General features: G+C 35.3%; 6 protein-coding genes across 6 annotated transcripts in view; 4 read left to right on the plus strand and 2 right to left on the minus strand.

The window, feature by feature from the left end:
- The window catches only part of LOC134839289 (electron transfer flavoprotein-ubiquinone oxidoreductase, mitochondrial-like), a gene marked incomplete at its 3' end in the record, with an annotated part of 89307 nt that extends 77690 nt beyond the window's left edge, over positions 1 to 11617 (minus strand). The window contains 1 exon segment of the mRNA XM_063854789.1: positions 11592 to 11617.
- The window catches only part of LOC134839246 (endophilin-B1-like), a 240021-nt gene extending 210081 nt beyond the window's left edge, over positions 1 to 29940 (plus strand). Inside the window, exons 2-6 of the mRNA XM_063854737.1 lie at positions 23773 to 23971; positions 24385 to 24568; positions 24959 to 25167; positions 27659 to 27873; positions 28504 to 29940. Coding sequence (XP_063710807.1) covers positions 23798 to 23971; positions 24385 to 24568; positions 24959 to 25167; positions 27659 to 27873; positions 28504 to 28648 — 927 coding nt within the window. The 5' untranslated portion in view covers positions 23773 to 23797 and the 3' untranslated portion in view covers positions 28649 to 29940. The remainder of the gene's footprint in view (positions 1 to 23772; positions 23972 to 24384; positions 24569 to 24958; positions 25168 to 27658; positions 27874 to 28503) is intronic.
- A 16925-nt stretch (positions 29941 to 46865) lies between these two features.
- On the plus strand, positions 46866 to 78499 carry LOC134839731 (uncharacterized). The gene is made up of 4 exons (XM_063855353.1): positions 46866 to 47033; positions 47279 to 47504; positions 77159 to 77328; positions 78239 to 78499. The coding sequence occupies exons 1-4, from the start codon at positions 46866 to 46868 to the stop codon at positions 78497 to 78499; spliced, it is 825 nt and encodes a 274-aa protein (XP_063711423.1).
- On the minus strand, positions 70380 to 76336 carry LOC134840217 (uncharacterized). The gene is made up of 3 exons (XM_063855940.1): positions 75783 to 76336; positions 71469 to 71635; positions 70380 to 70718 (listed from the first exon to the last, which is right to left on the minus strand). The coding sequence occupies exons 1-3, from the start codon at positions 75887 to 75889 to the stop codon at positions 70516 to 70518; spliced, it is 477 nt and encodes a 158-aa protein (XP_063712010.1). The 5' UTR covers positions 75890 to 76336; the 3' UTR covers positions 70380 to 70515.
- A 12107-nt stretch (positions 78500 to 90606) lies between the features above and the next one.
- LOC134839732 (mutS protein homolog 5-like) lies at positions 90607 to 120664 on the plus strand. The gene is made up of 15 exons (XM_063855354.1): positions 90607 to 90637; positions 90897 to 91066; positions 91978 to 92146; positions 93471 to 93663; positions 94009 to 94206; positions 94656 to 94827; positions 104594 to 104796; positions 105980 to 106112; positions 107304 to 107502; positions 107870 to 108160; positions 111371 to 111509; positions 111795 to 112028; positions 118407 to 118598; positions 119833 to 120064; positions 120431 to 120664. The coding sequence occupies exons 1-15, from the start codon at positions 90607 to 90609 to the stop codon at positions 120596 to 120598; spliced, it is 2724 nt and encodes a 907-aa protein (XP_063711424.1). The 3' UTR covers positions 120599 to 120664.
- Positions 120665 to 124294: 3630 nt separating this feature from the next.
- LOC134839152 (uncharacterized) overlaps positions 124295 to 144179 on the plus strand; it is a 53053-nt gene continuing 33168 nt past the window's right edge. Inside the window, exons 1-10 of the mRNA XM_063854608.1 lie at positions 124295 to 125065; positions 128560 to 128798; positions 130206 to 130417; positions 130662 to 130811; positions 131919 to 132022; positions 132431 to 132521; positions 133380 to 133547; positions 140063 to 140235; positions 141002 to 141107; positions 143437 to 143596. Coding sequence (XP_063710678.1) covers positions 124515 to 125065; positions 128560 to 128798; positions 130206 to 130417; positions 130662 to 130811; positions 131919 to 132022; positions 132431 to 132521; positions 133380 to 133547; positions 140063 to 140235; positions 141002 to 141107; positions 143437 to 143596 — 1954 coding nt within the window. The 5' untranslated portion in view covers positions 124295 to 124514. The remainder of the gene's footprint in view (positions 125066 to 128559; positions 128799 to 130205; positions 130418 to 130661; positions 130812 to 131918; positions 132023 to 132430; positions 132522 to 133379; positions 133548 to 140062; positions 140236 to 141001; positions 141108 to 143436; positions 143597 to 144179) is intronic.

Raw genomic sequence — 144179 nt, forward strand, 5'->3', positions numbered from 1 at the left:
TGATAAATAATTTTTCGAAACCCGAAACTTCAAAATTAAAAAAAAAAGTTTTTTTTTCGGTTTTCTTGTTCTTTTACACAGAGCCAATGTCGTCTGGTGGCTGTTTTTTTCTTTTTGTTGTCAATTTTTGACTATTAATATCCCTATTGACTGCCAAGTTAAATGATGTTGCGAACATCAAGTTTAATAAGTGTTAAAGTTCATTTTAAGTCAATTTGGCAATGAAAAAGAAAACCATTTTTTTAAGAAATGATTTTTTCGCTTTAGTTGAGTCCCGTTAAATATTTTAGAACAATTAGAATTTTTGAAAATCGATTTGGGTTTGTTTTGAAATCCATTGCCGTGAATCCGTAGAAATACTTTTCATAAAATAGATGGAATATGCAGCAGAATTTTTGTGATGTCACAGTTTTAATTCGGAAGAGCGGCAGAATTTTTATCGTACGCGTTGCTAAACTCCTGTTTCTTTTTGTTCAAACACACAAATTTTTAAATTCGTTACGAGTTCTTTTCTTATCAGTTAAAATTAGCGTTCAACGAAGTAGCACTTCTGCTGCATAGCAGTGTAGCCGTGACAGTTTACAAGCATGTGGTTGATCCGCTTTAATATTGGCTGGTATTTGAAGCCGTTATGACGCAGTTGTGAAGAAATTACTCTAATTCTGGAGGTCGGGGCATGAATCCCGTAGAGGATTTTCTTTTTTCATTTCTTACAGCTAATTTATTTAGTTTTGTACTTTCTTGCAGTTTAAAGTTCCTCTTGGTCATTTCTGCTAGTTAGGAAAGTGCAGCTTTGCCTCTGTGTTGTCACCTAAACCTTTTCCTGGAAACTTAAGATCATCCCTGTAGTTGTTGAGACCCATAAAAACTTTTAAAAACTTTCTAATTTAGTCACATTGTCGCTGCTGATTATATACATTTTCTTAGATCTGTTCCAAATGCTGAATCAACAATATGGTCTGATATTCCAAATGATGTTCCAAACGACCCCGCCCTAAATCAATTTTTGGCTGACTGACCCTAAATTTTTTCTAAAGGCGCCTACGGCGACGAAATGAACCAATTTGAACTGTTGGACTGTTTTCTCAAAAATTTGGCTGCGGCACATAACATTTACTCGAAATAGAGTCTTTCTGGTTATTTGGGAGAGCTCGGGAAATCAATCTGTTCGATCTAAAAAAAAAAGGTCGACAAAATTTTAGATCCGCCCCTAGATTTTTAGTGATATTTTTGTAGGTTATCCTATCATTGCGAGATGTACTTAAGATAACACAGCGTGAAATGTCGCCATGTTAATTTACCTGTCTGGGCTGGAGGAAACTCAAGCACAATACGAGGAAGTCTTTTCATTGCAGTTCTGATCGACTGAACGAAAGTTATTGCAGCTAACATGGCTTATCTATTCAAATATCTGAAAGGAAACGTAACAAGTCAGAAATGAACTAAGTAATGAAAATCGTAGTCTTTTTTTTTAGTAGCTTGGAAGTTTTCTGCCATTGGGTCCGTCGCCCTTGAGAATTGCCCCGAAATAAACTATTACAAGTCCATTTTGTTTATTACCATATGTCGAAAGCATCTTTTTCCTTTCAGGGTCCATTGCTCTTATTTGTGAAGTCATTTATTCAATCCATAAATATTTGTTGAGAAATTTTTCCCGGGAAAGGGTTAAAAATTTATATTGGGGCGATTTTAAAAGGAGCGGTTTTTCACTCATTTCTCCTGTACTGCTAATTTATATCCGAACCTATCCTAAATTTTTTTGAGGCATACTCCGCTGCAATTTTTTGCTAAAACTTTGACTACATTTATGCATTTTTAAGGTCGACCAAATTGATTTTCCGAGCTCTCCTTATTCACTAAAAAGACCCTGTTTTGGCCAAATTTTTTGCGCCGCAGTCTTTTTAGGCTTTTTCAAAAATTTTGACCAAGAAGTTGCGTTTTTTCGGCGCGCGCTCCTCTTCAAAAATAGTACATAAAGGCGCCTGTAGAAAAACTTTAGGGTCCGCCTGACATAAATCGAGGTCCTAAAATACTATCAAAGAGGGGACCCTTTAGTGCTATGTCCCCTCTAAATCTACCCAAAACAATCCCCCCCCCCCCTAAATCCGCTACTGCTGGCTTTGCATATTTTCCTCTTTTTTTTTCTTCTATTCACTTGTTTGACTCGGCCTACTACATGGTTTTGGTTTATGCTGTAATGGCTAAATCAGCTTATTTTGTGTCGTTTGTTGGGCAAAAATTGGTTATTTTTAATAATTCAGTTCGGTTGTGGTGCAAAAGTTCTAGTTTTAAAACTTTTAATTGCTGAAATTTTTTGACGACAATTTTTCATGGAAGGAAAGCGATAGGGAGGGGGAGTAGCCTACAATAGATTTTAACAAGAAAGACTAAAGCCACTATTTTAATTTGAAATCCCAGTAAAGATACGCCGGTGCTGTATCTTAATAGAAACTTAGGCATGGAAATGGAAGTCTATTTATCGATAGCGTGCCGGAAAAAAACGGGCCCACTGCAAGGCTATATAAAATACCAATGTTTTTCATTAAAGTTGTTTCCTTGATCTAAAATTTATCGTAAAATATAGTCTTAATAATACGAATGTTTTGAAGTAACTACTGTCAGCCTTTTTTTGGCTCTCAAAAACGACGAAGTTATAGGAAGAACTATGTCTTGAACTAGAAAAGAGTCCACTTCATTAAAATTTTTCTTTCATATAAAAGTTGTCGTAAAATGGAGTCTTTACAATTAGAGTGTTTTTAATAAACTACCCTTAGACTTATCTTTTGGGACTCAAAAACGATGAAATAGAGGAGGAGGTATTCCATAAACGAGGAAAGAGTCCCCTGCCCCCTCAGGAAACCGACCATTTTACTGCCGCTCTTTCGTCCCTATCTACATGGAATTGCATTCATAGAACAGTTAAAATTTTTTTTTACAGTTAGAAGCTATTGATAATTCTCTCTCTGCTTAGTGGTAATCTTTCAGTATTAGTAAGTCTTTTCAGAGCCGCACTCGTGTTACATCCGATTGAATGTCTCGTTACCATTTTGCAACCAATTTCATTTCTCCTGTCTCTGTCTCCGTTCATTAAAATTTGAGATGTACAACTTTTGTATCGTCTACAAGACATATTTTCTTTATTACGCACGTTACCGCTACGTTTTTTTTTGCTAAACCAATTAGAAACCAGAGATCATTTGAAATAAAAACTAGATTAGGTCAATTACTTAGATTTGTTTTTGGTACAAAAATTTGCTATTCGTCCGATGTTTTTTTTCCTGGCACACTTTATACCATGATTTGTGGGCATGGGAAGAATTTATGAAGCAAAAAACCATGTCACGCGATCACAGATATAAGATCAAGATCTAATACATATCTATTTGTAAATAAAAAGAATAGCCGACTGCTGTGCAAGTAGCACAATGTTCCGACCAAAATTTTTTGAAAACTGATTTTCGTACGTTTTTTAAATATTTTTGTGGTGAGAGAAGACAAGTTGTTAAGAAGCCACACGAACCTTGTTTGTTTGACACGGAGACATCTTTCTTTGAAGTTTTTATTGAAGCCAAATCACGGCCGAAAAGGCCTTTAATTGATACCAAACTTGACCTTTGCCTTCACCAGCTTTCTTTGAGTTTGTCAAAATGGTCTAAAAAAAACAGATCCTACGCCGTAGTTCCTTTTCACTTCGTGAAGTGGTCCGAACATTATTAATTAATTGTTTCCGGGCTGTTACATTGTGGGCAGTTACATAAGTTTCAATTACGCCGACAATAATACTGCTCAGAAGACCTCCATTGGACCTACATGCCCGTTTTCTAGTCTCAGAGCGGATGTTATTTGTTTAAACATTGAGTTAGTGATAAGTAAGTAGGGATAATTTTTTCAGTGTGTAGACTTGAAAATCATTTTTACACCAAGTTTATTGATTCAAAAGTCTGTAATAATTTTTGCTTGAAAAACGAGAAAATGATCTTTCACTTGAAAAGATAAAAAATGATCTTACAAGCTAATCCAAAACAAAATTTGGATCTACTTAACAATCCCCCCCTTTCAAGAAAGGGGGGAGATTCTTGAGTAGATACAATAGGGGATGGGGGAGATTGTTAAGTAGATCCCAAATTTTTAAAGCTCTTTTTTGCCCAGAATGTATCAGATAAGAAAACTGTGATTGCTGCGAGAACGTTTTGAAATTTTCACAAAAAAATGGATTACAATTTAGGGTAAGGCTTAGAATTTTGCTATCCTAACCACTATTGTGACTCATATGGATTTTTGTCCTCAGCTGTTGCCAATCTTCTCGCTAAACTTAGTTCCTCGCCTATCGTTTGCTTACTTGTTTATCAGTAATTACTTCGCGTAAAGTTTTGTTTGATTCCATTTTTTAAATAAAGATCTTGGCAAAATGTAGCTTGCATTGGAGTCTTAGGTTTTGTATTATTTGGTATCCAGCAACGTTTTTTCAAGTTGCCATTTTTTAAATAGTTTTTCTTAGATTACTGTGACTTGGGACCTTCTGTGATGGTTGCACAGCAACCGGCTAATCGTGCTTATAGGAAGGCTTTACTTGTAGTGAGAACAGTTGTTGAAGAGAAAAAGTGTGATTTGTTTTACATGGTACATGAATCCAATCAATATCTGAGATCTAGTTGGTTTGATTCGTTACGTAGAAACCTACTACGTCCTAATTCCCGTGAAACATCTGAGATCTAGTTGGTTTGATTCGTTAAGTAGAAACCTACTACGTCCTAATTCCCGTGAAACATCTGAGATCTAGTTGGTTTGATTCGTTAAGTAGAAACCTACTACGTCCTAATTCCCGTGAAACATCTGAGATCTAGTTGGTTTGATTCGTTAAGTAGAAACCTACTACGTCCTAATTCCCGTGAAACTCCTGGGTAACTTTCATCTCTCCGAAAATGAAAATAGAGAAAACTGAATAAAAATCCCGAGCTTGATATTTACTGTGTCTTATAATTTTCGTTCCAAAAATGACTCTGGTTAGTCTATTTGTACACGAATTGGTCAATGTTTTGATTTTGAGATTGTGCTGAGCTATTATTAGTTTGACTTTGATTGAATGAGAGGTCTAATTCTTCTTCGGTTTCTTGCAAAGCTTTAACTATCTCATCGTCATGATTGCAATTTGTTGCCTAATTACCTCAGACGCCGCAAAAACAAAAAAAAGTGAGTCAACGCTTGTTATGTTATAAGTGTGCTTTTTTCAACCTAACTTGCATGAATTAGTGCTCAATAAAAGTTATCAATTTCATTATCTGTGTACTGCTTTACTTCTAATTCAGTTTGTCAACTCAATATCAGGTGTTTTACTCGCTCCATTATTGGCTGGTGTTTGGAGGACAGTAAGGTGGTATGCCTTCCTCTAGAGGTCCGGGGTCTCAGTCCTGTAGGCGGTAAATTCTTTCTGTTAGTCTTTATAAGTATGTCTTTATAGTCTTTATAAGTAAGCTTCTTTTTGCTTAATAGTCACCTCTTTTATATGCTTTACTTAGGTTACTGTCGTGGGAATCTTCTGAAATACTTAGTCAGCTATGGATGTACTTGTTTGTAAATGGGTTTTTTCAGACATTTGAAAAATCGACGGTAACTCTACTTGGCTCACTGGGAATTTACATGAAATCACAGAGCAGATTTATCACTAACATTGTTGTATTGAAGAGATACGTTAGCTCTGTGTTTGACATCGTCTAAATCTCACCGTCTACTCCTGTGTCACCTACGCCACCATATCCTTCCTCTATCTCTCTTTCTCCATCCTCGGCGGCTTACCAGTTCATAGGCTGAATAATTGATTTTTCATTGCTAAACTTAGTTCCGTCCATTTTTGTGTGCCTTTTTTAGCTACAACACAAATCAAAGTACTTTCAATTTGATTCAGCTTATGTTTCATGCAGACTTCTTTACCTATGTAAATTCCATTCAGTGGAATCCCTCATGCATGATAGAAGGATCGAAAAACCGAAAGATATACTAGCCAATTACAATTCAGTATTCTAAAAACTGAAAACGGATGTGAAAATACCTAGTTTTAGTGTTTGAAATATTTGGACAGCTTGAAAACTTTTGATAAGGTTGAAATTGTCTGCTATTCGCACATTCTGTCTTGAGAATTACAACCATCCTGCCCCATTTTTAATCCTTTTACTTTTTTTATTTTGGTTGTAAACTCATTTATTTGTCAGCTAACTTTATTCTTCAGGCTATTTTGGCCTAGTTGGTTTGCCTAATTGCTTTTGTTTCTCTCTCCATTTATCATTCGGTATTTGTTGTCTCGCAATCCCCCTCCGAAAAAGAAATTAAGCTCTAGCTGCTTTCAATTACCAGTTTTGCTTCTGAATTGCTAAAAGCAAGGTCAGGTTATCTACAAATATATCAAAAACAGTTTTTGAACAGTTCACTAATTTGTTGAGAAATTTAATCGATTCCAAAACAGATGCCTAGAACTTCATGTCGGAATTATTGTTCTTTGAAGACCTGAATTTAGATTGTTTTATTGATGCTCCGAACAGCTGATTGTGAATTTTGATGATATACCTGATCCTAATTGATTTTGAGTTTGCATGCAGATATGATTGCTTTGTGTTTTGTCGCTTTGATTAGTTATCGAATCAATTTCGGAGCCAACACTGACAGGAATTTTAGCCAGATGTTCTAGGGCTGTTTGAGAAGTTAGTTAACCTTTTTGGATATGTTATCTTAAATTGATCGTGATCATCATCATCATCATCACATATGTTATTTCGACACCAATTTCTTGAATTCAAAGGTGTTTGAGTTTAATTAAAAACCAGTTTTGTCGTAAGAATAATCAGTCGCTCCGCTAAAGATGAGTTCGTTTCTGTCGATAGCCGTACCCACTCTAAAATGAGCTGGGATTTGAACAGAAAATGTTCTTTGAAGATGGTTAAAAATCGGACCCGCTCTAAAATGAGCTGGGCGTTTCATCGTCGTCGCCTTCTTTGCCTTCGTTTCACAGCCATTGGATTTTCTATGCTTCTGAAGGCGTCATAAAAGTCCTTGGCAAGTTCGCGCACGCCATTTGCTGTGGGGTGAAGACCATCTGCGCAAACATGCCTCCGATAGCTGAACTTTACAGTTTTAAAGAGCGGGATTTTATACCATGCCGTTAGATTTCTGTAGCATTTATTCACTCTCCTGATAAGAGAGCGTTTACCTTCCCGGCTAATAAGTGACATGACGCCAACTTCGAAATTGCAGTCAAGGAGTCTAAAAATAGCACTCTCCATCTCCTCGGCTACTTCAGTCGCTCCCAATGACTGGCGCCCTGAACGGTCAAACAGGTTGTTTGTTCCTCCCATTATGAGCACTGTTTGTACATCCAAGTTTTTCATATCATTGAGAACCTGATCGCTACAAAGGGTTGAGAGAGTTCCACCAGGGCACGAAACTGTCACGGAATCTGGCAGAAAAATCCCATAAACTAGCGATGATCCCAAAACAGCATATGTCACTCTCTTGATCTTATCAGAGCTCAATATTATCCGTCTTTTGGGGAGAAACCTGGTTTCAACATGAACATTTCTTAGACGCAAGGTTTCGTTTAGCTTTTGAATTCCAACTTTTCTAGTTTCAGTCATTTTAGCAACCTTTAACTGAAACAAGTCTCATAGTAATACTGGTTAAACAAATACGTTTTCAACTGTTTACGAAATTCAGTTTCATTTGGTAGCTTAAGGTTACATGGTAAACTATTCCAATGGTGTGCGGCAGCAAACCTAAACGTCCTTTTTCCATAGTTCGTGTTAACCAGTGGTTTCTTAATGACCATGGTCCTTTCACTGAAACGGGAGGAACTTTTTTGTAGTGAAAAATATTTACTCAGATAAGACGGAACGATTTGAGGATTGAAAATGCATTTGTGTACGATTGTCAAGACTTTAAAAATCACTCGAGATTTTATGGGCAACCAATGTAGATCATGTAGATAAGGAGTAATACTCGTTGACTTCTTCAAACCGAAAACAAATCTGCAGGCACTATTTTGGACTTTTTGCAACTTGTAGAGCAGATAATTTGGTAAGCTCGAGTACAAGCTATTGCAGTAGTCTAATCGACTTAAGACTAGCATTCTTGCCAACATATTTCTATTTTCAAAATCAAGGTAGAAACGTATGCTGTATAGTTTCCGGAGACTGTGGTAACTGGCGCCACACACGGAATCGATCTGTTTTTTCAATGACAAGGATCGGTCAATGAGGCAACCTAAAGACTTCACAGAGTTTTCTGTTGATTTCATCAGCTTAACCGTTGAATTTCCAATGAGTAGTGAACTGTTTGTTAGACCTTTTGACTTACTAGTGGCTAGGTTAATTACTTGGCTTTTTGATTCATTTAACATAAGCCCCATGGACGAAAACCAGTTCGAAATAATAACCAGAGATCTTTCTATTTCTGCTAATTCACTCTCATTTTTGATTTCACAGTATAAAGTAGTATCATCGGCATACACTTGGTATGAAAATTTAGTTGAGCCAATAATATCGTTCAATGGTGTCAGGTAGATTGAGAACAGGAGGGGTCCCAGAAGAGAACCTTGAGGCACTCCAAATTCGAGTTCTTGAGAATTCGATAAAACATCATTGATAGCAACAATTTGAGTCCGATTCTCTAGATAGGAAAGAATTAGATCCACTGCATCATTCGTCATTCCAATCCGATTTTTCATGATCTTTCTCAATGTTTTATGATCAATGGTATCAAATGCAGCTGAAAGGTCAAGGGCTATCAAAATGACCTGTCTCTTGTTGTCGAGACTAGTCAGTAGATCATCTGTAGTTTTTAGCAGAGCCGTTTCAGTTGAAAAATGCTTCCTGTAAGCAGATTGGTGTTCATCTAGAAGATTATAGGAGCTAAGGTATTGATCGAGCTGTTTATATAAAATTCTTTCAAAAACTTTACTGATAAACATCAGATTCGCTATTGGTCTATAAGAATTTAAAACGTTTTGGTCAAGTTTGTGGTCTTTTAAGAGAGGAGGTATCACCGCTCTCTTGAGACATTTTGGAAATTTGGACTGATCGATGCAATTGTTTATCATAATGATGAAATAATCTTTCCACGAGTGTGCTATTCTTTTCATATCTATCGTTTTCAGTATATCTTCTCGTGAGTTCGCGTTTGAAACCATTCTTACTGCTTCTTCTAGTTCATCTATAGTCACATATTGGAATTGGAAAGAAGAAACTGCAGGGAAAGCAAAGAGTGGCGGCGAGATGCCATTACTTTTAACATTTGCCACTAAATTTCTAACCTTCTGAATGAAAAATTGGTTGAAGTTTTCAGCTAATTCATAATCACTGGAGTATATCAGTGGTAGAACGTTTTGTTGTTTTTCTCCAGCAAGGCGTTTCAATTCACGAAATTTGAGCGAATGGCTATTTGAAAGCTCAAAGCGCCTGGAAAAATATATCAATTTCTTCGCTCTAAACAGATCTTTACATTTCTTTAAATACTCCTTGAAAGCTGTTTCGTTTTCTAATCCAGGATTTACACGCATTACGCGTTCTAATTTTCTACGTTTTCGTTTTACGTCTGCTAACTCTTTATCGTAAAAATTACAAAATCGGTTTTTGACAACTTTGGTCTTAGTTGGCACATAATCAGTTTTCAGCAGCTGCAAAATTTCGATAAAATTCTCTGCCATCTCGTTCGGGTCACTGGTGTTCAGATTCAAGATTAAATTCTGATCTATTTCCGTCTCTAAATGTTTCCAGTGTGTATTGTTCCAATCATAATTAGTCAATCTGGTTTTATCCTTCCGTTGAATTGCGATTTCATAAGTGAACGTCAATAGATGGTGATCAGAGTATTCAACGTGCTCATTTCTAACGGGTGAACACAATTCCGGGTTTGAACAAATTATGAGGTCTAGAATTTTCCCGTATTCGTGAGTTGCTTTCTTAACAATCTGTTCTAGGTTATATTCCAGTAGAATCGAACAAAATGTATTGGATTTGGCACAACGTCTGTTTTCTAGATCCAAATTAAAATCACCCAGGAGGAGAATTTGGGTTTCAATTGATGAGGCAAGAATATTTTCAGTCAATTCATTAAAAAACTCGTTATAATTTCCACTCGGCGGTCTATATATTGCTGCAATTGTTATTTTGACTTTTCTAGTCACGACCGTAATTACCAAGAATTCACCATTGTCCGAGAGATGGCTCAAAATTCTTTCACCCTGTAGTTCTTCGCGAGAAATTATGGCAACACCTCCACCTATTTTAGCCGTTCGTGAAACATGATGATATCGATATTCATTTGAAGAGTCTATACTGATTTAGAATATATTCCGTATCCGGCTTAAGCCAGGTTTCAGTAATGATCAAGATATCAACTTGTTCTATAGCCAATATGCTCTGTATTTGATTTACTTTTTTCGCTAGAGAACGTATATTAATTACACCAACTTTCATAGCATTCGATTGAGACTCGGGTTTTTTGTTTGATTTTAGTCAGTCGCTTTTCAAAGTTCTGAGCCAGGTTCTGGCTTCTGCATCAAGATAGTACCTGTTTATTACAACATTTTCCGGCCAAGAATTAGGTTGATCAATGATTGTTGCATGTTCGCCGTCAAATACACAGTGGAAACTTTTGTGGCGAGAATTTTCCTTTGTTATTTCCCTGATATGATTCAGAGGAAATCCTTTACTTTGACACCATGCGACTATATCACTTTCATCATTTGTCTGTTTTATTCTTCCAACATAGAGATGGCGTCGTGGTGGTGGCTTCTCTACACCTTTGAGTGCTTCTGTTACCACTTCTCCCGTAATTAGTGGTTTCTTTGGTCTGCGGTCATTTCTATCTTTGGAGCCTTTTCGCTTCGTAACCCTCGAGCTACCAGCTTCTGAGGATACACTTTCACGAGCATTTCTGATGAATGCCGAAGAATTCAGATTAAACTTCGCTGCCCCAGCATAATTGGTTTTGTTCTTTTCAATTATACTAGTTGGTTCACGATATTGCTTCAGCGATAGCAGCTCAGACTTTAATTCGTGTACATCTTGCGCCATAGTCTTTATTGAGAACAGTTCTTGTCGCAGTTCATCAATAACTCGGAAAAGATCTCTTTTACAGGTTCCACAATCTGGGCAACTCCATTCAATGTGCCCAACCACCTTATCGGCAGTGTTGAGGCCAATACACGCAGAGTGGGCAGAAGCTTGACAACCGACGCATTTCACCGATTGATTGGTTAAAGCGTTTTGACATACTGTACAGTGGAGAGACGACATATTTCAATTGTCTTGCTGGGAATTATTGGTCGTTTCCGCTCTAAAATGAGCTGGATTTTGGTAGATTTGTTTAAAGATATTTCCAAATTCTCTTTGTCATTCCCGCTCTAAAATGAGCTGGATAACATCCGGGAATTTGTTCGTGTCTTTTCTGGCTGTCGTAACCACTCTCAAATGAGCTGGTTTATCTTCTTTATCTGATTCTGTTTGTGTCAATTTCGATTTCCATCAACCGGATCTCTAAAATCCCTTCGTAGACAAGGGCTACCCAAGATAAGATGTTTATCCGGTTCGTCGAGACATATCTATCTATTTAATAAGTTTATCACAACAATTAGGCTAATGCGACGGAAAATCATGCGACGGAATTGATGCGACGGAAAATCATGTTTGGGCTAGGATTCATTTTAAAGCTTAGTCGATTTTATTTGAAGCAATTCGGTTGCTTTTTCAAAACAAATTGTGACTGTTTATATTGCGAAAGGAAACGTACAAGATACGAGCCAAGTTGACAACGTGAGACTTTAATTTACTTCAGGTAGCAAGATATAGACATACTTTCAAAATTTTTAAATAAAATATTTGCCAGTAGAAAGTTGTGTCTGTTATCGCGCTCAGACAATGAGGCTAATTCAGCCGAAAGTTTTCAATTGATTCAGTTACCGACATTTCACTCCAATTCGAGAGGGCGGTGAAATTTAAGTATTTAAAATATCGAAATCTGATGAAAAAAAATGTTTTGTTATCGTCTGAGACAAACTAAGCTGTAGATACCGTATTTTTTCTGGATAGTTTTTTAAAGCTTGTTTTCAATGTCCGGTTTTGTCGCCATTTTTTGTTGTAAATTTATTTTTACTTTCTCATTTTCCAAAGATTTAATTTGCCAACTCAGTTTCGTTTTTGCACGAGCAATTGTAAACAAGTTTTTTTTATAAGAGTTTCCTTTCAGTTATTTGTTACAGTCATAAATTAATAAATTCTAAGTAAGTCAAATATAATTGATGAATAATAAATGAGTTAAATTCTAGTTCATAAAGATCTTGTAGTAAAAGTTTCTACTAATTCTGAAGTTCGTCTGACTTCCTTTGTTTGCCTCTGAGTTTTGGCAAATGGCCCAAAATTTTTGTAATGAAGTTGATGAACGTTGTAAAATAAAAAGTAACGTTATGGCGTTCTAAAATAAAAAGAATGACCGGTAAAATGGTAATCTTAGAAGCGGTGCGTAAGCTTGTATTTGTATTTAACCCTAAAAGTGTTTCATCTTACGTTATACCATTTTTCAGTGCCCAGAAGTAACAAAGTTAGAGCTCAAAAAATAAGGATGGTTTTGTTTTTCTGATTTTTAAATGCGTCGTTACAATTGTTCGGAAATTTGTGTTTCAGATTCGCAGAACGTAGTTCGAACTCTTAAATAGGTTGTAATGATTTTTAAAGATGTCGACGCAGGACTTCGATTCAAATTTTTGCGGTTTGACTTTTGATTTCTTTTTTAGTTAAGTTCATTTCCTGTTTTGAAAGGGAGGCAAACTCCACTATCAAAAGTTAAGATCATTTCCTGTTTTGAAAGGGAGGCAAACTCCACTATTGAACAGCGAAAGTGTAAAGGTCATGAAAAACGTGATTGACTTCTAATTTCAAAAAATTTAATTTGATTATGAGAGTTTCCAGCGAATTAAAAGAGTAACCTATTGGTCCAGTTTTTTCAAACTGATTTATTTTTATCAAAAAACTGTCAATCATTAATTGTTCTAGAAATTCAGTTTAGAAATTAGGTCATCTTTTTTTTCTCGAAAAATCGAATTTTGATATATTTTCTAAAAATTCAGTATTATTTTGTTTACTTGCGTTTGTTGACTCCTTTCCAGCGGTCTGTTGGCTATGTTTAATTTTGTTTTTATGCAAAGTTGATATTCATTTAACAAGGATCTCAACCAGGTTTTCTTCTGTTTTGCGTTTTCATAAATGACCTACTTGACTCATGAGTTTTTTTCTGATTATTTCATTTTTGCTGATGATCTTAAAATCTTAGCTGTAAACGAAAATAAATGGCAAGAGCAGAAAGATCAAGGTGAAATACAGAACTGGGTTAAGTTAAATAAAATGGAACTACCAATTATCAAATGAGCCAAAGTATTTTTTAGAAGAGCAGTCCCCTGCTACAAACTGATGGGCGCGAAACTAAAAGAACTGTCTTGGAAAAACCATCTTGAGTAACGTTTAAGGAAAGCTGATAAAGTCTTCTACATGCTCAGAAGAAATATAATATTAGGCTTAATTTTTTTTATCAAATTTTGTCTTTGAAAATATTTTGTACTGCCAGTCTTTTTATACGATGTTTCATGCTTATCTGCGTCGAGAACAAACCATCTTTCTGAACTTTTCGAAAGAAAGCGTTCGAATGGATAGAAGAACAAAAAAGTTGAATATGTCAATGAATTGCGAATCCTCAACATTCTTCCATGACCAAATGGTGTTTCTCCAAATGAACGATATCTTGCTCATTTCAAAATTTATAAGAAGGAAGCGATTGTATCATATCACCGAATGAACAAATTTCGTCTCCAGAACGAATGAAACTTTTTATCTACCACACACGAGGACAAAAAAGGCTAGAATGGAGTTTACTTTTAGATCATACAGATTCATAAACCAAATCAAGAAATACGTTGACATTCTTATGAACACACTGAAAAAAAAAGATGATGGAACTAATGTGGAAATTTGTTAACGAAAAATTTTCAATAACAAACGGCTGCACCTGGAAAATCTTTTGCGATTGTAACAAAACTCGGTTTCTTGGATGAATACTTCAGAACTCGGTCATATGGTCATATTCAAAGTAAGCTGAAGTTTTTCTTGTTATCCATCGTGTTTGCGTGATATATTACAATAGGTGGCATGTTAAGTTTCTCTTTACGAAACAAAAATTCTTCTAGCGGAAAGCAAACTCGGACATCTGGTTCTTCAGGCAAGTGTGTTATGTACCACCCAATCTGCAAGAAAAGTTAAATTATCAACCAGCGTAGTTTGCTGCTCACAATAGTAACTTGCTGCTCACAATCTTAGTCACTAAGTGGAGTAATATTGTTGAAATTGGAGCGTGAACAAATAATGACCTTGAAGTGGATACTAAATTCTGACTGCGATGACAAAGAGACTACTTGAACTCGATTTTTAACCCTTAAGCCTTTGTCGAAATGCACGGTCTTCTTTTGTATTTATCCCTGATTGAAATCAAGAATGTCGTATCCATGAAAGTTCAAACCTGTAGCTCTGAGAAAACCTCCCAGCACAGTAGAGGCGCATACTTAGTCAGCAATGAGAGACTCATCAAAACCGATAAAAATTGTTTTCATAGAACAAAAATATTATACACTGTCATCAAACATAACGAAATGCACGGAAACCAATTTGACAACGAGTTGATTGGCTTTTTAATTGGCATTACTTTTTGCCACCAATTGTAATATATCAACCGTTTTTAATCCAACTGTTATCAAAGCAGGAAGGAATTCAAATTTTGTTCCATATGTATTGCTTGCTCAAAATCAGATAAACCAAATAAATCGCTTCTATTTGAATTACGTATTAATTTTAAGCATTTTCAGGTGCAATTGAAATGCATAAAAAAAGATAACGACGAACAATTTATAATCAGCTATTCGTAGAGTCTTACATGCACTATCACGCCAAAATTTTGTTTATAACAAAGAGCCGGTCGGAGTTCCATGCTATCATTTTTTTTCGACCACGTCATGAAAAGACTGGAAGAAAATACGGCGTAGGGCGGGGTTCTCCGGGCACTTTTGACTACCTCGAGAAAAATTCTCACGAGGGCAAGTTCGGTATCATTTGAAAGCTCTTTCAGCTGTGATGTTAAAAAAAGTTGTGGCAGTGTGAAAAATTTGTCTGAATTATCCGTTTTCAAAATAAATAAGATTGTACAAGAATTTGCAGTCATATTTTAACTATAAGTACGTTTTAGAGAAGCAAGGGTGTTGCGAACGAGTACTAGGCCTTTTTCACGTAATTAAGTGTGCTCACAGAAATCGTATGTGAAAACGTTACACCTTTTCTACTTGCTTTGTTAAACGTTCAAATTCAAAGTTTTCAAATTCAAACATTTTCTGCATTCGGAGAATTGGTAACTCCCATGCTTGAGACGACAAAGCCTGGGACTAGATTTTTTTACAAATACGTTTTCAACTGTTTACGAAATTCAGTTTCATTTGGTAGTTTAAGGTTACATGGTAAACTATTCCAATGGTGTGCGGCAGCAAACCTAAACGTCCTTTTTCCATAGTTCGTGTTAACCAGTGGTTTCTTAATGACCATGGTCCTTTCACTGAAACGGGAGGAACTTTTTTGTAGTGAAAAATATTTACTCAGATAAGACGGAACGATTTGAGGATTGAAAATGCATTTGTGTACGATTGTCAAGACTTTAAAAATCACTCGAGATTTTATGGGCAACCAATGTAGATAAGGAGTAATACTCGTTGACTTCTTCAAACCGAAAACAAATCTGCAGGCACTATTTTGGACTTTTTGCAACTTGTAGAGCAGATAATTTGGTAAGCTCGAGTACAAGCTATTGCAGTAGTCTAATCGACTTAAGACTAGCATTCTTGCCAACATATTTCTATTTTCAAAATCAAGGTAGAAACGTATGCTGTATAGTTTCCGGAGACTGTGGTAACTGGCGCCACACACGGAATCGATCTGTTTTTTCAATGACAAGGATCGGTCAATGAGGCAACCTAAAGACTTCACAGAGTTTTCTGTTGATTTCATCAGCTTAACCGTTGAATTTCCAATGAGTAGTGAACTGTTTGTTAGACCTTTTGACTTACTAGTGGCTAGGTTAATTACTTGGCTTTTTGATTCATTTAACATAAGCCCCATGGACGAAAACCAGTTCGAAATAATAACCAGAGATCTTTCTATTTCTGCTAATTCACTCTCATTTTTGATTTCACAGTATAAAGTAGTATCATCGGCATACACTTGGTATGAAAATTTAGTTGAGCCAATAATATCGTTCAATGGTGTCAGGTAGATTGAGAACAGGAGGGGTCCCAGAAGAGAACCTTGAGGCACTCCAAATTCGAGTTCTTGAGAATTCGATAAAACATCATTGATAGCAACAATTTGAGTCCGATTCTCTAGATAGGAAAGAATTAGATCCACTGCATCATTCGTCATTCCAATCCGATTTTTCATGATCTTTCTCAATGTTTTATGATCAATGGTATCAAATGCAGCTGAAAGGTCAAGGGCTATCAAAATGACCTGTCTCTTGTTGTCGAGACTAGTCAGTAGATCATCTGTAGTTTTTAGCAGAGCCGTTTCAGTTGAAAAATGCTTCCTGTAAGCAGATTGGTGTTCATCTAGAAGATTATAGGAGCTAAGGTATTGATCGAGCTGTTTATATAAAATTCTTTCAAAAACTTTACTGATAAACATCAGATTCGCTATTGGTCTATAAGAATTTAAAACGTTTTGGTCAAGTTTGTGGTCTTTTAAGAGAGGAGTTATCACCGCTCTCTTGAGACATTTTGGAAATTTGGACTGATCGATGCAATTGTTTATCATAATGATGAAATAATCTTTCCACGAGTGTGCTATTCTTTTCATATCTATCGTTTTCAGTATATCTTCTCGTGAGTTCGCGTTTGAAACCATTCTTACTGCTTCTTCTAGTTCATCTATAGTCACATATTGGAATTGGAAAGAAGAAACTGCAGTGAAAGCAAAGAGTGGCGGCGAGATGCCATTACTTTTAACATTTGCCACTAAATTTCTAACCTTCTGAATGAAAAATTGGTTGAAGTTTTCAGCTAATTCATAATCACTGGAGTATATCAGTGGTAGAACGTTTTGTTGTTTTTCTCCAGCAAGGCGTTTCAATTCACGAAATTTGAGCGAATGGCTATTTGAAAGCTCAAAGCGCCTGGAAAAATATATCAATTTCTTCGCTCTAAACAGATCTTTACATTTCTTTAAATACTCCTTGAAAGCTGTTTCGTTTTCTAATCCAGGATTTACACGCATTACGCGTTCTAATTTTCTACGTTTTCGTTTTACGTCTGCTAACTCTTTATCGTAAAAATTACAAAATCGGTTTTTGACAACTTTGGTCTTAGTTGGCACATAATCAGTTTTCAGCAGCTGCAAAATTTCGATAAAATTCTCTGCCATCTCGTTCGGGTCACTGGTGTTCAGATTCAAGATTAAATTCTGATCTATTTCCGTCTCTAAATGTTTCCAGTCTGTATTGTTCCAATCATAAATAGTCAATCTGGTTTTATCCTTCCGTTGAATTGCGATTTCATAAGTGAACGTCAATAGATGGTGATCAGAGTATTCAACGTGCTCATTTCTAACGGGTGAGCACAATTCCGGGTTTGAACAAATTATGAGGTCTAGAATTTTCCCGTATTCGTGAGTTGCTTTCTTAACAATCTGTTCTAGGTTATATTCCAGTAGAATCGAACAAAATGTATTGGATTTGGCACAACGTCTGTTTTCTAGATCCAAATTAAAATCACCCAGGAGGAGAATTTGGGTTTCAATTGATGAGGCAAGAATATTTTCAGTCAATTCATTAAAAAACTCGTTATAATTTCCACTCGGCGGTCTATATATTGCTGCAATTGTTATTTTGACTTTTCTAGTCACGACCGTAATTACCAAGAATTCACCATCGTCCGAGAGATGGCTCAAAATTCTTTCACCCTGTAGTTCTTCGCGAGAAATTATGGCAACACCTCCACCTATTTTAGCCGTTCGTGAAACATGATGATATCGATATTCATTTGAAGAGTCTATACAATGATTTAGAATATATTCCGTATCCGGCTTAAGCCAGGTTTCAGTAATGATCAAGATATCAACTTGTTCTATAGCCAATATGCTCTGTATTTGATTTACTTTTTTCGCTAGAGAACGTATATTAATTACACCAACTTTCATAGCATTCGATTGAGACTCGGGTTTTTTGTTTGATTTTAGTCAGTCGCTTTTCAAAGTTCTGAGCCAGGTTCTGGCTTCTGCATCAAGATAGTACCTGTTTATTACAACATTTTCCGGCCAAGAATTAGGTTGATCAATGATTGTTGCATGTTCGCCGTCAAATACACAGTGGAAACTTTTGTGGCGAGAATTTTCCTTTGTTATTTCCCTGATATGATTCAGAGGAAATCCTTTACTTTGACACCATGCGACTATATCACTTTCATCATTTGTCTGTTTTATTCTTCCAACATAGAGATGGCGTCGTGGTGGTGGCTTCTCTACACCTTTGAGTGCTTCTGTTACCACTTCTCCCGTAATTAGTGGTTTCTTTGGTCTGCGGTCATTTCTATCTTTGGAGCCTTTTCGCTTCGTAACCCTCGAGCTACCAGCTTCTGAGGATACACTTTCACGAGCATTTCTGATGAATGCCGAAGAATTCAGATTAAACTTCGCTGCCCCAGCGTAATTGGTTTTGTTCTTTTCAATTATACTACTTGGTTCACGATATTGCTTCAGCGATAGCAGCTCAGACTTTAATTCGTGTACATCTTGCGCCATAGTCTTTATTGAGAACAGTTCTTGTCGCAGTTCATCAATAACTTGGAAAAGATCTCTTTTACAGGTTCCACAATCTGGGCAACTCCATTCAATGTGCCCAACCACCTTATCGGCAGTGTTGAGGCCAATACACGCAGAGTGGGCAGAAGCTTGACAACCGACGCATTTCACCGATTGGTTGGTTAAAGCGTTTTGACATACTGTACAGTGGAGAGACGACATATTTCAATTGTCTTGCTGGGAATTATTGGTCGTTTCCGCTCTAAAATGAGCTGGATTTTGGTAGATTTGTTTAAAGATATTTCCAAATTCTCTTTGTCATTCCCGCTCTAAAATGAGCTGGATAACATCCGGGAATTTGTTCGTGTCTTTTCTGGCTGTCGTAACCACTCTCAAATGAGCTGGTTTATCTTCTTTATCTGATTCTGTTTGTGTCAATTTCGATTTCCATCAACCGGATCTCTAAAATCCCTTCGTAGACAAGGGCTACCCAAGATAAGATGTTTATCCGGTTCGTCGAGACATATCTATCTATTTAATAAGTTTATCACAACAATTAGGCTAATGCGACGGAAAATCATGCGACGGAATTGATGCGACGGAAAATCATGTTTGGGCTAGGATTCATTTTAAAGCTTAGTCGATTTTATTTGAAGCAATTCGGTTGCTTTTTCAAAACAAATTGTGACTGTTTATATTGCGAAAGGAAACGTACAAGATACGAGCCAAGTTGACAACGTGAGACTTTAATTTACTTCAGGTAGCAAGATATAGACATACTTTCAAAATTTTTAAATAAAATATTTGCCAGTAGAAAGTTGTGTCTGTTATCGCGCTCAGACAATGAGGCTAATTCAGCCGAAAGTTTTCAATTGATTCAGTTACCGACATTTCACTCCAATTCGAGAGGGCGGTGAAATTTAAGTATTTAAAATATCGAAATCTGATGAAAAAAAATGTTTTGTTATCGTCTGAGACAAACTAAGCTGTAGATACCGTATTTTTTCTGGATAGTTTTTTAAAGCTTGTTTTCAATGTCCGGGTTTAACGCCATTTTTTGTTGTAAATTTATTTTTACTTTCTCATTTTCCAAAGATTTAATTTGCCAACTCAGTTTCGTTTTTGCACGAGCAATTGTAAACAAGTTTTTTTTTATAAGAGTTTCCTTTCAGTTATTTGTTACAGTCATAAATTAATAAATTCTAAGTAAGTCAAATATAATTGATGAATAATAAATGAGTTAAATTCTAGTTCATAAAGATCTTGTAGTAAAAGTTTCTACTAATTCTGAAGTTCGTCTGACTTCCTTTGTTTGCCTCTGAGTTTTGGCAAATGGCCCAAAATTTTTGTAATGAAGTTGATGAACGTTGTAAAATAAAAAGTAACGTTATGGCGTTCTAAAATAAAAAGAATGACCGGTAAAATGGTAATCTTAGAAGCGGTGCGTAAGCTTGTATTTGTATTTAACCCTAAAAGTGTTTCATCTTACGTTATACCATTTTTCAGTGCCCAGAAGTAACAAAGTTAGAGCTCAAAAAATAAGGATGGTTTTGTTTTTCTGATTTTTAAATGCGTCGTTACAATTGTTCGGAAATTTGTGTTTCAGATTCGCAGAACGTAGTTCGAACTCTTAAATAGGTTGTAATGATTTTTAAAGATGTCGACGCAGGACTTCGATTCAAATTTTTGTGGTTTGACTTTTGATTTCTTTTTTAGTTAAGTTCATTTCCTGTTTTGAAAGGGAGGCAAACTCCACTATCAAAAGTTAAGATCATTTCCTGTTTTGAAAGGGAGGCAAACTCCACTATTGAACAGCGAAAGTGTAAAGGTCATGAAAAACGTGATTGACTTCTAATTTCAAAAAATTTAATTTGATTATGAGAGTTTCCAGCGAATTAAAAGAGTAACCTATTGGTCCTGTTTTTTCAAACTGATTTATTTTTATCAAAAAACTGTCAATCATTAATTGTTCTAGAAATTCAGTTTAGAAATTAGGTCATCTTTTTTTTCTCGAAAAATCGAATTTTGATATATTTTCTAAAAATTCAGTATTATTTTGTTTACTTGCGTTTGTTGACTCCTTTCCAGCGGTCTGTTGGCTATGTTTAATTTTGTTTTTATGCAAAGTTGATATTCATTTAACAAGGATCTCAACCAGGTTTTCTTCTGTTTTGCGTTTTCATAAATGACCTACTTGACTCATGAGTTTTTTTCTGATTATTTCATTTTTGCTGATGATCTTAAAATCTTAGCTGTAAACGAAAATAAATGGCAAGAGCAGAAAGATCAAGGTGAAATACAGAACTGGGTTAAGTTAAATAAAATGGAACTACCAATTATCAAATGAGCCAAAGTATTTTTTAGAAGAGCAGTCCCCTGCTACAAACTGATGGGCGCGAAACTAAAAGAACTGTCTTGGAAAAACCATCTTGAGTAACGTTTAAGGAAAGCTGATAAAGTCTTCTACATGCTCAGAAGAAATATAATATTAGGCTTAATTTTTTTTATCAAATTTTGTCTTTGAAAATATTTTGTACTGCCAGTCTTTTTATACGATGTTTCATGCTTATCTGCGTCGAGAACAAACCATCTTTCTGAACTTTTCGAAAGAAAGCGTTCGAATGGATAGAAGAACAAAAAAGTTGAATATGTCAATGAATTGCGAATCCTCAACATTCTTCCATGACCAAATGGTGTTTCTCCAAATGAACGATATCTTGCTCATTTCAAAATTTATAAGAAGGAAGCGATTGTATCATATCACCGAATGAACAAATTTCGTCTCCAGAACGAATGAAACTTTTTATCTACCACACACGAGGACAAAAAAGGCTAGAATGGAGTTTACTTTTAGATCATACAGATTCATAAACCAAATCAAGAAATACGTTGACATTCTTATGAACACACTGAAAAAAAAAGATGATGGAACTAATGTGGAAATTTGTTAACGAAAAATTTTCAATAACAAACGGCTGCACCTGGAAAATCTTTTGCGATTGTAACAAAACTCGGTTTCTTGGATGAATACTTCAGAACTCGGTCATATGGTCATATTCAAAGTAAGCTGAAGTTTTTCTTGTTATCCATCGTGTTTGCGTGATATATTACAATAGGTGGCATGTTAAGTTTCTCTTTACGAAACAAAAATTCTTCTAGCGGAAAGCAAACTCGGACATCTGGTTCTTCAGGCAAGTGTGTTATGTACCACCCAATCTGCAAGAAAAGTTAAATTATCAACCAGCGTAGTTTGCTGCTCACAATAGTAACTTGCTGCTCACAATCTTAGTCACTAAGTGGAGTAATATTGTTGAAATTGGAGCGTGAACAAATAATGACCTTGAAGTGGATACTAAATTCTGACTGCGATGACAAAGAGACTACTTGAACTCGATTTTTAACCCTTAAGCCTTTGTCGAAATGCACGGTCTTCTTTTGTATTTATCCCTGATTGAAATCAAGAATGTCGTATCCATGAAAGTTCAAACCTGTAGCTCTGAGAAAACCTCCCAGCACAGTAGAGGCGCATACTTAGTCAGCAATGAGAGACTCATCAAAACCGATAAAAATTGTTTTCATAGAACAAAAATATTATACACTGTCATCAAACATAACGAAATGCACGGAAACCAATTTGACAACGAGTTGATTGGCTTTTTAATTGGCATTACTTTTTGCCACCAATTGTAATATATCAACCGTTTTTAATCCAACTGTTATCAAAGCAGGAAGGAATTCAAATTTTGTTCCATATGTATTGCTTGCTCAAAATCAGATAAACCAAATAAATCGCTTCTATTTGAATTACGTATTAATTTTAAGCATTTTCAGGTGCAATTGAAATGCATAAAAAAAGATAACGACGAACAATTTATAATCAGCTATTCGTAGAGTCTTACATGCACTATCACGCCAAAATTTTGTTTATAACAAAGAGCCGGTCGGAGTTCCATGCTATCATTTTTTTTCGACCACGTCATGAAAAGACTGGAAGAAAATACGGCGTAGGGTGGGGTTCTCCGGGCACTTTTGACTACCTCGAGAAAAATTCTCACGAGGGCAAGTTCGGTATCATTTGAAAGCTCTTTCAGCTGTGATGTTAAAAAAAGTTGTGGCAGTGTGAAAAATTTGTCTGAATTATCCGTTTTCAAAATAAATAAGATTGTACAAGAATTTGCAGTCATATTTTAACTATAAGTACGTTTTAGAGAAGCAAGGGTGTTGCGAACGAGTACTAGGCCTTTTTCACGTAATTAAGTGTGCTCACAGAAATCGTATGTGAAAACGTTACACCTTTTCTACTTGCTTTGTTAAACGTTCAAATTCAAAGTTTTCAAATTCAAACATTTTCTGCATTCGGAGAATTGGTAACTCCCATGCTTGAGACGACAAAGCCTGGGACTAGATTTTTTTGCAAACTGAAAAACTGCTTTTTAGGCTATCTTCTGTCTGTGTATTTTTGTCGTCCCTGTATCCGCAGAAAGGGCTTGTTTGAAGGTTCGGCGTCTTTTTAGCATGCCGAATCTTCTGAAGTTTTTACTGGTACAGGTAATTTTGTTTCTGGATTTTTTTGGCTTTTTTGCAATTTATATTTATTTGGTGACAAACAAAATTTTTTTTTAATGGTTTATCTTTTTTTATTTGTCTTCTCCTTTGCGTTGAATCATAGTCATTCATTTTTGTTTCGCAAAGGGAGCGAAGCTCAGCTTCGCCTCTGTGTACACAACATGTGTTGTCTTCAGTTGCTAATACCTTTCATTGATGCAGTTTTGTTTAACCTTATGATTTAAAAAACCTTGAATTTTTAGAAATAAGACTGTTTTTAAAACAAATAACGAGTATTTTTTCTTTTTGAAAATAAGTTCTTCCCTTTCTTAAAACTCTGAAGTGTTTAAAGTTCTTTGATGACTCTTCCAGATAATAGTGATAGATAGAGAGTGATGAATACGGGCAGTCTTAACTTCAAACAGTTGGCGGGAGATGCGACCAATCTGTTCAATCGGGCAGTGCAGTTTACTAGTGAACAGATAGTGGGAGGAGAGAAGACGGAGTATGACTCACAACTGGCCACTCTCATCAAGACAGCAGACAACACCAAGGACTGGACTGAAAAGGCAAGCACCAGTAGTACTGGTCAGAGCAAAATGGGGGGGGGGGGTGGGTGGGGGCATTAAGGCAGATTGGTAAGGATTATAACCCCGATCCGGCCCCCTACAGAAAAACTATGTCCCACACGCCATACCCCAAACTGGGATTTTTGTGTTTTTTGTTCTTAATGGAGAAGAGCCAGAGTTGGCTTCGTAACAAAACAGGAATATATTGTTTGTTTTTGCTATAAAATGAACCAATACAAAGATCCGATGAAATATTTGGCCTCGATTGCGCTTTGAGCTATATTAAATTATAGGTTACTGTTTTCACAATTTTTTTTGCACTGGAATTGCTGTTGGCTACTATGTACTAAAAGGAAGAGACGAACTAATTAGCGTTAAGTGAAGAAGGTACTGACGACGAGTCTGATGTTAAGGTAGTGTCACAGAGTGAGACTCTGCTGCAACCCAACCCAGCCTTGAGGGCAGAGGCCTTCGTGAACAGTGTGTTCGACAGGAAAGTGCCCGAACACATGACAATCACTGAACAACTCGGATGCTACTTAGAGGACGCAGGATCCGACCTGGGACAACACACCGCATATGGAACGCTCCTCAAGAGTAAGCAAATTTGCCGTGACTTCAAAGTATTTTCCTTAGCCAGCCGTAATATAGCCTTGTCTTATTATCAACCGATTTCAAAGAAAATGTTTCAGCGACGGGAAAAATTGGTCTGAACTTTTCCATTTTTCAAACTAAATTAAGCTAATTTTCATGAGAGAATGAACTGTTGTAAAAGTGGAATGTATTTTTACTGCAATATTTAGGTTATTCTAGCTAATTTTCATCTTTCGTTGTAGTTTTTGACCGTATTTAATCTCTCTCTACTAAAAACAGAAGTTAGGAAGAAGGATTAAAAAAAGACGTTTACCGGTTGGAAATTTAATGCACTTTGGCCCGTCTGCCGTAATATGAACACCACAACCATATTATTCGTTGTTTTGTTGATAGCTTGTGGCCTGACGGAGCGGAAGCTGGGCGCGGCCGAGCGGAAGTTCCACAAGGAGGCACTGGCTAATTTTGTGTCTCCTCTAAAGAACTACCTGAACACTGAGATGGCGGCCATGCAGCGGGAGAAGCGCATTCTGGACACGAAGAGACTGGACCTGGATGTGGCTAAAAACAGAGTGCGCAAATGCACCAAACCAGCTGAACTGCCGGTAAGTATCATTACATCACGCCACACCACAACAAATCATCTTACTAACTCTAAATGTAGTTCATGTGGAAACCTCATTTCTAATCTACGGGGAACTTGAGAAACATTCGTGGGTTAAAAGGGCTTGCATGTGGGGGTAAAGGCAAAAGAGTCCTTCCGGCTTTTTGTTTCAGTTGAAACTTTTTCTGATGAATTTCCGTGCCATTTTCTAAATTTAATCTTTGGTTATCGCTGTTTTGAAGAGCAAAAACTGGTTTTATGGTTTTCCATTATCTAAAGTTTTGAAAATAAATATCAAAAAGCTGATTCATTTTAGTTTTGCTTACATGGTTTTTATTTTTTTTTGCAAATTTTTGCTCGTAGATTTTAAGCGAAAACTTAGATTTTCAGGTTTTAAACTCCCAAAATTTGCCTGGTAGTTAAAATGTTTATTTTGGGTTTCACTATTTCTGTAGTTGCTGTTTTTTCAAATGTTTTTTTTTTACTGAATGATCGAATATGTTCTCCGCTGGCGTTGGTGTTCCGACCTCTCCTATTGGGAGAAAGAACAATGGCTTAGGATTTTTTCCTCATGATGAGATTAGTCAACGAACTGTTGTATCGTATTATTGTATTAACGCTCTTTAAGTCGTGGTTCGGATTCCAAAAAATAGCTTTACCTCAAGTCGACAAAAGTTGGTCTGTTACTGTTTTTCAGACTTGTGTACACGTCAGAATAATTTAGGTACCATGATATGCTGTTCTGTTTTACACTAACGAGATAACAACGAACGTAGTTTATTAGTATGGTTCTACTTTTTCCAAGCTAACTCGCCAATAAAAGTGCTCATTTGCTGGCATTTTGCTATTATCACCGATCTGTAGCAATGCAAATTTCATGGCATATGTTCTGTGCTTTATTTGAGGCTAATGTTTGAAGATCAGTAAGCGTCTGTGGCTGTGAGGGAAGAACGTGAGACTCCTAATCGCAAGGTCGCAGGTCCGAATCCGACACATGGCAAAAGTTTTCATAATTCGAGGCTTGTTTCTCCTTTTTTTTCTTCACTTTATAGAGCTGCTTTTCTAGCGCAGCTTCGCTTCTGTGTAGAACTTTACGTAATTAAGATGCAGCCTGTCAATTCCATTTTGATAGAAAAAAAATGATTGTTTTTTAAATTTTTTATTTGGCAATATCTCACACAAGCAAACGATTGTGGTATACTAATAGTCAGCTTTTTTCTAACCCAAGTTGAATAATTTAGGACCCTTTTCCCAAAAATGCCAAATTTAGTGTGTGCAGCTGGTATTTGTAAGTACCAGTCAATATATTAGCGGCTGGTATTTGTTTGACCGAAAATGTATATAGCTCAACTCCCAAGGCAGTGGAGTCTTAAAGTAGTAGGCGTAGGTGCGATTCCATTAAGGTCAATTTTTCGTTTTTCTGTTTTTCAATTATTTACTTTTTGTTCATGTTCTTGCTTATTGAAAACTCTCTTTGCCGGTTTTTGCTTGTGTTTGCGTTGTGCAGATTCGCTGGTTTCAATTTTTATCGCAATTTACTGAAACTCTGTTTCGCCTTTGTTCACTAATTTTTTTCAAGTACAGGATTCTTGTCCTGGTGATAAACAGGAGTGCGCGCTTATGTGCTTATGTTGTTAGTTGAGTGTGAGCAGAGTTTCCTGTCTAAGTGACTATCAGTGGGCATATTTTGCTTTTTTTTCCAATCCTCTGCTTTTCAGTGCTTGCTAACTCAATAATCTATTGTTCCGACCACTGAAAGTGGTTTGGTACTTTGTCGTCGGGTGTTTTAGTTTCTGGTTTTATCAAGCAAATTCATGTACCACAAATAATCAGAATATATCAGGAGTAAAATTCGAATATAATAGAACATCAAAAAACAAAGTCCTCACGCATTTTCAAAATAGATTGAGTTAATTAATCAATCAACATAGTAAGCACTGAAAAAAAGAGGAATGAGTTAAAGCAAAATATGCCCACTGATAGTCTACATTGTCAGGAAACTCTGCTCTCCCGCAACTCTAAAAACACAAGCACGCATTCTGCTGATTTATCACCAGGACAAGAATCGGGTAGTAGAAAACCAATTTCATAAAGAAAGGTGAAGCAGACTTGCGAAAAAATTGCGACAGTCGTGATTCGAACAGAGATTGAACGATAAGTTATAATTGTCGATAAAAACCATTTGTAATGTTTACTTTCTTGCTTAATTTTGTTCGAATAGGTGTTATATTGAGAATATTTTTAATTCTGAAAATTTAGTGTTACTCCAGTTTGTGCTTTATATGAGGCTTCCGTGGCAATAAACACTTTTAAAAAATGAATAAAAAAAAGCTGCAACAAATTTTGAAAGTTTTTTCTAGGAAATTTGAAAGTTTTTGAAAGACATCTGTAGCTTATTAAATCCATTGTGAATTTCTTGAGCGTTCACCACAAGGCGCACAAAAAATACGATTTAAATTTGAAAAAATTTAAAAAATAAAATGAATTTTCAGACTGTGGAGCAGCATCTGAAGGTGTGTCAGGATGAATTCGACAGACAGGCAGAGGTGGTGCGTCTTATGATGAGCGAAGTGCCCTCCCACCACAGAAGACATCTCACTCTCCTCAGACAGTTCGTCCAGCTGCAGACACAGTTCTACGCAGAGTGCTCCTCTGCTATGCAGGAGCTGGACTCCAGTCTCAACACCACCAACACACAGGATCCGAGGTACATATACTCCATTCAGTCAATGGACAAAATGAAGAAACATTCCTATAGCTTATAGCAAATATGTTATCCAACACTTAAAAAAAGTGTTCTAGATCAAGTTTGTCGCTCAATTCCTTCGAGCTTTTGATCCGCAATGACGTCGAGTTGATTTTGCATCCAGGAAACCATAAAAAAAATTAAGGATATCTTGAATGATTTCAAAATTTGGTAAATTTGAGGATAATTTTGTTACTGAAAAAACGAGTATGCACTAGTTCAGAATTTATTCCTGTGATTTATTAAGCCGGTGGCAAACTAGTAATTATCGGCCGAATTCTCAAGTTGTATTTCAGCTGCGCGAATGAAGCCGTGCTCGTTTGGTGGCGCTAAAGTTTGATGGTAGGCCAACAAGTCGAAGGGAAACAAGTCGAAAAAAGATAGCCATTCCAAAAAACGGAAAACATTGCATCATATCAACATACTGTTACTGTTGTAATGCCACTGATGCATAATTCTGATATAATTTCGGCTTCAAGATATGGAGGTTTGTAAATATGGGAGATTTTTCAACATCGTCGCGTTAGGTTTATGTTCCGGGTAGGAATTATGTAATTGCGTTAGTGTCAGCTAATACTGTGCTTTGATCAGGTATTTTCCCTCTGGCGGAGCTCCCCTCGGAAACACGATGAGTAACACCTCCTCTTCGGGAGGCACGAATGCTTCTAACGCAGGTGGTGGGGGAGAAGGAGTGGACATGCACTACACGAACAACGGGTACCTCTCATTCAGTTAAATCAACTGAACTCTGACAATCAGCGCCTACACGATACCATCATGTGTAGATATAGTACATGCAACACAGACAATTTCTATACACTAATGCAGACATAATTTAAACCCATGTTCTTGTAGAAGAAAAGGTTGCGTTAAGCTATTGCAGTTCTAAATTTGGCGGCGAGTTCAGCTATCTTAGAGTTGTGTAATGTGACTACTACCACCGCTATTGTGATCAGTATTTGATTCAATGAATTATCCAGTCAGAAAATTCATCATTCGCTGCAAAAAATATCTTTTTTTTCCTTCTCGCTTCAAATTTGGAAGAAGATTAGAACAACGTGAATATCAAATATCAAGCGAATCAAACTTCAATTTAAAGTATTGGTTAATTTGTTTGATTATGAATTATAACTTTTAAACGCTACACTTGAATGGATGTAAACCATAGTTAAATGTTCATTCCAAATTACTTTAGTCATCTGCGAATGGTTTAAACACGGGTTTTAAATCAAAATCGAGTATCTTCATTGCTCAGTCATTTCATCTGATTTTGTTCCGTTTTTTTTGTGCAAAAAATCAAAAAGTAATGCCGTCATATTTATTGAGTGCTGTTTTGTCTTTTTTATTGTTCTAGTTATAATTTATCAAATCAGCCCTTCTTCATCTATAATGTAGCTAGCTAGTGTACTTTTGATTCTAATATATTAATTTTAGCGTACGCCACCCTGTGCAATGAATCAATTTCAATCTTCTAAATCTAATTCAAATTGAAGTGATCTGCCATCACAGAAAAGATGATCAATCAGGTTTTTGATGGAGATATTTTTGAGGCTCTTTCACATTGGTGCTTACTTCTTTTGTAACCTTCTGTGAAATCGTTTCATTATGTCAGGAAAAAATATTTATAGACCCCTTCCTTATATAAAAATCAACATTTTATAAGTCGGAAGGGGACTGTAATTTAAAGTATCTTAAAAAACGTATGATTGAGTGTGCAGAAAAATGAAATTTATCCTCGATACGCCATAAAAACACACCGATATCCTTAAAAGTATTAGAAATTTGAGAAGAATCATACAGAAAAGAGAAAAGAAAAAATGTGTGGCTATTGATATGGACACATTGCGTTTTCGACTTTGATCGCTGCTTAGTCTTAGATTGCCAAATGAACTACTCTGAGCTTTTCTGCTGTATTACCCACCCACCCATTAGCCTTGATCTGAGTTGACTGATTGTGTTATATTGTGAAAATTGGATATTTATTCGCTTTTATACCGAATCAAATTAGAAATTTAATGTTTATGCTTCTTTTTTTCCCAAGTTTTAGAGCATCATATTTTTTTACCAATCTTCGAAAATCAAAATAAATCAGTGGATCCACATAATTTATAAATTTAGACTATAAAGCTTGAGCTCATGTTCAAAATAAAACTTGTTTAGCTGAATGGGTCTTAAATTTTATAGAGTTGTATTTCCTAAATTGCCCAAAATGAGTAGTCCAAGTAAACCTGAAGACAGCGATAGTGCATCAAGAATCGGGAGGAGCTGCTCTGGCTCTGCTCTGTCCAAGATATGCTTCAAGTTCAGTCTAGATAACGATGACATCTCCGTGTCCACCATTGAACATGTCTCATCAAGCTCACACGAAACAACAAACTGCAGAAGTTATTCGGGTCGCACTGAAGTGCCAAGAAATAATCAAAAGTCCGAAAAAGATGGATTTGCTTCAGTTAAACATAAGCTTAACAAAAATGGTAACTAACTTAAGCAATTGTCTATGTATTGCCAAAGTACATTGGGGAAATGGGAGGACGTTAAACTGGTAGTCTCTATGTCGGCGGTTCAGTTACGGCCGATGTAAAAATTATCTAAGCTTTTTTTCAAGACCCTTTTATAGGTATTGATGTTTTTTCGGTTTTTTCCAGGAAGTCATGCAATTGATTCATGCAAACTTTTTTTGATTTCTTTTTAACTTCAGTTCTTTTCCTTTAAAGGAAGGCAAACTGCACTATCGAACAGCAAAAGTGTAGAGGTTACGACTTCTAATTTGAATTTTCAGGATTCCTAGCGGATTAAAAACAATTGATTCAGTTATCTCGAATTGAGTTACTTCTATAAAAAGGCAACCATAAATTGTTTTGAAAATTCAAAGAGCTCCAAGGACATGTTTTTTATATAAAATTCAAAAACTACATTGAATTTCGAAAATTGAAGTGTTTTTTTTTAAATAAAAAATCCAGTTCTCCTTCGTTTCCTTGCTTTTATTGACTATTCCAACCCTGTTCGCAATGTGCTCTGTTTTTTTTGCTTGTATTCGCGAAAGGCAGTTAAACCCCTGTATTGCGCTCGTGAAAGCATTGTCAAATCGGAGAAAGACTTTTTAAGGCGGGTAGTTTAGTTTGTCTATGAAAATCACAAAATCATATTCTCAAACATGTACTTCGTGATACAAAACATTATCAAATCGGAGAAAGACTTTTTAAGGCAAGTAGTTTGTCTATGAGAATCACAAAATCATTTTTTCAAATCTTATTTGTGTAGAACGAAATCATCTCTAAGCAAAGAGATTCTGTTTTAGGAGGCCTGACGTGCTATCAGATCACAAATTTTCATGGACATTTCTTATTTCTGAATTTAGTGGTTTTTTAGCTATTTGTTTCTACTACACTTAATGTTTTCCTCTCGTTCTGTATCGAGTTTTTTCTTTTGAAATTGAAATAAAAGCAAGTTAATGAAATTTAGGATTTTCATTTTAATAATTAATAAACCATTCTGATAGCAAAAAAAAATAGACGACAGTTGTTTCACTTGCATTTTCTTTTGGATATATTTTTTTTCGTTTCAGTCAGTTTGGACATAATTCAGAGCCGTTATGGTCTCAACTTCTTGTGATATCTGAAACTTATTGTTGCTAATTTAGTCAAATTAAAGGCGCATCGAAGTTTTGGTTAAAAAAATGTAAAGTTTATCTATTTCGTCTGCCTTAAAAAAGTCCCACGTTCGGATTTGTTTGACCATTTATCCTCAACGCTTGCTGTTGTTTTCCGTCGCAGTTTTTCATCGAAATGAGTTTCTTTTTGAGACAAACATTTGCACATTTCGGGTGTTTTTTTGGCGTTTTTTTCAATATTTTATACGATTCGGTGGTTTTCTGTATGGCAAGTGGCGGATCAATTGTTTTGCCTGAGCTGTTTTTCTGAAAATAATTTTTTTTTCAAGACTGCTCGAGATAAGCATAGGCAAGTTTTGATAGAGCAATTGTTTCGATATTTAAGAAAGGTGCTATGTTTTGTACACGCGGCTCCCTTGTAATCTTATGTTGGCTAGTTTTTTTTGTTTTGCTACTGGTGCGAAGCGTGGACTCGCGCAGTGGTAAAGTTCTACGTTCAATTTCATTATGAACATCAGTCACATTGCAACTTCTACGGTCAGATTGCAAAGACAAATGCGACAGAAACGATTTACGTTTTTGCGCAATATGCAAGAAATTGGCATTGGCGAAATTACAGTTAAATTGTTTGTTAAATAGAAAATTTAGCCACGGCTGAAATTATTCACACAAATTTTGTTTTTCCGACCATGACAGATAGAAACTATGATTGTTCTTACTACACAATTTTAGGCTCAGCAAAGAAAATCTACAGGCGGTCAAAAAATGTCAGTGTCAAAAAAAATGGTTTGAAAGTTTGTTTTTCAAACTAAATGAACGGAACTTTACAAGTGACACGATGAGAGTCATTTGTAAACCAAGCGCAATTTAATTTCCTATAAATTAGTCTAGATATTATGTCGTCTGAGTTAACTAATTCAATCGCCCTTACTAGTAGCAAAAAGTCGACAGGAAGTTAAATAATTCAAATAGTACGAAATGTTCTTGACTATATATTTAATATGCAATTTCTGTGGAATCCGGAAAATTGATTGCTAACTAAAAGCCAAATTTATTGAGACCTTGTTTTGCAAATTTTACTTGGATTGATTCACGGTGTTTGTTTCCAGTCCGACTTTCGAAGAATTTAAGGATTATTTTAACTCGATAGTATTTTTTTTAAAATAAATTTCGGCTGCTCAGCTAACGATTTTGAAGAATTTTTTCCATTTTTCCATTTTGCCTTTTAACGTTTATGGAGCAGTAATAACATAACATAAAAAAATAAAAAAAAATAAAATGAAAAACTTTTTTTTCTAGAACTTGAAAATTTTTCTAAAAAAATCATCCCCCACATGCCATATAAAGTACAAAACAATAGATTTCGCTCCTTGTAACAAATCAATTATGGCAAATAAGCTTCTTTCAACCAATTTGGAACGATTTCTAAGACGGATTAAATCTTCGCTTACGCGTTAATAGCGCGAATTATATCGCGCGTTAATTGTCCCAAATTGGTCAAAATGGCAATCTTTAAACCCTCATAACTTCACAAAAAATGATCACAGGTGAAATATCTTTTCAAATTTAAACTCAGGACAACAATAGCTTTCGAATGATATACAAAATTTCCGTCAAAAATGGCTAGTTAAAAAGTCGAAATTTGTCTGAAGAAAAAAAACCCACCCCGAGCACAAATATTCCGTTACTTTCGTATCGAAAGTCGGAACAATAAAACCACCAGAGAAATGAGGCCAACCGATTGATCTAAAATTTGCGTTAATAAAAGCATCATATATAATTCACTACTAATGTTTAAAACCAAGGTGTTAAGTTTGTAACAATGGCATCCTGGTACACAAACGAACATGAGCGAATATGTGCACATTTTGTACTTGGGTAAAATGTCGAAAAAAATGGATAGGTTTTATAAGTAAAAACGTGCTGTGCTGTGCTTGGATGAGTTAAACTTATGATGAACTAGAAAACTTTTTTGAAACATTACGATTTCAGCTAATATAGCGCTAAGAGAAGCTTCAAAACCAGTTTTTCTCGCTGTACTCGCTCAAAATTGAGACCAAAAGATAAATTTTCTAACCTGTTTTTCTCGATTGAAAAGGCTCTAACATTATGCTTCACTCGGTCAATTCTGATGATTATTTGGAGTACCTGGTTCTACTTGTAAAATGTGTAAAAAAACTGATGCTCACCCGAAGTCGGAACAAAATTTCATCGCCGAGCTTGGCATAGTGGTGGAGGTCATCAAAGAACGTCCGTAAGCGTTAAGTGTGCTATCATAGAAAAATCCTTTCAGTAGTGATTCAGATTCAAAAAATCTATCGAGAAAAAGTGGTCGAATTTGTTTTGCTGTTCAGACTCAATTTACCACCATAGAAGTGAGTGCAAAGAGTTACTCCCACCTTTATTTCACAATTGTTTGACCTAGATTTTTTGCTAAAAGCAAAAGTCAACCAATCGCAGACCAAAATTTAAAAAAGAAGAAAAATAGTTGTTTTCGTTTTTAAACTTATTGCAGAAATAACTGTCCGGATCTTTCTGAGCTACTAGCTACTCTAATTACATATAGTTCTTTTTACATTCAAATTAAACCTGTGATTGTCCGTAGCTGTCCGTAGTGCAGTTTGTGACGTGAACAATCTGGTGCCGAATTCGCAATTTGCCTTTCCTGGTGATCATCACAGTAATCTAGCTACCACAGAAGACTCATCTAGGTCTCAACAGGTAAGTTCCAAAATATAAAAATTGTTGCTTCATGTCTTTTGACTCATTAATATTCATAATTTCCAGTTTTCTGGTGCACAAAATCAATCGATTCAATTTTGTAAGAAAATCATCTTAGGAGTCTTTATAAGCTTCAATACCATGTTCACAATGTCGCATGCAGAATTTTTTGGCCAGCCAATTTGAATTTTTCGAACTGTTACGAGCCATAAATGGACCATATTTAGCAAATAGTTTGCATTTCATCAGTGTTCGAAAAAAATGCCATTTGCGAGCACTTTTTGAAAGTTTTGACAAAATTTTTCATTGTTGCGCGTTTTCACCTCAAAATTAGAGTAAGCTGGCGCCCAAGGCATTGGTTTATTGAAAAAAATGTCTTTAAAGAGTAAAAAATGTGAAACTTTTCGAAATATTTGGCAAGCATGCTAGTTTTTTGTGTGTATGAAATTATCTCTGCAAGTAATTGACTGACAAAGAGTTGTAAGTTTCACTGTCCAAATCTGACCAATTTTAATTTCAAAAACTCGAAACTTCGAAGCAAAGACTGTTTCTCAAACCTAATGGTGGATATTGCCAAGTCTTTTTACACTTGCCAGAGTAAGTGGCTTGTAATCGGGAACTAGACTTTTTCCCCTGTAAACAACTTTTCCTACAAATTTTGAAGTTGCTTTATAAGTGAACCTTAGCAGCGACTAGACTTTTACCCATTTGGCCAAGAGGTAATGCGATTGCTTGTTTTTTTTTCAGTATATATGAAATTGATTTTTTTCGGGATAAATTAAATGGTCGTTTTTTCGTTGCCTGTTCATGTTTTGTCGACTTAGTTGCCCCATCGTTGAATTTTTTTGAGCATTGGCGCGTAGATTTAATTTTTATCGTAGAGGCAAGTGTTCAAAATTAATAGCGTTGTTGCCGTTTTATATATTTTTTTAGTTTTCCTTTTTTTTTGCTTAAAAACTCTGTTTAATTACTTCTTTACCTGATTTTGTGTCGCTTCCGAGGCAAAAATTGATTGATTTTTTTTATTATTCTGCGATTGATTTTATGTGATTGTGATTGATTTAAAATTGATTGAATTTTATAACATGGGTGCCTAACAAGTTATAATTCAGGTAATTAGTGTTGAAAGACTTCAAAATTTACAACATATTAGCTCAAAATTTGTTTATGGCAATAGTTTCTGATGGCATGTTTATTTTCGGCTCAATTGATGTCTATTGATTTTATGATTTCTATCACATTTTCTATTCGCTAGCTTCCAATGCTGCGCTTGCAAGCATCGCAGGTGATCCGAAGCTCCGTTTTGCCTCTGAGTTCTAAAATTGATTGTTCCACATTGTAACCATTTTTTTGCGCAACTTTGTTACTTTGAGATTTTCGGTCTGAATTTTGTTAAACTAATCAAACTTATCAGTTTCGAACTAATATATATCACGGCTCTTAAATTCTATGTTGGAAATACGTATTGAACGTGACTGTACATCACATAAAGTTAATTTGTCAAGTAACACAAACCTTTCATACTACTCGACGATGTTTCCAAGAAACTCAATAAAAATTTTTAAAAGTTTTTTGGATTTCAATCTAACTGTATGCTTTTAATAAAGCTTTGATCCAGTGCAAATTATGTCTGCGTTGAGCTATATATTTATATCGCCAGTTCAGGAAACCGCAATAAAAAATAAGCTGAAAATGTTTATGTGTTTGTAGCCACGTAGAATTTCTTATGAAAAAGTTTATTCCATCTCAACTGTTCAATCCAAAACCGCTAGTTTTAGACCAATGTACACTTCCGAGCAGATCAATCAGACACGACTTCCAAATCAAATGGTAAGTGTTTCGGTTTACTGCTTGCAAATACCACAATACTGTTTTTGTTAAAATAAGCAATCTTAATATACTTATACTGTAGATAGATGCCTAATGCTTGAGGCAAATGAGTGCAACGAGTTTCATGGTTCTTTTTTATTTAAGTGTTAAAACATTTTTTTCATGTTCCTTGTAAATTTGATATCCCCATTTATGTTTTTACACAATCTTCCTTCTTCATTGAATTTGTCAAAATTTGTGTTGCATCGGCTTTTGTTTATGGGGTGCAAAGCTCCATTTCTTCTGTTTCAAACCATCTATTTGGGCCATATGTCTATCCTTCTGGTCAAAACTGTTCAGTTCATTAAGTAAGGATCGCATATGAAGCATATCTTGGATGAAAAAACTATAACAAAGTTCGGAAGAGTGTCTTCAGTTTGTTGTTGTCATTTCAAAATTATACTTTGGTGTCTTTTTACTGCGTAGAAGGTGCTGACAGCAAGAGTGACAGAGGGAGCCGAGGAAAAGCATCTCACGTGCGTGTTCTAGTGCCAGACAGTTCTGGATGTTTCACAAGTAAGTCCACCACCAACACGAATTCCAATCTGACTGCAGATGAAGTGGACCAGGAGAGTGCGGCGGATAGTATCGTCTCTGTTTCTCACAGAAACAATCAGCTGCACGAACACCAAAATTCCCAATCAACAGGTCCGATCTGTTTCAATTGCAATTTTCAAAAAGAATATCCCATTGCTGCTAAAGTAGCACTCAATAATCCGAACGCAGTTCTCTCTGCAAAAAAAATGATCAAAACATTTTTTTTTCATGAATATTGATCGTTGTTTGGCTAACCTGGTAGCTAAACTAAGCTTCAGGAACTTTTTAATAAAAGCTTAATTAGCGCAAAATGTATCAATTCAGCGTGGTGGTCGCGGTATCAAAGCGGTCAGTGCCATAAGTGCCAAATCAGTGCAAAGCGTGATCTTCCAGTGCCATATCAATGTCAGCAAATCCAAATCAATGCCCAAATTTTTTTCACCGCACTTGCCCACTAATTCAATTAAAATCAAAACAAGTTTACAGTCAGTTCGATGTCATCAGTGCCAGTGGTTTTCGAGACACTGTGGCTACTTTTTTCAATTACTGGGTGAAGAGTGCTACAAAATTTTTAAATTAAATTAAAATATAGGAACAAACATGAAGTAACGTAAAGACCCAAGAGTTCAATCAACATGAACTTTTCAGTTCTTCAATGAATCACTTTTCACCACCAAAGTATTTCATTTTTCATTTTGATCTAAGCCTTGCTTCCATGTTGCTTTGCAAATTATTTCTCCAGTATAGTTTATTTTGATGCCAGTCTCCGTTTTTTTTCTAGCATTGGGCATTTCGCGGAGTTGCCCTCGTTCAAGACGCTAAATGGTATTGGTTGCCACAACCCGGGTTGACCTCCATACACCGAAAATGCTTATCATACTATTCCATACGACAAAAATCATTATCTTTCAATTCCATACATCAAGTGTATGGAGAAAATGCTTGTCATACAATTTTCATACATTTTCAAAAAACAACACAAAATAAAAACTAAACACTTTCTGCGGCTTTTTGAGAACAGTTGATTAGGTTGGTAACGGCAAAAAAACTGACTTAAAATTTTTTTAAAATGCTTACCATACTTTTTCCATATATGAAAATTGTATGACAAGTATTTTCGCCATAAGAGATAATTTTTTCGAAAAATTTTATAAACTTCAAAAAAAATGGTAGCATTTTTTTCAAAGGATGAGAACAAAATGCGAAAACAAATCCGTTCAAATCCAAGCAAAGGAGAAGCAATCAAGAACGAAAAAAAAAGAACTTTCGTTTAATTTTTTTTCTCTCGAAAATGCTTTGCTGCAAGCAACCTTTTCTGGAATTCGTCACCCTTTGGCATTTTTAGGGGTTGCAGATAGATAATAAAGCCCTATAATTATGTAATTTAATCGTTTTCCATAGAAAAAAAATCAAAAATGAAAAAATAAATTTTTTTGGAAGATCGATTTTTTTTTCTTTTGAGCTTTCATTTTACATTTTACAATTCCACACCCAACTGTGATATCTGTGATTTTTGCGATGTTTTGTGAAAACAATATGGTTGATATCTAGTGAGAGAAACCGAGAGAGGGTGTTATTTCAAACTTTTTATTCTTTTTTCAATATCTACCAATTTTTAAATCTATCATTTTTTTTTTCAAATTTCAGAAAAATTCACATTGATTGCCAATATTAATGCCGTCTAACCCACCGATTTCTTATTTGGGCAATATTTACCTGTTGGGTGTCGTGGCAAAAACCAAAAACAAAGCGAAACTAAAAAACTATTTTTTACTGTTAAAAATAGCTAGTTAATATTTGTTTCTGAGTGAGCTGTCTGGTCTTCCAGTCGTCGCTTTTTCTGATGATATTGCTGATGAATTTTGGTGATAAAGTTCGCATTTCGAGTGATGTGGTCGTATAACTATCTTGGAACGAATTTCTAAGATAACCAAGGAGGCACGATAACAATGAAGCCTTATCTAGATTTTCTACAAGATATGCCATTTTTAAACTCCTAAGTCTTTATTGAAGATTTATTTACGGAGTAGACAAACAAAGGACAAATATTGCAATCAATTGTAATACTTTCCCCGGAAGCTCAATTGTAATATTTTCCTCCGAAAACTTCCAAGTCTTTGTAATTGAGAAAGAAGAAGTTCGGTCATGATTATCTTTGGTTCCAAGGATAGTGTTCTCAAATTTTTCTTAGAAATGCCGGCCCAAATAGTTCTCCGCAAAATTAAAGGCCTTTTGCGAACTCGAAACTTCGTCCTTCTTTTCATACAATTTTTTATTACGCTTGCAATTAGCAAGCGTTATCAAATCGGAATATAGACTTTTTTCGGGTTAACAACTAATTTGACAAAATCACTGATTCATTTGCTCAGTTATCGTGTACTGCATTGAATTCGGCAAACATGCTCAGTTTCTTGAAAATTCAAATTAAACTACTAGTTGCGAAAATTATCAACAGTTATTTTTTTTCTCGTCTTAAATGGTTTGCTGGCAAGCGATTTTTTGATAAAAACTTTGCTACAAAATAGAAAAACGTCTTACACTATTCAGGGCGCGAATAGTATTTTTAGGTTCAAATTCCAAAAATATTTCATAGCATGAATGGGTTTGCAAAAAATTATAAACTCTAAAGCAAGCTGAAGCATTTATAAGCAAGTCCATGACGTGATGAAACTTCGAATTTTTCATATTGAGTTCATATCATTTTTTTTTCATATATCATTGAAGAAGTTGGATCGAACAAATATTCTTAAGCAGGCTCATCAAACGATAAAATTTTTAAGAGTCTTGATTGATTTCAGAGCCCGAGACAGCTCTCACACAAAAATAAACAAAATAGACTTTCTCAGCAAGAATTTTTTTAGCAAACTATTCAAACGACGGCGGAGTATGTCAAGTTATTTCAATAAAAGACTCGTTCTAGAAATGTTCAATTTTATTTTAGCAAGCTTTCAAGCGATAAAACTTTGAATCTTATCATGTTACTTTATAGCGATTCAGTTCGCAAGAAGTTGGAGCTTTCAGTGGCAAGCTTTTCAAGCGCGCGCTTTTCAAATTAAAGATGATTCATAGAGCAAAAAGATTCGCAAAAGGTTTTTTTCATGAGCAGGCCAACCAAGAGTTAAAAATTTTAAAACAAATTTAAAAAATTCGTAGAGCTAATCGGTTCGCGAAAACTAAGTTTTTCCAAGCCAGACAATTACACGATATTTCTCCATATTCAATTTGATTTTAAATGTGAAAAGATACACATATTGTTTAAAAATTTTAGCAAGCTTTTCAAGTGAGCTATTCTAGAAATTTGTACAATGATTCCACGGAGCGAATGAATTCCTAGTTATGCCATTGTGAAATAATTTTCGAGCTAATCCATTGTCTTTACCAGCCCACAAAGTTTGGATTTGTGTTAGCAAGCTATTTAAGCGATAAAACTTTGAATCAAGTCAAAAACACTCATACAGCAAGTCAGTTTGGGGCAGTTCAAACTTTATAAGAAAGCTATTTAAGCAAAAAAACTTTGAGACAAGCGTGAATCGGTCAGCGACAAATTCTCGTCAATCAAGTTCAGTTTGGTATCTCATTCGAACAGCTTGATTAAAAAATCAAAGCTGTGAAATTTAGTTTGGCTGTTCTGTGAGAAAAAAAACTTCGTTGATTTAAGTTCGGTCGTTCTAGAAATGATAAGTTTATTAAAATAATAAAGAGAAATTTTGGCACGCACAAATTTGCTTAGAGATTGATTCAAATAAATCGTGACTGCAATCGTGTCGAATATTCAAGATTCAGAATATTTCTGCCGCGTGTAGCTGAAAGTAATTTCTTGAACATTGCTCTCGATAGCCGCTTCAACTTTAGGACTTAAATTGAATTGATGTGTCATTCTTATTTTGAATTGATGTCATTCATTTTTTATATAAAACTATTTTTTGAAGATTTTTCGTTCACAAAGCTAGAAGTTAGATCAAAGTGAAGCTAACATTCAGTCACCGGTATATTTGACAGCGTTTATTACTAACTTTTTAGTTTTTTATCGAGCTACTGAATTCATTGATAAAATTATTGGGAAGTTAAATGAAAAGTTTATAGCAACTTTTATTGGTGAGTTTTAAATGGGTATTTGTTTGTTACTCTTTTGCATTTTTTTCGCGTCAACTCTTTTGTATTTAGGTCTTCCATAAATGACCAAGGCATAAAAACCCAGGTAGATTTTGAGACTCAGTTAGACAAAAATTTGTATCTTGTTTTTTCCATTCAAAATTACGTTCAACAATTGATTTTCAGACTAATTATTGTAGCTCAAGTGGTAATTCAGGCTGCAATGAAAAACTCCCAGAAAAGTTTGTATGAATCGATAAAAAAATCGTACTGTTTTTTTTTCGAACAAGTTCAGAGCTAATTTTGTAATTCAAGTCAAGTTGCAAATTTGACTGCAGTAAAAATTTTAAAATAAATCTTTTTTCGGTCGAGAAGATTTGGTTTGAATGTTTTTGCTTTCGTTCTGACGGAAGGAAGTATGGTTTAGGGTGGTTTCTTCTTTCAAAGAGAGGTTGCAAGGGGTTAAACATGGTATAATATTGAAACCTTATAGTAGTTTTTCGAATTTTAAGGCGAATATTTATTTAACGCTTTTCTTGGTGACGAGAAAACCAGTCTGAGTTTTTGCCGTTTTCAGACTAATTTACCCAAAGAACTGAGATACAGAGACTCAGTTTGCAATCTAATTGTGATCTTACGTTATTTTAGCTATTAGAAAAACTTATGAAATATCACGTCAGCGAAAAGAGTGTAGCACTTATTTCTCAACACTGATTAAAGTGCGAGAGCAAGTGTACTAGTAAATGCACTTCTACTTTGGGATATTTACTGTCGGCTTACTGAATTTTTTTGATGTTTTTTTTTCGAAATAAAAAAATAATAATTTCTTTGGTCCAGTGGCATCCTTCTCATTTCCTGTCTGCATAGCAAGCATAGCCCACAATGTTATGGCGTTTGTTGTATCACAAGTGTTGCGACGTCCCGCTCTGCCTCTGTTAACCTGCCACTCAATTAATATGAAAAAAATAGTTAAAATTAATCAGTTTCTTTTATAATTTCTTGAACCTGTGGCGTCGATGCGGATGCATTTATAAAACCACTGCTTCCGTTGTAGATCGAACACGGGAATCGGAGTTGTCCGGTTTAACGTCAGACCAGATACGACAGCCATGTGCTGTAGAATACCTCAAAAATGAAACCAGAACTGACGATAGACCAGCACCAGGTGGAGCAATCTGGGAACAGAGCCAGATGGAGCAATCTATACGACTAGGCGAACGAAGGAGAAGCCACGAATCGGTATAGCTCTCATTTTAACATATCTTGAAATAAAAATAAAAATAATATCGAAACACCACAAACAGTAGGCTTTTCCCTTTTCCGCTCCTTTGATCTCCTCTACATATGTAGTCTGTTTTTTTTTGGCATTGTTTGAATAGTTTTCTTCGTTCAAAGTTTGGAAATGTTTTGGTTATTTACTGGTATGCTTGCAATTTTTGGTACCATCTGAAGGCTTCGGAAACCGCATTTGGAAGATCTGCAGATCATCAACTCGAATCAGTGCATCATCATCGCACCAGTGACACAAAACGGGCCGTTACACCTCTCAGTTCTCCATTGGTGAATCGACTCTCAGTTTCATCTGATGGCGGCGGATTCGGAAATGCAGCAGCGTCCAATGAGATCACGAAGGGGAGGCGGGTTCAGTTTGCGGACTTCACTGCCTCCGCTTTCTATCATGTGCATTCATCCCCAATGGTGTTCAGACATCAGCTGAGAAAGAGAAAGATGTCCTGCAATTCGAATTCGAACGCAGATGGCGATAGCAGCAGTAGTATGTCATATTCTTTGGATTCAGATAGGCGTTCAGAAGACACCCAGAAGGTTCATAAGAGCTATGAATTAGTTGATGACAATGAGCGGGCCACAGTGATGTATGGGCGTTGACTTAGCGTATCTTTTTCTAAACTAAAATATAATGGGTTCTTGCCATCAATCAGAAAGCAAAACTTTGTTAACTTATGCTAGAAAGGCCCATACATCATCTCTATTGGCGTTGTACTTCGAACGGTTCTTCTCAAGCAACATTCCCTTCAGTGCATAATGGTTCAACTCGAGAGTTGAATCACTGCGACACTTTACACCTCGAACATGCCATTCGATACAGTCGAGACTCCGACTTAGTGTTTCGTAGTCCAGCGAAAACTGATCATTTTGAGCCAGCCCAAAATGCTTATCTAGATAGTGCCGTGTTTGCGACCTCGTTCCCAGGTTCCCATGATCTTATTTATGGCGAAGGATTCGACCGCGAAGGTTACACTTTCGACGAAACCAATACTCGTGGGTGGGCTTCTAAGGAAGCCAATCAACAAATAATTGTACCTGAAAATGAGGAATATTCAAATGGATTTAGGGACCAAATGAATTGCGAGAGGGTATATTCTAGTGAAATAAGCATGACATCAAGTGTGAGTGAAAATGAACAATCAATCTTATGTGGTGTTGGACCCGTGTGCGAGCAGAGTTCTCGTCCTTCCTTCTCTTCTTCCACCTTAGCAATTGGAAACAGCGGTTAGCATTTAAAATTGAATTTTTCAATTGAAATTCCTGTTGTACCAATCAAATCATTTTACGCCATTCAAAATGTGAATCCTTATTTCGAGAACTTAAAAAACTAGTGTTTTTTGGTAAATTTTAGGTACCTCTTCCAAAATTTATTGAAGAAAAGTGTGGTATCGGATTCCGAATCAGTTTAACGCTTGCGATTAGCAAGCGTCATCAAACCGGCATATAGACTTTTTTCGGGTTAATATTTAATTTAACAGAATCACTTGACTCATTTTACCTTCGGTTCATATGAATTCAAAAGTCAGAAGTTATTTTGCGCATATGGCGAAGAGCTAACGCACCTGCATATAAAATCGAAAGTCAATGGTTCGAATATTGCCAGAACCTGTTTTTTTTGTTCGCGCTTCAGAAAATTTTTGTCGGACTTCTCTTTGTCTGCTTTTTTTTGTCGGCTTAGTTGCCGCAGCACCAAATTTGCCTAAAATTTGGACAATTTTTACTCAAATTAAAAAACAGTTTAGTTTATTCCAGTTTCGGGCAAATAGTTGAGTTCCAAGAAGTTGTTCCTATTTTTTTTTTACTATTTTTTCATGCTGTTCATTAAAAATTTTTGATGTAGTTTTCTTTATAAATTCAAGGAGTGTTATGCGCATCTGGTGCAGTGGTAATACCCATGCTTGAGACGACAAATCCCAGAAGCTCGATTGCAGTCGGAACCTGTTTTTTGTGGTCGGAACCTTTCTTTCTAATTTTTGTCGGATTAGGTCCCGCTGAAACGTTCGGTTTCTTTTTTAGCTTTTTGAAAGCTTTTTGTAAAATTTCTAATGAAGCAGGTGATTTTTTCCAGGAATTGTTTGGCCTTTTTTGCAATTTTTATAATTTTTTTGGACAAAACAAACAAATTTGTGAGATTTTTTTTTGATTTGTCTTTTCATTTGCTGCTTATCAATTTTGGCTGACCGGCCTTTTTTCGGCCTGTTTTTTTTTGAAAATCGCCCTTCGAGAAAATTCTAGATCCGCTCCTGAGTCGGAACATTCTATGCTACAGCGAACGGCTATCTTTGTAGATATGAGCAATCTAAAGTAAATTAGAAAATTCATTCTATTCACGAAATTAATTTAAATATAGGGTGGCGTTCAATTGTTCCGAAACTGAAAAACTGTTCAGCAGTGCCGAAAATCATCCATTTTTGGCGCTGTTGAACAAAGTTTGATTTTTGGGCGCTGTTGTACTTCGGCAGTGTTGTACTGTCTCAACTAGAGATCCGGCATCAGCAAATTTTGGTTATTTTCTACACTTTATCTAGAAATTTCTCATTTAAAGACACGAAAATTGATATCAAGCATCGAGTCCTCAGACTGAAGTCATTGAAACGTTTTAAAATACTTTGATAATAATGCTCATCATTGATTGTTATAGAAAAACATCTAATGAGTTCAGTGATTTCGAATGAAGCGGATTTGACAGTTGATAGTGATGTGGTCATTGCAGCTCCAAATTACAAAGCGTCCCACACGCCAGCTGCGTCTGAGAGCATACTGTCCGAGATTGACAATTTCAACAGCGCCTTCTCACTGCCTCAAAATCACGACATCATGGTTAGTTTTGCGCTATCCTTATTTCCACTTGTTTACACGAGGTCATTTTTGATGTATTGACTTGATCAAACTAAAAAAAAAAACGCAAAAACAAACGTTTTAATTTACAAAAGTCTTCCTTTGTTTCTATAATTTTTTGCGTTGACCCTACAAGGTCAGTTCTCAAAATGAGTTATTGTCCCCAAAATCATCTTGTGACAAGCCTAAACTATTGTGATTTGAATTTTGATGCGTCCCTCCTTTAGTCTGACGTGAGTGGTGGAAATTTGGACCAATCAGAATCGTCAGATGACCTGAATGCGGGAGTTCATATGGGCGTTGGCGACTTCTCTGAATACATTATATCTGCTTCGTCTCATGGGAGAGCATCAGTTGATGCCCTGCAGCAGCATACAAGGCAAGCTCAGGAGCGGAGCAGCAAAGAAAGAAAGAGTGAGCCGAAATCGGACAACAAAGATGCCGATTCGAGAGGTAAAATAAGACTAAGGTCTTCAACAGCAGTTCTTAAGTATATTTTAATTGGCCGGTTAAAAATTGCCATTTACAGTCAGCTTTGAATCAAATTATTTAAAATACGCCAAAAAAAAATTGTCGTTCTCTAGTTCATTTTTTACCATAAAAGCTAAATAGTAGTAAAAGATGCCGTAAAAGATGTCGTTTTCTCTAACATATTTGAGTTTTCTCTTGGAACTGACTGAATCGTTTTTGATGAATTTCAAGGGCAACTCAAATGGGTCTTCTCTGAGTTCAGTCATTTTGGTTATTTAAAGTTTTGTTTGCCTTTTGAGCAATATCATACTGGTGGTGTGGTGGAACCTGCAACTAGGCATTTCTATTCAAAAATTAAAGCGAAGTCTGTTTATATACAACTTATTTCATTTATTAAAACCGATTAGGCCTATGCGTATTGTCATGGCCTATGCGTACCAGCATATAAAATCGAAAGTCAATGGTTCGAATATTGCCAGAACCTGTTTTTTTTGTTCGCGCTTCAGAAAATTTTTGTCGGACTTCTCTTTGTCTGCTTTTTTTTGTCGGCTTAGTTGCCGCAGCACCAAATTTGCCTAAAATTTGGACAATTTTTACTCAAATTAAAAAACAGTTTAGTTTATTCCAGTTTCGGGCAAATAGTTGAGTTCCAAGAAGTTGTTCCTATTTTTTTTTTACTATTTTTTCATGCTGTTCATTAAAAATTTTTGATGTAGTTTTCTTTATAAATTCAAGGAGTGTTATGCGCATCTGGTGCAGTGGTAATACCCATGCTTGAGACGACAAATCCCAGAAGCTCGATTGCAGTCGGAACCTGTTTTTTGTGGTCGGAACCTTTCTTTCTAATTTTTGTCGGATTAGGTCCCGCTGAAACGTTCGGTTTCTTTTTTAGCTTTTTGAAAGCTTTTTGTAAAATTTCTAATGAAGCAGGTGATTTTTTCCAGGAATTGTTTGGCCTTTTTTGCAATTTTTATAATTTTTTTGGACAAAACAAACAAATTTGTGAGATTTTTTTTTGATTTGTCTTTTCATTTGCTGCTTATCAATTTTGGCTGACCGGCCTTTTTTCGGCCTGTTTTTTTTTGAAAATCGCCCTTCGAGAAAATTCTAGATCCGCTCCTGAGTCGGAACATTCTATGCTACAGCGAACGGCTATCTTTGTAGATATGAGCAATCTAAAGTAAATTAGAAAATTCATTCTATTCACGAAATTAATTTAAATATAGGGTGGCGTTCAATTGTTCCGAAACTGAAAAACTGTTCAGCAGTGCCGAAAATCATCCATTTTTGGCGCTGTTGAACAAAGTTTGATTTTTGGGCGCTGTTGTACTTCGGCAGTGTTGTACTGTCTCAACTAGAGATCCGGCATCAGCAAATTTTGGTTATTTTCTACACTTTATCTAGAAATTTCTCATTTAAAGACACGAAAATTGATATCAAGCATCGAGTCCTCAGACTGAAGTCATTGAAACGTTTTAAAATACTTTGATAATAATGCTCATCATTGATTGTTATAGAAAAACATCTAATGAGTTCAGTGATTTCGAATGAAGCGGATTTGACAGTTGATAGTGATGTGGTCATTGCAGCTCCAAATTACAAAGCGTCCCACACGCCAGCTGCGTCTGAGAGCATACTGTCCGAGATTGACAATTTCAACAGCGCCTTCTCACTGCCTCAAAATCACGACATCATGGTTAGTTTTGCGCTATCCTTATTTCCACTTGTTTACACGAGGTCATTTTTGATGTATTGACTTGATCAAACTAAAAAAAAAAACGCAAAAACAAACGTTTTAATTTACAAAAGTCTTCCTTTGTTTCTATAATTTTTTGCGTTGACCCTACAAGGTCAGTTCTCAAAATGAGTTATTGTCCCCAAAATCATCTTGTGACAAGCCTAAACTATTGTGATTTGAATTTTGATGCGTCCCTCCTTTAGTCTGACGTGAGTGGTGGAAATTTGGACCAATCAGAATCGTCAGATGACCTGAATGCGGGAGTTCATATGGGCGTTGGCGACTTCTCTGAATACATTATATCTGCTTCGTCTCATGGGAGAGCATCAGTTGATGCCCTGCAGCAGCATACAAGGCAAGCTCAGGAGCGGAGCAGCAAAGAAAGAAAGAGTGAGCCGAAATCGGACAACAAAGATGCCGATTCGAGAGGTAAAATAAGACTAAGGTCTTCAACAGCAGTTCTTAAGTATATTTTAATTGGCCGGTTAAAAATTGCCATTTACAGTCAGCTTTGAATCAAATTATTTAAAATACGCCAAAAAAAAATTGTCGTTCTCTAGTTCATTTTTTACCATAAAAGCTAAATAGTAGTAAAAGATGCCGTAAAAGATGTCGTTTTCTCTAACATATTTGAGTTTTCTCTTGGAACTGACTGAATCGTTTTTGATGAATTTCAAGGGCAACTCAAATGGGTCTTCTCTGAGTTCAGTCATTTTGGTTATTTAAAGTTTTGTTTGCCTTTTGAGCAATATCATACTGGTGGTGTGGTGGAACCTGCAACTAGGCATTTCTATTCAAAAATTAAAGCGAAGTCTGTTTATATACAACTTATTTCATTTATTAAAACCGATTAGGCCTATGCGTATTGTCATGTTGACGCAGACGTAATATCCTTGATTTACCAGAGAAAAGTGTGAATAATCCGAGTCTCGCCCGAAACTTTTTGCAAATTAGTTTCGTAGTATTCAACCGCATCCTGTTCCCGGTTTCTGTTTTTTTTTTTCAATTCAAATCATAAATCTATGCCAGCTTAGGAGTAACATGTATCAGACTTATTTGTTTAATTGATCCGCTCATAAAATTATTCCAGTTTGAATAAGCGCGAGCTTGATTTGGTCCAGATTACGCGTTATTAGACTTGGAATGATTGATCAAAGTTTGTTTGACGTGTTTGTATCGCTAGTGGTGCTAAGTTTCATGTCCCCTCTATGTTGATACATTTTATGATTGGATAATTTAGATATTTTACCAATGTAAAGTATTTAATATTAACCAATCATGATCCATCTAACTAACAACCCACTTATTTGTAAGTGCTGAAGTTACTTGTAATTTCAGCACCAGAGAGATTTGAATTTAACTTAGAAATTAGTTGGACTCTCCCGAGCACTTCAACAGCCGCAATAGACCAGTATACCCTAGATCTATTGAGCCTAGCAGAGACTAGTTAAACAACCTGAGACTAGATAGTATAAGAGTAAGATTAGGATCGGTATTAGACTAAGAAGTTGCACGAATCTATCCGGCCGAAAATAAGATAGCGTGACGAGCAGACGGTGTACCCTATCCGAAATTACTCTATGAGTTAACCAACTCGGTCCTAACTCATCTGGTGCGACCATAAGTCTCGAACAAGACCTTAATAGCTTAGAATTAACCAAAATAGATTAGAAATTAGACAAAAACATTTACAAAATGTTATACGACAATAATTTAATCGAAATGTCTCTACGACTCAATAGATCAGAGCCAATATTCCGAACCATAACAGAACTACCCGGAATTGGAAGAAGACCTCGAACCAGAGACGACATACGACAAAGTAGAAACTTGCCATATAGCTATATGATAGTTAGGCAAAAACCAGAACAAACTTTTATATTTAGAATACTACTGGCAATGAATTTAGATTTTCATTTGCAAACATAAAACCTTGAATTTAATCTTCAAAATCATTACAGGCGCTAAACAAAATTATTAATATACAATAACGATTGATAAAAAGATCTAAGATCGTTTTCCTAAAACTCTGCAGTAATATACAAAACATGTTTGAAAAATATTTATTGAAAAATAAAAAATAAAAATTAGTAGCATGACAATAAATGGTTAGTAATCATAAATCATCCTGTTGTTCCAGCTCAATCACCTAAAACATAACAGCAATCATAAACCCACTAATATCATCAAAACACTAAATCTTTCCTTTACACACATTAAAAATTTTATTAAAACTTAAATTCACTTAATTTTAAAACCAGATCATCAAGGCTTATCCTTGGATCTTAAATCATTTTCTACTTAATTAAATTTCAAATTTGATCATCAAGGCTTATCCTTGGATCAAACAGAACAACTTTGTTCTCCCCCACCCACTTAATTAGTGTCTAACGACCTCAAACGTCGATTCACTACCCAACCCTTTCTAAAGACCTAAGACTAATAGAAATTTTTAAACAAAACTAATCATTCAAATTAGGATAAACAGTGAAGAACTTCGGTTATTCATCCTTCACTTGACCCCCCCTCTTACCAGACCCAGGATAAATCTTAGACTTAGTAAGTTTAAAATAGTATCTAACGAACTACTCGCGTTCTAATTATACCTGAACCTTGTGGATCGATTTACTATTCTCCAACCCTTGAACACAATCACTACCCCTAAGTAAGATTAAGTAAGTTAACACCTTAACTTATACTAGCCACGAGAAAGTAAAAAATCATTCTTCGGAATCGATATACTTTTCTCTCCAACCCTGAACAAATAGACCCAGGTTAAGCTAACCAAAAAATCGTAAGAACTAACAGTTTAGGAAAATAGAAATCATTTAACAACCTTTTGCATCCGTCATCCTAAACCTTATGTCATTTAAAAACCTAGGAAATAAACAAACAATCGTTTTACACAATTGTGAAATAGATAACAAAAAATACGACCTTGTAATCACACCTCATACACAAACAGTTGGATACATTCGAACAAAACGACAAACACTAAAAAGAAAAATAATAACGAAACAAAGACAAATAACACGAAAAAGATTTTCAAAAAATCGAAACGCATTTTCAGAATCAGAAACCAACAGTTTAGACGAACTTTACAAACTAAAAGAATCAATAGATAAAAATTGCCCACTTCACGATCAATTATATTTTTCTGACTCAGAAACAACTTCGAATTCATCAAAAAGAGGAAAAAGAAGAATAAAAAAGCAGTATAAACACAAACCAGTACATTTATACAATTGGAATCAACCAATTCGACACATTAATAATTACATATTAACAGTCATCGAACGAAAAAATGAGCTCAACGCACACCCCAGGTGAAGAAAGTCCAGATGATGATGAAATCTTTCCTTTTATAGTAGATGCAACCACTGATAGAGGACAGCATATATTTTGCACAAATTTACTATTAAATTTATTTGAACCCGGAATTAGTCCATGTAAAACAGAGTTCCCAGATGTAAAAATCAAAAGACAAATCATAGATCACTACTTAAAAGATATATGCAACATAACGCAACAGTATGGAATCTACTCCATAGAATTCACCTCACCAAACCATAATAATAGAAAATATACAATTCAAACAGACGATCTTGATTTAGAATTTTCAAAAGTTTTTTCAGAATATATAAAAAGCATCCAATATCATAACTCACAAAGAGCAAACTCCATATTCACCAATGAAGTTTTCGCAATAATATATAGTTATATTTCGATATTAGAAAACGAAATCCCAATAACAAATGTCTCACCGACAGAAACATCTAAACATTTAAGAGTACGACATGAAATCACACTACTCTCTAGTTATTTAAACATCATTAAAGAAAATTTCACGAAAGACGACGTTTCACAACATACAAAACACGATCTACAAAAAATTTTGGCATGGTTCATAATAGATTATTTCACTCACAATATTGATTTAATTGCACAAGCAAGAAAAAATTTTAGACCCCAAAACTCGAACGATGATACCGCTATCACAGAACAATCAGATTATGTTTGGGACCCCGAATGGTCTCATCCCGCATTTATAAGCTTCCCACAATCAATCTCAAGTCAAGCAATAAGTACGATATCTTACATAAGAGATTATGTAAAAATAATACCATTCACCATTGATGCAACACCATTAAACTATAATACATTTTTGCCCGATACACAAAATAATAGTTTAAACTCTACAGTCATACACAATGAAAACCTCAATGGAACTAGGAATCTTACTCAACAAGATATCCAGACACCATCACACTTCATAAATGAAGAAATTGTACACACAACAACTACACAACAAAGTATTTCACCAATACGCCCAAATTTAACAACACCAAGAAATACAAATCCTTCACAAACACAGGTAACCTTACAATCAACCGTTAAACCTTCGGTTGCCCCTAAATATTCACATATGGATTACCAAACATACAGACCCATGACAATACCATCAAAAACACGCAAAACATTCACTAGAAACAACTTTGCAGACCATAATTATAATTATACACATCCATCAAAAACATATAACCAACCACAAAGAAATTTTAACCAATATACAAGATCTCGAAATTGGGATAACCCAATGACCCAACCTAATTCAATAAATTTCCAAACAAATCCTCCACAGGATCACAGTGAAAATTACCCATTTTTTCAGCAAAATAAAAATAAAAAACAAACATCTTATCAAATGGATTATTTATCCTCAGATGATGATTTCTTACAACCAGATATATTTGCACCAAATACTCAAGAATATCGTAGACAAGAAATACAGAAAACACGTACAAATCATAGAAATTTTTCTCCACAACCAATAGATGCACAACATCAACAACCAATTCAACAACAAAATTTAATTAATACACAATCTTTTCAACCAATTCAACAACAAAATCCAATGACTACACACTCGTATCAACCATCACAAATGCAAAATGAAATACCACTCCCATATTATCTCCAACAACATGAAATAACAAGAAACCAACTTTCAAATTTTTCTCAAATGCCAAATGCAGCAGAATCATTACAAATGACAATGAATCCATACCTTATGGGTGGATCATCAATAACATCAAACAAACCTTTAATGGTTTTCACAGGAACAGACCCTGAATATTCTGTAGAAGATTATTTAAATGCAGTAACAGCAAACCTGATTTTAAATATTGGACCTGAACCAATTAATACGCCACTACATCAAAACTGGATACATCGACGCACAGCGTTAATACAAACAACCTTAGATGGCGCAGCCCAAAAATGGTTTTCAGTACTACCTCTAGAAATAAAATCAAACTGGAAAAGGTTTACACAGGAATTTTCAAAAATGTTTGACTCCGAAAGAAACAAACAACAACAAAGAGTTTTATGTAATGAAATTCGCAGATTACCAAACGAAACCATCAAGCAAATAGCAGTACGAATCGAAACACTAGTTCGAAAAGCATATTCATTAAATACACATGACTATAAAAACACAAAGATGACAGAAATCTTAATGATGACCTTAACACCACAATTAAGGAAAATAGCAATAAAAAAGAGAGCATCCCATCCTTCTTCAATTCGAGAACCCGATTTAGATTTTCGAAAACTAGTAGACAAATTAGAACAAGCAGAAATCACGATGAAACTAGAAGAAACGGAAAATCTGAAATTACAATACGTTAACAGAATTGAAACGACTCCCACTAATATTAATAATATACAGGAATCAGAGACAGACCTCGTTGAAAAAATCACTGAAATACTCAATATTTACGAAAAGAACCCGAACTTTAAAGGCAAACCATCTTTCAAAAAATGGTGTAATTATTGCCGACGATACGGACATAGTATTTCCGAATGTAGACAAAAACAGCAAGACAATCAAAATAAACCTCAAAAATATAAAGAACCAAATAAATCATTCTATCAATACATGAAAAAAGATCAAAATCTACCGAACAAAACAGTCCACAGCAACAACAGTTCAGGAAAACCACTCCCGAACAATACAAATTATACAAGAAATCAATCACCATATAACTCAAGTTATAGAGGAAGATCGCCAGAACGAAGAAATACACAAAATTCATCACAAAATCACTACAATAGACCAAATAGTAGAAGTAACTACTCCAGATCAAATTCAAATACACAACGATTTGTTTCTAGATCTAATTCCCAATCAAGAAATAACTACTATCCAAACAACCAATCACGAAATTCATCATACAATAGGAATAGAAACTACTCCTATAATCGAAATAGAAGTTATTCAAACAACCGAAACCAGAATTACCCGAACAATCAATCAAGGAATAACTCATATAATAGATCGAACTATAACAGACCAAACAATAATTACCAAAACAGATCGCGAAATAATTCACAAAATCGACACTCAAGTTATAATAATCGTTATAGAAATTATTCCCAATCACCACACCGGAATAATAATAACTATAATAATTCTAATAATCGCCACAGAAGTAGTACACCTAAACATCAAAGACAAATCAATCAAGTACAATCTAATCCAGAAACAACATCAGACCCTCCAGGTATTGATGACACAGTAACTGATACGTTACAACTCAATCAAATAAACTGTACATCATCAGATTCAGAAAGTGATACTGAAAACACTCTTTCTATCAATATGATAAAAGTCGAAAATGACTATGAATCTGTCATATATGAACAACCCTTTTCATCACACATATATGAAAATCAATCAGAATTTCTTCAAAATTATTACACTACACCCATAAATTCCACACCAACGACACAAGAAACAAATGAGATTAACACTACAAATCAAACCAATAAAAATACCAAAACAAAATGCTTGAATACAAACCACATTTATCAAAATATACAAAAAGAACAACCCAAAGAAAAAATTTGGACAATACCATTTCTCTTAGAAAGCCCAAGAAATAAAGAATTTCAACCACCAGACCTTGAAATAGATTTTTTAATTGATTCAGGAGCAGAATCAAACATAATAAACATCCCCACATGGAATGAAATAAAAACTTTACACCCAAAGCTAACACCTCTTGAAACCTCCAGTAAGTTAGCAACAGCACAAGGATCAACATTGATAAACTACGGAAAAATCCAATTATTTCTCCTCCCCACCAGAACAATGGAGCAAAGCAAAATTTTAAATAAGCCATTTAAACAAATATTCCATATCACTGATATTAAATATAATATCATTGGAATACCATTTATTTCGAAGTATATACCAACAATTAACATACTAAATAGTAAAATATTAATCAAAGATAAATATACAAAAACAAAAGAAACATCCTTAACATTTTTTCAAAGATTAAATAAACAACCACCATTCTTTTCAAAATTCTACCCGATATTTAACCAACAAAAAAAACACCTAAAACCACTATCAGGAAATATCTATAATTTTTCAATCAAACAAGTTCACCAATATGATAAAGAACAAAACAAACAAAAATTTTATATGTCAGAATTTGAATTCAAACCTATTCACAAATTTTTCAAAATCACAATCTCATCCATAAAATATTTGAAAAATTCTAATTCCGATATCATTTCCTTACATGTCTATAACAACACACCTTACCAAGTAACATTACCTTTAGGACTTTTAGGATATTGTGAAACCAACGCTACAATATCACCAATACACGAAAAAGCCTATCGCGTAAATAATATACTCCAATTACTAGATATTTGCCAATCTACAATTCTTAATGAAGAATTATCTATAAATAATATAATAAGTAACGAAAACAGAAATACGGATTATTTCACAAAAACTCCATATTTCAAACCTACATTCAACATAAGTAACTACACAGAGGACCAACAGAAATTTTTAACAATGTTTAATTTCCAACATTCACAAATAACACAAGACGAATTCGAAAAATTAGCCAAACAGCTAATTAAATATTCATCAGTCTATGCAACATTAAAATTCGATGTTGGAAAAATCAGTTCATCACTACATCTCCCGTTAAAACCAGACGCAGTTTTCAAAAAACAGAGAGCAAGTAAAGTACCAATTCACTTACATGATAAAGTGAACAGATTACTCGATATTTTAGAACAATACAACATTATATCACCAGTTAATAAAGAAGAACAACCAAAAGGCAACACATTTATCAACCCCGTTATCATTCTAGCTAAAGGAGAATCATTAAAAATCGTTCTCGATGCTAGATACCTCAATTCACTTATAGATGAATCAAAATGTAATTGGCCCATTGAACCAATACAAGTTATTTTAACAAAAATAAACGGCAAATACTTTACAACCGCCGATATGAATAGTGCATACAATCAAATGCCACTAGATGAACAATCACGACGTTTAACACAATTTGTTATCGGAAACCAACAATATGAATTCAACCGCTTATTCTATGGAATATCCATAGGACCAGCAGCATTTTCAGCTTTTATGAGCAAAATTTTTAGACCACTAATACTCAAGAAAAACGCAATCACCTATTTAGACGATGTTTTTATGCAATCACAAACAAAAGACGAGATGTTCAATGTTTTAGAAAAATATCACCAAATACTTCAGAACGAAAATCTGAAGGCCGCCCCCGATAAATCACACTTCTTTTTGACAAGAGTGAAATTCTTAGGACATAATATAGAAAGAAAAACAATCACTCCATTGAAATCACGCATTGACGCTATTCAAAAACTTCAACCACCAACAAATAAAAAGAAAATCCAAGAATTTCTTGGAATGTTAAACTTTTTAAGTAAATATGTTTATAAAATGCAATTATATCTACGACCATTTTATAACATCCTTAGACAACAAAATAATTTTGAATGGAACACAGAACAACAAACACGATTTGAAGAAGTAAAGAAACTTTTAACTGAACAAATTTCAAACACAATTCCAGATTCAAATCAACCATTTTATGCAATGTGCGATGCTTCGAACTTTGGCATCGGTGCAGCACTATTACAATCACATAATGGTACAAATAAAATGAACCTCATATCAGCAAATTCTCGATTATTCACTCAAGCAGAGCTACGACTCTCAACTCTAATGAGAGAATGTACAGCCATAATATATACACTGACAGAATATGAATTTCTGATACTTGGATCAAAACATCCAACAGTTCTATTCACAGACCATAAACCAATCATCTTTCTCTTTACACAAAAATCTAACCCAAACCACCGAGTTTACAGATTTCAACTAATTCTAATGAAATTTCCAAACTTACATATAGTTTGGACTGCAGGAAAAAATCTTGCATTACCAGACACCTTAAGTCGAAATACACCACCTGAATTACTTACACGTAAAACCACAGTTGAAATACCCAAAAATATAAAATTCTACCTTGCAGAAAACGAAACATCACCCCGATTGGAATGCAAATATGCAGTAAAAACTGATATTGAACAATCACAAATAAATAATTTACAACATTTCCCACTTTATTTAGATTGTCAAAATAATCATTATGAAGTTGATTTACTTGGAACATCAACTTTCAAACCAATCCCATATTCTCAATGGATAAAAAATAACACCCAACAAAAACGAACAAAACAACACCCGCCTAAAAAAGACCATTTTCCACTAATTGAAAAAGAAGATTTAACTGATAAAATAAATTTATCAGGACCACAAACAAATGATTCAAAGTACACAATAAATCAAGTTTTTGACCTTCACGACCCACTTGATACAATACCCTTATCTACATTAGAAATCGAAAACATTTCTCTCCCCCCAACAGAAACAATTACAATTTCAACACTGAAACAATATCAAAACCTTGACCCAGTAATTCGACAACTGAAATCATGGCACAAATATAAAACTAAACCTATCAAAGCAGATTCAACCATTTTAGGAAATAAAACACTCCTCCGATATTTTCGAAAATTCAATAATACAACAATTAACGAAAACACAGACCTTCTAGAATACAAATTAAATGAATCTACAGTTCCATGTCTCCCTTTAAGTATGATTCTTATAGCTTTTAATATTTCACATACACAAAATATTAAAGGACACTCTGGATCAGAAAAAACATATTCAAATTTTATACAAAATTTTTACTTCCCAAATGCACCAATTTGGATAAAAGTACTATGCAATGATTGTATAGTATGTCAACTAAATAAACCTTACCCAAATCAAAAACAAATAGCACAAAAACAAGATTTTAAAGGACAAAGTTTGTACTTCAATCATCGTATCTCATTTGATACTAAAGGACCAATTTCACCCTCATCAGAAGGAAACTCCTACATTATGGTAATTGTTGACGCATTTACACATTATGTAGCACTTAACCCAGTACCACATTGTAACGCTTATTACGCTTACACAACACTCTATGAACACTGGATAGCAAAATTCGGACTACCAGAAATTTTAGTTACAGACAACGGTACAGAATTCATAAATAATGAAATTATCACACTATGTCATTTATATAACATTAAACACAAACCACGTACATCTCATGCACCTTGGACAAACGGCTTAGTCGAAGGTATGAACCGTTCATTACAAGAATATCTTAGATGTATCATCAACGGAAATGATACAAAATATACCGAATGGTCAGCAGATGTAAAATTATTTCCCTTAGCATATAATTCACAAATTACGACAACTTTAGGAATGTCACCATACGAAATGGTTTTTAACCAAAAGCCACGCAAACCAATAATGTTTACAGCAAATTCTCATAAAAACGCACAAGGTTATTGTCAACCAAATAAAGACTCAATTTGTTATAACCTACCTTTACATACACACGACGAAGATCATTTTCATCACCCACAAATTCTTAAACTAGCCTCCGGTACACACACCGAATGGATTCTAAATAGAGATAAAAAACACAATGAAATTTATCAAAAAATAACAAAAAAGTTGTTACAAAGGCAAAATATTAATGAACAAATAAATTCACGCTTTACACCAGCCTCCGATTTAAAAATTGGAACATTTGTTTTAATACCCAATTTTAATACTCAAAAAGGAATTTCAAAAAAGTTACAACCCCTTCGTAAAGGACCATACCAAATAATTGCAAAACCCACTGATGTCACATATAAAATCACCGACTCAGACAAAAAAAGAATCGTTCAACACCGAAATAACCTATTACCTTATTATCCAAAAGAATACGCACTTCGCGAACTAACTCAATTATATTCTTTTATAGGTTTAAAAGTTATTCAAAATGGCCCACATACGGAAAATACAACAAAGGAACAAAATGATATTCACCTCGGAAATCAAAATACAAAATCAACTACCACAAAAAACAATACAAAAAATCTAGATCAAAATACATCTCAAAAAGAAAGAAAAAATAGAAAAATGACAGAACAAATAATACCCCAAGAACAAATCGACAAATCAGAACATAGAGAGTCTTCACGACTTAGAAATCAACCACGTAAAAATTATAAATTATTCATCCCACAATCTAAAATATTAAAGAAAGTTGAATTTCAAAAACAACTTTAATTCTACATTTAATAATCTTTGCACCTCTGAAACATTTTACACTTTCATTTTTCAAAATAACATGCTGACAAACACGCAGCGATTCTAGTTCATAATTAGCCAATAGGATTCATCCAATCCGTCACCTTCTCTAACTCTAACACAAACCAACTAGACGAACGATATTAAACCCCAGGCATATCTATAACTATAACTTTACGACCTCCAGGTCAAAAATAAGCAAACCACTCCAACTTGACAACTAAAATAAATATCACCATAATATCATAACCCTCCCTTATCTAATAAACCAAAGATCAACAATATTTCCCCAACTCAGACCTCAAATACCCCCCAAAGCAAATTTGTTAACTTAGCCTAAAGTAACAAAATGAACATTTTAATTAGCCTAAAGTATAAAAATCTCACCATACCCCGGATCATTTGACAAACAAAAATAAAGAAAAAGACGACCTCCCAGTCACCATGAAAATTGCCCCCAACAATTTTTTACAAAACTCAACCCACTTGTCAAAAAACTAATAAATAATCCGACCACACTAGAAAATCGCCTCAAACAGCAAAAAATATTCGACCAAGAGATCATTTCTTAAATGCTCTTCTCTCAATCAGTTACTCAAATACTCATAAATTTTAAACATTTTTTTACAATACTTGAAACCTTTATAATATTTCTTTTTGATATACTTGAATCTTTTCTAATAATCCTAATCATTTTTTGTAACATTTTTTAAATTTTCTACACTATACTCGAACTATTCCTCCAACTTTCCAAAACCCTTGATTACATCCACAGGTACAATTCATATAACTTGTCTAAATGATACGAAAAATTTTCAGTAGAACTGATATTTTTTTATTGTTTGTAATTTTCATAGCATTCTTATCATCCCTCATTTTGACCATATGTAAATGTATAAAGAAAGCAATCTTCACATTTGCCCTAGCAACAATCCTCCTAATTCTTTTTTTAGAAGAATATTATAATAAACATAAACCTTCCCACTAAAGTAACAATTCAAAAATCCATCAAAAATTGCTACCCAACAGTCACAGAATCAGTCTTCACCGACATCATCCCAAGATAACCTAACACCACCATCAACTACTCAAAATCCTCAAATATCTACACGAATTTCTTTTCAAGACAATCCATACACTTTTGAAGAACGACATGCTCGTTTATCAGAACCACTAGAACCAGTTCAACGACAAGCACCTCTAAGCGAACCAACATATAACCTATACCCAACACTACCACAAGAACTAAGTAGAATAAGAAATCCTAGTCAAAACCAAAATACAGTCGAAATAAATAGACAAATTATACATCCTCGACGAAACAGAAATTTTCAAACTCCCCGAGTTCATTTTGATATACCTCAATCCCCATCACAAAACACTCCAGAAAACCCCATTGGTATATTACCAGAAACCCCTACACTTCTTTCACAACGTAGCACCTCAAGCCTACCATCAGATTACTTAGGTTCAACACCAACATCTGAACAAATACGTGAAAATCCCTTTAACCCCCCAAACCAGGCATCACGACTACCATATTGGACAACACATTCATTTACACAAGGTGAATTAAATTTAGTCAATAATCCAATAGATATTTCTACGGATACAACAACATCCTCATCACTACCAGAAACATTATCACTACCATCAACACCATCAATAAGCCAGATTTCACCACCACCTTTTAACTTAAATTTTCCAAATAATCTCGACGCCAGATATCGAGAACAATCATCAATAAATATTCCTTTAAGACTAGATTGGAATACATTTACAGCACCTCCACCATTATTTGGACAACATCAAGAAAGTAACCGCCTTCATAACTGGGCACTTAATAGATTACAATATCGCCAAGATATTCACAACGATATCCGTGATCACAATATTCAAATACTCCAACAAAACAGTTTACAATTAAAGTTTGAAATCACAGTTAAGTTAAACAATATTACCCAACATCCCTACCCATTAAACCCACCTAACATAACAGCTCAATCACTATCACCACCGTTTATAACTACTGAAGTAATATACAAATACGACAGATATACCAAAAACACAATTGGTTACATTACATTTTATAATCCATACTCAGGATTATCATACACATGTATATTCTAAAATTATTAATTTTTCTCCAACTCCTTTTTCTAATAATCTCAAATCAAAACATAAACCCTTCTCCTCGTACAGGACCACAAGATTTATTAGTAACACATTACGATTGTGAAGAAAATGAACAAAAAACACTACATAAATATGCAATAAATCAAGTATCACAATGTGAAACAGAACCACAAGCTATAGAAACCACAGATGTAATAGCAACACTCTATTCAAAAGCCCGAGCAACAACAGTTACAGGTTATAAATTCACAGCAACATTTTCCGAAAAGAAAGTACATTGTTCACAAGTCTCGAACGGAAACAAAAACCGACTTGACCATGAATCATTCTATCAGAGTAATATAGAACGTCTTTTACATCTCAATCCCGACGATTGTAAAAATGAATTACTTAGACTAAACATCACACAAAATAAAAACTCCGCAAGAAAGTTAGTTAACTTTCAAGTTTTTTCAGACTCTGTACATCAATCACAACTTGAAAGACACCAAGGACATATAAAACTAGACGAAAAATACCCGTATAACGGCGCACACGGACGATTAACCTATGACCTACACGATAAACATTGGATACCACACATTGGTATAAATGACCCATCAAACTGCAAAGCAGACACAAAAAATAAAGGATACCAAGAAATAATGTTTTTCGATTGGAAAATACAACTCGAAAAAATACAACTAACACGAGATTTATCAGATAATACAATGATCTATCAAGGAATCCGATTACCTTGTAAAAATGATCAAGGTTATTGCGACCCTACAACGAGAACACAAGCAACCATTGTTTGGTTCCCCGAAGATACATGTACAACATTTCAAGTAGCAAAAATACACGCTCGTATGATAAAATTTCACGAAAAATATTTTATACAATCAATTCCATATGAACAAGTCCATCCATCACGAAAACTAAGTTCAAATTTTAGAAACATAGACAATATAGAAAATAAATTGACACGTTTTCAAATATATCAAGAAACAGAACTTGCATGTAAATACAGGAATCCACTTCACAAAACACAATACTCTGAAATATTAGTTGAATACGAAAAAGGATTCGACATGACCACTGGAAAAGTAAAAATCGACCCATATGCCACAGGTCATCCTCTAAACGAAGGAACATCCTATATACCAGTTAATTTTGAAAAAAGCAACGGACAACCTGGTGGACATCTAAAACCCCATGACACCAGAAGCACACGCTTACAAGAATTATCACTAATGAATACTACATATTTCGGTAATATCCACTATGATATTCATTTAGATATGAAACTAGATTATACAATTAGCCGAATTTTTCAAGAAATGTCACTCTCCGAATTAGAAACACTACACCAACTATGCGAATTAGAACGAACACAAATATTACAATCACTTGCACTAGCAGTATTAAAAATACCCTATGCAGGATACTTATTATCTGGAAATAGATCAAATTTTTTAGACTATGAAGGAAACATCTTATGGTTTTATACTTGTACTAAAAAAATATCACCACTATACGTTTTTGAAGATAAACGATGTTATAAAAGAATCCCTATCTTTTATAAGAATAAAGTACATTTCGTGGATACACTTTCACGAAGAACCTATTTCTGGGATACCGCAGTCCCATGTGGATCAGAAAACAGCCACAATGTAGTACAACTAAACCCTGATGAAAATAAATATTATCTTCTCACTCCATATCCCACATTAATGCAATCACTCAAAAAATTTTCACCAGAAAGCATTCGCGCTATTGCTCGAAACCCAAATATAGACTTACAATCAATAGGAATCTATTCAAAATCAGATATTCAACATCACATTAGAACACAACAATTCCAAGAATTATTAACACAAATGGACACTATACAAAGACAATCAATAGACCAAAATTTACGCAAACTTGCAGAAACCGCAGGATTTGCCGATATCTACACGCAAGACTATAGCGGATATTTTAAAGACATTAAAGATTATATATATCTAAACGGTGAAAAATACCGTCCCCAAGATATATCACCAATTAACATTTTTAGCTTTGTTACACTCAAAAATGAGATCCTCGATTTTCTAGGATGGCCCTACTACATCTTAGAAAAATTGACTATTTTATACGCAATGTTTAACTTTATTGGATTTCTTTTCTCACTTTTAAAAGGAATCTACAACACATGTGCTATACACACACAAGTAAACAGACAAGCAAGCGTAGCACGCATACTCTTTGCAGGATTTTTTGGAATCTTTTCTACATCTATAAACAAAATTCTTTTAGACGCACAAATAAAAGAATATAACACAAAAATAGCAACACGACAAAATACATACGACGAAGAACATAACAATGTAGACATAACGCCAACGGCACCACAATTACCACCCCTACCAAATAACCATCCACTATCCCTAGTCCCACGAAATTTTCGAAATTTAGCCATCACACATAATCCAAATTTTCGACTCACCACATCACAAAGTCCCATTCAACATATAATGACACACCAGTCACAAGATGATAATACTTATGAACAAATTATTGAACAACCCCATACCACCGCTTTTCAGTCTCAAAATAATCATTTTTTTAGCCCACGATGAGCCGCCAACTTGGATCACTACACCGATCAAATTCCCACCCAACCAATCTTACCTCTCCAATCCCAATAATACCACTTTTTGCTTTTCCGCCACCCGATTTTCCATCTAGTAATGTAACATCAGGCATGAATTCCGACACTAATTCACACATCTCAGTTTTATATTCCATCTCACAACTCAATAACCCGAATATTGAAACCCCCGATGAATTTGCCGACTCAGAACCATCCCCATCCAATAATTTTCATAACTCTTCTAATTTTTCTCAACCCCCTTTTCAACCCATATTATCCAATAACCCTGACCCAATCACTTCCACACCCTCTTATGCTTCCCAAGTTACCCCAACCTACTCCTCACTTCATTCTGACCAATCATCTCATTCTCCAGACACCCCCCGAATCTCCCCAGAGCTAGATAATTTTATTACCCTTCAACAACAACCCTACCACCTCCATACCCCAACAATAAACCAAATCTCCTCCACAATAAATTCATCCAACCCCCCTACCCCTACACCCTCTTCAAATTATACTGAATCATTAGCACCATCATCCACATCAACTGAATCTTCACTCAACACTAATAGAGCTTACCGCACTCTTAAAAGAAAGTTCCCCAACCATCCTTTCCCAGCAAAACCAGGAACAGCCCGTGAATACATCAACCACCCCAAGCATACTAACACAAAAGAATTTTTAGCCATCACCTTACCCTCATTCCCACAATACACCTTAAACACCCCCCACGACACTAACGAAACACGCAACTTTGTAGATGAATACGTTTTAATGCCCACTCTCTCTTGGACCTCATATTATCATTTTACTAACCCTCTTTGCTTACCTTTATCTAACACTCACATCGATATAGAGCGAAATATGGACATGCTATATCGACTCACTACACCACTAACCGCTAGACAATTTACTTACGTTGGATATAAAAAATCACTAAAAACACACACTGCACCTAGAGCTAACGAATATACACTCGAATACTATGATCACAACATCATCAGAGCTAACCAAGATCAATTCTTAGACGACGATCGCTTCGCTAATCCACAAATTACCGAGAAATTTTTCATCAAGACACCATATATATTTACACTAAACATCTTCGACCGAAAGTTTGATCACATTATTTCAGAAGCACTAACAGACACACAAGCATACGAAAGTTTTAAGGAACGCTTCCAAATATTTTCACTAACCTTTCATTTCCTTGCACCACACGAAAGAGATTTACACTGCTCACACGATATTATGTTGCGCACTAAACAAACCCACACATATAGTTATTATCGCTTCATCCAAAATCACTTTGACCTACACACACCCTCTAGACAACCACACCATCGTTTTCAATTCATTAATTCCAAATACACTTCACCATTTTTCCTAAATTTCACATATTGCATTAAAGATACTAACCTTCATGGTATTCTTCGCAATTATGATCCCATAACCCAAATGTACATCTTCTGTCCCATCACCAAGACCTTCAACGCCGAAGAATCCCGACCCTTCCTTATCCCGCACGAGTTTGTACAACCTATAGAAATCCCAATTTTAGAATTCATCCACAACACTAAATTCAATCACAAATTATATAATCTAATCCAAAACACACCTTATGAGTTTGCAGTTGGCACTGAAGAACTAACCACTATCAAGGCACTCCAATTGCTTTGGCCACTGCTTCAGACTAAAAATATCATCCGCATCTTAGCTAAACTACTAACAACTTCAGAACTAATTCACGACATCTTCCCCCACGGTTTTTTCCCCGACGACTAACAGGTAAGTATGAATTAAATGAATATTACTAACTAATTAAAATATTAAAAAACTCACCATACTTTATCCATGTTTTCTTTAGATTTTTAGCCTTCATCCGACAATCACCTACAAAAACCACAAAAGACAAATAAAAATCGCAAATTTCATCAAACAGATTTCAAAAATTCTATTAATCTCTTACACTTATAAATTAATAAATTTAATACCAATGCAGTAAATTCATTTCTAAAATTTTCCCCACAAGCAGTAAATCTAATTATGATGAAAATTTGTAACTTAAAATTCCCCCATAACTAGCAGTAAATTTCCAAATTCTATGCAGTAAATTAATAAAATGCAAATGCAGTACTAACCTTTTGATATTCTCATTCATTCGCACAGAAATTCTATCCACACTCGCACAGCTCGCCCACGAAGAATTGTTTAAAATAATGAATTTCAGTTTCAAGTTCTCACACTCAACAACTCTAACATATAATAACATGTTTCAAACCTTCCTTTAACCCGGTTGGAAAGGAATCATATATTAAACAAAATTAACCAACGCAGCTTACTAAATACCACAAATCATAGAATAACAGCATGACTAAGAAAAGGAAACCAACGGTACCCAAACCGGATTAACCCAGTTTAAAACTGGATAATTTATTCTTTTGAAGACTATTATAAAGTCTAAGAAAGAAATAATAAAACACAAAAAAGTCGAAAGACAAACCCATACCACGAACAATTTGCTTTTTGGAAAAAGGACATAACCAACAAGACATAAGAAAAACCACAACAAACCCAACATAAAACGTTGTCACATAACAGGACCCCTCACAAAAACCGCATGAAATCATACTCCCACTCCTGGCCTAACCCACCAGGAAGGACGTCCTGAGCATGCTCTATAGCCGGCCTAACCCACCGCGCTACATCCACGCTTTGTGACCACACCTCTATTTTTAATAAGAGCTACTCAAGTGTGAGTAACTCTTCAAAATAACCGAACTAAAACAAAAAGCTTTTGTGAAAACAACTAACTAAAATCATAATTAAAAAATATTAAACTAATAAATGTTTTATAAAATGTAAATTACATTATGCAATACATAGATCAGAATACAACACCAAGGACGAACATCTAAAGACAAAACGACCCCACTACACTCGAGAGAGAATGACCAACCACAATCGATATGCCACTCACAATCACAACTCAAAGGATTTAGAGTACGACTTGACTTCGCAGAAAAGGACTTCATTGAACTAGACCAATGACCACCTCGATGTTCAAGTATACGTACAGATCCGAGTAACCAGGCATCCCCTCCACGCACAATCTCCACGCCATTCCCAAACTAGATCAGACACAAAAGAAGTTCTCCACGCAGAACAGAAAAACCTGACATAGCCAACCATTCTGAAATCAGATTTGAGTTTGTTGCGAAGACTTAGTCGTTGTCACTAGAAGACACAACGTCTTATGTCTCTAACTCCAGCTTCCTGGAACTTCTTTAACAAAAAGGAAACAGAAGAAATAAGATGTTCGCCAAACACCAACTTCCATCATCCATCCTTCGAATTGCAGAAGAACTATTCTAAAAAACTCTGTAAAACCCGGATGGGTGGAACCTGATCTAAACTACATTTTATGATTGGATAATTTAGATATTTTACCAATGTAAAGTATTTAATATTAACCAATCATGATCCATCTAACTAACAACCCACTTATTTGTAAGTGCTGAAGTTACTTGTAATTTCAGCACCAGAGAGATTTGAATTTAACTTAGAAATTAGTTGGACTCTCCCGAGCACTTCAACAGCCGCAATAGACCAGTATACCCTAGATCTATTGAGCCTAGCAGAGACTAGTTAAACAACCTGAGACTAGATAGTATAAGAGTAAGATTAGGATCGGTATTAGACTAAGAAGTTGCACGAATCTATCCGGCCGAAAATAAGATAGCGTGACGAGCAGACGGTGTACCCTATCCGAAATTACTCTATGAGTTAACCAACTGGGTCCTAACTCAGTAATATCCTTGATTTACCAGAGAAAAGTGTGAATAATCCGAGTCTCGCCCGAAACTTTTTGCAAATTAGTTTCGTAGTATTCAACCGCATCCTGTTCCCGGTTTCTGTTTTTTTTTTTCAATTCAAATCATAAATCTATGCCAGCTTAGGAGTAACATGTATCAGACTTATTTGTTTAATTGATCCGCTCATAAAATTATTCCAGTTTGAATAAGCGCGAGCTTGATTTGGTCCAGATTACGCGTTATTAGACTTGGAATGATTGATCAAAGTTTGTTTGACGTGTTTGTATCGCTAGTGGTGCTAAGTTTCATGTCCCCTCTATGTTGATATCTTTTTTGTAAGAATCGATGAACGTAGTTTAGACTCTTTTATAGGTCGTGATGATTTTTTTTCAGGAAGTCTTAAAATTTTTTCAGGCTCAAATTTTACTTTTTTGCGGTTTGGCTTTTGATTTCTTCTTAAATTCAGTTACTTTTCTTTGTTAAAAGAAATGCAAACTCCACTACCGAACAGAGAAAGTGGAAAAGTCACGAAAAAACGTGAATGGCTTCCAATTTTGAAAATGGAATTTAATTGTCAAATTTCTCAGCAAAAACATTTTTTATAATTATTGATCCAGTTTTCTCAAAATGGGTTAATATCAAATCATAAATTGCTCTAGAAATTCAAAGAGTCTTAAGACCAATTTTTTTCTTGGAAATTTGATAGTTGAGATTTCAAAAAAATACTTGACTTTTTCCAATTGTCTGTTGGCTGTTTCATTTTCTGAAACAGCTTTCCGTTTTATTACATATTTAGGCGTAATTCATTTTCACGTATGTATCATTTCTGTTCCAAATCTTGCGACTAGCAAGTGTATTGCAATCAGGGCACATACTTTTTAGCGGCTCAAAAGTTTGCTCACTAGACTCTGCAGCTCGACTCTTCATCTGATTTTATCACTGAATAACCTTTCAGCTACTCAATTTGCCCATTTAGCGTGAAGGTAGCCGTAGCGTCCATGCTTAGACGACAAAAGTCAAATTTGATTTTTTTTGGATTTTTTTATTTGTTAGTTTATCAATTATCTGTTTTTTTTTTCAGACTATTCTACGAAAAAATATTCATTTTGATTTAAGTAGTTTGTTTGTCTGCAGTTTCTGAAATGCCATCCTTAGTTACTCCTGGACTTTGTAGTATACCAACTCGATTTTCTATAATTACTCTTCTTTTCGCTTTAAAAATTTGGTTGCTTAAATTGTTTCGGCTTCTGTTTATTTGGCTTAATCATTTCAAATTGGACAATTTGGAGGACACTTTTAGGTTTTTATGCATGTGTGCTCAAGAAAGAGGTAAAAATATGAATTTTAAAGTTTGGTAGCTCAACTTTTGTTGTGGTTATGAATTCGGTTTTCGCTCAATGGGCGTCTACTCAAATATTACCAGATTAGTTGGTGCTCCTTAAAAATCGCAAAAGCTTAATTATTGCATTATTAGAATGATCAATACGTCTTGTTAATGTTTGTGCCGCATGTTTTCAGTATTTGTTCACGTCCTCTTGTTTTAGTTTTTTTATATTCTGAATCATTTTATCATTATAAGACAGTTTTAGGCGAAATGCATCTTCATGTCTATATCAAATCTGCAATCAGGGCAAAGACGTTAAAAATTTTGTTCACCGGATTATGTTGCTACATTCTTCATCTCACCTGGTTAGCGAAAAAAATTCCAGCCACTCATTTTGTCCGCCGTTGAGCGTGATAATTACGTCCATGCTTTGGACAACAGAAGTCAAAATTGAAAATTGTTTTTTGTATTATTTTAGTTGTTGGACCATTGTTGATCTGTTTTTTTTGTCAGTTTATTCTTGGAAAATTGCATTCTACTGATGTAAGCGATATGTCATGCAACTGCAGATTATGGGATTATGTTCTACGCTGTTTGATATTATACGGTATTAGGACACCATGGGATCAGTCCAGTCTTTCCAGGAAATTTTCCGGAAGTTCACTGCAACTTTGAAAAAAGTCAATCGTTCGTTGCTCCATTTCTTAAAGGTTAATATAATGGATTATCAACTCATGACGCAATCCTACAACGAATGAAGCTGATCTGATTGTATTTGTTCGAAAATGGAAACACATCTTGAATTGAATTGACAACTCGGCTTGTTTTCTTCCAAATATTATTAGGTATCTTGAAAGTGTCGCAAAATAATCACAGTAAAAAAAAACACGCAAAAATTTCACTAAAACAAAAAGTGAGAATGGTATTTGTGTTTGGAAAGTGAAGAAGAGTGAGATATTGTACCACAATTTTTCAAAAAAATTGAAGGAAGATTTCTTGATATTTTGAAAAAAAAAGTTTAAAAAGTTGTGATAAAAAATTTTAAATAAGGAACTCCATGGTGTGGCGCTGTCAAGATTCATCCAGAAGTTGTAAAAATAGTCAAGAAATATGAATAATTAAAGGCTTTTTGCTTAACAGATATGACAATTGTGTTTTTCTTTTCAAAATTTTTTTTCAAATTTGTTAAAGTTTTTAAATCATCATTTGAATGGCTTGATTAGATAAACTAGCTTTTTGCAAATCTTTTCAGTGTATAAAAAATTCTAAAAGTTTCATAGTTTGAATGGCTTACTGAGAGATTTGATGTTTTCGAACCGATTCTCGGTATGAAATAGCTTTCAAAATTTTTATGTTTCATCGCTTCAATGGCTTGCTTAGAAAAGTTTTGCGAACCGATTCAAGTACAAGTGTGTTAACTGGGACCCTTAAGTTTAGATAGGTCCAGGAAAAACAATGTTTAAGCCTTTAAATTTTCGCAAACGTGGTTCGCATTTGTTTAATTGTATTTTTGGAACTTCTCAAAAATTTGCGGGACCCATCTTTCATACTTGCTGTTTTGCTGGGACCCAATTATCATATTTGTACCCCGGTTCAAGCTTTTAAAATGTTTGAATTTTTTCAAAGATTCAATGCTTTCTGCGAGCCGATTGATTAATGCAGACGTGCTTGCTAGTTCAACTTGAATTGAATTGACGACGCGATTTGTTTTTTTTTAATCTTAAGTCTTCGAAACCATGAATGTGTCGAAAAGTATATGCAGTAAATGTGGTTATGAAAGCAAAGCATGCCTTTCTGTCACACGCAGCAAAATTCCTTAAGATAAAAGCTGGCAGTTGAGGTTTTACTTGGAAGTTTGAAATAATTAAGAAACATTAATAAAAACTAATTGTGTCTAATTTAAGAAAGTACATCTCAGATTGGAATCGGAAGTACTAATTTTACACCATGTTTTATTCGAGTCCTCTTTTCTTCAGTTCGGGTCAATCGAGGTCCATAGAGAATGTGCTTTCTCTTGTGTTGCCCCACTCTTGTATCTCGATACTGTCATAGCTCACTCTCTCTGCTCGTGGCTGGTTTCCCACAGCACTCATCCCCACGCCAGCCGATTTACTGCCATCAAAACCCAAACCCACTTTTGGTCTGTTTCTGTTGTTCCCCATGTCCACATTTTTATCATGATCTCCTACAAAAATACATGTTCTATTACTCTAAGACCGTAAGAGCTGGCTCAAATCTAAAATTTTCTCGAGATGGGGTGGCTCTCCCGAAACACTATAAAGACCCTATTTTGACAAAAAAAACACCGCGAGCAAGTTTTGAAAAAATATTAACTAAAAGACATTTTTATGCACCTATTGGAAGTTTTTGACCAAAAATATTTAGCAGCTATTCTAATATATATACATAAGTTTCCACATGTCAATTGAGATGTCTGATTGGGTATAAATAACAGTTACACACCTCCCCTGAAAAGTTGTATGTATTGGCGCCGAACTTGCCTTTAGACGTTATTTTTCATGTTTTGCGACAATATATATTTGTAGTGGGAACTTTCTGCGCTCCTCACACAGCAACTCCGTTTTTTTGGGCTTATAAAATGTTTTCGTTAAATTGTTTGACATTTATCCTTAGTTGTTGTCGGCTCTTCTGAGCTAACCTATGATTGATTTATACTCTCGTTTCAATGTGGATACTTGGCATGGTTACGTAGCAGTATTTAGACAACCGAGTATTCCTACTCATCAGTAAGCAGACAAATACTGTATTAACCAATCAGAATCGAGACAAGGAAAAAATTAATAAATAATAATTATTTATTTCGAAAGTTCGCTTTCCCATCTCGATTCTGATTGGTTAATACAGTATTTGTCTGCTTACTGACGAGTAGAAATACGCAGTTGTCTAAATACAGGCCGCACTACACTTGGCATACCTATGTAAAGGGTGGATTCTCCTCGCGTTGAGATGAGTGTATTGCACACCATTGTTCTGGGTCTCCACAAACGTGGACTCTCATGATGCTCCTTCGACTTTCCACCCAAGAACAAGTCCGGGTTCATTGAGTCACGATAGACACGAGCACGGGTCGCATCGTCATACCTGAACGGAACAAAAAAGATCGGTTTACTTTCTAGATAATAGAGTGAGAAAAATTTTCGGTAATAACCCTTAATTTTCAATAGTTTTAACGAGAATTTGGTGGAAGGAATTGTGGGGCTGGTAACATTTTTTCCGTATTTAATTAAATGAATTTCGAGAAACCGACTTTTATGTTTTGCAAGAAACCGTCGCGGCTTTTTGAGCTTTTCCGAAATAAAGAACTTCTTTGCCACTAAATTAATTTTCTGACACAAGGTTACAAGTGTGTAGTCGTGTTTTCTCACAAGCAATATTGAGTTTAATATTAAGATTACGGCCACTTATTGGAGAAAAAAAACGAAAACTAATTTTTTTGTCAACAAATGTGAAAATATTTCAATTTGAAAACAGATAAAAGATAAATTGACAGATGGAAGATAGATAACAGACTTTCGTGTCTTATGAGTATTTACTCATAATTGGTGTTCTAACTATCAACAAGACTGCTCATATCAGGGCGAAGCCTTGAATGTTCCGACTGCCTTTTAAGATTTATGGAGCAGTAATAAAATTAAAAAGTTAAATGTAATAAAACAAAATGAATTTTTTTTCTTCTAAAATTTGAAATTTTTTATGAAAATCATCCCCCACACGCCATTTAAAGTACAAAAGGATAGATTTTGCTCCTTGTAACAAATCAATTATGACAACAAAGCTTCTTTCAACCAATTTGGAAAAATTTCTAAGACGGATTAACTCTCCGCTTACGCGTTAATAGCGCCAAATATATCGCGCGTTAATTGTCCCAAATTAGCCAAAATGGCAATCTTCAAACCCCCATAACTTTACGAAAAATAATCACAGATGAAATATCTTTTCAAATTTGAGCTTAGGACAACAATACCTTTCGAATGGCATAAAAAATTCCGTCAAAAATGGCTAGTTAAAAAGTCGAAATTTGTCTGAAAAAAAACCACCCCGTGCACAAATATTCTGTTACTTTCGTATCGAAAGTCGAAACAATAAAATGAAATAATTTTTTTTTCTAAAATTTGAAATTTTCTTTGAAAACCATCCCCCACACGCCATATAAAACACACAAAAAATAGATTTCGCTCCTTGGAGCAAATCAATTATGGCAAATAAGCTTCTTTCAACCAATTTGGAACGATTTCTAAGACTGATTAAATCTCCGCTTACGCGTTAATAGTGCAAATTATATCGCGCGTGAATTGTCACAAATTGGCCAAAATGTCAATCTTTAAACCCCCATAACTTTACGAAAAATAATCACAGGTGAAATAATATCTTTTCAATTTGAGCTCAGGACAACTATACCTTTCGAATGATATTCAAAAATTTGGTCAAAAATGGCTAGTTAAAAATTTAAAATTTGTATGAAGAAAAAAACCCACCCCGAGCACAAATATTCCGTTACTTTCGTATCGAAAGTCGGAACAATAACAAAATCTATGTTAAAAAAAATTTTCTTCGTCATCTTCATTAATTTTGTCGAAATCGAAACAACTGTTAGCTAACTCGAATACTACGAATAATAAGAACGTCAGACTTAGAGCCCAAACTTGGAGCTCAAAATCAGGGCCTGGTATATTTTAACTTTTGGTCTTGATTAATAAGAGAGAGAAAAATTTGCAATTTTGAGACAAGTAATCAAAAATTGATTTTGTTAGCTCATGACTCCCTGAAATTTAGTTAAATTTTTTATTGTGGGCAACCAATGTCACGTTTTGTGATCTTTAAAACTGAGAATCCTTTGGGTTAATGCTTTTTAAGACTATTGAATAGTTTTGTTCCCGATAATTTAAAAAGTGTTTTTTCTTTAATTTGAAAACCTTTTTTGCTCTTATTTCAAAAACTCTAGAGATCTCAGTTTAAAAAATTGCAATTCCTCGTAAGAAAACTGTTCCTGGCATTTATTCCACCATGTTTTCTTAAATTGATTCTGACAAACGAATCCTAATGGAGTCAATTATTTTTCTTCAAGTATTTCATTATACTAAGAATTTTAGTTTGCACAAGTAAATGAAATAGTATCACTAGAAAGGCTTTTTCTCGTAAAATTAGTTTGTGTAACTTTTTCAGTTACTCGAAAATGAATAAGCAACTGAGCGATAGCGTGAAAAGCATCTTTTATTTTGTCGATGAATCGATCACTTGCTATTAAAATTGAACCATGTGCAACAAAAACATATTGGATTTTTGATGAAACAAAGCAATATTTTACATATAAACAAAAAAGTGGACCTAAAGTGAACCTAAAATGGACATTGGTCTCGATTCCACTGGAGACGTTTACCAACTGGTCTGTAATGTGACAAGCTTTTTTTTAAAAAAAAACTCATATTCAAGGGCAGCCGAGGATCTAGGATTCTCTCGAGGGGGGGACGGATTTTCAAAAAAAAAATTGAAAATTTTGTCGACCTTTGTTTTTTAGGTCGACCGAAATGATTTTCTGAGCTCTCCCAAATCACACTAAAGACCCCATTTCGACCAAACTCTCTGCGCCGCGGGCAAACTTTTGAAAAAACAGGCCAAGAAAGGCGTTTTTAGGCACTATTTGGAGGCGCCTTTAGAAAAATTTTAAGGTCAGTCAGCCAAAAATGGATGTCTCAAATAGTACAAAGGGGACCCTTTGGGTCGGCTGGGGGTCGAATCCCTAAGAAAAAGGAGCCCCCCCCCTATCTAAATCCGCAACTGTTTAAGGGTTTCCAAAGCTTTTTTAAGATCAAGGAATCGAAAATTTTTTTTCATCTGAATCTTGCTTTTTTTTCTGTAAGATCGGCTATAGCATCAAACAAGGACTGTAACTTCGGATGTTTTTCATTTTGAAAGCAATTACTACAAATAAACGTCAGATGGAGTCAATAATGTAAATTAGAAAAAATATATATTTTAAAGTCATGATTGAAGCTGCATTGAAGATGTCCCTACGGTTTTTCCAAGGTGTTAGCTTTTCGATTGAGTTCCATCAAAGTATGATGCATCGCTGAATATGCTCAACTAATCAATGTCTCATTAAAGAACTAATACTTCGTTTCTACACGTTACATTAGTGATCAACATTGGCGCGCCATTTTTTTTGTAAAACTAACTGATCGGAGCATTCTGTGCAACTTAAAAAGCCACCCGCGTCATTGTTATTCAAGGCGAACAATTGAAAAGAGCGTTGGTTTTTCGTCAGTCTATGTGATATACTTTTGGGATCTTTTCCCCCTATGGCATTTAGTTAAGAACTTTCAGCCCCTATAAAGAACTAACTTAACGATTGAGCATATGTGAATTTTGCACCGCATAACGAATTTCTCCTTTTTGCAAAAGATGAGGACTAGTTACCAAGATCCTATCGTTGCCCTTTTTTTGTAAAAGATTCAAACTTTTCTTGGGTCTGAACAATGACGTTATTTTCTAGAAGCTGGCAGATAGTGCATATTACAAAAAACTTCTTGATTTGCTTTTGAAGGCTTAGAGAAAATATTGTGAATATTTTTGCAAAAAAATCGATTTCTGTTTTTTTTCTTGAAAGATATTCTTTTTTTTGACCTAGTTCAGTAGCGGATTTAGCAAGGTAGGCGGTCGCCCCCCCCCCCCTCCCCCTCAGGGATTCGACCACCTGCCAATCCAAAGGGTCCCCCTTTGTACTTTTTTGAGATATCCATTTTTGGCCGACTGACCTTAAAAACTTTCTAAAGGCGCCTTTGGCGCCAATCAATACTAATTTTGAGGGGGGAACGCGCGCCGAAAAAACGCGATTTTTTGGTCGAAATTTTCTAAGTGCATAAAAATGCCTTTTTTGGCCTGTTGTTTCACAAATTTGCCTGCGGGGCGGAAAATTTTGTCAATTTAGGTTCTTTATAGTGATTTGGGAGAGCTCAAAAAACCAAATTAGTTGACTTAAAAAAAAGGTCGAAAAAATTTTCAACATTGAAAATCCGCCCTTTTGAAAATTTTTTGAAAATCCGCCATACCCCCCCCCCCCCCCCCCCTGGAGAAATTCTTAGATCCGCGCCTGACCTAGTTTGCAAGAGTTGGTTACCATTTCTGCTCGTTTTCCTTTTAATGTTTGCTACCAATTTCAGTGTTTGTTTATTATTTTTGTTAACTATTGTATGTGTACTGTTCGTGTATTTTCTGTCATGTATAAACTCACTGTTTCTTGTGTTGGTATTTTCGTAGGACGATGAAGAATAGGAGAGTAAGTATGACTAATGCACCCACCGCCATTCCCGTGAACAGGGCAGCATGCCACAGCAACATAACTACACTTATCAAAGACAACTTCAAACACTGATCGTTAAGCAAAGTTTTTTTCAAAGTGGCAAAACCATAAATCTATTTGACTTTTGTGACAGTTACAGAAATCTTTTTAATGTCTAAAATTTTAGAATCTGATCGCCGTTCGAAGCACGATTTTGATGCTGTTGGACATCAAAAACTTTGTATCAATATAAGGCAAATACAAAAACTCTTCAAATATTCAAACCAATTGATATGCGCGGAAGATTTGGACCCGGTTGTTTGTCGTTTTTCACAATAGGCGGCGGAATAAAACTGACAGTTTCAAATATTTCTTGAATCAACGAAAGATCAGATGCATTAGATCACAATGAACTTTCAAGAGCAAACTCAAACAGTTTTAGGCTCATTGATAACAAACGCACTCAATGTCGTAATGGATTGGTTGGCCAACACTTGGCGAAATTTCCGTAGAAACTCTCTTGATAGTTTATCGTGTTTCAGCTTAGAATAATTTTGCAAATTTGCTATCTTCACAAAAGAACCAATTTGGCGCCACTTAAGGCCTTTCAGTAGGTGGTGTCAAATCAGTCCGATTCGGTTTGATGTCGCTGTAACTAACTATAGACTGTCGTGTTCAACGGCTGAGTATTTGAAAGGGCAACTTTCACATCCAACTCAAGTTGAATATTACTTCAATTATTGAATTGTTATACAGCCGTGTCTTACCCTAAAACTCGCTATACGATAGTTTATAGGTACTCGTTCAGAAGTGCGGCTCAAAGCAAACATCATAAATGGTCCTAGATGAATGAAAGAGAAACAGTGTATGTCACAATAAATTGGCCAATACGAAAAAGTTGCTCTTTAACTTTTGGACCATCCGAAAAATTACCATGTAAACAATCTCGCATCTAAGTTTATTTATTTTGGGGGAGATTGTTCCTATGGTCCTCAGAAGAGGAATATAAATTTAAAAAAAAAATGCTCGGTTTTGTTCAATGAAGCAAGGAAAGTTGGAAAGCTCCTACCGTAGTTATATTGACAAAAATATGGTTAAAAAAACGAAAAAGAAATCGTTAACTTGCAAGCAACGTCTACAAGTGCCGCAATATGATAATGGTGATTGATTTTTAAAACTAAACTAAATAATGCATAATATATAGGTGTATTCGAGTTTTAAATGCTATATATTCATTTGATTTGTTACTGTTTCGGAGCCCCTGGTGTTTCTTAAGCTGCATAGCGATTTTTATAAATGCTTCTTCCAGTGTTTTCTTTTGATTTCAGTGTTGTGTGTATTCCTGGGCGAGGGTCACGTGGGAGGGGTGGTGTTCGAGGAGAGGGGGAGGTCACTGGAGTTCATCGAGGACTGTCCGGAGCAGAAGCCTTTTCTGAACACCAGTTCACTCGTGCATTCTCTCTCACCCTCAACCGTCCTTGTCAAGAAGGGAAATAAGGCACGACAAAATTAGATTAAACAAGGATAGCCGGTTACTGTGCAAGTGGCACAGAATGTTCCGACCATAGTCTTGAAAAACACAAAAGTGTTAAAAAACTCCAATAACTAATTTTACCTGCGCTTTCAGGGCTTAAATTAAGCATAAATAAGCTATTGTAAGCCTGCTCGCTCGCTTTATTCGCTCAAAATTGAACTATAAGAATAAAATAAAGCATTTTAAACCAGCTTTTCTCAAGATTGAAAAATTTTCCTGGAATTTCTACATGCCGCTCGAATTACGACTGAAAGCAGGCGCGGATCGAGGAATTTCTCAGGGAGAACTTTGAAAATTCTGTCGACCTTTTTTATAGGTCGACCAAATGGATTTTTGAACGCTTGCGGGCACTTTTTGGAAAATGTCGACCGTAAAATATCGTTTTTTTGGCGCATTCCCCCCTAAATCCGCTACTGACTGAAAGGGCTTCAATTTGAAATATCACTCGACCCATTCAAATAATTATTTGTGGTACCTGATTTTGCATGCAAAACAAAAAAAGTAAAACACCCAAATACAAATGTCCTCCCGATTTCAATGGTTGACCCAAAAAACTAGAGCAATCAGAAGCTACAGGTCAAAGAAAGATTCGATGATAAATTAGTCTATGAGTTTGGAATACGCGAATAAAATTTAATGCATGATTCAGGCTAATAACAAAAACAGCAGTTCATGACAAAAACAGCAGGCTAATAACAAAAACAGCAAACAGCAAAACGTGAAATTTTAATCTTCATGTTTTTTTGCTGGTGTTTTGTCTTGAAATCCGCCCATAAATTCAACCCCGGCTGCATATAACAAGGTGCAACCACATATTTTAAGGCATTTATCTGCAAATCAGGCATTTGTCTGCATAATTCATGTTGGTTTGTAGGATTTCTGTGATTTTCTGAGTCACTTAAAATCGGAGCTGGAAGAGACGACAGTGGCGAAGGATGATGACTTAGCTGGGAACAGAGAGCGTTTTGCTCTGAAGGAACTCGGCTTCAAAATGTTTGACTTGGAGAACGCCACCAAAAGATTACTCGCCACTAAACTTCCAGGTGACTCTGCTAAACTACCGCTCAAGGTATCAATGTTCTGGCGGAAAAGACTTATAACAAAATTTAGCAGACCAAAAGATATTATGAGATAACAAGGATAGTCGGTTACTGTGCAAGTAGCACAGAATGTTCCGACCCTAGTCTTAAAAAAAACAGCATTTTTTTTCAAAATATTGTCGTTTTTTCTTTGGCAAGGTATGAAAAAAGGAGCTGAAGAAAAAACTGTAGATTAGTTATATTCGACAGTTATATAGTAAATTAAGCGACAAAAAAAAACATTTTTTGAAGAAAAAATACTTGGAAAACTAAAAGAAAAAGTTAATTTCGATTTTTTTTAAGGTATGCAGTTTTTTGAATTTTTGAAAATTTTGATTCCAAAAATGCGCTGAAATACTCGCTTCTAGGAAAAAAATCATCACGACCTATAAAAGAGTCTAAACTACTTTCATCGATTCTTACAAAAAAGATATCAACACAGAGGGGACACACAACTTAGCACCACTTGCGATACAAACACTTCAAACAAACTTTTATCAATCATTCCAGGTCCTACAACGCGTAATCTGGACCAATTTGAGCTCGCTTTTATTCAAACTGGAACAAAGATAGCCGGTTACTGTGCAAGTAGCACAGAATTTTACGGCCATAGTCTTACAAAAATCAAGAGTTTTTTCAAATTTTTTCGTCGTGGTGTATTAGGTAAATTAGGTACAAAAACACTGGGGATTGAAACTATCCGACAGCCATACTAAAATAAGCAAAATGAAAACCAATTTTTGTCGAAAAATTACTAGAAAAACAAACAAATTATTGTTTTTTTTTTATTTCGAAAAATGTTTCAAGTTTTTTGCAGTTTTTTGACCTTTTGAAACTGATAATTCCAAAAGGCGTTGAAATACTCTAAATAAACGAACGTTACTCTAGTAAGGCTAAGTTTTTACGATTTAGTCTGCTTACTGACGAGTAGAAATACGCAGTTGTCTAAATACAGGCCGCACTACACTTGGCATACCTATGTAAAGGGTGGATTCTCCTCGCGTTGAGATGAGTGTATTGCACACCATTGTTCTGGGTCTCCACAAACGTGGACTCTCATGATGCTCCTTCGACTTTCCACCCAAGAACAAGTCCGGGTTCATTGAGTCACGATAGACACGAGCACGGGTCGCATCGTCATACCTGAACGGAACAAAAAAGATCGGTTTACTTTCTAGATAATAGAGTGAGAAAAATTTTCGGTAATAACCCTTAATTTTCAATAGTTTTAACGAGAATTTGGTGGAAGGAATTGTGGGGCTGGTAACATTTTTTCCGTATTTAATTAAATGAATTTCGAGAAACCGACTTTTATGTTTTGCAAGAAACCGTCGCGGCTTTTTGAGCTTTTCCGAAATAAAGAACTTCTTTGCCACTAAATTAATTTTCTGACACAAGGTTACAAGTGTGTAGTCGTGTTTTCTCACAAGCAATATTGAGTTTAATATTAAGATTACGGCCACTTATTGGAGAAAAAAAAACGAAAAATAATTTTTTTGTCAACAAATGTGAAATTATTTCAATTTGAAAACAGATAAAAGATAAATTGACAGATGGAAGATAGATAACAGACTTTCGTGTCTTATGAGTATTGACTCATAATTGGTGTTCTAACTATCAACAAGACTGCTCATATCAGGGCGAAGCCCTGAATGTTCCGACTGCCTTTTAAGATTTATGGAGCAGTAATAAAATTAAAAAGTTAAATGTAATAAAACAAAATGAATTTTTTTTCTTCTTAAATTTGAAATTTTTTATGAAAATCATCCCCCACACGCCATATAAAACACACAAAAAATAGATTTCGCTCCTTGGAGCAAATCAATTATGGCAAATAAGCTTCTTTCAACCAATTTGGAACGATTTCTAAGACTGATTAAATCTCCGCTTACGCGTTAATAGTGCAAATTATATCGCGCGTGAATTGTCACAAATTGGCCAAAATGTCAATCTTTAAACCCCCATAACTTTACGAAAAATAATCACAGGTGAAATAATATCTTTTCAATTTGAGCTCAGGACAACTATACCTTTCGAATGATATTTAAAAATTTGGTCAAAAATGGCTAGTTAAAAATTTAAAATTTGTATGAAGAAAAAAACCCACCCCGAGCACAAATATTCCGTTACTTTCGTATAGAAAGTCGGAACAATAACAAAATCTATGTTAAAAAAAATTTTCTTCGTCATCTTCATTAATTTTGTCGAAATCGAAACAACTGTTAGCTAACTCGAATACTACGAATAATAAGAACGTCAGACTTAGAGCCCAAACTTGGAGCTCAAAATCAGGGCCTGGTATATTTTAACTTTTGGTCTTGATTAATAAGAGAGAGAAAAATTTGCAATTTTGAGACAAGTAATCAAAAATTGATTTTGTTAGCTCATGACTCCCTGAAATTTAGTTAAATTTTTTATTGTGGGCAACCAATGTCACGTTTTGTGATCTTTAAAACTGAGAATCCTTTGGGTTAATGCTTTTTAAGACTATTGAATAGTTTTGTTCCCGATAATTTAAAAAGTGTTTTTTCTTTAATTTGAAAACCTTTTTTGCTCTTATTTCAAAAACTCTAGAGATCTCAGTTTAAAAAATTGCAATTCCTCGTAAGAAAACTGTTCCTGGCAATTATTCCACCAGGTTTTCTTAAATTGATTCTGACAAACGAATCCTAATGGAGTCAATTATTTTTCTTCAAGTATTTCATTATACTAAGAATTTTAGTTTGCACAAGTAAATGAAATAGTATCACTAGAAAGGCTTTTTCTCGTAAAATTAGTTTGTGTAACTTTTTCAGTTACTCGAAAATGAATAAGCAACTGAGCGATAGCGTGAAAAGCATCTTTTATTTTGTCGATCAATCGATCACTTGCTATTAAAATTGAACCATGTGCAACAAAAACATATTGGATTTTTGATGAAACAAAGCAATATTTTACATATAAACAAAAAAGTGGACCTAAAGTGAACCTAAAGTGGACATTGGTCTCGATTCCACTGGAGACGTTTACCAACTGGTCTGTAATGTGACAAGCTTTTTTTTTAAAAAAAAACTCATATTCAAGGGCAGCCGAGGATCTAGGATTCTCTCGAGGGGGGGACGGATTTTCAAAAAAAAAATTGAAAATTTTGTCGACCTTTGTTTTTTAGGTCGACCGAAATGATTTTCTGAGCTCTCCCAAATCACACTAAAGACCCCATTTCGACCAAACTCTCTGCGCCGCGGGCAAATTTTTAAAAAAACAGGCCAAGAAAGGCGTTTTTAGGCACTATTTGGAGGCGCCTTTAGAAAAATTTTAAGGTCAGTCAGCCAAAAATGTGAGTTAGGACCGAAGTGTAACTCATAGAGTAATTTCGGATAGGGTACACCGTCTGCTCGTCACGCTATCTTATTTTCGGCCGGATAGATTCGTGCAACTTCTTAGTCTAATACCGATCCTAATCTTACTCTTATACTATCTAGTCTCAGGTTGTTTAACTAGTCTCTGCTAGGCTCAATAGATCTAGGGTATACTGGTTTATTGCGGCTGCTGAAGTGCTCGGGAGAGTCCAACTAATTTCTAAGTTAAATTCAAATCTCTCTGGTGCTGAAATTACAAGTAACTTCAGCACTTACAAATAAGTGGGTTGTTAGTTAGATGGATCATGATTGGTTAATATTAAATACTTTACATTGGTAAAACATTTAATTTATCCAATCATAAAATGTAGTTTAGATCAGGTTCCACCCATCCGGGTTTTACAGAGTTTTTTAGAATAGTTCTTCTGTAATTTGAAGGATGGATGATGGACGTTTGTTTTTGGCGAACATCATAATTTTCTTCCGTTTCCTCTTTTGTTAGGGAAGTTCCAGGAAGCTGGAGTTAGAGACATAAGACGTTGTGTCTTCTAGTGACAACGACTACGTCTTTGCAACAAACTCAAATCTGATTTCAGAATGGTTTGCTATGTCAGGTTTTTCTGTTCTGCGTGGAGAACTTCTTTTGTGTATGATCTAGTTTGGGAATGGCGTGGAGATTGTGCGTGGAGGGGATGCCTGGTTACTCGGATCTGTACGTATACTTGAACATCGAGGTGGTCATTGGTCTAGTTCAATGAAGTCCTTTTCTGCGAGGTCAAGTCGTACTCTAAATCCTTTGAGTTGTGATTGTGAGCGGCATATCGATTGTAGTTGGTCATTCTCTCTCGAGTGTAGTGGGGTCGTCTTGTCTTTTGATGTTCGTCCTTGGTGTTGTATTCTGATCTATATATTGCATCATGTGATTTTACATTTTATAAAACTTTTATTAGTTTAATATTTTTTAATAATGATTTTAGTTAGTTGTTTTCACAAAAGCTTTTTGTTTTAGTTCGGTTATTTTGAAGAGTTACTCACCCTTGAGTAGCTCTTATTAAAAATAAAGGTGTGGTCACAAAGCGTGGATGTAGCGCGGTGGGTTAGGCCGGCTATAGAGCATGCTCAGGACGTCCTTTCCTGGTGGGTTAGGCCAGGAGTGGGAGTATGATTTCATGCGGTGTTTGTGAGGGGTCCTGTTATGTGACAACGTTTTATGTTGGGTTTGTTGTGGTTTTACTTATGTCTTGTTGGTTATGTACTTTTTCCAAAAAGCAAATTGTTTGTGGTATGGGTTTGTCTTTCGACTTTTTTGTGTTTTATTATTTCTTTCTAAGACTTTGTAATAGTCTTCAAAAGAATAAATTATCCAGTTTTAAACTGGGTTAATCCGGTTTGGGTACCGTTGGTTTCCTTTTCTTAGTCATGCTGTTATTCTATGATTTGTGGTATTTAGTAAGCTGCGTTGGTTAGTTTTGTTTAGTATATGATTCCTTTCCAACCGGGTTAAAGGAAAGTTTGAAACATGTTATTATATGTTAGAGTTGTTGAGTGTGAAAACTTGAAACTGAAATTCATTATTTTAAACAACTCTTCGTGGGCGAGCTGTGCGAGTGTGGATAGAATTTCTGTGCGAATGAATGAAAATATCAAATGGTTAGTACTGCAATTGCATTTTATTAATTTACTGCATAGAATTTGGAAATTTACTGCTAGTTATGGGGGAATTTTAAGATACAAATTTTCATCATAATTAGATTTACTGCTTTTGGGGGAAAATTTTATAAATTAATTTACTGCATTGGTATTATATTTATTTAATTGTTGGTGCAAAAGTTTAATAGGGTCTTAAACAGTTTTGAAGAAGTTTGCTATTTTGTTATTTTTTTTTTTTTTTGTGAATTTTTCAGATGATCTAGGATGAAGGCTAAAAATCTAAATAAAACATGAATAAAGAATGGTGAGTTTTTTAATATTTTAATTAGTTAGTAATATTCATTTAATTCATACTTACCTGTTAGTCGTCGGGGAAAAAACCGTGGGGGAAGATGTCGTGAATTAGTTCTGAAGTTGTTAGTAGTTTAGCTAAGATGCGGATGATATTTTTAGTTTGAAGCAGTGGCCAAAGCAATTGGAGTGCCTTAATAGTGGTTAGTTCTTCAGTGCCTACTGCAAACTCATAAGGTGTGTTTTGGATTAAGTTATATAATTTGTGGTTAAATTTAGTGTTGTGGATGAATTCTAAAATTGGGATTTCTATAGGCTGTACAAACTCGTGCGGGATAAGGAAGGGTCGGGATTCTTCGGCGTTGAAGGTCTTGGTGATGGGGCAGAAAATGTACATTTGGGTTATGGGGTCATAATTACGAAGAATACCATGGAGGTTAGTGTCTTTAATACAATATGTGAAATTTAGGAAATATGGTGAAGTGTATTTTGAATTGATGAATTGGAAACGATGGTGTGGTTGTCTAGAGGGTGTGTGGAGGTCAAAGTGATTTTGTTGTTGAATTGGTTGAAAAGATTGTGTATTAATTAGATTTTGTTGTTGAATTGGTTGTTGATGTTGTGCATCTATTGGTTGTGGAGAAAAATTTCTATGATTTGTACGTGTTCTCTGTATTCCTTGTCTACGATATTCTTGAGTATTTGGTGCAAATATATCTGGTTGTAAAAAATCGTCATCTGAGGAGAAATAATCCATTTGATAAGATGTTTGTTTTTTATTTTTATTTTGTTGAAAAAATGGGTAATTTTCACTGCGATCCTGTGGAGGATTTGGTTGAAAATTTTTGGAATTATATTGGGCCGTTGGGTTATCCCAGTTTCGAGGTTTTGTATATTGATTAAAATTCCTTTGTGGTTGATAATTTGTTTTTGATGGATGTGTATAATTATAATTATGGTCTGCAAAGTTGTTTCTAGTGAATGTTTTGCGTGTTTTTGATGGTATTGTCATGGGTCTATATGTTTGGTAATCCATATGTGAATATTTAGGGGCAACCGAAGGTTTAACGGTTGATTGTAAGGTTACCTGTGTTTGTGAAGGATTTGTATTTCTTGGTGTTGTTAAATTTGGGCGTATTGGTGAAATACTTTGTTGTGTAGTTGTTGTGTGTACAATTTCTTCATTTATGAAGTGTGATGGTGTCTGGATATCTTGTTGAGTAAGATTCCTAGTTCCATTGAGGTTTTCATTGTGTATAACTGTAGAGTTTAAACTATTATTTTGTGTATCGGGTAAAAATGTATTATAGTTTAATGGTGTTGCATCAATTGTTAATGGTATTACTCTTACATAATCTCTTATGTAAGATATTGTACCTATTGCTTGACTTGAGATTGATTGTGGAAAGCTTATAAATGCGGGATGAGACCATTCGGGGTCCCAAACATAATCTGATTGTTCTGTGATAGCGGTATCATCGTTCGAATTTTGGGGTCTAAAATTTTTTCTTGCTTGTGCAATTAAATCAATATTGTGTGTGAAATAATCTATTATGAACCATGCCAAAATTTTTTGTAAATCGTGTTTGGTATGTTGTGAAACGTCGTCTTTCGTGAAATTTTCTTTAATGATGTTTAAATAACTAGAGAGTAGTGTGATTTCATGTCGTACTTTCAAATGTTTAGATGTTTCTGTCGGTGAGACATTTGTTGTTGGGATTTCGTTTTCTAATATCGAAATATAACTATATATTATTGCGAAAACTTCATTGGTGAATATGGAGTTTGCTCTTTGTGAGTTATGATATTGGATGCTTTTTATATATTCTGAAAAAACTTTTGAAAATTCTAAATCAAGATCGTCTGTTTGAATTGTATATCTTCTATTATTATGGTTTGGTGAGGTGAATTCTATGGAGTAGATTCCATACTGTTGTGTTATGTTGCATATATCTTTTAAGTAGTGGTCTATGATTTGTCTTTTGATTTTTACATCGGGGAACTCTGTTTTACATGGACTGATTCCGGGTTCAAATAAATTTACGAGTAAATTTTGACAAAATATGTGTTGTCCTCTATCAGTATCTGCATCTACTATAAAAGGAAAGATTTCATCATCATCTGGAGTTTCGTCACCTGGGGTGTGCGTTGAACTCATTTTTCCGTTCGATGACTGTTAATATGTAATTATTAATGTGTCGAATTGGTTGATTCCAATTGTATAAATGTACTGGTTTGTGTTTATACTGCTTTTTTATTCTTCTTTTTCCTCTTTGTGATGAATTTGAAGTTGTTTCTGAGTCAGAAAAATATAATTGATCGTGAAGTGGGTAATTTTTATCTATTGATTCTTTTAGTTTGTAAAGTTCGTCTAAACTGTTGGTTTCTGATTCTGAAAATGCGTTTCGATTTTTTGAAAATCTTTTTCGTGTTATTTGTCTTTGTTTAGTTATTATTTTCCTTTTTAGTGTTTGTCGTTTTGTGCGAATGTATCCAACTGTTTGTGTATGAGGTGTGATTACAAGGTCGTATTTTTTGTTATCTATTTCACAATTGTGTAAAATGATTGTTTGTTTATTTCCTAGGTTTTTAAATGACATAAGGTTTAGAATGACGGATGCAAAAAGTTGTTAAATGATTTCTATTTTCTTAAACTGTTAGTTCTTACGATTTTTTGGTTAGCTTAACCTGGGTCTATTTGTTCAGGGTTGGAGAGAAAAGTATATCAATTCCGAAGAATGATTTTTTACTTTCTCGTGGCTAGTATAAGTTAAGGTGTTAACTTACTTAATCTTACTTAGGGGTAGTGATTGTGTTCAAGGGTTGGAGAATAGTAAATCGATCCACAAGGTTCAGGTATAATTAGAACGCGAGTAGTTCGTTAGATACTATTTTAAACTTACTAAGTCTAAGATTTATCCTGGGTCTGGTAAGAGGGGGGGTCAAGTGAAGGATGAATAACCGAAGTTCTTCACTATTTATCCTAATTTGAATGATTAGTTTTGTTTAAAAATTTCTATTAGTCTTGGGTCTTTAGAAAGGGTTGGGTAGTGAATCGACGTTTGAGGTCGTTAGACACTAATTAAGTGGGTGGGGGAGAACAAAGTTGTTCTGTTTGATCCAAGGATAAGCCTTGATGATCAAATTTGAAATTTAATTAAATAGAAAATGATTTAAGATCCAAGGATAAGCCTTGATGATCTGGTTTTTAAAATTAGGTGAATTTAAGTTTTAATAAAATTTTAAATGTGTGTAAAGGAAAGATTTAGTGTTTTGATGATATTAGTGAGTTGATGATTGCTGTTTATGTTTTAGATGATGAAGCTGGAACAACAAGATGATTTATGATTACTAACCATTTATTGTCATGCTACTAATTTTTATTTTTATTTTCCAATAAATATTTTTCAAACATGTTTTGTATAATACTGCAGAGTTTTAGGAAAACGATCTTAGATCTTTTTATCAATCGTTATTGCATATTAATAATTTTGTTTAGCGCCTGAAATGATTTTGAAGATTAACTTCAAGATTTTATGTTTGCAAATGGAAATCTAAATTCATTGCAAGTAGTATTCGAAATATAAAAGTTTGTTCTGGCTTTTGCCGAACTATCATATAACTATACGGCAAGTTTCTACTTTGTCGTATGTCGTCTTTGGTTCGAGGTCTTCTTCCAATTCCGGGTAGTTCTATTATGGTTCGGAATATTGGCTCTGATCTATTGAGTCGGAGAGACATTTCAATTAAATTATTGTCGTATAACATTTTGTAAATGTTTTTGTCTAATTTCTAATCTATTTTGGTTAATTCTAATCTAGTAAGGTCTTGTTCGAGACTTATGGTCGCACCAGATGAGTTAGGACCGAAGTGTAACTCATAGAGTAATTTCGGATAGGGTACACCGTCTGCTCGTCACGCTATCTTATTTTCGGCCGGATAGATTCGTGCAACTTCTTAGTCTAATACCGATCCTAATCTTACTCTTATACTATCTAGTCTCAGGTTGTTTAACTAGTCTCTGCTAGGCTCAATAGATATAGGGTATACTGGTTTATTGCGGCTGCTGAAGTGCTCGGGAGAGTCCAACTAATTTCTAAGTTAAATTCAAATCTCTCTGGTGCTGAAATTACAAGTAACTTCAGCACTTACAAATAAGTGGGTTGTTAGTTAGATGGATCATGATTGGTTAATATTAAATACTTTACATTGGTAAAACATTTAATTTTTCCAATCATAAAATGTAGTTTAGATCAGGTTCCAAATGGATGTCTCAAATAGTACAAAGGGGACCCTTTGGGTCGGCTGGGGGTCGAATCCCTAAGAAAAAGGAGCCCCCCCCCCCTAAATCCGCAACTGTTTAAGGGTTTCCAAAGCTTTTTTAAGATCAAGGAATCGAAAATTTTTTTTCATCTGAATCTTGCTTTTTTTTCTGTAAGATCGGCTATAGCATCAAACAAGGACTGTAACTTCGGATGTTTTTCATTTTGAAAGCAATTACTACAAATAAACGTCAGATGGAGTCAATAATGTAAATTAGAAAAAATATATATTTTAAAGTCATGATTGAAGCTGCATTGAAGATGTCCCTACGGTTTTTCCAAGGTGTTAGCTTTTCGATTGAGTTCCATCAAAGTATGATGCATCGCTGAATATGCTCAACTAATCAATGTCTCATTAAAGAACTAATACTTCGTTTCTACACGTTACATTAGTGATCAACATTGGCGCGCCATTTTTTTTGTAAAACTAACTGATCGGAGCATTCTGTGCAACTTAAAAAGCCACCCGCGTCATTGTTATTCAAGGCGAACAATTGAAAAGAGCGTTGGTTTTTCGTCAGTCTATGTGATATACTTTTGGGATCTTTTCCCCCTATGGCATTTAGTTAAGAACTTTCAGCCCCTATAAAGAACTAACTTAACGATTGAGCATATGTGAATTTTGCACCGCATAACGAATTTCTCCTTTTTGCAAAAGATGAGGACTAGTTACCAAGATCCTATCGTTGCCCTTTTTTTGTAAAAGATTCAAACTTTTCTTGGGTCTGAACAATGACGTTATTTTCTAGAAGCTGGCAGATAGTGCATATTACAAAAAACTTCTTGATTTGCTTTTGAAGGCTTAGAGAAAATATTGTGAATATTTTTGCAAAAAAATCGATTTCTGTTTTTTTTCTTGAAAGATATTCTTTTTTTTGACCTAGTTCAGTAGCGGATTTAGCAAGGTAGGCGGTCGCCCCCCCCCCCCTCCCCCTCAGGGATTCGACCACCTGCCAATCCAAAGGGTCCCCCTTTGTACTTTTTTGAGATATCCATTTTTGGCCGACTGACCTTAAAAACTTTCTAAAGGCGCCTTTGGCGCCAATCAATACTAATTTTGAGGGGGGAACGCGCGCCGAAAAAACGCGATTTTTTGGTCGAAATTTTCTAAGTGCATAAAAATGCCTTTTTTGGCCTGTTGTTTCACAAATTTGCCTGCGGGGCGGAAAATTTTGTCAATTTAGGTTCTTTATAGTGATTTGGGAGAGCTCAAAAAATCAAATTAGTTGACTTAAAAAAAAGGTCGAAAAAATTTTCAACATTGAAAATCCGCCCTTTTGAAAATTTTTTGAAAATCCGCCATACCCCCCCTGGAGAAATTCTTAGATCCGCGCCTGACCTAGTTTGCAAGAGTTGGTTACCATTTCTGCTCGTTTTCCTTTTAATGTTTGCTACCAATTTCAGTGTTTGTTTATTATTTTTGTTAACTATTGTATGTGTACTGTTCGTGTATTTTCTGTCATGTATAAACTCACTGTTTCTTGTGTTGGTATTTTCGTAGGACGATGAAGAATAGGAGAGTAAGTATGACTAATGCACCCACCGCCATTCCCGTGAACAGGGCAGCATGCCACAGCAACATAACTACACTTATCAAAGACAACTTCAAACACTGATCGTTAAGCAAAGTTTTTTTCAAAGTGGCAAAACCATAAATCTATTTGACTTTTGTGACAGTTACAGAAATCTTTTTAATGTCTAAAATTTTAGAATCTGATCGCCGTTCGAAGCACGATTTTGATGCTGTTGGACATCAAAAACTTTGTATCAATATAAGGCAAATACAAAAACTCTTCAAATATTCAAACCAATTGATATGCGCGGAAGATTTGGACCCGGTTGTTTGTCGTTTTTCACAATAGGCGGCGGAATAAAACTGACAGTTTCAAATATTTCTTGAATCAACGAAAGATCAGATGCATTAGATCACAATGAACTTTCAAGAGCAAACTCAAACAGTTTTAGGCTCATTGATAACAAACGCACTCAATGTCGTAATGGATTGGTTGGCCAACACTTGGCGAAATTTCCGTAGAAACTCTCTTGATAGTTTCTCGTGTTTCAGCTTAGAATAATTTTGCAAATTTGCTATCTTCACAAAAGAACCAATTTGGCGCCACTTAAGGCCTTTCAGTAGGTGGTGTCAAATCAGTCCGATTCGGTTTGATGTCGCTGTAACTAACTATAGACTGACGTGTTCAACGGCTGAGTATTTGAAAGGGCAACTTTCACATCCAACTCAAGTTGAATATTACTTCAATTATTGAATTGTTATACAGCCGTGTCTTACCCTAAAACTCGCTATACGATAGTTTATAGGTACTCGTTCAGAAGTGCGGCTCAAAGCAAACATCATAAATGGTCCTAGATGAATGAAAGAGAAACAGTGTATGTCACAATAAATTGGCCAATACGAAAAAGTTGCTCTATAACTTTTGGACCATCCGAAAAATTACCATGTAAACAATCTCGCATCTAAGTTTATTTATTTTGGGGGAGATTGTTCCTATGGTCCTCAGAAGAGGAATATAAATTTTTAAAAAAAATGCTCGGTTTTGTTCAATGAAGCAAGGAAAGTTGGAAAGCTCCTACCGTAGTTATATTGACAAAAATATGGTTAAAAAAAACGAAAAAGAAATCGTTAACTTGCAAGCAACGTCTACAAGTGCCGCAATATGATAATGGTGATTGATTTTTAAAACTAAACTAAATAATGCATAATATATAGGTGTATTCGAGTTTTAAATGCTATATATTCATTTGATTTGTTACTGTTTCGGAGCCCCTGGTGTTTCTTAAGCTGCATAGCGATTTTTATAAATGCTTCTTCCAGTGTTTTCTTTTGATTTCAGTGTTGTGTGTATTCCTGGGCGAGGGTCACGTGGGAGGGGTGGTGTTCGAGGAGAGGGGGAGGTCACTGGAGTTCATCGAGGACTGTCCGGAGCAGAAGCCTTTTCTGAACACCAGTTCACTCGTGCATTCTCTCTCACCCTCAACCGTCCTTGTCAAGAAGGGAAATAAGGCACGACAAAATTAGATTAAACAAGGATAGCCGGTTACTGTGCAAGTGGCACAGAATGTTCCGACCATAGTCTTGAAAAACACAAAAGTGTTAAAAAACTCCAATAACTAATTTTACCTGCGCTTTCAGGGCTTAAATTAAGCATAAATAAGCTATTGTAAGCCTGCTCGCTCGCTTTATTCGCTCAAAATTGAACTAAAAGAATAAAATAAAGCATTTTAAACCAGCTTTTCTCAAGATTGAAAAATTTTCCTGGAATTTCTACATGCCGTTCGAATTACGACTGAAAGCAGGCGCGGATCGAGGAATTTCTCAGGGGGAACTTTGAAAATTCTGTCGACCTTTTTTATAGGTCGACCAAATGGATTTTTGAACGCTTGCGGGCACTTTTTGGAAAATGTCGACCGTAAAATATCGTTTTTTTTGGCGCATTCCCCCCTAAATCCGCTACTGACTGAAAGGGCTTCAATTTGAAATATCACTCGACCCATTCAAATAATTATTTGTGGTACCTGATTTTGCATGCAAAACAAAAAAAGTAAAACACCCAAATACAAATGTCCTCCCGATTTCAATGGTTGACCCAAAAAACTAGAGCAATCAGAAGCTACAGGTCAAAGAAAGATTCGATGATAAATTAGTCTATGAGTTTGGAATACGCGAATAAAATTTAATGCATGATTCAGGCTAATAACAAAAACAGCAGTTCATGACAAAAACAGCAGGCTAATAACAAAAACAGCAAACAGCAAAACGTGAAATTTTAATCTTCATGTTTTTTTGCTGGCGTTTTGTCTTGAAATCCGCCCATAAATTCAACCCCGGCTGCATATAACAAGGTGCAACCACATATTTTAAGGCATTTTTCTGCAAATCAGGCATTTATCTGCATAATTCATGTTGTTTTGTAGGATTTCTGTGATTTTCTGAGTCACTTAAAATCGGAGCTGGAAGAGACGACAGTGGCGGAGGATGAGGACTTAGCTGGGAACAGAGAGCGTTTTGCTCTGAAGGAACTCGGCTTCAAAATGTTTGATTTGGAGAACGCCACCAAAAGATTACTCGCCACTAAACTTCCAGGTGACTCCGCTAAACTACCGCTCAAGGTATCAATGTTCTGGCGAAAAAGACTTATAACAAAATTTAGCAGACCAAAAGATATTATGAGGTAACAAGGATAGTCGGTTACTGTGCAAGTAGCACAGAATGATCCGACCATAGTCTTAAAAAAACAGCATTTTTTTTTCAAAATATTGTCGTTTTTTCTTTGGCAAGGTATGAAAAAAGGAGCTGAAGAAAAAACTGTAGATTAGGTATATTCGACAGTTATATAGTAAATTAAGCGACAAAAAAAAACAATTTTTGAAGAAAAAATACTTGGAAAACTAAAAGAAAAATTTAATTTCGATTTTTTAAGGTATGCGGTTTTTTGAATTTTTGAAAATTTTGATTCCAAAAATGCGCTGAAATACTCGCTTCTAGGAAAAAAATCATCACGACCTATAAAAGAGTCTAAACTACTTTCATCGATTCTTACAAAAAAGATATCAACACAGAGGGGACACACAACTTAGCACCACTTGCGATACAAACACTTCAAACAAACTTTGATCAATCATTCCAGGTCCTACAACGCGTAATCTGGACCAATTCGAGCTCGCTTTTATTCAAACTGGAACAAGGATAGCCGGTTACTGTGCAAGTAGCACAGAATTTTCCGGCCATAGTCTTACAAAAATCAAGAGTATTTTCAAATTTTTTCGTCGTGGTGTATTAGGTAAATTAGGTACAAAAACACTGGGGATTGAAACTATCCGACAGCCATACTAAAATAAGCAAAATGAAAACCAATTTTTGTCGAAAAATTACTAGAAAAACAAACAAATTATTGTTTTTTTTATTTCGAAAAATGTTTCAAGTTTTTTGCAGTTTTTTGACCTTCTGAAACTGATAATTCCAAAAGGCGTTGAAATACTCTAAATAAACGAACGTTACTCAAGTAAGGCTAAGTTTTTACGATTTAATTTATCGAAATAAGACGAAAAATCAAAACTTTCAGACCGGTTTTTCCCGACACTGGGATTTTTTTTGAAATTTTTTTATGTGGTTCGAATCACAACTCTAAGGGCTTTAATATGATATATCACTCAACCCAGTCCGATGAGTTTTTCTGGTTCCTGATTTTGCGTGGAAAACAAAAAGAAAAAGAAACTTTTAAAAAAAACTAAAACACACCAGAATACAATGTTCCTCCCCATTTTCAGTGGTCGGAACAAAAACTTGCCTCGCACTGGATGGTAGAGATTGCGATTGTGCTTCAATGAAAAAGTTTTCCTTCAAATTGAAACTTTTTTCATCTCATGAACATATGTTTATTATTAATTCCATTGTATTTTGTCTGCAGGCATGCCATCTGGTCTTAGTGATGCGCAATGTGAGTTGTACATTCGCTCTCTTCTCCCTCTCTTGCAGAACAGTCCATGTATGGTCAGGGCAGCTGGGGCTCTCCTCTCCTATCTAGACCAGCAGAGCAGCACTGTGTTTGGACACCATGTTCTTCACTTTGCACCCGCCACAGCTGCCTCTCTTAAAAACAGGTAGTCATTTGTCATATTCACTTGCATATAAACTTAATTTAAACTTTGCGGTCTTCGCTTTTTTTCTTTCTCTCTCTCTTTCTTTCTTTCTTCTTTCTTTCTTTCTATTTTTCGTTCTTTCTTTCTTTGTTTCTTTCTTTCTTTGTTTCTTTTTTTCTTTGTTTCAAACATTGTGACTAGAAAAGTTAAAGTATAGCAATCTTCACCAAAGTGGAAAAAGTGAAACGGCCTTAAGTGTTTAAATATTTGATTGAGGAATCCAATTGCCTAGTAACAGAATTTTGTGAGTTTCGGTTAGTTATGAGCTTTTTTTTGGTGACTCGTTTTCTTACCGTTTTGTTGTAGATGTGTAGTGGATGAGCAGAGTCTGCGTGACTTGGGTGTGTTCTCTCGTGACCTGCACCCCTCAGTTGTGAACAAGGGTGGAGCAAGTAAAGAGGGCTACAGTCTCTTCTCCCTCTTCGACAAGACTAAGACCCCCTCCGGACATAGACTCCTGAAACACTGGTTCCACTCACCTCTCAAAATCCCAGCCCTCATCAAGTGAGCAGAAATATAATTTCCTTTTATTCCGTAGACAATCTTAAAATTTTGACAAAATTGGTGACCTTGGGCGTCTTAATCAACCATTCAGTAATCCTAGGAAAAAGTACTATTGAGGTTAATTACATTTTTGACACGCTTTTTTACGTCTTGAAATTAGTAACATTTAGTTTTTAAGTTTTTTACTTTTGAATTACAGTTTCTTCGTTGTCAGAACGATTTCGTTTCTTCGAAGAGACATGAAATTTGACATTTGACAAAAAAAGAGATATTATATTTTGTCTTAAAACATTTATTAAGCTATAGATCCTTGGAATCAGAATCTTTGGAAACCCTTCACTGAAAAGATTAAAAATATATATTTTTTTAGTTTTTGACATAATCAATTTTGCAAAAACTATGGTCAAAACTGTGCTACATTCTCAGCAACTTGATATTTTGTTTTCTAGTGAGCGCCTGGAATTGGTGGATTTGTTCTACCGTAACTTCGACTGCACTCAACAGCTGAGGAGAGAACTCATCGGAGTGCAGGATGTGTACCCTCTGCTCAGAAACCTACAGTCACGCTCTCTCACTGGTCACAATTTCAAAACACTCCTCAAGACATGTCAGAAAGGGAAAGTGAGTGATTGTTCCGATCACTGAAAATTTCAGTTTTTCTTTTTTTTGTTCCACACAAAATCAGGTACCAATGAAAAACCATCCAGTAATGAAAAGAACCTTTCGGAAATAATTTTCTAAATGTTAGTCTGATCTGTTTTTACAGAATAGATTTTCAATCTTTTCAAAAAAAAAATTATTGCTAAAAAAGCTTCCCATACTAGTTTTCCCGAAATGAATTTCTAAGTTTTTCATTACTTAAATGAAAATTTTTTCTGATTTTTAACGAGTAGTTCTTATAAGACCTACTAGCTCTCTTTATTTCCTAGAAGTTAGAAATAGGTTTTTCTCGTCATTGGGCGCTTTTTGGAAATAATTTAATTTCGTTCAAGCCACAACTGAAGAGGCTTCAATATGATATATCACTTGACACACTCTGATGAAGAGTAATGAACGTAGTGAAGACTCTTATGTAGGTCTTGCTGATTTTTTTTTTCAGGAAAAAGTCTTAAAATCTGCATAAAATTCTCTAATAACTACAGATGTTCATTCATACTTATTGATGCATTTATCAATGGACTTAGGTATATATGCATTTTTTGAGTTCAATCGAAATTCATCTGCTGAAAGTGACGTAAATAACACTCTCCAAACACGAACGTGGAAATGATGCGAAAAAACGTGAAGAATTTCTATTTTCAAAGTGGAATAAAACTTTACCTGTTGATTCAGTTTTCTCAATTTGAGCAGTATTATCAAAAAACGCCAATCAAAATTTGTTCTAAAAATTCTAAGAGCTTAAAAAGTATATTTTTTTGAAACTTGAAAGTTGAGATTTTTTTTCATCAAAGTCAGTGTTTTTTTATATGTTTACTTGCGTTTACTTCTTTTTTCCAATCTTCGATTGGCTATGTTCATTATTGGTGGAACCGTACGACCAATAATCATCAGAGTGTGTCAAGTGTTATATCTTAATAAATCCTCCTCACTCGTAGTTTTAACGACTTTAAAATACTTACATAAAATGCCCAATGGCTAAAAAAAACCGCGGAAAATTATAGACAAAAAAAATTCTTTTACGTAATGAAAAAACTTAGTTTAACTTCGTCAAACCTAGTAGTGAAAACTACCTTACTACTTCTTTAGCAAAAAAGATTGAAAATTATTCTGCAAAAAATATTAGACTAATTTGAAAAAAAAAATTTTACTTCTGGTTAGTTTTTCAAAATTTGAAGATGTATTTGTCGATTATAACTAACTCACTTTAGTTCTACTCTTTTCTGTAGTTCTTCCGATTCCCTCCTCCAAGGGTGTTAATTGACTATGACTTAAATAGTCCTATAGAAGTCCTTTACACAGAGCAAAAAAAGTGAGACTAACCCTGATCGTTGAAGTACAAGAAAGTTGTATTTTTGAATTAAGCTATCTTGACTGAATTAATTTGAAATATTTGCTATTTATTGTAGAATAAAATTGTTATGTTTTCAAATATTTCTTTACAACACAAAATATTTCCCAAAAAGGAAGCATAAAGTTTCCACCTGCACTGGATTTTCGTGGATAAAAACTGATTATTTTGGTTTTGCATTGTCAGTTTCAATAATGTTCAAGTACAATCGGTTATAATCGATTAAAAATGGATAACAAGTCAATTTTTTAAATCACTATAATCCATAATAATTCGTAATTATAATGAACTTTTACTAGAGGTTGTTGATGGAATTTGCTTTGTTTTCAATTTATCTCATTTCCTGTTTAGTACAGTTGCTACGTCTTACTTGTGACATAGTTTTTTTTCTCTACATTTTCAATATGGCAGTTAAACAATTTCTTTTTTTTTCTTCTATCATCATGGTAAAAATTGCCATTGTCCTTTTTTACTATCACCATTTGCCCACTACCCCCTTCCTCCTTTCAAGTAAGAGAGCAATTTCAGTGATTAAGGGGGTATTTATTGGTTAAAGAGTGGAATGATTGAACGGGGTGGTTTTCAATGGTTACAGGGGGTTGGAGAAGGATAAACTGGGTAGGGGATGAAGGTTAACTCAACGTAAACTCCACGACCTCTTCTGAACCCACCCTCCCAGCTTAACCACCTAACGCAATTCTCCCCTCCCCAGTTTATTGAGTAACATGAAACAAAAAAAAAATAAAATTATTTCAAATAATCAATGTTTTTTTTTCTGGCTGGTTTTTTTTTCTTGAGGCACTTCCTTAGTTCAAAAATTATCTTTGATTTGTTATAGTTTAATACAAAAAAAACAAAAAAAAAACGTGCAACAATTGATTACACAATTTTTCTGCATTTTGAGTAGAAAAAATCGGTTTTAATGGAAGAAAAACAGATTTTAATAGTAAAACTGGATTTAAGTTTAAAACTTACATGTATAACCGACTATATTTTCCAATGTTTGTGTCAATGAAATCCATTAAAATCGGGAGTTTTTCATAAAGAATGTCATGACTAATGGTATAGAACGCGTGCTGAAGATCTAAAAAAAAAAATAGTAAAACCGCTATTTTTTGTGTTGATTACCGAAAAACTACTGTTACATTCTTGATTGAGTTAAAGCAAACATAATTTTTCCATAACATAGTGTTTGGAAGTAAATTTGTTGTTTTTAGTTGCATACGAAAGCATTCATTTGTCAATCAGTTTCTAGTTTTAAGGGGGAAAATGTTAATAAATTGATGGGACGAAGTACGGATCCAAGGGTGTTAATTGACTATGACTTAAATAGTCCTATAGAAGTCCTTTACACAGAGCAAAAAAAGTGAGACTAACCCCGATCGTTGAAGTACAAGAAAGTTGTATTTTTGAATTAAGTTATCTTGACTGAATTAATTTGAAATATTTGCTATTTATTGTAGAAAAAAAATTTCTATGTTTTCAAATATTTCTTTACAACACAAAATTTTTCCCAAAAAGGAAGCATGAAGTTTCCACCTGCACTGGTTTTTCGTGGATAAAAATTGATTATTTTGGATTTGCATTGTCAGTTTCAATAATGTTCAAGTACAATCGGTTATAATCGATTAAAACTGGATTACAATTCAATTTTTTAAATCACTATAATCCATAATAATTCGTTATAATCAATTATAATGGATTTTTACTAGAGGTTATTGATGGAATTTGCTTTGTTTTCAATTTATCTCATTTCCTGTTTAGTACAGTTGCTACGTCTTACTTGTGACATAGTTTTTTTTTCTCTACATTTTCAATATGGCAGTTTAACAATTTCTTTTTTTTCTACTATCATTATGGTAAAAATCGCCATTGTCCTTTTTTACTATCACCATTTGCCCACTAACCCCTTCCTCCTTTCAAGTAAGAGAGCAATTTCAGTGATTAAAGCGGTATTTAATGGTTAAAGAGTGGAATGATTGAACGGGGGTGGTTTTCAATGGTTACAGGGGGTTGGGGAAGGTTAAACTGGGTAGGGGATGAAGGTTAACTCAACGTAAACTCCACGACTTCTTCTGAACCCACCCTCCCAGCTTAACCACCTTCCCCCAGTTCTCCCCTCCCCAGTTTATTGAGTAACATGAAACAAAAAAAAACAAAATTATTTCAAATAATCAATGTTTTTTTTTTGGCTGGTTTTTTTTTCTTGAGGCACTTCTTTAGTTCAAAAATTATCTTTGATTCGTTATAGTTTTGCAAAAAAAACACAACAATTGATTACACAATTTTTCTGCATTTTGAGTAGAAAAAATCGGTTTTAATGGAAGAAAAACAGATTTTAATAGTAAAACTGGATTTAAGTTTAAAACTTACAGTTATAACCGAATATATTTTCCAATGTTTGTGTCAATGAAATCCAGTAAAATCGAGAGTTTTTCATAAAAAATGTCATGACTAATGGTATAGAACGCGTGCTGAAGATCTAAAAAAAAATAGTAAAACAGCTATTTTTTGTGTTGATTACCGAAAAACTACTGTTACATTCTTGATTGAGTTAAAGCAAACATGATTTTTCCATAACATAGTGTTTGGAAGTAAATTTGTTGTTTTTAGTTGCATACGAAAGCATTCATTTGTCAATTAGTTTCTAGTTTTAAGGGGGAAAATGTTAATAAATTGATGGGACGAAGTACGGATCCAAACTTTTAAGACTGAAGTAAAGTACGGATCAGCTTTTATCATTTTTGGTTGGTTTACTGTTAAAAATGGTCAAAAAAATACTGCTGCAAGTGTTTGAATAAAATATGCAATCAAGCATTGAATTGAAGTTTTCAAGTGGTGCTAGAAAGAAAAAACTTTTCATGTTGTGGTCCGATTGTTTTGTTCTCATCAAAACAGCATGTCTTGCACTAAACAGATAATACTGAAATTTTTACCCCATACTTTTCGAAATATATTTTGTTATTATTAATTAGTTGGTCAAATGGAATCAAAAAGTTCAAACCAGTGTTAAGAAAATAGTTTATGAACGACGGTTAAGCTAAATTTTTCACTTTACCAGTTCCAAACTTTTATCATTGCATATGCAATTTCATTTTAAAAACAGTTCAGAAACTTTGATAAGAAATGCCAATCTAATCTCATTTTGGCTTTTTCGTTTTTTCAAAACTCCTGTGATTACCTGGGTCCAGTTACAACAACTTGAATTACAAATTTAGTCTGTAAAAAACTTTGTAATAGGCTTTTAATTCTTAAGTTTCGTGCTATATTTTTTTGATTCTAAATTCAAATATCCACCAAGTATTAGAACTTACAAATGCGACAAGAAAAGCCGGTTGCTTTGTGCAGCTAGCCTGGAAACTGTCCACGATTTTCTTATAAAACCAAAAAATATATATATTTTTACGCTTGCGATTAGCAAGCGTTATCAAACCAGAATATAGACCTTTTTTTTCGGGTTAACAACTTAATTAACAGAACCACTTGAATCACTTGGCACCTTCGCTCATACTGAATTCAAATTTCTAAGCGTCTCCGGCACACTTAGTCTGGAGGTAACTAATACGCCTGGGACAGCAAAGGTACTGGTTCGAATTTGAGCAGGGCCTGTTTTTTTTTTTCAAACAAGAATTTTTCCGTTTCAAAAAAAGTCGGCTTATTATTTGTCTGCTTATGTTTTGTCGGCTTAGTTGCCACATCTTGGATTTTTTTGCTGAATGCAGTTTTTCAATTTAGCTGCTTTTCATGTTTTCATTTATTCCTGCAATTTGTAATTCTACTACCCTTGATTTGGTTTTTTTTCGTTCAATAATTTTTCCGGCCAATTATTTGTCTACCCATCTGTTGTCGGCTTAGTTGTCACATCTTTGTTTGCTGCGTTCATTTCTCTTGAATGTTTCTTTTTGTGTTTGATTTACTGCTAAAATTTGTAATTTGACTTACCTTGAATTCGTATTTCCTTCTTTGTTTTTTGTTTCGCTAAAAAAAAAATCATCGGCCTCAATTATTTTGGCCTTTTTTCATCGGCTTAATGACCCTAATTTGGGGCGTTAAAAAAAAACAAATTAAAAAAACCCCTATGCACTTTTCAAGTTGGTTGTAGGTTTTTTAATCGATTTCTTGAAATTTCATTTTTATCGTTTTTGAAATTTTTTTCATTTGTTGCAAAATCTTAGTTTTTCTCAGAAACTTCTCCTGATTTTAAAAAAAAGTGGTATCAATAAAAAGACGGCCTACTCCCTCTATAGTCTTTTTTCACTTAACCCCTCTGTCTAGAGCCTTCGATAAAATCTGTGGGGGAGTATTTGATCCATTTTTTTGATTTTTTTTGTTTTCACGAAAACTACCACTCTCAAATCTGAGTTTTGATCTAATTGAAAAAACTAGTTTTGAACAACTACCTGCATAAGCGTCTGCACCCAAATTTTTTACACCTAAATTTATGGCCCTCGGAATAGTAAAATTTTGGATTTTTGACCGTTTTGTGAATCTTGTTGACTTTTCTCGAAAACTAGCCTCTCAAATCTGATATTGTGGGTTCCATAGAGATAATGGGTAGTAGAAAGCGGTCATTTACAAAGTTTTAGCGGCCATTTACAAAGTTTTGAACTCAAATCGTTATCGTTCTCGGAAAAGTTTTTTTATTCTTGGCCGTTAATTTTTGAATTTTCTCGAAAATTACCCGGCGAGATTTTGGGGTCAATTCAAGGAACGGATTACGGGAAGCTTATTTACTTATGCAAATACGCCCAAGTTTTTCTGACACCAAAAATAATGGCCCTCGGACATGTCAAAATTTTGATTTTTTTAACCGTCTTTTTTGTTAAAAATTTTGACTTTTCTCCAGAACTACTCTCCTAATTCTAAGATTTTGGGTTTAATCAAAATAACAGTTTGGTTGAATTTTTTCTGCATGAGCGGCTAGGCCCTATTTTTCAAACAAAAAGCTATGATTCTCAGAAAGCTCAACTTTTTGATTTGTTGACCTTTTTTTGGACTTTTCTTGCTAACTATCCTGCCAATTCCGATATCATAGGTTTAATCAAAACGACAGGTTCTGGTTGTTGAATACCTAAATTGTGGCCTTCAAAGACTTAACGCGAAAACTACCGTGCCGTTTCTCAGGTTTTATTCAAACGAGAAACTCGGTTTTGGGTATCTTCTCTGCTTAAGCGGCCGCAACCTACTTTTTACAGAAAAAAGTTATGAATTTTGGTAACCGTTTTATAGAACTTTTGACCGTTTTTCAGATTTTTTTTTTCTGAGAAATCTTCAGAAATTTTTATTTTTTTTTTCTGTGAAATCTTACGCAATCAAATCTGAGATGAAAAAATCAACCGGTTGCGTAAATTGTTCCTGCAAAAAGGCGACCCTTTAATGTTTTGTGAGAGAAAAGTTATCTCCTTTGGAAGAATGATATCTCAAAATTTGATTTAATAGCAATTATAGCTAATTTGTTCATTATCAAACACGTATCTCCAGCGTAAGCTGGGCCCCTATTTATTTTTTAACGAGACATGCGAAAATTTTGGTTGACCTAGTTTATTTACGTTTAAATTTTTTCGACTAATTTTTTAAATGTTTTGTCGTTAATTTTAATTCGCCCCGCCTCGCCTCTACGTTAATTACTATCGTTTTTGTGCGTAGTTTGAAGCAAATATATATTAACGAAAATCATGAGATTAGACTTTTTTGGTATTTATAGTAAAAACCAGCATACTCGACAACAATTTTTTTCGACAATTGAATAATTCTATGCTTTTTTAATTTTCTTAATGCAAGATGGAGCTGAAACAATTTTCGAAACCCAAATTTACTATAATTTTTAATCAAAACCGTTTTTTAAAATTATTTCTCAAGCAACACTGCGCGCTCGCTTTTTTCGCTCGAAGTTAACATTAAAGTCAAAAAGTGTTGAGTGGTTTCTCTCGAGAGTGATAATTATTTTAACAAAATCCAGGTTGAGGAATGTTTTAGGTAAAGATCAACTATTGAAAGCATATAACGCTTATGTGAAACCCATTTTACAGTACGGGGTTTTGGCTTAAGCGTCAACAGAGAAAACCAAATTAGAAACAATTAAACTTGAAATTAACGGCTTATTCCTTATCCTTATCACAGGTTGAGGAAACTTTTAGGTAAAGATCAACTATTGAAAGCATCTAACGCTTATGTGAAACCGATTTTACAGTACGGGGTTTTGGCTTATGCGTCAACAGACAAAACAAAATTAGAAACAATTGAACCTTAATTTAAACGGCTTATAAAAATTATTTGTTTTAAGAGAAGAAACGAAAGCATCGAAGAACTGAGACAAAAACGCAAAATATACTTCGTAAAGGAATTACATATCTATGAATTATTAAAGTTACTATGTAAAGTTTTGAGAAAAGAGTGCATATCGGCCATTGTCCCGGAATCTGTAACTGAGAAAAATTTGAATACAATTTTGAATAAGAGAGTTTTAGCTAGGCAGATACCTGAGCAATCAAAAGGTAATCAAAAAACTTCTGTAAAAGTTAGAATTAGAAAACTTTTCAACTTTGTTCTAAAATACTACCCAGATTTTGTAACTAAGATTCAGAGCTGCACACAATATCAATTACAAATCTTCAACCATGAGTTTTTGGACGATTTTATTCAAGGAAATTATCAACTGTTTAAACTCATTTTTGAGTAGAATTAGTATTTTAAAAAAAAATTGCTGTCAAGTGTAGGTATACTGCTGAAATTTTCCCTTTTTTTGCTTCAAAATTTTTTTTCCTCTTTAAATCATTAAATCTTTTTTTTTTGATTTGTTGATTAACTATCGATATTAAAAAATAACAGAAGTCATAACAGGATCAGAGGCGCCTGAAAATGGGCTGCATAGTTCCACGGCCTTCTCGCAATGAGATTTCGTTGGGTTGTAAATGTAGTAACTTTTACAATGAATGGAATCTAATTTGCAAACAATTTGTTATTATGATTATTAAATCCGATTTCGTTTGAAAAATTGCTTTTCCAATTGTACTTTTTCGTAGCAAGCTTTCATTTGCTCGTCGTATGAGGGAAGATTCATTGCGCGCCCAGGCTGCCCATCTGTTTTTTGGTTTGACAGCGGAACAAACTTTGTTGGAGCAGAAAATTATCTGCTTGTATGAATCCGTGTGCCAGCCCCCTTGGTGTGCGCCAACCCCCTTGTTACATAAAGGCATTAAAAGGATGCTTAATCCACAAGAAGCCCCACATCATGGTTTGTCTTAGACCTCGGCTGTAAGCGAGTTTTCACTGCAAATTTTGTTCGCGTAAATTGGCCGACTAAGTTCTCCGGAAAGGATAGACCGCAGCTGCAAGCGAATTTTCACTGCAAACTTTTTTTCGCGTAAATTGGTCGACTAAGTTCTCGGTACAACTTTTTGTTTACTGGAAAGTCAATCAAACTCGCGATCTTTGCTCAAGTGAGTTCTGACCCTATTAAAGAGACGCCCTCGCTTTATCATTTTCTATTTTACTAACACTCCGCAAGCTTTGGGTTGTTATTTGCTGACGAAAGTTTTGGTCATATGAAACGGTTTATCCGTGCTCATATGTACGCCAATCGCGTGCTCACATCTTGGCTGAGGAAGTATGTCCCCTCACCCAACAAAATCAACGAGTGGTGATCTCCACTTGAGAGAGATTTCAAGTCTGGCTACCTCGTTTGAGTAGTCCGGTCGAACAGCCCGCTAACCCTAACCCTAACCAAAGAGCTATAACCATCTACCTCGAATTGTCTGACTTTAATTTCGCAGAGATAATCTCACGCGTTCCGTCATTTTGCGTACTTTTATTCCGCCTTTTAAGCTTGCGCTATTTCTTCTCCCTTTAGGTGTGGAGGATGTTAACGAATGGAACTAAAACAAAAAACTACGATAGTAGTTTGATAAAAGCTTTTGCGTCTTTTTCGGTTTCAAACGTGCATAACTTTGATCATAACATTTTGACCGTGACATAAATAGCTGTTAGCGTCGGCTACTCTGAGTTGTTTGCAGTCGAAACATTTTACGACTGATAGTTTTCTGAAATCAGCTCATGGTAGTTTTGCTCGATCATTTCTCTGTATCGTTATTATTAAACGAGCAATTCTCGTTTACCTCTAATAAATTGTTGCGAGACTGGATGTTTGTTTACTTCGGCGCTTATGACATGTTAATTCTGTCATAAACATTGTTGTTCAATTGAAGCAACCGTCTTTTTGTTTATAGATTTTTCAACCGATATATTGTTGATTTCATTTCTATCAGCCTTGTTATTTCGAAGTTATGCTTCAAAAGTTTTTCTTGTTTTCAGGCCAATTTTCTTTAATATATTTTCAAATCTAGACCAAAATTTAATTCATAGTAATTTGCGTGTTTGCAGGCTATTTTGGGAATAATGGCTGGACTGATGCAGAGCAAAGGTGCACCGATCAGGTCTCCTCAAGCAGGATCAACAGGCGCAGTCAAAGATACATCTAATGTCACTCCACATTCCTCGAGGCAATCTGGCTCAAGTATTCTGGAGGTTTCCAGACTGGCTGAGATGAGACAGATGTTGAAGCAGATCGAACATTGGCTCAACAAGTTAGACTCCAACCACAAGCCCTTTTTAAATTCGCACCTAATTATTTTGATTTTTTTCAGGCAAGCAAATTGATTTTCTGAGTTCTCAAAATGCTCAAAGAGAACAGAAATGGGCATTTTTTGGTCAAAACAATACAAAAATTGTGTAGCAATTAATGCGTTTTTGAAAAATAACTGCTAAGCAAAAATAATAATCATAATAATAATAATGTAGTTCCTGCGAATCGCAGAGGAGCTATCAGTAGGCCTTAACAGTCCTGTCGAGGATAGTCCATGTGTATTATCTCCCCACATTCCAGACAGTGTTATTTTGTTGAGCGAAGCTGTTGTTTGCGACTGAAGGACGTTTTTTTGCGTCTAGAACCTTTACGTGGTACCACTATGGCAGCGAAATTTGGTCAGGTTGTAATAAACCTGACGCTGGAGGTCAAGTGAGAGCTTGTCCTCACACACTATCATTGCCATGGCATGGGATCGAATACACGATCTGACGATTACAAAAGTGAACGCCTTACCACTATGCTAAGTGCCTCAAGATATAATATGTTTGCATTGCAAAATCTTTCGATAATTTCTGAAATTTATGCTTTATTTTTTGTAAGCTCTTGACCAAAACATTGCCCTTGTTCGGCACTCGCTCCCCCCAAAGTGTACACTTGCTTAACACAATTTAAATTAATGTTGATCGGTCAAAAATGAATGTCGAAAAGTCACCTAAGCGGACTCTTTGGGCATGGAGGGCATGAAGTTCCCGAGGGAGAACACTCTGGCCGTCCCCTAAATAAGCCCGTGGTCGTTATTTTTATCGTCAAATTACTGTTTTTAAACGATATGCAATACATTTTAAAGTAAAAAGAAATGTATTTTTTGATGTTTAGAAGCAATCTAGAATACTCTGGAGGAGCGTAGAACATTTCATTCGTCTGAAAGCACAAAAAATACTTAACTTTACCTAAATTTCATTCGTTTTAGAAAACTTTAAGGGCAAGTTTTTTGGAAACTATTAAGCAAAAAATTATTTGTTTTAGGCTCGCACTCTCCACCCCCCCCCCCTTAAAATATTATTTATTGACATTTCCTCTGTGGAAGAACGGCGTTAATTGTTTGACGCAAGTGTTTGACGTAATTGTTTGACGTAAATGGAAGAACAAGTGTTTGATTCAGAGCATTGGGGTGTGTTTAGGTGTGTGGATTGGGACCGCGTTGGGATGGGACAGAGACTGATTGTGAAGAGTGGGGTAGACGAGGGCGTGGATGTGTTGAGGAGCAAATACTCCGCCCTACCACAACTGCTCAAACAACTAGTCACTCTTGAGGTCGAACATTTTTGTAACAACCACCAAAACACTAGACTGATAGTTCATACTCTTTGTCATCGTGTGTTTGTGTGGCCCAAAATTTAATTCCTCGGATCAAAAATACCTCTTACTAACATTCGGAGATATAGGTTCGAGGTGTGTGAATAAACCAGCCGAAGTACAAAGCAACCGAAAATGTACGTCATATGAATGAAGTTTGCATGAATTTTGTAATTTTACATGATTGTTACATTATTGTTGTTGCTCGTTTATACTTCGGCTGGCTTAAATACCACCAGGTTCGAGTCCTATATTACACCTTGTCTGAATTGGTCATCAGACTTTACGGTAAAGAGGACTTGGTTAAACAATGAATACGAACATACTAGAATACACATTTGTATGAACAGCTTGCTCACTTTCAGTTCGCGTTTAGGTCGGGTCGATAAAGGCTTTCAGCGCCAGATTGGTTCAATAAAATGTACCATCAGTCGATTTTAACTCTTTCGGACTGATTTGCTTCGAGAAAAACAATTTCAAAAAAAATTCCAGCTGGGGAATTAGAGATGCAACCAAATATTTTCGGTGTTCTTTTTGAGTGTCATTTAAACGAAAATTTTTTATGAGTTCAGAAATTGTGGGTTTTGCATTTTTTCAAAAGAAGTCTGAACTCAATTCCACCTGCTTGTTAAATTGTTAAACGGCTTGTTAAACGCAAAAAAAACATAATCTGATTTTCTTCATTTTTTCTTGCTTGTTTAAAAACTGTCGCTAACTATATCTGCGCCTGAAGTTTTACCACTGTAGTAATTTAGCCTGCAAAAGTCGAAAACACTGGGTTCGTTTGATGCTGTAAGGGTCAGTTACAGAGAGATAAAGAAACAAAGACCAGCAAACTACACTTTAAAATTGTACATGCCATCATTGCCATCCAAAGTTAAGGATTCTGATTGACGAAACCCTTTCGTGCAAGTATCAATATGTGGTCGACCCATTGATCCAGTTTTTTTTCAAGTTAGGCTCGTTTTACTTGAAAAAACATCGATCATGAAAAATTATCAAACTGAAAACGCTTTCTTAGGTAATAAGTTTTTTTTCGTGAAAATGGGTCAAAATTTTATAAAACAATTTTTCGCGTTGCAGCTTCAGGATTCCAAAAAGGTCTGTAAACGACATTCTAAGCGATGATACTCTGTTTTTTCTATTCAGCTGGACAACTTCTCCGGTCCAGTGGAACTTCGTCTGGTCTACATCCCCTCTCTGGGCTTCTTCGTGGCAGTGGGTGGCAACCACAGTAGAACTGCCAATCAGTCTCATTCCACTGCTCCCGCCCCTCTCACCACTGACCCAGACTACCACTTGGACTTCGTCTTCTATTGCGACAAGGAAGACAAGACTTACTTCAAAGGTAAACACGACTATATGTCCGATAGGCGATGTTCCCGAAAAGCCTCATTTTCGACTTCTTCTTGTTGAAAGCTTTACAGGTAACACATGGTACAGAGACTAGTTGGTTAATTGTGATCTTTGCAATAAATTCCCCCGCCCTTCTCAAAGTTCGTTTGTACTGGCGCCAAAGGTTTGGTTTGGAAAATGTTACCCCACCCTCCTCCGCCACCCAGCCTTTTTTTTTAAAACCCTATAAAGTGCAATAGGAACATTATGGCCTGTACTATAATACTTTTTAGTCCTTTAATGTAGAAAATATGGTCTAAATTTGATTAAAGTGAAAAAGTTGATTCATACATCGATTACAATCCACCGTTACTGTGCAGATGCGACCACTGTCCAACTGGACAATTGTGTGGGCGACATCCTGCTGCAGCTGAGAGTGGCAGAGGAAAGAGTGTTGAGCAGTTTACAGAAGGCTATTTTAACCTACTCCTCACAACTGGTGCTGTTCTCCCAATTTGTAGGCTACCTGGACGCCATTCTCTGCATGGCACTGGCCGCCAAGTCATACAACCTCGTCAGACCCACAGTGCACGATGGGATAAATTACGAACGAAACGACAATAACAACAACACTGACCATGACAACAGAGCATGTTACATCTCCATTATCAGTAGGTTTTTATCCTATCACCAAAGCTGAGAAGGAAGAAGTGTTTTGGGTTGTTAAGAGTCATGAATGTAGTGAATACGCTTATTTAGGTCTTAGTGTGTTTTTTTGTTTTTCAGGAAAAAAAATCTTGAAATTTGTTTCACCCTAAAAATATTTTTAAATGATTTTTCGGGGTTTCAATTTAATTTTTTTTTCAAGTTCATTCATTTCCTTTAAGAGAAGACACACTCCACTATCGAACAGCGAAAAACGTGATCGACTTCTAATTTCAAAAGAGGTTTTGACTTCTAAGTTTTACCAGCGGAATGCAATTTTACCTATTGATCCAGTTTTACCGATAAATATTTTGATTGCAACAGTTTTTTTATTCACGCAGGGGCGGATGGCGGAGGGGGATGGTCGCCCCCTCTTCAGGGATTTGACTCCCTGCCGACCCAAAGGGTTCCCCTTTGGTACTACTTTGAGATCCATTTTTGGCTGACGAACCTTAAAACTTTTTGAAAGGCACCTTTGGCGCCTATATATGCTAACTTTGAGGGGGGAGCGCGCGCCGAAAAAACGCATTTTTTTGGTCAAAATTTTTCAACAAGTGCCTGAACGCCTTTTTGGCATGTTTTTTCAAAATGTTCGAAATTTTTTTTTTAAATCCGCCGCCCTCTCGCAAAAACCCTTTATCCGCATCCTGCACGCTTGCACGCACGTACTCAATTTCAATAAAAAAAAACAAGGAGAAAAAAATGCTGTCCAGGTAGCACAGAATAATCCGACTACTCTATTTTAAGAAAACAGATTGAACAATTTATAATTAATTAAAAATTGAAGAAAAAAAATAATAACTTGAATTAACTGGAATTCAATTACTTGAAAAAACTCAATAATTAGTGGTGGTTCTAATTTACTAGTTTGATCCCATGACAAAACTAGTTTAGATGTTGCTTCCCGCCTATTTTCTAAAAATAAGAGCCTGCACGGGATTTGTACCTACGCCTTGGGGTTGGCAATCGGAATCGTACCCGCTAGACTAACTTAGCACGGATCAAATGAATTATAGAGAAATAAAAATGCTTACTGTTAGATTTAGCCACATACTTTACCTCGGTTTTTCTAAGACACCACAGCATTTTTTTTAGACCAAGCAACTAAACTAGTACCTAATTGGTTATAGCAGCTAAAATAGCGTTAATTCAATGTTATTTTAGCTGCTACAACCACTTAGGTACTAGTTTACTTGTTTGTACCCTCAAAAATGCTGTGGTCCCTAATAAAAACCGAGTTACAGTATTTGGATATTTCTAACAGCAAGTATTTTTATTTCTCTGAAATGCTTTCACAACTGGACAAGTTAGTCTAGTGCGTACAACTAACTTGTCCAGTTGTGAAAGCATTTTAGAGAAATAAAAATACGTACCTAGGCGTAGATACAAGTCCCGTGCTGGCTCTTTTTTGTAGAAAATAGGGGGGACCAATTATGTATGCTAGTTTTGTCAGGGGATCAAACTCGTACACTAGAACCACTACTTAATCTTGCTTTCTTTTTCAAATTATTGATTTTCGGTTATTTCAAATTAATATTTTTTTCAATTTTTATTTAATTATATATAATTCAATCTGTTTTCTTAATATGGAGTAGTCGAATTTTTCTTTGCTACCTGGACAGCAGTTTTTTTCCTTGTTTTTCTGATTGAAATTGTATACTTGCGTGCAGGGGCGGATCTAGGATTTTCTCGAGAAGGCGGCGGATTTTCAAAAAAAAAAATTCGAACGTTTAGTGGACCTTTTTTTAGGTCGATCAAATTGATTTCCGAGCTCTCCCAAAGCATTAAAAAGAACTTGTTTTGGCCAAATTTTTCTGTGACGCAGACAAAATTTTGAAAAAACAGGTCAAAAAAGGCGTTTAGGCACTTGTTAGAAATTTTTGATAAAAAAATCGCGTTTTTTCGGCGCGCGTTCCCCGCTCAAAATTAGTATATATAGACGTCAAAATTAGTCAGCCATGATTGGATACCTCAAAATAGTACAAAGGGGGACCCTTTGGGTCGGCAAGGGGTCGATTCTCTGAGGAAGGGGCATCCCCCCTAAATCCGCTGGTGGCGTTAATAGAATTATAATCAAATTGAGAGCTCAGCCTCTCATCGCGTGTCTCACGTAAATTTCGCGTCATCTAGTCTGAAAAGTGGAGAAGTTCATGCCAGGTGTTCGCGTTATAAGAGAAAAAATTTTATTTTAAATTGGAATCTGAATCACGACTAAGGCAACTTTTATTTCGAGTCCACACTTGGCGCTCTACGAGCTTTCTGAGGAGGATCCGGGAGGATAAAAGGACCCTACGCCACAGTTAAATCTTTTCAATTCGTGTAGTGTCGAAACCTAACTAACACAGCTCGTATCAGATTGAAGCAGGGTATTTAGCGTTTTGTTACATTATGATTTATGGAGGATTTGACCGTCCTTTTGGTGTAAACGTCTAACGAAGATAACTTGAAGTTCACTTATGAAGTGCATGAAAAGAATAACCTTTTATTGACTGTAGTATCTGGCGACAGAGGCCAGTTCTTAGTTTTCAATTTCAATCGAATCAAGAGACTGGTAAAAATTAAAATTATCTGATTATCTGATTGGCTCTCAAAGCCGGCAAACATGAATAGCTGCATAGTATGTAAGTTTATTCAGTTCATACGGATATTCATCCCTGTCCTTGCTTGTCCCATATCCTTAAAAGTTTCTAAAACCTTTTTTTATTCAAATTGACTTTTTCTATTGCAAGAAACTTGATATTGACTGTCCAAAAGTTATAAGTTATCAAAAGTTCAACAAAAAGTATTCGAGGCAAACTAAAAGGCAGTCGGAACATTCAGGGTTTCGCCGTAATATACTGGCAACCTTTTTTTTAACTCACTTGGATTAAATTCTTTTTTTTCTCAATTAGCATAATTTAAAACAGACCGGAAGTCGGTGATTGCTTTTTAAATTCAAAATTGATTTTTTGTTTTTAAAATCCCTCGGATTTCAAAAAATTTTCTTGATCCCATTTTCTCGAATTTTGCTTGTTCCTTTAAAAAAATTGGTCCGATCGTAAAAAGTTCTCAAAATTGAAAGACTTTTACGACTATGTTATCTGTTCTACTTTAAAAATAAAAAAAATCTTGTTCCCTTTAGTTCGCTAAGATTTATCCACTGTCTGTTGACTTTTTGTTGGTGTTCTTCTTTCTAGAAGGGTGGAACTTGTTGGTGTGTCGAGTGGTGGACCAGTTTGTGCCCAATTCTCTTCATTTCTCCCCACCACCCTCTCATGCTCATCAGTTTGCTACCTTCTCGCGTCATTCAACCCAGAACAGCTATGGACAATCGAGGCACTTTTTTATTGCATGAAGTTTAATCAATCATTGGAGCACGTATTAATAGCTGGGACACCTTTGGGCAGAATTGTTCCAAAAGGTTTAGTTTTGTGCGAAAATAAGATTTTAAAGAAAACTTCGTGCAAACTTCTTCAAAAATTCTATTAGTTCAAAAGATACTATTCATAGCTATAACCCAAGAACTGCCAAGAAGATAGCTTTGTAATTAGTTTGATTAGTACTTATGGCTGCGGCTAATCCTATGTGGAAATCAATTATTTTTTTGTTTTTGGTCAGCAGTAGTGGTCGTGTGATGGTGCTGAGTGGTCCCAATGCATCTGGTAAGAGCGTGTTACTCAAACAGACTGGCCAGATCCTGTTCCTGGCTCACCTGGGCAGTTTTGTGCCAGCCAAGAGCGTATCTCTCTCCTGTCCTCTGGACTCCATCTTCGTCAGACTCACTGTGGACACATCTGTCCAGCAGAGACTGTCCTCTTTTGCCTCTCACATTGCACAGATATCTCTGGCCCTCAAGTGAGAATACAGAACAGAGAGTAAAATCAAAAACACACAAAATAAAAGAAGAATAGCCGATCGCTGTCCAACAGAGTGTTCCGACCACAATTAGAGTTTTGAGCTTTTTCCAAAGTGGGATGATTGATGACGCGCAGATTGTAATAGATTTTTCCATTATATGATTTAATAACATTTCCAACGACTGCTTAAATTGATAACTTAAGACTCAGCCTCCTTTAAGAAATAGAAAAAGTAAAAAAAAAACGAAATGTTCTCAAAAAGCAGCGATAAGTTTGATTGCTAGTTTTCCTAGATTTTGTAATAAATAGTCTCTTTTTTTGCCGTCTGAATTACCAAATATTACCAATCGTAATTGCCCCAGGAACACAGAAAGTGAATAATTCACTAGCGCTGACAGGTATCAATTCAGAAGTAGTAACTTAGACCGCAAATGACCATCTCACTGACCTTGAAAATGGATGCTACGGCATGTGGCATTTCCTTCTTTGAAAGTCTTAGATTTTTTGGTAAAATTAACCAATAAACCAGTTTCATTCATGAGTTTGGGCTTCGCGACATCCACTCTGGTGACACTGGTATAAGTCAAGCTTTTGATGATTGTCCTGGTGAATCTAGTTTTGGTTGAGCCAGATCTCCCGATGACATTGGAACTGTTTCGACATCGACCAATTTGACTGCATGGCGGAGAAGACTACCGAAGAATCTCGTGTGCCTCTTAATACCGTTGGAAGCTCTGCTCGTCAAAGACTTAGTGTGCGGATCAGAATTGGCCTGACCTATCTGGTGATCTTCTTCGATCTGGGACGATCTTCCTGCGGTTAAGTTTGAAGGCTCTTGCATTGCCTCTGCATTCTTCATACCGCCTTTTGAAGTACTACCTTCAATTTGTGTCGCCACCAGTTTTGACGTAATGGGAACATCTGGGAGGATTGGGATGAGTTGCTATTCTTGTAAATTATTACCTATGGCTGTCTTTGAGGATTCGAAGTTGGTCCAACCTTATGCTTGCTTCGGCTAGTTCTTGCGTTACTGGAGAATGAGAATTCAGATTGAATCGCCTTGCATCTGGTAACTTTTTCAACCCCTTTTCTGGTGATTTCTCTGAAGATAGGGTAAGATTTATAATAGAAATTTTAGATGGGCTTGCAGTTTATATGTCTCCGAATCGGCTCATGACAATTTTCCTTTTCTAAGATCCTGGTTGCATCCAAAACATTTCAGCCTGTATCTTTCTTGCTTTAGCTGGTGATCTGGCCTTTAGTTCCTCCGAAGATGAAGGCGGGCGCAAACTGATGACAGATCATCGCTGTCAGTCTGTTATGGGAACGCTTTTAATCAGCTTCTAGAATCTCACTGCTCGCGCATCTTCTACGGGGTCAGCAAGTCTATGGCCTAACCAAATATTTTGATCTAAATTAATGAGTTTTTCTCTAGTTAAAGAAAATTATCTATAACGCTTCCGTATAAAATAAAGCTCTAACGGATGTTTTTTGAGAAGTGCGTGTTTCCTACAAAATTATTCAAACTGATGATTGAATAATTGGGTTGAGTTGCGTCGTGCTCAATTTGCTATTTGATCGTCTGCACACTATTCAACTAAAAGTAACCCACAATTTTCCCCTACTGGACAGAAAATCTGACTTAATCCCTTTTCGTAGCTTGATTATTTTTGAATCCGGAAAAATGGTCGGTCCAAATAGATTTTGGATGCACTATGGATTAAAAAATAGTGAATTAACAGTTTAAAGATTTTAACCGCCCCTGTTGATCGCAGTGCATACTGTGCAGTGCCGCGTCAACCATATAGTCATGCCTCGGATGGGTGCATCATAGTCTGCTCAAGACCGCCTTTCTTAAGCACACCGGGATAACCACTCTGTGTTCGATGATGACGCAATAGTGTCGTCCCAGAATCCTAACAAATAGTTTACTAGACGTAAGAAGCCTTCCCTGTCTTTTGCAAGAATGCGCTCCCGGAAAGGGCCAGTTGACTGTCTGTTGAGGTTTACTCTCATAACAGGTCTGCTTCTAGAAAGTCTGATAAGCCAGATTTAAATAGAAGATTTTTGTCCTTCGATTCTAATGGTACTTTCCCTGTTGTAATTTTGTTAGTTTAAATAAAATTTTAATTGTGTTTTGGTTTATTTAATTTATTGATCATGTAAACAGTCTTGCCAGTTGTTTGTGTGTCTCAGGTTTAGAATACCTTATTTTGAAATTCGACTTCTTTTTTGACATTTCAAATAACTCCTTTTTCAAAATTGTCGCCAACTCATTCTGGGGTAGCCTCTTTTGACACCCATCCCCTGACGTTTGAACTCGTCGCTAAGTTGATATCTTTTCCTGAAATTGAAAATAGATCGAATGTGTTTTCTGATGACTGTTTCTGAAAATTAAAATTGAAATTGAGTTATGATAATTTGATAAGTTTTAATTGATAATTTTGAATTAGAATACGAATTAAATGAATGATTTGATACAAATCAAAGAGGTTTCAGGCGAAAAAACGTAGATTATAAAGTCGGAAATAAAGGTTTTCCCTAACTTTGATCTGATGTAGCCGTACTGCTCAATGAGAAAATAAATTTTGATAATAAGCTGGCATAAATTTTTGTACTCTTTTTTAATTAGTTGAGGCATTTGATATCATTTATGCCGCTTCTTGCGAATTCTTGCGTAATCGGCGGAATGTTTCTGATTGGTGGAAATGAAAACCTTCATAAACATCACCTTTTTCCTAACAAATAGTTTACTAGACGTAAGAAACCTTCCCTGTCTTTCGCAAGAATGCGCTCCCGGAAAGGGCCAGTTGACTGTCTGTTGAGGTTTACTCTCATAACAGGTCTGCTTCTAGAAAGTCTGATAAGCCAGTTTTAAATAGAAGATTTTTGTCCTTCGATTCTAATGGTACTTTCCCTGTTGTAATTTTGTTAGTTAAATAAGATTTTAATTGTGTTTTGGTTTATTTAATTTATTGATCATGTAAATAGTCTCGCCAGTTGTTTTTGTGTCTCAGGTTTAGAATACCTTATTTTGAAATTTGACTTATTTTTGACATTCCAAATAAATTCTTTTTCAAAATTGTCGCCAACTCATTCTGGGGTAGCATCTTTTGACACCCCTCCCCTGACGTTTGAACTCGTCGCTAAGTTGATATCTTTTCCTGAAATTAAAAATAGATCGAATGTGTTTTCTGATGACTGTTTCTGAAAATTAAAATTGAAATTGAGCTATGATAATTTGATGAGTTTTAATTGATATTTTCGAATTAGAATACGAATTAAATGAATGATTTGATACAAATCGAAGAGGTTTCAGGTGAAAAAATGTAGATTATAAAGTCGGCAATAAAGGTTTTCCCTACCTTAAAAAGCTCGTCATTTTTTGATGTTAAGGGAGCAAGATTGGTATGTTCGATTTCCTCGAAATTCAGAAGTGATTGCTCTAGGATTACTTAGAATATGAATTTGATTGCCCAGTAAATAATTACGGAAAAATTACAAGACCATAATACATCGAGTCATTCGAGCCTGTCAGTACAATTTTTTTTCTCTGCTAGGTTCAATCGAGATGTGAACAAGAACGGTGCCGAAATGCCAGATTCCATTTCCTGTTCTAGCGTGGCTCTCAAACCTGTGGCTAGCCTCACATTCAATTCGCGAGTTTTTCAATAGATGATAGTGATGTGTTTTTTTTTGTATCTGCGATCGTTTCTTATAAGAACTTGTAGTAAGATGCTTTTTCTTGAGGATCCCCTTACAGGAGCTTGACATCATTGCTCAACATAAGTGAGAGTCTAAGCGCTTCAGTGGTTATTGTTAGATTAGGAAAAAAGCGAGAAAGGTGATTCAGTACTCTGATTAACTATCTTGATTGCTTAAATGTTTTCGGTGTTGAAAGGTTCAAAACTGCCTCCAGTTTTGAATGTTCTGACCTGAAGCTTATTGAGTTGTTCTCCTAGCCTAACTAAATTGAAAGTTTCTTGGATACATTTGCTTAGTTTAATTTTCAAAAAAAAACTTCTGTGTCCGCCTTTTTCATTACTTCCTCTTCTATTTTGTTGTAATCGCGTACGTTTCTTTGAGATTCAATTAAAATACGTCTGGACAAAAAAAAACACCTAGTATACCACCGATTGTTTTTTGCATTGCCTTCTGGAATTCTTTTCTGGCATCGAAGTCTGAAAATCCATAAAATCTTAACCACCGCATACGAAACTGACGCTACAGTGCTTTGTTATCCAATCATCTAGACATAACTGAGTGAAAGTGTACTTGAAATTTAGAGAAGTGAATTAAATTTCGTCTTTTGTTTCTGAAGTGATAATTCGAGCTGCGAAACTTAAAAGCTCTTGTTACTTGTGTTTTGAAATTGATTCTTAAAACTTGGTCGTTTTTTGCTTTGGTCGTTCATTGTTAACTTCAGGGATTCATCCTTCTTTGCTTTTAAAACTACAGGAGCTAGAAAATGTTCACTGGTTTATTTAGCTTACTTTACTACATGACCCCTCTCATTAACAATTGAATTGCTGCTCCTAATTTTTGTTGAGTATGGATCGGGTTTCGCGAACGAGAATTAACGGAAGCTTGCATAGGGTACAAACTTTATAATTCTTTGTTCTGCCTAATCTATTAAATTTTATCGTTATACTTCTTGAAGAATTTTTAATTGCATTCTTTTGATTTTGCTGATTTTCCCCCTCTTCGTCCGGTTCGTTGGCTGTCTTTACTGTTTTGAGTGGTTTTAGTTGTTTATTTACAACAACTAGGTCCGGTTTCCGGTCTCAGCCCAGATGGCATCGTTTCCTTTTTTCTGAAGCTAAAAACTTTGCGTTTCTCTTAACCTAGCCTTTTCAATTGATGTATAATATTAAAGTACCGAATAACGTTATTAGTCTGTGGTTGTAGTCTATGTACGATATGGTTATGTGTTTAGATTGAATCGATAACTATTTTGAGCACGGTTGTTAAGCATTTTGAAGTCCGCTGTCTTCTTATTGACGATTGATGCTGGACTTCCGGTGCCAATTGTTGCACTGAATAGAGCTTTTTTCACTCTGATTCTGGCGTTCAAGTATTTTTTGCCCGTTGCTTTTTAAACAATTTCCAGGCTTTTAACCTGACCGTTATTGAGTTCTACCTTTTTTATTATGAGAATTGAATGTTCCGGCTTGCTGTCAGAACTGATAAAATTTGCTGTTTTTTTTCCACTTCGTCTGATATGACGTTGCTTACGTGCGAATTTGGATAATTGCAGCATTGTGCGAAAAATTTTTTCATTCATTAGATAATATTCAGTTAACATTTTGGGCTGTGCAAGTGTCCTTATGTTCAAGTGTTAATTCTTTGCTGCAGAAACAAAGAGAACTTGAGGAACTCAGATTTCTGGCCTCGAGATCAATTGTTGTTCCGGCGGTTATGACTTTTCGCGGTTTCTAGTGCTCAATTCATTTAGTTCTGGTTATTACTTTTCGATTGAACGATAGACGCCTCTTGCCTTGATAAACGAAGATAAAAAATTTCGATTCCTTCTTTGTAACTTTGGTGTGCGTTGTACAACTGCAACTTCTCTACGATGTAGTTTTTCTCTCTTCCAAAGAATAATTCACACAAATTATGAAAGTCTTTGAAAATTAAGATTGGCGTGCAGATTATGTTGAACTAATTTTTCATTTCCTTCGTTGTCAGGAGCGAAGAACATTTTTGATTTTACACGATTTTCAGCTTCATAATAGAATGTGTTACTGCCGATTTTTCGTTCTTTTCTTCTCCGTTCGTTGTTTCCTTCTGTGATCTTATGGATAGCTGCTGTGTCTCGTCCTATTCTGATATTTGCTTAATGTACCGTGTCTGCTGTCGTATAGATTCTGGCCTCGGTTGTCGGTTGTCGAAAACAAGATCTGGATCTCTTAATAAAACATTTTAGGTCGCGTCGTTCCTCAAGTGAAATTGTCAAGAAAAGTTTCCTATCCACGTTTCCCACGGAAGAGGTTCTGCTGATACTTTTCCCCAGAAAACTGCTTTGCCTAGAAGATCTGTCTATCATCAGACTGTACGACTGCTCGCTGCGCCATGGGATATCCCTAGAAACATAACTAAAAACTCTGTTAGAAAATTAACTGAAAGACACTAGTAAACTGTAAATAGATATGAAAATAACAAAGAGCATGTAGTTGTTAAGCCGCAGATTCGAAACAGTGGCTCAAAGGGCTAATAATTGAAAAACTTGTATGTTTGGTTCTCTCACTCCGGGTCTAAAAGGCAACAAGAGAGAGAGAGAGAGTGATATACCCCCTCCCTCAGCTCTGTTTACCAAATTTTTCCGAACTGCTCCAAATTAGAATGTGTATAAAGATTATTAATATTTTCTTTGCAGCAATTGCACAGATCGGAGTGTGATTCTAATTGACGAATTCGCCAGAGGCACTTCAAGTGTGGATGCCTCGTGTCTGCTGAAGAGCCTCGTGCTACACTACTCATCCTCGCCACTACAGCATCAACAGCACGCCACTATATTTGGCAACAACATGCAGCCTAACACCACAGCAGATCAGCTGTCTCAATCAGGGTAAGAGTAACATCATTTGACTCTTCTAGTAGCCCAAGGCTAATAAGTTCTCACATGCAAATCTTCAAAGAATGATGCATGTGGCGACAGCATTAGAATTTTCTAAAATTTCAAATGTGACAAAAAAATCTCTAAAATTGTCAACCAACATGTGAACGAACTTAGTGTATTTGATCATACTCTCATCAAACTGGACTGAAACTGCGCTGTCTTGAAATGTTTGTCCGATAATCGATTTTTTTTCCGAACAAGTTTTTCTCAGCACTTCTGCGCGCAGACTCATTTGTACAAGAACCACCAATCTCTTTGAAAAAGAGCGCAAGAGCTGGGTTTCGTACCTTACAAGAAGGTATACAAGAGTGCTTCTAATAACTTCATTTCCGAACTATTGCTCGTGGTCGGCGGCTGTGTTCCTATGTGTATCACTGTGTCTTTATAGGCAATCACTGCGTTTTTATTTTTAACTGGCTGGTCTAATTATATGAAAAACTGTAAACAAAAACCTCTTCGAACACTGAGTAGAAAAATTATAAACAGCCTCTGATTTTTCAGCTTTAAGTAAATTCTTGCATAAAAAACTATTTTTGCCGTAAAACTTTCCTCGCAAAATTAGGAACCACAAAAAATTCAGATCGGGTCGAATATTATATCATCAAAAACAACTCTCAGTCAAGATGCAATCGATGTTCCGAACTTTTTTTAAAAACAAATTAAATTTGAATTTGAGAACTTTTGGATATAGTTGTTTCTCACCTTTTGAAACACTCAAATCCTACTCTAAAGAGTTCGAAAATTGCAAGGAAACGGTAGAGCTAGCCACGCGACCACGCAATTCCACAGCTACTTCAGAGCAAGCCGTACAACTCCAGAGCTAGCCGACCAACATTAGCGAGAATCCCAGATTCATTTCCAACCAAAATGACTCCTGTCTTTTGAAGTTTCATCAGATCACCCTGACTCAGACTCCTCATACCGGAGCATCAAGTTCCCAACACTTTCAGAAACAGTGAAGAGATCGAACTGATACATCTCGAAAAACCATCATTCTATTCATCAAAAACCATACTACTCAGTTTAATTTTTGAATAGTCGTAACAAGCACTTGACTATTACGAAAACTTTACATTTATTTTTTTTATTTTTTACATTTTAGTCAACGATATAGCAATTATGTTATAATAGAAGTTTTCGAAGCCTTTTCCGTGGATAATTTTTTTGAAATTACTCAATTTAGGCGGCCAAGTCCGATCATGATAGTGGCAACTCACTCACTCCATGCAGTCAGAGATCTCCAGAGGGCATTTGGGAAGACACACTCAGTCGGCCAAGTGAGCTTCTGCCGCATGAAATTCGCCAGAATAGACCAAAGGGAAGAAGATACTCAACAGTCGCAGTCGAGTGAGGCAGATAAAGACGATGACGTCAGAAGACAAAGTCCAAAAATGGTGTTCCTCTACAAACTCGAAGTAAGTATCTGGATTTCAAATTTCCCATACTTTTGGGCGATAATTCTTATTTATGGGGATAAAAGTGAAAATAATTAAAAGCTTGCGTTAATTTTTGAGGTTAACAGTGTGGAAAAAGATGCCTGTTCACGTAATATTTCATCGAGGCTCAAGTAAAAATAGTGATCTATTCATTCTGCGAATATATTCCAAAATATGTTTATCTTCTATGAAGAAGGTCAATTTATTAATACTGTTTTAAAACTTTGTTCTATTTCACTCATTTCAATAAGCATGGTCTTGTAGACATAATGTACTGACTTTTGTGAAATGTTTTGATTATCTTGCATTCGGTTACAAAGTATACTTTCTCGATTTTGTTTTTAGGAAGGGGTGGCAGACTACAGCTACGCGGAACAAGTGGCACTCTCCAATGGGGCACCCGCTGAATTCATGCAGCTGCTGACTCACTTCCAACTGAAACTGAGGACACCACTACCTGTACAGGCATATGATGACACTGCGTCTACCCGTAAAAACTCGGATTGGGACTAAATTTACCCGTTACTTTATACTTTTTGATTCAATTCATTTTCCCCTTCAGTTAATGTATTTTGCTTGGTTTAATTGAGTCTTGTTAAATTGTTTTCAACTGTAAGTAATAGATTTTTTTTCCGTATCTTGACCTCGATCTTTATTAAGAGTCGATGAATCAGTCGTACTTTAGACTATTTTATAGGTCGCAATGATTTTTTTCAGGAAAAGTCCTTATATTTGTTCAGGCTCAAAATTAAATTTTGGCGGTTTGATTTTTGATTTCTTATAAAGTTCAGTTGATTTTCTTTGTTACAAGGCAGGCAAACTTCACTATCGAACATCGAAAGTGTAGAGGTCACAAAAAACGTGATCGGCTTTTAGTTTTGAAAGAGAAATTTAACTTTAAGATTTCCCAGCGAAACAGCAATTTTACCTATAGGTCCAGTTTTCTCAAATTGAATTAAGTTTATCAAAAAAAGTCAATCATAAATTGTTCTAGAAATTCAAAGGGCCATATGTGCCATACCCCGGATTGGCACAGTCGAACCTTCCAACGCACGCACAAGACAGCCTTAAGTGCGTATTATGATGAAAAAGAGGCTCAGAATAATCTAGAATTTTAAGTTTTCAAAATTTCGGTTTGGACTAGAACATTTTTGAGAAATACGAAAAACGGCCATTTTGACCGAAAACAGACAAAAAACACAACAACCGAACTGCATGACGAAAATAGGTCGGAGGAGATTGTGAAAAATAGAAGAAAAACGAAGCCTCCTATCGTGACATCAGGACACAATAAGGTGCTAGTAGGAAGAAGATCGTGGAAGCAGAAGGTCCAGTGGGACATTCGGGACGAATCCGAATCCTCCCGTTCCATGAAATTTGAAAGATAACGACGTTAACTCCGGGAGAGTGCGGAAATAGAGGCCCAGTGCACAGAGACTGTTAGAGACGGTAACAAAACATTTTAGTGGCTGTAATGACCTGAAAATATTTAGTTTACCTCGATATTTTTGGTATTTCAGAAAAAGAGCAGTTAGAGTCGAGGAAAGAGTCAATCCATCTCTAATCTATTTAGTATATAGCTGTAACTAGAAACATACATAATTGTGGTTTTCTAGCCATGTTTTTAATAGTGATCACGTAGTCTGGGGATCCGAGACCCAGCTATGTTGTTATTTCGCATGTAAACAAAAGCTGATCAAAAGTCGTTTGGCTCATGGTCTGAAAATGGTAACAAAATACTTAGCCCATAACAGACCAGAAAAGCAGCTGGCTAATTCACGACGATTAAAAACGAGTAGAATTAAGGTAGCTGACGTCAGCCAGTCGTCAATGGGTACTTTTTCTACGCTCCGTCCACGTGTAGTGTCTGGGCGAATGTAGCAGCCATCTTTTTTTCTTCACAATTCAGAAGTTGAAGGCTCCCACCATGTCTTCCCTCCATCGTGACCATATCTTCGCCCCATCCGACATCACCCTACTACACACATCACTCAGCCCCCAAAAACGATTTGTTTTGCTTAAAAATGATAGCGGGAGCCTGAAAATCTCCCATACCATTTCACCAACCCCCGTAATTAACCCTCACTCCGATATGAAAGATTGAAATTAATTTGAAATTACCTCTTATAATTGACAAAGAGTGGTTTTATTGCTTCAAAAAACAGTTATAAACCATTTTGAATCAATTGTAATCGAGCGTTTTTGAATTTTAGAGATACGGACATTATACATGCGTTCAATATGAATCAATTAGATTCATTTAAGCCTCAGTGAGGTTTGAAATTTTTTTAATTCAGAAAATAGAAGGAAGCAGTAAGCTGAACATTGGTCATTCGAAAAGTTTTTTCATTGAGGAGAAAGTGTAATATGTCAAAGTTTTCTTCTCATGTTTCAGTATTGGTTGCCTGCAAAGGCACACATTTTTTCTTTCAATTGGTCAGAAATCTATTAAGCATTGATAGTGCTTATCTTACCCGAGATCCCTTAGTAATAATCAGTACTGTTCCAATAATACAACAGTGGAAATTTCCTGTAGTCTTCACTGGTTCAGTAATGACTCTTTTTTTTTCGTTTCAAAAACAGTACTTACTATCGTGGCACTTACCCAGTACTGTTACAGCTCTAATTTTTTTCTGTTGCCTTTATGAAACAGTACTGGTTTTGACTTGCAAACCATTCCAGGTAAGATTTTTTTAAGGCAAAATATTTTTTTCAAACGTTATCTTTTAAAGTTTTTCCTCCACTAAGATAAACTGCATATTATTGTTCTTAATTTTGGTAACGAGTTCAACAGAATATTTGTTCTCCGGGTAATTTTTTTTCTTCAAATGTTTTTCAAACAATGTTTTTCAATTTTTTAACTACTCATTTTTGACGTAACTTTTTTATATCATTCAAAATGTATTGTTGTCCTGAGCTTTATTTTTAGAAAACTATTCACGTGTGATTTTTTTTTCTGAAAATATGAGAGTTTAAAGATTGCCATTTTTGCCAGTTTGGGTCATTTACCGCGCGCTACAGTTTGCCCTGCAAATGCGTGAGCGGAGATTTATTCCGCTTAAGAAATCGTTCCAAATTGGTTGATGCAGGCTATATGCCGTAATTGATTTGTTACTAGGAGCGAAATCGATCAGTATGTACTTTATATGGCTTGTGGAGGATAAATTTCAAATTTAAAACAAGACTGCTCGTGAATATTCCGACTGCCTTTTAAGGTCTATGGAGCAGAAATAACATGAAAAATTTTAATGTAATAGAAAAAAATTGAAATTTCTTTTTATAATTTGAGATTTTTTGTGCAAATCATCCCCCACACGTCATATAAAATTCAATGTTTGCTCTCAGTAACAAATCGATTGTGGCAAACAAGCTTTGTTCAACCATTTTGGAAGAATTTTGAGAGGATTAAATCTCCGCTTACCCGTTAATAGCGCGAAATATGTCGCGCGTTGATTGTCCCTAATTGGCCAAAATGGCAATCTGTAAACCCCGATAACAATACAAAAAATGATCACAGGTGAAATATCTTTTAAATTTAAGCTGAGGACAACAATACCTTTCGAATGATATATAAAAAACTCTGTCAAAAATGGCTAGTTAAAAAGTCGAAATTTGTCTGAAGAAATATTCCGTTTTTTTTCGTTACGAAAGTCGGACACAAAAAAAGTGTTCATTTTCTTCTATTAAAATTAATTTTTTCATTTTATTACCGCTCCATAGACCTCAGTAGTCATTCAGAACATTCAGGGCTTCGCCCTGATACGAGCAGTCTTATTTTCTTTGAAATTCGAAAGTTTGTAGTTTTTGTTCATTTGCGTTCATTGACAATCTAACCATTTGATAATCTAACCACCTATTGAGCGTGCGTTGAAGCATCTAGCGTATAGTGCCATTGAGTTGATCGATCGGAAAAGGCCTTAAGATCATCTTTTAATCATCGTCTCCTTTTCTTGACCCTCATTTGTTTCTTCGCTTGAGTTTTTGAAAAGCTTTTCAAAATGATAATCAAAACGAAACACTTTTTCAGCCTGCGAAGTCTCGTTATTTTCCTATATACTATCGCTTTTTCTCCAACTATGGTTTGCTGCGTTTTGTATTGAGTACATAACAACCCATCAATTATTCAATCCACTATTCGTTCAAATTGCACTTCTCACACGCACCTGTTCATAAAACTTCACTCCAATTCAAATTTCCCTCCATAAATACAGTTTTTCCTCTGTTTTGAGAAGTTTTCCAACATTTCCATATGCTGTTTGCTTTTGAAGAGCAAACAAGAATTTTCAAATTATATAAAGGAATAATTTCTAAGCTCTATAAAATGTTTTAAAGTTCAACTGTTTTTTGACAATTTTTGCTGAATTAATAACAGTTCAATTTGCTACATCTTCAATTTGTATTTTGACCACATAAAACAAATCTATACAAGATGGGTAAGCGAATGACTCTCAAACTTGTGAGTCTCCGTTCGGTGATTCTGTACCTGTCGGCTTTTCTCACTCTCTGCTTCATGGTCATGTGTCTTCTCTCAGCCTGGTTCAGCATGGTCGCCCTGAAAGAGAAAATAGGAGTGTACATGAACGAGTTCAAAGCAGCCAAAGTTGAGAGCTACGAAGCGCCGGCTATCCTATTCCTCGCTAACGGGCTCTACACGTTCGAATGTATTACCAGTCACTTTCGGTTCGACCCGAGACCCGACAACAGTGACTTCGATTTCGAAAATCGAGACCCCGAGGATCCGAGACTGCGAATTCAGGAGTCGTGTCGGGAGAATTCAACTCAGTACTCGGTGACACTAGCCGATTTGACTGAGTTCGAGGACATCATAAGTTCGTTTCCCGATTGGCTGCAGAAGAATTTGGTGACGACGACTGATGACTCGGCTTGTCAGGCGGGTGACGAAGAGGCGGACGCGAAGAAGAAGAGACTGAAGAGGAGGAGGAGGGATCACACTGATGACCTGAACAGATGTGACGGCAGGTAAGATAAAGCTGAGATTTGAAATGCAAGTGAAATACGAGGAAAAGCAAGATTGGTTCTTGTTTTCTGTTCCTGCTTCTGCCATCAATACAAGTGAATGATTCTATAAAAATTTCAAGTGTCAATGAAGGAATTAAAAACAGTTTTTAGGTCGGGTGCTTTTTACAGGGAAAAAATTCTTAAAAACTGTTCACGCTAAAATTTGAAAAAAACCTCGGCGCAAGAAAAAAGCTTTGCATAAACAAAAATTATGTTTATCGTGTTTTCTCAAATTGGTTTAGTTTTGTTGACGATTTGTTTTTTCTTTGAAACTGTCTATTGGCTATTTTTTTCTTTGATTAATTGTATTTTTTTGGTATTTTTTTTATTTTCCAATTCTCTCAAATCCAGTTTGAAATTTTTTTGGTCTCACTTTTTTGAAAAAAGTTCACTTCTTTGAAATGTTGTTTTTATTATTTCTCTCCTTGGTATGAGTTACCAATAATAATTTGCTTTTGATCAAAAATATTTTTAATTTTTCGGTCGACTTTTTAGATGAAAATGTTGTTCTTTTTTCTTTTTTTTATATGCATTTTTTCTTTATTGCGAATGGCGCGAAAATCCGCTTCACCTCTGTCTAACACCCGCTCACAACCAGTTTTGACACCCCAAGTTTTTCTAAAACTATCATTTTTTAAAACCGAACAAGTCGGCAAAGAATAAAAAACTTTAGCGCTGATTCAGGGTTTACAAATGGATTATTTATCCAGGATCATCCAGGATTCACATCTGTCTAACACGCGCTCACAACCAGTTTTGAAACCCCAAGTTTTTCTAAAACTATCATTTTTTAAAACCGAACAAGTCGGCAAAGAATAAAAAACTTTAGCGCTGATTCAGGGTTTACAAATGGATTATTTATCCAGGATCATCCAGGATTCACATCTGTCTAACACGCGCTCACAACCAGTTTTGAAACCCCGAGTTTTTCTAAAACTATCATTTTTTAAAACCGATCTGCTAAGTTGAGGAATAAATGAATGTTAAAAATGAACTCTGAAGTTTATCAACAAAAAAAAAGATGAGACAACGCCAGTTTTGCTCCATTTGAAAAAATCAAATCAAACAAGTGATCGTATAGAACAATTTTTGAAATCTTTCATTAGATCATTCAAATAATCGGGAAGGAATGTTGAATGAAATGGAGACGTTTCTGATCCAGACAGTGAACCTGATAGGCAATTATGAAAGCCAGTAAAACAAACAACGCAGAAGCAAAACACTTAATGAGAAGAAAATTTTTAGCCGAAAACTGCAACCCCTTTTGTAACAAAAGTTTTTATAACGCTCGATTTAAGGGCATGCAATTTGTGAAATAATTATTTTTTTACTGCCTAATTCGTTCAATTGCCCTCCAAAATGTTCATTTACTGCCTAATTCGTTCAATTGCCCTCCAAAACGTTCATTTAAATTGTTTTGCTCTTTATTAAGTTAACCTTTTTTATCAATGCAACGACCCTGAACATTCTTAATTGTCACTGAATTACAGCTACGTCAAGGCTGAAAAAACACTGCAATTACCTGATTTTTCACCGAATTGGCGCTATTTCAAAGCTAAAAACCGTCGCAAAAACCCTGAATATCCCATCCCTGTTTCTTCTGTGATCATAAGTTCATTTTGACTAAAATAGAAAATTGTAATCAAAATTAGTTAGAGGCAAAATCAAAGCAACCAAAAATCACTAATGGGTACAATTTAAAAATATAGCTCCAATAAATTCATTGTTTTTGCCAAAAAATTGCAACAAAGTCTTATTTTTTCTACAGATTCCTCTAAAAACCCAATTTTTTTTAAATACAGTAATTGAAAACATTACTAGAAAAAAGAAATTTTTATATTTTGTTTCCAATAATTTCAATAGGAGAAATGTAGAATTTCAAGGGATTCTATGGGGAGAATACAAGTTTTTATTTTAATTATCTGCCGAAAACAGAAAACCCAAAATTCATTTAATTAGGAACTCTGAAGGTGCTCTTCCGTTTTTCATGTCACTGAAGCCGCCGTGTCGCATCCGAACATCATTAAAAACCTTCTGAGGTGCCAAATCTGCGAAGGTCGAGCCTGGTAGATTTCAAAGCGAGTGAAACAAACTGAAATCACACTTGAATATGAAAGCATACCCACAGACGCAAACACACACAAACACACACACACACACACACAAACGCACTCAGACACGCACACACGAAAGCATTCTCACACATGAAAGCACACACAAATAAGAAAGCACCACACGCACACACTCGAAAGCACACACGCACAAGAAAGCACACAAACACACGCGAAAGCACACACACAGGAAAGCGCACGCACACAAGAAATCAAGAAAACTCACACAAACGCGAACACATACACGCACGAAAGCTCACATACATACAACACGAATGCATTAAAAAGAGGAAACAAACACTTGAGATATAAAATCAGGTGGCACAAATTGGGAAATTTGTTTTGCTATATTAGAAAGAACTTGAAAGTTAGTTTATAATTCGCAGGTTTCAATTTTGGGCTACATGATTTTTTCCCCAGATTTATTATAATGACATCATTCGAAAACTCTATTTCTATAGAATTTTTTATGACCGTACTAATTAAAAAACTAAAACCTGGCATAATTTTTAACGTTTTTCAATGGTTTTTGCATGTGTTTAGCTTAAATGTTTTTTTTTCAAAACAAGTCGGCAAAAAATAAAAAACTTTAGCGCTGATTCAGGGTTTGCAAATGGCTTATTTATCCAGGATCATCGCTGAAAAATATAGCCTTGAAATATCCCTCGCAGAAAAATTCGCAGAAAAATTCATAAAACTGGATTATCTCTAAACCAGCGATAGGTATCTATGACAGGTAAACCCGGGTATTAAAATTTTTATCATCGTTGTTGCAGTAAATCCAATATTTATTCGCAACTTGTTATTATAGCGGTCTTTTTAATGTTAATATCAATTTTTCTCTAATCTGTAGCTTATCTTCATTTAGTTCCTGTTTTTCAAGAACATGACAAAGAATTTTAAAAAATGTATTAGTTTTTTATTTGAAAATGTTTATATAAGCTATTTCAATTTCAGTTTTATATTAAAATAAATTTTGAGCTTTTGGTGCTAGAGAAAAACTAGCTTCAAAAGTTTGCACTATACTCATTGGCTATACTTGCTTTGCTCTAGATTGAATTAAAGTGCCAATTTTTTATAACGAGTTTTCTGTCTTTTTAAGATCAAAGGAATCAAGAATGAAACGGCTTTTATATGATTCATGGCTCGACCCGATCTATCGTTGATTTCTGTAATCTGAATAAGCGTAGAAAACAAACAAAAAAATAGAAAAACACCCCAAAAACTTACCTCTTTTCAACTTCGTGCCCGAAACAAAACTATACTGATTTTTTTCGGATCGATTAATCGGCTAACCAGTTTGTGCCACATCTGTTCTATACTGTTTTTTGTATTTTGTTGCAGGTGTTCCAAGATCTGGAGCTGTGCAAATGAGCCACAGGTCTGCGTGGACGACCACACATTCGAGATCTGCTTCAGCTCCACCCACCGACTGGTAGATGAGGAGCCCTGTCTCACCCACAGACAGTGCATTGGCACAGTGCCCAAGTTCCCTGCCGCCTGTGGCCAGTGGATAGAGTGCATGCACCCCGACAGGATGGACGAGGTCCGCTGTCTTCCTGTGTGGGATTGTTTTTACTCTGGTATGAATAAATTCTCATTGAAAATCTTGGATCTATTAATCTATTTCGCCCCTACCTGGGTCGAGACGGTGATGAATGGGTTAAGTCTCCGCCTCTCAATCGAAAGGTCGGATGTTCGAGGCCCACCATGATCCGTGCTCGTTGCTTGAGGGTGAAGCAGCATTACCCAGCCCAGAAAAATAGCCAAAAATGCATGTAAATCCTAACCAGGGGCACAACGGCGGTTCTCCGTGAAGAGCTGAACAGCTTGTATGTTGGTCCTTTCCCTTGTGGATAAATCGTCTTAGACTTTTTATGAGTGACCAGCGAATGAGCCTAATTTTAAGTAAGATTCGTCCTTGTAGTTATCATGGAAAAAATGAGCCCAATGAGGATCCCACTCGAAAAATTGGGCCCGCTCATGGAAAAATCGGGACCAATTTGCTGAAAATTCGACTCAATAACACCCTGTTTATGGAAACAAATAGGAGCAATAATTAAATGCCCAGTTTTTAGAACGATTGGTTCCGCGACCCCAGCCCGCCCCCCAGACCGCTCCCTAAACCGCGCGTTATCCCGAGTTATCAAGACCTAATGGAGTCCAATGCATCCCAATTTTTGTACATTGGGCTCATTAATTGGGCTGATTTTTTCGTAAATTGCGCCCTTTCATGAGAAATCGGGGATCAAAAATTGGGCTCATGGTACCAAAACTAGTTCTTCGAGCAACTTGAACCGACTCATTGAGATTCTAAGTCCACTGTGTTATGACTCTGTTCTACCAACGCTTGGAGTTACCATGGGCCCATTGTGTATCCAAATGGACCCATTTGTATAACTGATCAGGTCCATTGTATAGGCAAAGAAAGAATTTATTGTACGTACATTATTTGCGTATGCTTAACAATTGGTTGAGCCCTTTATAGAAAGATACTTTTTTTGGTAACCACAGGGGGTTGAATAGTTTGAATAGTTATGAAGGGAGCCCTAATGTTGTTAGCTATCGCCCTTCTGAAAAAATGAGGACTATGAAAATGAGTACTCTGCGACTTTGAAAAAAAAGAGGAATGTATATACTTGGGGTGGTGATTCAGATCAATAATTGCAAGGTAAGCTAAATTGCTCTCCTTATATTTTAGACTGCAAAAAGTAGCGTTTGTTTTCAATTTCTTGTTTCTCAACCAGATCAAATCTTGTTTCAGTGGTGATTGAGTCTAATTAGAAGCAAAACTCTTAGATAATACAATAGCTGAGATAGTTAAGATAACAGCTGGGCAATTTTTGTCTCATGTTTTATAAATTGAAAGCATCTTTACAAATTTTTGTCGCACGGAAAGCCTTAATCTGCAGGCTACCAAAATGTAACTATCTTTTGATCAAATTAGTCGGTTTGAGTCAATCTTATTGGCTGTTTTATTATGTTTGCAGGTGAGCGTGAGTTCGGCACCCTGTGCTACGACATCTTCCAGTGTCTGGAAGACCAGGTGCAGGACCAGTGCGAGATCCTCACCACTGCAGAGCCGGAACAGATCTCGGAGGAGCAGCTCACTCAGGCATGTGATGGAGTGGGGGAGCTGTACTCTTCCCAACCTGGATTGGCAGAGCTGGACAACCAACCCCTGAAGCTAATCATCATGCGGGTTAGCTCCAGTGCAACTTTTTCCCATAGCAGTTTTTAGCAAGAGTGAAAACGGATTTTAAAAATTGTCCACCTTTAAAAAATGTATGCACCCCAGGCCTTTTCTTCAATATAAAAGGTGCTGAATTTTTTTTAAAGAAATTTTCATCAAAAATGAAATTTTTCAGCGCTCTCGCCGTCCACAAAAATTATCATAAATCAGCGCCCATAGAAGCCCCCGTCCCCAATCAACTTATGCGTTACAGGGTCCTTCGGAGTACAAGCAGCGAGATTTCATTTTCGCCTCTCTCCGCCCGGCAGACACGGAGACGGGGGTGTGGGCCACGCTGCATCCCAGCTACGACGAACTACTCGAAAAGTTCCAAACACTCGACAAGTTCTCCTTCCTTGGATTCGTAAGTGCAAAGCTCCTAATCATGTGTTAAAGTTATTTCAGATCTACTTTAATTAGACCCATTGCAAAAATGCTGCGGCTTCAAGAACGTAAAATTGGTTCCGTTGCTTTGTGGATACTGGAAGACATAAGTAAGCTAATGCAAATGCTGTTTATGAAGATTCAAAAGACCAAAAAAGCTTTCAGGGCCTATTTATATCTTAGAGGCCCATCATACTTATACCATATCTCCTTTTAGTGTCAAAATGAGTGCGCATTCACAAATTATGAACCTACCAAAGATGTGAATATGAACTGCTCTTAGACATGATTTCAACAGGTTAGCAAGATGTACTAAGAGTATTGAGGAGGCGGAATTGTGAAGTACATCAAAGTAGTATTTGATCGAAATTAAACAAAAAAACATGCCAATTTTTTTGTTATTTAAAGTGCATTTGCTGCTCAAAAACCGATATTAACGTCGCTGATTAACGTTTTCAAGTGTCACAGCCCTACATTTTAAGATAACTGAAAGATCCATTTGCTCAAGGATTTAAATTAAATCCGTTTGCTCATCATTATCGCTCATCATTGTCGTCTTTAACACAATGTGGCACAATTCGTTACAAAGCACTGGCTTGAAGCAGGTGCGGATCTAGGATTTTCTCGAGGGAGGGGGAGGCGAATTTTCAAAAAATTTTGAAAATTTTTTGGTCGATCAAATTGGTTTTTCGAGCTCTCCCAAAGCTGTTAAAAAGACTGTGTTTTTGCTACATTTTTTTGCGCCGCAGGCAAATTTTTTCAAAAAAACAAGCCAAAAAGGCGTTTTTTGGCATTTTGTGGAAAACTTTGACCAAAAAATCGCGTTTTTTGGCGCGCGTTCCGCTCCCCCTTCAAAATTAGTATATATTGGCGCCCAAGGCGCCTTTAGAAAAATTTTTGGGTCCGTCAGCCAAAATTGGATATCTCAAAAAAAGTACAAAGGGAGACCCTTTGGGTCGGCAGTGGGTCGAATCCCTGAAGGGAAGGGGAAAGTCCGCCTCCTAAATCCGCCCCTGGCTTGAAGTTATCTGCACGCAATGTATTTATTGGGCGTGTGTGAAAGTAGTGTTCGAATGTGTTTGGTTAGATCGTGGGGGATTTCCGGTGGACTTTTCTGGCGCGTGAGTTCCGCTCCTACAACTTCATGACCAAAACACTCTACAAGGTCAACGAGCTCATCGATTCCATCAGGTATCTAGTCGGTTTTGCCCCTCTTTTAAAGTAATTGCATTTAATATATTGCTCAAATTTTTAGTAGGGTCAAAATTCGCAACATGACGTCAAAATTTATTGTTTTTTTCTTCAACTGAATTTGAAGCTGAAGCATTGAAGAAACTGAACACTGTTTATTCAAGGTTATCAGTGATTATAAATTAAAAACTACTTGTTATATGATGTCGAGATAGCAGTATTTGATTCAAAAACCAAATTTGAACTGATTTGAAGTCGCAAACAGTACAAAATATGGACGAGAGCGCGTGAAATGTACACAGCCAAAAATGGAAGTTAGTAACTCGGAGCTTACACCTTCGTACATGATAAGAATCAGATTGAATCTTTATTGTTGCTCTTTTCTGTTTGTGTTGTGCTGTTGTGCAGCATCAGACAGGAGATCTCGATGAGCAAACTGAACATGACGGATCCGATGCAGAGCGACTACAGGCCAGTAGAGGTCTACTACTCCTGGAAGGCAAGACATCTTTTTGTTATTTCTTGCTCCTGACTCAATTTCAACTCAGCTCAATCAAACCATGTTTTTAATGATTTCTGCTAATCTTATCATAATCCGGAGCAATTTCGAAATCAGAGATTTGTGAAACTTAAGTTTTCTTCGGCATGCATGAGTTAGGTATGGCATATATAGCTTTATCAAAAATATCGGACACCGCATTGAGTTTTTGAATCAGTTCTGACCTTCAAATTTAAATTAAACCGAAAAACATTTTCGAAATTTCGCTTTTGCTTTTTTGTCGGCATTTTATGGGTCTTTTTCTCTCAAAATTTGCATGGCAAATCGTTGTTGATTGACAAAATTTTTAAAATTGATTGCTCTGTTGAGATTAGGAAGAAATTAATATTTCCGAAAAATTGCGATCATTTTCCTTGCTTTTTTGACTGTTGAAATGCAGTTTTGAAAGTGCGATTGCAGTTTGCACGCCATTTCACTGTCTCAAGGTCATAATTATTTCAAAAAATTAAGACGTTGTCCGATAAATCTGTTCAAAGCTACATATCTTGTTAAAAGCTGTATATGCATATTTTGTTAAAATCTGTATATCCAATTGGCTTCTAACGGTTAGAAATTTTGCAGTTTTGTATGCTATGTAGTTATGTCTTGTAGACTTTTGACTATATTGACTTTCACAAAATGGAGACTTTTAGTTTCATTAACTTTGTTAAGATTGATTGAAATAAATATGGCCTTCAACTTGGACCGGCGAAGAATTCAAATTTAAATGGGTTGGGTAGCCAAGTTACCAACTACAGATATAATGTTTTTTCCTGTAATGGTTTGTATTTTTGTTTCCCGTTCTGTTTTATGTTGCAGGATGGCTACCAGATAGAGGGTAGGAAGTTCATCGCGGTGACTGTATGGGACGCCTTTTCCTTCGTGGCCGCCACTCTTCTGATGTTGGAGAGGGCATGGCTCACTTGGGGCAGACTGATGAACAAAGTGGTGGATGCCAATGCCAAGCGAATCATGCAGAAGTACCAGGTACACCACTAGTCATCCAATCAATCCCAACCCACTCCAGCGCCATCCCCCGCCCACCCACCGCACTGAAATACGCACCTGAGTGAAACGCAAACACACATGCACATATATACACATACGCACCCGGGTCGAGGTGCTCGACTTATGTTTCAACTTTGAAAGCAGAGAAGGTGCAGTTTTTCGGCTGAAAATTCGCGTTGGAGAGGCAATTTCAAGTCGAGCAAAAAGTCGAAAAACGCCCAATTTCGGTCAAGAAAGTCGAAACATATGTCAAGCACAGTCGAATCATAGGTTGAGCAAAACCTGATTTTTCAAAATTTTCAATTTCTTTTTAATTAAAAAAATTTCCTAACTTTTCATTTTGTATGTCTTGCTTTCTGTAAATGGAAGGCAGAATCGGAAAACAACAACTGGATAAAACTTGAAAATGAATGTTTTAAACTGTTTTCTACATGGAAAAAAAGGTGTAAGACTTTTTGAACTGTTGGTACCGGCAAAAAAGTTCAAAAAAATGGAGAAAATGTTTTGAAAAGTTCAGCAAGGAAAAAACTTTGTTGCAAAAATTGTTTTAGTTTACTTGTCTGATGCTCTTAACTCAATTATTGTGCAATTTGTTGTCGGTACAGTCAATCCTGAGGAAAATTTCCGGAAATTAAAAAAGACGACTGAAATGATTGAATGGATTTTTTCCAAGATCACATACAAAATGCAACAGTTGGTCGTTTCTGGTATCTAATTTTGCGCGAGAAAGCCAATGCAAAAATCCCTACCAATTCGTTGTAAAACATAAAATACTCTCAGCAAAGCACCCTTTTAATAATAATTGACTATTCCAAACCTTAAAAAATCAATTAGATGCCTATTTTGGAACCTCGAAAGTTTGTAAGCATTTTTTTGAGACTTGAAATTTTTGCTTTTCTACTGTAACAATGTTATCTTTTTTGCAATTCTTGATTCCGTTAAACAAAACCTCAAAACTCAAGTCTGCAAAAAAATAGGTAAAAATAAAATTGCAGTTCTGAAACACCTTTTACTGAAAACGCTACAATCACAATCACACCTACACATAAAACCTCAAACAGCACTTTGATCTATGAAATATAAGCTTAGATAGGACTCTTAACTCCCAAAATTGAAGGTCAGAAGTTTTATAAACTGAATATAAAACAGATCAGATAAGTAATTATTTTAAATAAATAAGTGGTTTAAGGAGCAAAAGAAAACTAATCAAGTTTGTTTTCTTTTCACAAAGTAAGTCTACTGAGCTGACCTCTCATCACTCAAATCTGATTTCGCAACAATTTCAATTCTAATATCGATGAATTTTTTTGGGGGGAGTAGAATATCAGTGAAAGTTTCAATCATTTTTTCAACTGTTATTAGAAGAATTTTACGGACCAAAAAAAGTTCACGCAAACTCCATTAAACACAAAAAACGTATTTTCAAAGAAACTTAACAAACACAGGAAGAAAAATTAAAAATCTCTTTAATACATTATTAGTATTTGTTGGGGCTAATCTCTGACCAATATGTATTCAAAGAGGCTATAGTTTTTTGGTCGTAAGGCAATGTATTAAGATAGAGAATAGCGTTGCCCATGTTATAAGAGAGGTTTCAAGTTCTCCATGTGACATCAAAAGTGTTAAGACGGTAAGTTTTGATAGTAGGTTTCATATGGAAAACGTTCTGCGCCCGAATTTATCGATGCAAAATTCTATAAGATTCCATGTTTGAATGAGGAATAGTTTCGGCCAGTGTTTTAACCAACTACATTTATGGTTCTGTCTGGAGTTATGCCGAAGCCTAACTGAAAAATAAAAAAAACTTTTCAAAAGAAAAATTATTTAAAAAGAAAAAACTTGAGCCTATCTTAAAACATGGTGGTCCTAGAGTACCCTTTCTGGTCAGCTGCAAAAAAAAACTATTCTAATTTTTGCCCAGAGTTTTCCAAAATGTGCCTCATAACTTCGTTTGGCATATATGCACTTTTTATACATATGTGTATATTTGATATATGATATATGACATATGATACATTATCATAAAACATTACATATAATACAGCTTCATATCACATGGAGGAACTTAAAACCTATCTAATAACATGGGTAACCCTTATCTCTATCTTAATACACATAGCCCTCCGACCAAAAAGTTATAGCCTATCTGATCAGCGCAACCAACATATACTACTTGTATTTTTCTGGCATTTTGAATTTTTTTCGTACTAAAACAAGGTTTTTGTGTTTATCTAAAAACAGTTGGAAAAGTGTTCGAAATTTTCGTTGATAAGCCTTGCCTTCCTCCAAAAACCATAGATAGTAGATTCGCAATAGTTGCGAAAGTAGTTGTCGGTAGTCAGATTAGTAGAAATAATCTGGGAAAATTAAGCAAGTTTGATTTGTTTTCTGTAGCTCTTCAAATCAGTTATTTATTTAGGATATTTACTTATAAGATCTTTTTTGTATTCAGTTCATTAATTTTCTGACCTTCATTTTTTGAGAGTGATGAGCCTGTGAAATTTCTTCTGGTAGTAGTGATCTTAATGTTTTCAGAATAAAAGTTTTCAAAAAATTGTTTCATGATTTTTTGCCAATGTTTTTGAGACAAACTGAAACGAAAAACTGCACAGACTGCAAGATTGTTAATTAAAAAACAGATTTTGAATAGGCTTTTAACTGTTTGTTTTTGGACTTAAAAGAATCATTTGTTTTATAAAGGAGCTTTGTTTAGAGTATTTCTTAATTTTACAACGACGTGGGAAAAAACTTTGCATTTATTTGAATCTATTTGATGTTTTAATATTTGAAAAAAAAATTAAGCTTCCTTGCACAATTTTAAATACCAGAAACAATTAACTAATGCAGTTATGTATGTTATCATGGAAATATCCAGAAATTTTGTTAAAGGTTGTTAAAAAATTGCGTCATAGTTGACTTAAGAGCAAGTTACCACAACTGTTTTAGCACCAAAGTTTTCCTGCCTGAGCTTAAAAAATTTTTCACTATTTTTTGACTAAGCATTGTCCGCACCAACAGTTCAAAAAACTAATTGTTTTTTTTTCAAATCAGAAACAGTTTATTTTTACACTAGCGAAGCAAAGTGTTTTAGAACAAACTTTCTACCGAAAAAGGCTACCGACAAGTCGGGAAAACGTGTATTTTATTCATCTGATAGAAAAGTAGAAAAAGTTCAGGCTGCTAACTTGGGTAATCAGATGACATAATATTCGTTATAGAGGGCGGTTCAGTTCACGCACTCTTCCACTTCACTTAAAAATCTGGTATCAAAAAACACGACTAGTTTTTCGCTGCATAAGTAAGTGCGTTTTGTGCTTTTACAACAACTTTATTAGCCTAAATAAGAATCAAGACTAATTGTATCAGGGCGAAGCACTGAGTGTTCCGACTGACTTTTAAGGTCTATTGAGCAGTAATAACTGCAACAATTGTAATAATATAAAGTTAATTTTTTCTAAATTGAGATTTTTGTGAAAACTATCCCCCCACACGCCATATAAAGAACAAAAGAATAGATTTCGCTCCTTGTAACATAACAATTATGGCAAATAAGCTTCTTTCAACCAATTTGGAACCATTTCTAAGACGTATTAAATCTCGGCTTACGCGTTAATAGCGCGAAATATATCGCGCGTTAATTATCCCAAATTGGCCAAAATGGCAATCTTTAAACCCCCATAACTTTACAAAAACTACTCACAAGTGAAATATCTTTTCGAATTTAAGCTCAGGACAACATTACCTTTCGAATGATATAAAAAATTCCGTCAAAAAAAGCTAGTTAAAAATCGAAATTTTGTTGAAGAAAAAAAAACCGAGAACAAATATTCCGTTACTTTCGTTACAAAAGTCGAAACAATAATAAGAAATCAGACTCAAAATAGGATTAAAATGCAAACATTTCAAACCAGTTTTTCTCGTTAAGTAAGAGTTTTGCTATGCCAATAAATTCAAGACTGAAAAGGCTTTTTGATCCGACTTTCGATTTGAAAGTAACGGGATACTTGTGCTCGGGTGGGTTTTTTCTTCAGACAAATTTCGACTTTTTAACTAGCCAATTTTGACGGATTTTTTTTTAGATCATTTGAAATCTATTGTTGTCTTGAGCTTAAATTTGAAAAGATATTTCACCTGTGATCATTTTTCGTAAAGTTATGGGGGTTTAAATATTGCCATTTTTGCCAATTTGGGACAATTAACGCGCGATGTATTTCGCGCTAATAACGCGTAAGCGAGATTTAATCCGTCTTAGAAATCGTTCCAAATTGGTTCAAGGAAGATTATATGCCATAATTCATTTGTTAATAGAAGCAAAATCTATATCTATCACTTTGTACTTAAAATGGCGTGTGGGGGGATGTTTTTACAAAAAATCTCAACTTTTTAGAAAAAAAAATTTAATTTTATTTCGTTACATTTAAATTTTCCATATTATTACTGCTCCATAGACCTTAAAAGACACTCGGAACATTCAGGGCTTCGCCCTGATACGAGCAGTCTTGTTAGTCATTTATCATTCATTTCATTATGATAATTAATTTTTGCTACCCGAATTGGTGTGCAAAAAATTACACTAACAAATGAAAACTAAAAAAAAAACGGAAGATAAAAAGTTCAATTTCAGCGGTTGAAATAGTAGGCTCCAAATTGGCAATCTTAATTTTTTCAAGTTATTACTGCTCAATTGATTTAATAATGAGAGCAAAATTTTTTTATGTGATTCAAATATAACATTTTTAGATAATTTCGTCGACCAGCAAATTTGTTTTTATTGTTTTTCTGTAAACCTGATTTTTCAGTTTCAATCATTGTTCCGACCATTGAAAGTGGGAAGGAACTTTGTATTCTGTTAAGTTTTCTGTCCAAAAGCAGGTGTAGTATTGAAAAATACTACACACACACACAAAAGACAATTGTCTTAATTGTTTATTTAACGACCCAATTCTAAATTGGAGCGTGCCATTTAAATTAAAGCCTCTTTTCACTAAATCAGATATTGACTGATTTACTCTTATTAGGACTATAAAATCTTGTTTTGAAAATCCACTCCTTTTTGAATACTTGTCCAAGTTTTCTCATTTTTTCATACTCAATATTTGAAAAGGGCGGCGATTATTAATACGTCCCTTTTAACTTAACTTGAAACAAACTGGATAAATATTTAGCAGTCTTGCCGGCTGCACTGAAATTCTCCTTGCTTTGATTAAGCAGAGGTGCACCTGCAATATGATGCATCAGAGAGAGTAATATGAATTTTTAATAAGACAAACTGAAGGCTGCGGTTTTTATCAAAGGGGACTAATAAGTTGAAGATATTTGATTTGAAAAAATCAAATAAAAACTAGTTGAATATTCCCTTATAAGAAAGGGAGAACAAAGGAGCAGGTGAAACCTGAATAATTAAAGATTGAATCAGCCGCCGGTTTATGCTTACGAGCAAAAGGACTGGCCTGAAATCTTCAGTGTTTCATTTTGCTCAGTCAGCAGCAAGTCATTTCTCTTCAGTCAGATCTTTTAAAAATAAATAATTTTTCTTTTCTGCCCTAACACTAAAATTAATCTAGCCCTTATCATTTATAAAAAGAGAATAAATTCTCAATTTAAGTTTGATTTGAAAAATTATAAATCGAGATAATCGAGATACGCACCCCCGAGGAAGGCTGGACTACAAGTACCCAAAGGACTACGGCAAGACGATTCAGACGACCCAACCAGAAATGCTGACTTGGACAAAATCAAGGGCAACCATACATACTAATCAGCCACCGATCTTAGTAAGAAGATAAAAAATTGATGAACAACATAAGATTAGCTCAACCTCCCCTCATAGGTATATTTCTTTAAGCTGTTCGATTCGTTTATATAATCTAATAACCCAGTGCTTTGTAATTAACCAACTAATTAATTCATACCTTTTCTAACTATTGTTTCTACTCTACTTTTTGTCAAGACAATTTGACGATCTAAGGTGAGACTTATAATTTAGGATAAAATTACTAAGCATTCAACCAGCAATGAGCGCTTAGTAAACAGGTAACAGAAATAATTATTGGATAGGGTCTAGTAATATATCGTATCGCAGCAAAAAAGTATTTTTCAAACAGTTGTCCCAGTCTCAAGAAAAAAAACCGATGTGAAATTTTTGAGTGTTAGACTAAATTCGAGCAATTAAATTTTATGAAATTCGTTCCTTTAGGCTAAAAATGATTTAAATAAACAACAACTAGTTCTGAACGCTTCACTCAGCGCTTCCTTGGTATTAATAAATTTCTCAAAAATTTAAAAACGTGAAAAAATATATCAGAAGAAAAATTTTCAGTTTTTGTTTGTTATTCTTATTTTTGAGACAACTGTAGTCGATTATATCTAGTTTTCTAATGTTTTACTTGTATTTATTGTTAGCGTATTTCGCCACGCACAAGAAACGACACTAGTTTTTAAAAAAACTTAGTAACTTGAAGGTTTTTATGTAAAGAGTTGTGTGTATTGAACAGGTTGGCTCACCGGAGTGGATCATCTTCAGGAAAATGATGGACGAGGGGGGCAATCTTCTGCAGTCAATGCTTGTGCTCCGCAGACTGAAGGAGGAGGAGAAACGACAGGCGAGGTTGGCCTACAAGAGGGCACTGGCAGCCAAGAAGCAGAAGGAGAAAGATGATAAATTCAGGTACAGTACACTGAATACGAGAAGACATGAGAAGATCATTAATGTAACCAAGTGCATCATACACTAAATTTGAGCAGGAAAAGCGCGCTTAGGAAAATCCAATTTCAAAACAATCAAAAACTGTCCAAAAAAAAGCGCATTATTCAATTTTAGGGAATTTATCTACGGCGCAGGAAAATTCTCCTAAATTGATAGCTTTAAGTGTTTCAGAAGAGCTCAGAAAACGATAATGGTTGATATAAAAAATGTATAACAATTTTTACTAAAAAAATTTTAAAAGCCAAGTGACTGCTCTCAATACAGTTAATATATGTATGACAATTGCAGGAGTGGATATAGGTTTTTCTCAAGAAAAAGCGGATTTTTTAATTGAGATTTTTAAGATTTTTTCTTTTTTCATCTAGGATTTTTTAAACTGGCCATATTCAATTTCTGAAAAAAAAATTGGTCCAAAGTCCCGTTTTTGGGCCCTTTTTGAAAGGTTTTGACCAAAAAAAAAGTTGCGTTTTTTGGCACACGTTTCCCCATAGAACAATTTTAGCGTCAGTCTGCAGAAAATGAATATCGTAAAATAGTAACAAAAGCGGGACCCTTTTGGTGGCCAAGGGTTGAACTCCAGAAGAGGGAACGAAATTTTTAATCCACTACAGGTCAAATAAGGGCCCAGTTTCCAACTCGGCTAACTGTTCTGAATTCATGGTTGAGTAAATTAACTTTGTCTAGATGTAACTGTTGTTGTCTGTAGCTGAGAGTGTGTTCTGTCTAGGATGAAGTTGGAGAGAATGCGTGCCCTGAAGTATGGGGTGGTGTCGGAGGAGGTGCTCAACTGGGACGAGAAGAGGAGGACAGAGTGGAGCATCTACAAGAAAATGGTACATCTATAAATATGTACATACACATACGTACACACGTGTCAAACCAAATGGCTTAAGTCACACTAGGTTTGGGTGTAAACGGGATCCCAACAGAAAATTACAAGGCAAATTTTTTCTCCGGATCATAATTGAACTGTTCATTTATTTCTTCTAATCTGTTTTCACCTTTTACACCTACACCCTGTGTGACGTCTTCCTTCTGGGGTGATCCGTGGGCACACGTGTATGTGAATAATGGTGGGAGGACGTTAACTTGGTCCTTATCATATAATGAAAAACGGAGATTAATTTGAAATTAAAAAATAATTTTTTGAAGTAAATTTTGAAATTCTTTTTTGCGTTCGGCAGGTGGTTGCTGATCCACTGAACTGAAAAAAACTGTAACAAAATCTGCACACAACAAAATTGAACATATGAAAGATGCAAAAAATAAGAGCATCTGGTTGTTGGGTTAAGTGCAATTGTCAATCAACCGCTCATGTTTTTAAGTGTAAATTTGTTCATTGTTGTTACGAAGAGGCAGCTCTTCACCAAAATTGAGTCTGAAAAGCAGCTAAAATCAGACCAGTTTTGCCCGAAAAAAAAAGTATTTTTTCGAACCAATTTTGATACCATACTTGACCTTATATGACCTTTCGTTGGGGTACCTAGAACTGCAATGTTTTCAAACAATGACGGTAAAGGCACAAAAAGGCGTCGTTATCGTTTTTTTTCTCAAGATTTTCGGAAAAATTAGTTGTTTTAACCTTGAGCTCACATTTAAACAGTTACTCTAGATAACACAGGATCAGTCAAAACATTCAAGGCCTTGCTTCTAGGAGAGCATTCTTGTTATTTTCCCTGCTGAAAATTCCATTTATAATTGTTCCGAAAGATTTTATTTTTGCGGAATCGATTTTCGAGGAAACTCTGTAAATATTCGGAAAATTCAAAAGCAAATTTTTTGAATTTTTGGTAAATTTGTCTCGTGTTCTCAGAAATTTTTGGCGCTGATCATCTTTTTTTTAAACGCCAAACATAGCTTAGATATGCCTGACTAGTTTACAAATCGGTATGGACCAAAGCTAGTGACGTTTAGGCAGTCGACTTTTGCAGTCGATGTGAAAAAAATACGGTACAATGGGTCGATACTAGGTTGAGGCGAAACTATGTCCATTTAGAAACCATAGAAAACGTTATGGTTTAGGTTGTGTGGATTTTTTTCATTTTTTCTTTAAAAAAATTGAAAAAAAATAAAAGTTGTTTCAGCTGCAATTTGAATTTAGATTTTTTCTCATAGTCAATTATTATTCATTTGCTTAGCAAAAGTTTCTCCAATTACGAAATGTAATAGGCGTGAAAAAATGTGAATGACTTTTATTTTTTAAGTGTTTCTTACCAGCCGGATCAATCAAGAAGTTTTTTGAATTTAAACAAAACCAAGATATACATTTTCAAATTTTTTCAAAACCCAAAATATATATTTTTTCAAAACCCAAAATTGAAAACTGGTTAAAAAAACCTGTCTTTTTACTCCTCTTCCTTGAATTCATTGACACTTTTCAAACTGGCTGTCGATTATGCTTTGAATGTGATATTAAAGTGACTGAGATTATATTACAGTTTTCTTTGGCTCAGTGGATCAGCAACATCCTACCCAACGCAAAAGCGAAGCTCAAAATTTTTTTTTTTTTAATATTATTTGATATCAAATTAATCTCAGTTTTTCAGAATATCTTAAGGTCCAAATTTACATCCTCCCCGTGGTAAAATCTCCGTCTTTTTACCGTGCCAGAAAAACTGGTGACGCCATGCACATTAAACTGCTAGTTTTTGACTAAGTTAGTCCGCAGATTTTAATTTAAGTGCCAAAATGCATGAAAGTGCAATTATTGAAAGGGCTTTTATATAAGAGAAAAATTGGTTTCTGACTCAAAAAGAGGCAGATGAAGTTCTTTAAAAACCTTTGTAATAAGGCCATTGACGATCAAAACAGACCAAGATTAGAGTGGTTTTTGGACAGTAGCAAAGTGTTTTCCTTTTAAAAACCACTTACTTTTCTAACAAATTGTGGCAAAATCTTGACTTCGGAATTATAATTTTGCTCAGATTGTTTGACCGAAGAAGAAATCGTAAGAATTTTGTATTGCTTGTAAAAAAACATGCGCGCTTAGTCTTTCGTCTGTGTTTTGTGGATGGAGTTCGGTCAGAAATAGACAAGTTCGTGAGCCAATCAGAATCGAGAAAAGAAAACAAACGTAATATTTTTTTCTCGATTCTGATTGGCTCAGCACTTTGTCTACTTTATGGCAATATAATTTTTGCTACGTAATTTTTGTGCCTATAGGTTAAGGAGGACTGGAGGAGCAACCAGAAGTTCTACGAGGATATGAGTGAGAAGGAGAGACAGGAGTGGAAGAGGGAGGAGCAGAGACGGCTGGAGAGGGAGAAGAAGTGGGAGAGACAGATGTCCAAGTACAGACAACAACAAGCTGGAGGCGGCAAAAGTAAGTGTTGTGGCGAAAAAAACGGGGCGTATCAACTTGCATGCGGGCCGCTAAGCACGCGCAGCTAAAATAATTACTCAGTTTAATGCGGCACACATCAGTTTGAGTTTCACTTGCAAATGTGAGAAAACAATCTCAAATCCAATTGCTCGATTAGCCGCATGCTAACCGGCACGCATGCAAGTAGGCCGGTCACCGAAAACGTGAAGCGACAACACTCCGAAAGCGAAAGTTGGTCGAAAAAGGGTGACAATTAGTAGTTTTCAATTGCTATGGGGTATTAAATTCCAGCTTTAAAGAATCTTGATGTATAATGGAAATAATGGGATGATTTAAATGGGATGATTACAATCAATTGATTGTAATAATGAGATTTTAAAAAAGAGCTTGGATTATGTACAATATTAGCTACGTTTTTCAATAGAATTGTTGCAGCGCAAATGTAAATGTTCGAGAGTATAAATGCATATAAAAGTAAATACATACAGGGACAGTAGCCAAGCGTATACATGGTGCGTCCCGGCGGGTTCGGCGCCGGTTCGAATCCCGACTAGGTCATTTCCTTTCTAGAACTCGAATGTGC

This window comes from Symsagittifera roscoffensis, chromosome 2 (genome assembly GCF_963678635.1).
Source record: "Symsagittifera roscoffensis chromosome 2, txSymRosc1.1, whole genome shotgun sequence".
Classification (NCBI taxonomy): Eukaryota; Metazoa; Xenacoelomorpha; order Acoela; family Convolutidae; genus Symsagittifera; species Symsagittifera roscoffensis.

Excerpts from the sequence above, each read along its gene's own strand:
- LOC134839731 (XM_063855353.1), top strand. The coding sequence starts at position 46,866 with ATGAGTTCAGTGATTTCGAATGAAGCGGATTTGACAGTTGATAGTGAT. Across the intron at positions 47,034-47,278 it reads CTCAAAATCACGACATCATG|TCTGACGTGAGTGGTGGAAA; the intron begins GTTAGTTTTGCG and ends TCCCTCCTTTAG. Across the intron at positions 47,505-77,158 it reads CAAAGATGCCGATTCGAGAG|TGTTGTGTGTATTCCTGGGC; the intron begins GTAAAATAAGAC and ends TTTTGATTTCAG.
- LOC134840217 (XM_063855940.1), bottom strand. The coding sequence starts at position 75,889 with ATGTTGCTGTGGCATGCTGCCCTGTTCACGGGAATGGCGGTGGGTGCA. Across the intron at positions 71,636-75,782 it reads AAATACCAACACAAGAAACA|GTATGACGATGCGACCCGTG; the intron begins GTGAGTTTATAC and ends TGTTCCGTTCAG. Across the intron at positions 70,719-71,468 it reads AGAATCCACCCTTTACATAG|GAGATCATGATAAAAATGTG; the intron begins GTATGCCAAGTG and ends GTATTTTTGTAG.
- LOC134839732 (XM_063855354.1), top strand. The coding sequence starts at position 90,607 with ATGAAGCAAGGAAAGTTGGAAAGCTCCTACC. Across the intron at positions 93,664-94,008 it reads GCTGCCTCTCTTAAAAACAG|ATGTGTAGTGGATGAGCAGA; the intron begins GTAGTCATTTGT and ends GTTTTGTTGTAG. Across the intron at positions 104,797-105,979 it reads ATCGAACATTGGCTCAACAA|GTGTGTGGATTGGGACCGCG; the intron begins GTTAGACTCCAA and ends GGGTGTGTTTAG.